This window comes from Cricetulus griseus, chromosome 4, assembly GCF_003668045.3.
Source record: "Cricetulus griseus strain 17A/GY chromosome 4, alternate assembly CriGri-PICRH-1.0, whole genome shotgun sequence".
NCBI classification, from domain to species: Eukaryota; Metazoa; Chordata; class Mammalia; order Rodentia; family Cricetidae; genus Cricetulus; species Cricetulus griseus.
In genome coordinates this window covers 205351063-205495241 of record NC_048597.1, presented here as the reverse complement: position 1 = coordinate 205495241, position 144179 = coordinate 205351063, and the positions used below count along the sequence as shown (strand labels likewise).

The following is a 144179-nucleotide window of genomic DNA, read 5'->3' as shown; positions in this document are numbered from 1 at the left end:
TGTCTGCATAACTTGCAGGCAACTCCACTGAAGGTTTTCCTGCCACAATTGTTTCTTGCTCGTCTAGCCTCAGGGAGGGGCTCATAAGTCTTACAAATCTTGCTACCTTCTAGAATTTTGTGAGGGAATGTCTCAATTTGGAAGAAACAGCTACACAACAGCAGACAATAAGACTGAAGACACTTACCAACCAATCCAGTCTGAGTCAGTACCCAGGGCTGATTTATAACAGCTAACCGTCAGCTTCAGCAAGCCACTGTCATGCTCAGGGCCGCCTATTGAACCAACCGTCAAATTGTCAAAATCTGGATCAAAGCCAGGTCCAAGAGAGGGGAGAGGGGCAGCTCACGTTTGCCCCTATTTAACAACTGTCTCCATTACTTTTCTATTGCTGTGCCAGGAACACCATGACCAAGGCAACTTATAGGAGAAAGAGTTACTGGGGATTTCCTGTTTCAGAGGGTGAGTCCAGGACTATCACGGTGAGGAACACAACAGCAGGCCGGAAGGCATGGTGCTGGAGCAGCAGCTGAGAACCTACATCCTGATCCAGAAGTAAGAGGCAGTGAAAGAGAGCTAACTGGGAATGGCTTGGGCTTTTGGAGCCTCAAAGGCTTCCCTCAGTGACAACTCCTCCAAAAAGGCCACATTTCCTTTTTGGACTGCTGCTTCCCAAACAGTTCCACCATCTGGGGACCAAGTATTCTACATGAGCTGTTGAGGCCCTTCACATTCGAATCATCATGCCAACCAACTCTGAAGTACTTTAACGATGTATTCTGAATAGTCAGGCCTGCTAACAAGTCGCCATCCCCTCCTCCAGCCCTCCCTCTATCAGCCCATCTGAATGAACTAGCTGCCTAATGCCCAGCATCCTCCTGGCCTGCAACATGGCTGGGTACCCCATCCCTGAAGTCCCACGCCTTCCTCTGTGCTTTGCCCGTCTTGTTTTACTAAATAGAACACTCAGTTGTGTCATTTGATATTCATTTCAGAGGATGATATTAAACTTTTGTCACCGCCAATTAAGTAACAACTTCTATCACCAGATGTTTGCTAACAAAGTCACACAAAGATTCTGATGTTTGAAATTTTTTTTTTTTTGTAAAATTGACATCAGTGATATTCTGCAGTTGGTGTTGGAAGTCTGCAGACAAGAAGAGGGGCCAAGATAGTCCCTCCACAGCCTAGAGTTCCATCCTTTCTTGGGGGCCAGGCTAATGCAGGATTTGCAATAAGCTCTGCCCTTATCATTCTGAATATTCAATATCAGGAGAGAATAATTATGCACTTGTTATATAGTTAAAAATTAAGTGCAAGAAACATTCCAAAAATGCCCCCCAGTATCCCAGTGACTTGTGTTACAAAATACGGAAGCACACAGCACTTGCATTGGGCTCTGCTGCTTCCTTTAACAAGAATTTCCTAAGTGTGTTCTGTGCACTGGTTCCCTTCGCACAGGGAGCTGTGATGTAACTGCTTCCTCGGAGATGTAAACACTCCATCTTTCAGGGAGGTTCCTCAAGTGGGAAGGTAACAACTCAAAATAACTTCAGGAAGTCCCCGAAACTGAGCAGATTCAGTAGGCTCCTCCCTGTCACAGTAAGGAATAAAAGCAGAGAGTTCCCCTGGGACTAAAGCTGAATTGCAAAGAAGGCACTGAGAGCAGACCAGCTGCCTCGAAGAAGCAAAAACCTGCAGGGCTGCCTTAAAGAGATTTACACCCACAGTCACTTGGAGAGGACACTCTCCAACCTGCTGAGCAACCTGCGGGCTGTGCAGGGTGCTCCAGGTTCCCAGCTTCTGTGAACTGTCACCAATGCTTGGGTGGGCCTTGGTGATGAAGCTGTCTTCTGAGTCATTTCTGCTCCTATAAGTAACCACTCATCCATACTCCTGTAAGTCACCCCAATAAAGACTCATTGATTCACTGAGTGGACTTTGGTGATACCTGTACTGTAGATCTGTCTGTCATGGGTTCTCTATCTGGGGTGAGTAGACATGTGTGTCGCATCTTCCCAAGAAAGGTTTTGTCACATGACAGGATCTCTCTGTTGAGAAGGAGATATAGAAAAGAGGGCTGAGCCCTGTAACCAGAGTGATCAGCAATGTGGTCTAGGGAAGTGCTAATGACCTTGGAAACCTGTAGAAGGGACCTCCCTACAGGAAGGAGGGCCAAAACAACTCACGGATACTTACATGGCAGGCAGATGGATCAGTAAACAAATAGGTGAGTGGGTGGATGGGTGGATAGCTGGATTCATAGGTGAGTTAATGAATGGATGGGTGGCACTGGAAAATGGGAACACTATCCTTTCCCTAATTGCCCAGCACCTAAAAGTAGTGACAATACTTGAGTCACCCATCTTACGGTGCTTAGCACAGGACTGATCCATGATCACAGGCAGCAAGTGAATTTGTTTAGTTCACGAATTAGGCAGTTCAGAGAGCTCAACCCAATCCTCGCCCCCTTTATGAATCTTAATGTTTCCCTGTGGAAAATAGACATGAAAATGCCTGTCCCCAGAACTGAAGGTGGTGTCGGTGGTGCAGAAGGGACACCTTCACTGTAACAGACCTCAGGGAGCTAGCAACCCTTCCTTCACCATGAGCACTCCACTCTCCAAGCCTTGTATGAGGTCAACCCTTGTGCAGGTTGCCTTGACTAAGCCCATTTGACAGTGGAGGCTGTCCAGGAGCAGAAAGCCTAAGCAGATTTGAAGTCAGGCAGACTGCACCAACTCCCTAACTCTGTCTGTAAATGCAAGCGAGGTACTTAACGGTCTGAAGCTCTAAAGGTGAAATAAGACAATGCAGATAGAGCACCTGGCCAGCAGGAAGTAATGGATAGTGGTGCCCTTTGTTGCCCAAGCTAGAAACAGAATTCTGTGTTTTCTACCAACCATGCTGATATTCTTAATTAAGTCACAGGGAATATCTGAAGTTGTGGTTGAGGTTCAGAGTTTCAATATATGCAACGAAGAGTTCAGTAACCCTTTCTGGAATCTGTAGTGTTTAGAATCAGAGAGTGGCTACAGTCTTCGTCAGCCTCGGTGAGTAAGGCTCCTTTCTCATCTTTGATGGCACTGAGCCATTTCTTTCCCTCGCCTGCCCCCTGGTGGTCAATATGGGGATGCAGACTCGGCGTCTCACTAGCATCCCTGCAAGGAAGCCAGGCTTGAAGTCACTTCACAATGCTATCTAGTGACTTCCGCTAGCATTCTGCAGAGCAGAAAAGGGGCATGTGCTTAGGAAATGAAACTATCATGGCTGGACATACCTCACCCCCCCCAGTCCAGCGTTCACTAGCTGTGTGACCCTGGGCACATTGCTTAACTTCCTCAAATGAGAGCTTCCTCACGGGTAAATGGGCAAATATCCATCTCAAAGACGTTTTACAGTGAATAAGATAACTGATTTAAAGCGCCCAGAACAGAGTAGATGCTCTCCTCTCCTTCTCACAAGGTAAAAATTACACTGAACATGATCAAGTTATCACAAACTGGATTTCTAAGTTTCAGAGAAAATGAAAGGTCTGGATGGATTAGGGCCCAGGGTGTGGAGAATGGTCAAAGAAATTGTTAAGCCATTCCCAATGCAGTGAAGACAATGTTCCAGAGCGGAGCTTCACTTTCAGGAGTGACCTCTGCTCCTGTGGTTAAGACACAGAACACTGGAGATGGATATGCAAGTAAGTGGGTGGGTAAAGGGAAGGGGGTGTGAATGGGTGAGTGGATGGTTGAATGAACAGCAGGAGGGTAGGTAGGTGGATGGTTGAACGAACAGGTGAGTGAGTAGTTGGTAGATGGATGGGTGAGCCAGTGGATGAATGAACAGGTGAGTGAGTGGTTGGTAGATGGATGGGTGAGCCGGTGGATGAATGAACAGGTGAGTGGGTAGGTGGTTGGACAGATGAGCAGGTAGCTGGGTAGATGGGCAGTGGCAGTACCAGAAAGGACTATGTGCTGGATGTTCTAATCAGAACTCCATGGAAAAGGGGATGAATAAGTGGGCTGGGATTCGAAGAATAAAGGACTTTGTTGGAGACCACTAAAGCAGTGGTTCCCAACCTCCCTAATGCTGCAACACTAATATAGTTCCTTGAGTTGTGGTGACCCCCCCCACACACACACACACAACATAAAGTATCTTCATTGCAACTTCATAACTGTAATTTTGCTACTGTTATGAATCGTGATGTAAATATCTGATATGCAGGATATGTGATAGGCGACCCCTGTGAAAGGGTCATTCGACCCTTGTAGGGGGTCACGGCCCACAGGTTGAGAACCCCTTAGCCAAAGAAAAGGTGGCATCAGGGTCTCCACCTAAAAGGGAAGGATCCCATGGACACATTTGAGCAGGGACAGCTGTGAAGCAGATGCTGTATGCAGCTGCTAATACGGCTTCTCTGTTCCGTCTGACGGGCCAGAAACCAACTCAGCTTGGTCAGATGTAAAAAGAGTTCAGGCATGGCCCAGGAAATCAGTACTGAGCACAGCATCTCCTGTCATGTGTGCTTCTCAGCAGGCTCCACTGGGCTGCCACTAGGGAGTGGTCTTTCATATTCAGCCCATCTGTGAGAGACTGGATGAAAAATTAAACACACTTGATCTCCTGGATTAGAGTAATTTCCTGGTCAGGGTTAAATGCATCTTAAATTCTTTCTTATTTTAATTTCTTTTCCTGATGCTGAATAAGTGTTACTGGCAGTAAACTGCAAAAAAAAAAAAAAAAAAAAAAAACACATAAATAAAAGTACACTAACGTTAATTGTGAACCTTTGGACTGAGGATACAGCTCACAGATAGACACTTCCCACCATGTACAGGCTCTGGATTCAGTCCCCAGCACTGGGATAAACAAGCTGTCAATTCCATGAACATCTTTATGTGGTTGCTGTCTGGATCGTGGCACAGGCTGTCTCCAGCCTCAGGACGTTTCTCGAATATCCCTTTGCAGCCCACATTCACTGTCAAGTCACTTGTACTGTGACCTTTGATCCCTGTTATTTGAGCCTGTTCTTCATAGGGTGGGATGATATGTATATTGTATATCTGTAGCGGTTTGATCATAAATCTGTAAGATTGGTCCATGCTGCTACATCTCATACTACTTCCTCTCCGCTCCTTTTAAAAATCTCTTCTCTATGGATGGGCATTGGGTTGCTGTCAGTTTGGGACCACAGTGGAAAAGGTTTTAATGAAATCATATATATATATATATATATATATATATATATATATATATATATTGGGGGAGTGGGTGTGTTTCTCTTGATTATATACCTAGAAATGGAATTTCTGGAATCACACAGTTTGTCTTTCATAAATACTGATAGTTTTCAAAAATTGCTCCAATTTTACTCAATTTGTAAATATTACTAAATGACACGAGGACCTTACTGATAGGAGTGATATCTCCCCCAAGAAGTGAACTTTCCTATGTTATTGAATGTGTGAAGGGCATGCCAGAACGCACACGGAGAAACTGCAGTGAGGGGGTGATCTGGCCAACCCAGCGTGAATATGGATAAAGTGGATGCCATCAAAGCTCCCGGAAATGGACAGGACCCAGGGGCTGAAAAGATGGCTCAGAGGTTAAAGCACTTGGCGCTCTTGCAGAGGACCTGAGTTCAGTTCCCAACACCGATTGGGGATCTTACAATGGCTTGTAAAACTCCAGGGGATCCAGCACCCTCTCTGACCTCATTGAGCAACTTCAGTCCTGTGATACACATACAAATAACTAACATATTTTTTTTTTTTTTTAAGAAAATGGACAGTGCCTTTCGGAGTCACCTGTGCCTGAAGAGGGGTAGGGGCTCAGCTCTCTCAGAGTGATGCATTTTAGTGGTTGGCTCATTCCACACAGTCACATCAGTAGGGGACCCACCCTACTTCTTGTCCTTCTCAAATAGCCCCTTCCCTAGTGACAATATGAAGGAATGTGAAGCCTTGCTCATTCAGCTACTTAGGAAGCCTGGCCTAGAACCAGATAGCCCTAAATGACTTCCCACCCATAGCAGACATGCCTCCATAGGGGCAAGACCTCAGATCAGGGCCATTCTCCCTCACACTACAGCATCCCTCTGAAGTCCAAGTGTTCTCCACTGCCCACATTTCTTCTTCTGCATGTTTCTTGGTCTGGGCTCATCCATTTGAGCACAGAGTCCTGGGGACCTTGCCCAAAAACAAGAGTTTGACTTCATATAAATTGAGGGTTTTTTTTTTTCATAATCTTCGTCCCCTGAGCTGCTATGACACATCACTGTATGCTGTCTGGCTTATAAACAACGACTAAGTCTGTTTCTCACAGGTCTGGAACTGGGACGTCTGGAATCAGTAGATTTGATGTGTGGGAATGCCTGTCTCCTGGTCATCTTTCTCTTGAGTCTTCACTTTTCTCTTTAGCTCCAGTCACCACTCTAATCCATTCATGTGGGCTCTAGTCTCATTGGCTGGTCAGTTCCCAAGGGCAGGTTTCCACATATGTACTTGGGAAGGATACAAATGTTCAGTCCACAGCAACCCCCCCAAGCCTGTTTGGGACACTGGAGTCCAGCAGGAAAACCTAAGCAAAGGTGAATCTCTGAGGAGACCTGGTTGGAGCAGGATTCCAGTATGGTAGCAAAATAGATATACTCACTGGGGGTATAAAGTCATCCTTGGGCGACATCACAAATTGGGGCAGAAGTGGAGGAACAAAATCTAGAAAGAACCACGCGTGCGTGCGTGCGTACGTGCATGCATGTGTGTGTGCGTGTTCATGAGCATGCAGGTGCATGTATGTGCACTTTCATGTAGAGACCAGCAGATAACCTTGGCTGTTAGTCCTCAGGTGCCATCCATATTTTTTCCTTTTCTTTTTAAATCTTGGACCATGATCTGTCACTGGCCTGCCGCTCGCCAAGTACAGTAGACTAGCTGGCCAGTGAGTCCCAGGGATTTGCTTGCCTCTGCCTCCCCAGCACTCAGATTTCAAGCACATGTCTCGAGACAGGGTTTCTCTCTGTAGCTCTGACTGTGCTGGGACTCACTTTGTAGACCAGGCCAGCCTTGAACTCAGAGATCCAGCTGCCTCTGCCTCTGCCTCCATAGTTCTGGGATTAAAGGCATGCACTACCAACGCCCGGATTGGTACTCACTTTTATGCATTGGCTTCTAAGGATCAAACTTGGGTCCTCACGTTAAGCATTTTACCAACTGAACTGCCTCCCCAGACCCAGCCATATAGTTGTGAAAACAACACATTCATAAATCCCCCAATGCCTAGTAACTATTGAGCACATTTGAAGTTCACTCCAGAAGCCTTGGCTATGCACACTTGTGTCTCGGAATGTGAAATGTGTGGTAGACAGACTTGGGCTCCACTGTGGGGAGACTTTAGATCAGACACAGAGATTTTGGCTTCTCAGTTCCAATGCTATCCATCTCAAAGACACAAAGGCAGGCCCTGTAACAGGGGGGTGCTTTGAGGAAGTCTTTGGGATTCTAGGCTCTCTACCTGGGTATTCTGTCTCCTCGTGCAGCTATCTTAACCAGGCTCATGAGAAGTGGGGCGGGGGATGGTTTTTTGAGGGACTGTTGTTAGGATAAATCTTTGCGCCATAAGCCGCTGAGCCCCACCACCACATGTGGGCTCTACGCCAGCCGCCCGCCTGAGTTAGGGACCCAATTAATGCACAGAGAGACTGTTTAGGTACAATGCTGCTTGGCCAATGACTAGGATTGCTCATCTGTTAGCTCGGTCTTTATCATAAATCTATATATTTTATAAGACTTATCTTATAGAGGATGCCTTTCGCTGGCACCCTCACTTGCCAGTGGCTCACATGGCGCCGCTGGAGGAAGAGCGGAGGGGAAAATGGACACTTCCTGTTTCTCCTTGCTCAAATATGAGTCTCCTTGCTATGTCACTTACGGCCTGGATCACCACTTCTCTACTACATTTCCCAGAATTCTCTTTGACTCCTAGTCCTGTCTAACTGGCTGTTTCATTGGCCAAACAGTATTTTATTCAATAATCAATAAGATGAACATACACAGTACATTCCCCATCAGACTGTGATGGTGATTCTTAGCTGTCAGCTTGACTACATCTAGAATTAATTAAAACCCAAGCATCTGGGTAAACCTGTGAGGGATTTTTTCTTAATTAAATCACTTGAAATAGAATGGCCCGCTTTTAATCTGGAAAATCCACCTTTAATCTGGGCTGTACCTTCTGCTGGCAGCCTATATAAAGGACACAGAAGAAGGAAGCTTGCTCTCTTTGCCTGTGTGCTCTTGCTGTCAAGTCCATTCCTTAGGGCATTAGAGCCTACTTCAGGATTTTGAGGTATACTAAAGACCAGCTGAAACAACAGCCTCGTGGACTGAACAGCTACTAGACTCTTGGCCCTTCCATTGGTCCAAGACAGTCATCATTGCTGGACCATAGCCTGTAACCCAATCTAATAACTCTCTCTCTCTCTCTCTCTCTCTCTCTCTCTCTCTCTCTCTCTCTCTCTCTCTGTGTGTGTGTGTGTGTGTGTGTGTGTGTGTTCCTTCTATAGGTTCTGTTTCTCTAGAAAACCCTGACTAATACAGGAACCAAACTTTGCCTGAAGACAAAGGTTAGACTATATGAGGACAGAGGCTACACCAAATTGTCTACAGTTTTCTACTGCAGTATCTGGCCATGTTTGACGCCCAGTAAACATGGATTGTTTGAGGAATGGACAAATGAATAAATAGATGAATGAGTAGCTTGAGGGGATGGATGGGAAATAGGGTGAATTTTCTTTCATTGTGATTTTTTTGTGTTGACAATTTTATACACATATAATAAATTTTTGTCATCTTCAAGTCAAATCCCATTACCCTCTTGCCCTCCCTCCTCTTCCTCCCAACAACTCTTCTTGTACTCTCTCACCTCTCTGTGGGTGATGTATTGAGATTAGTTAGGCCTGCTTACACAATCCTCTTGGGAAAGTTATTTACTGGATCATGGGCAACTTGTCAGTGGTTACACTACCAAAGAAAATGATAAGCCTTCCCCCAACAATCATTAGCTGCCAGTAGTCCCTTTATAACTGGGCCCTAGACCTTAGCACAACTGACTCCATGATGGAAGCCCCATTCAGGCTTAAAACCCAGCATGTAGACAGCACCACCTGCCAAAACTAAAACAAAGACCAAGTCCATCAAAGTCCATATAGTTCTAAAAAACTCTCAAAATGTAGTCATGTTGCTTTTTGGCTTCTGTAGTTCTGCTTCTGACTACTTGTTCTTGTTAACTGAAATCTGTCAACCCAGGGCATGGTTTTGTTGCTTAAAATCTCATCCTGAGAAAGGCTCCAGGCTTACAGTGGGATCCCAAACACCCAAACAGTGTAGTCATTGGCCTGCTAATAAAGATTTTCTATTGGCTTAAACCCGTGTTTGAGCAATCTTTTCCAGTGAATACCCCACAACACCTCAGGGAGAGGGAAGGTCTCTTTGAAACCACAAAAGATGCCTGTAGAGGAGGGGGGAAAAGATCCACACACACCTGCTTTCCTTGGTCTCTCTTTGCACACCGGGCCTGCAGAGTTGGTGAGTGGCATGTATCTTTACTGTTCCACACTGGAAGCAGTGTTCTTACTGGACACTTTGCATTTATGAGGTCTTATTGCTAGCCAAGTTAATAATGCATCTAAAGAAAAAAAGAGGCATTGTGCATTTGAGTAGAGCTTATTAATATGATTCAATTTTAAAAGGGCTATTACTTCAGAGTCCTGATGTCTGGGGATGCTGTTAAAGAACCATCTTTCCCCCCCCTACTCCAAGAGTCACCATGACAACAGAGAGGTACCACAGGCCCTGAATCAATCACAGATTTGTCTACATAGGGGTTCAAATGCATCCAGCTTATAGGGAATTCTTCTTTGCCTTCCTTGGCAGAAGTCCTGGATTCATGTCCAGACTGAGCTGGAGTCTCAATACATCAATATTCATGATGGCACTGTCGCCATTCATTAACAGAAACTCGATTCAAAGACATGCACTGATCCTCAGCGTGTACAAGGCACTCTGGGCACTTGGGCATCACTGTCTGGGAAGCTGACAAGCCCACTACAATGACAAGTTATAGCCACTCAGAGCAGCAAGAGGCACATGGAGTCAGCCTGCACAGGGGACATGAGCCCAGCACAAAGGTCCCCTGGTGAAGAATCATGATGCTTAGTGCTTCATGATTCTGATTTCTGGTGGCTGTACTGGCAAGACAGCCATCCAAGAGAGCAGAAAATCATAGTTGGTCTCAATTTTACATACATTCAATCAACAAATTGCTAGGTTACCTTGGGCATGCCAGTTAGCTTCTTTAGCCTTTACTATTTTTTTTTTTTCAAGACAGGGTTTCTGTGTTTAGCTCTGGCTGTCCTGAAACTCACTCTTTAGACCAGGCTGTCCTTGAACTCAGAGATCCACCTGCCTCTTCCTCTTGAGAGCTGGGATTAAAAGTGTGTGCCACCACCACCATCCAGCTTAGCCTTTACTATTCTCCCTATGTGAAATGAGGTGAAGGATTCTCCTTGTGTTACAAGACTTTTCATGGGCAGGCACAGCATACATGTCTACTCATCCCAGATAGAGAGCCCACAACAGACGCCAAGTACAGATAACAACAAAGTCCAACTTGGTGAACAGTGAGTTTAATTGGGGTTACTTACAGGACAGAAATGACTCAAAAACAACTCCATCACCAAAGGCCACCCCAACATGGGTGACAGCTCATAAAAACTGGGAACCTGGAGCACCCTGCACAACCTCAGACAACTCAACAGGGTTGGAGTGTGTCCTTTCTAGGTGATTTGTTTGGTCTAAACCTCTTCTAGGAAGCTCACCTGTTCTCTGCTTCCTCCAGGCAGCTGGGTTCCTCTCAGTCTTGGGAGAGAGAGAGAGAGAGAGAGAGAGAGAGAGAGAGAGAGAGAGAGAGAGAGAGAGAGAGAGAGAGAATGTGTGTGTGTGTGTGTGTGCTCTCAGAGAGTGACTCAGCAGTCTTTATTGTTTACTCTTAAAGGGGGTGGGGTCTAGTGAATGTGGTCAGTTTCAGGGACTTCCTGGAGCTGTTTAAAGTTTTTTGACTTCTGCCTTAAGGGGCGTCCCTGCAGGATGAGGTGTTTCATTCTGGAGGAAACTGCTACATAACACCCCTGCTGAACCCTGAAGAAGAATGAACACCAAACCAGAAAACAAAGCAATGAGTTGGGGGAGGACAGGGCTCCTTTCTCAATGCCAAGGAGGGTGGACATGGAGGTGGGCCCCCTGGACCAGGCAGTAGGTGGAAACTGAAGGACTTCCCAGCCTGGAGGAGCACAGGGATCAGAAAGCAAAGGAGTCTAGGAGAGAAGCCTGGTGAATAGGAAGAGTTTCCCATAGAGCTTCAGGCCTGCTGTGCTGCCCCACCATAGTGCATAAACTCACCACAGCTTCGCTATGAGCCATCCATCAGCCTGTCAGCCATGTGGGCCCCCCACTGTCCCGAGCCAGAAGGCCACACCTTAGAGCAAAGAAGGATTGCTTGATATAGGATGGGAAATTGAGAGATACTGACATTTCTACTCCTGATTCCTACTTACTCAAATAATCCAGCATCTCTTTCTGCCATACTGAGAGCAAAGGTACCTCTATTAGTATCTACTGTCATTGTTCATGATATTGAGCCTTCACTTTGTTGGGGAGCAATGGTTTCCAAACCTGCACCATCACTGGAACTGAAAGGAAAAGTATCTGCTCAGAACACCCCTTTGAGACCAAGTTCTCAGAACAAAGGAGATTTATTTGACCCAGAGAGACAAAGGGCAGGGAATAAGAGACAAAGATAGAAGATAGAGGAGGTGGGAGGGAGAGAAGAGAACAAGGAAAGGGGGATGGGAGTATTTGTCCCAGAGGACAAAGGACTGCCTCTGGATAGAGAGGAGGCAGACGTAGGCAAATGGCAGTTTATAAATGTAGAAGGGGGAACCCTGTTTTAGGATGATGTGTTTAATTTCAATTGGCCGTGTTAATTAGGTAAGCCAAAGGGGGCTTTTGATTGCTGAACTTCTGATAGCTGTACCTTAGCAGTCAACCTCAGAAGAGGAAGTAGCCAAGTAACAGACTAGACCTTGGTGGTTAGCTTTAGGAATCTAATCCAGTGGTTTTTAGCAAGGCAGAAGGAATAGGGGAGAAGAGCAAGACCTGACAGAGTCATGTTTGCCATTTTTGAACTGGCTGGAGTCCCTTCAGGAACCAACCTTGCTGTAGAATATTTAACTAGGCAAAGATGTGATGTGTTACATTTATTTATGCTGCATTTGTCTAACGATGTAAAGATGTGTTGCTTTGCCTGCCTAAGACACCTGATTGGACTGGCCAATAGCTAGGCAGTAGAGGGATAGACAGGGCTGGCTGGCAGAGAGAATAAGTAGAAGGAAGAATCTAGGCTTGAGAGAGAACGAAGAAGAAAGAGAAGGAGATGCCCAGAGCCAGCCAGCCAGGCAGCCACCAGCCAGCCAGACACAGAATAAGACATACAGAATGAAAGAAAGGTAAAAAGCCCTGAGGTAAAACATAGATGAATAGAAACAGGTTAAATTAAGTTGTTAGAGTTAGTGGGAAAAGCAGAAGCTAAGGCCGAGCATTCATAATTCATAGTAAGTCTCTGTGTCATGACTTAGGAGCTGGTTGGTGACCCAAAAGAAAGACTACTACATATCCTTACACCACCCGATCAGGGCTAACCACTCACCAGATTAAAAGAACCAAGGTCTGCACCCCCAAAACAAAGTCACCCAGTTTCAGGCTCTGTGTCTGAGAAAGAGGGTTACTTAAATTGTGCTAAAAAAAACCCTCTTTCCCTGCCCGTGTCCTAGCCTAGTTCCTGAAAGCAAATTTCTGCATGGATGTTAAACATATTTCAGCCAGTGGTCTGGGGTGGGAACTAGCCCGGTTAGTGCACGAGCAGAATTTGTAACCCACTGTCCCGCACTGATGGACTCAGTCAAAGCAAGAGAGAAGAGAAGGGGGGGCTGGGGGCTGGAAAAGGCTCAGCACTGAGGGACCTCATACTGTCATTCTTTTAGCCAATCAATACAAGATACGTTCAATAGTCTTTTAGGTGGAAATTAAGATCTGCCTGCATAGGTGTATAAGAACACCAAGAATAGAAAATATAGGTCTTGGTTCGCTTATAACCAATTTATTCCGCAGTTTTGTAGGTTGGGAAGTGCAAGATCAAGTGGCTAGCAGATTCGCCATGGCAGCTGGACTAATTTACATTCCCTCAGGGTATAACAGGTTTCCTTGTCCCCAGGTCCTTACTAGTATGTATTGTTTGTTTTCTGGATAGTAGCCATCCTAACCAGAGTGAGGTCAGGAATCTCAATATAGTTTTTATTTGTGTTTAAATTTTTATTTATTAAATTTCATACTTAAAGCTCACACGGGTTCTCACCATGTCTTTTCACAATGGCAGGAACAAGGAAATTCTCTGAGATTTTTTTTTATTTGTTTGGTTTTCTATTTATTATTATATACTTGAGTATCACATGCTCTGCCCAGCTCCCCACTACCCCATCTTGCTGCCTCACCCCTGCTTTGCTGGACCCTTCCTCCTCCCAGAAGTCAGTCCCTTTCTACATTCATGTTTTGTTTTGTTTTCTAAGTCCAGACTCTGAATATGAGAGAACACACGGGATATTTGTCTTTCCGAGTTCTGGTTATTTCATTTAATCTGATGATCTCCAGTTCCGTTGGTTTTCCTGGAAATGACATAATTTCTAAATGACTTATTTCTAAGTAAAACTGGATGTGTCTATCACATTTCCTTTGTCCTTCATCTGTAGATAGACCTGTAGACTAACTCCATAACCCAGCTATTGTGACTATTCCCTGTGCAGCTTAGGTTTTTGTTGTTGTTGTGGGTTTGTTTTGACCATTTGACACAAGCTAGAGTCATCTGGGAAGAGGAAACCTCAATAGAGAAAATGCCTTCCTCAGATTGGCCTGTGGGCATAAACAATTTCTTGATTGGTGATTGATATGGAAAGACTCACCCCACTGTGGGCAATGACACTCATGGTTGGGTAATCTTGAGCTGTATAAAAAAAAAAAAAAAAAGCATAGCAAACCATGGAGAGTGAGCTAATAAGCCATTTTCTTCAATGGTTTCTGCCTCCGTTCCTTCCTTGAGTTCCTGTCCTGACTTCCCTTTATGATGGGCTGCAACTGAAATAACCCCTTTCTGCTCAAATTGTTTTTAGTCATGATTTTTTTTTTAATCACAGCAACAGAAAGCGCATTGCCATAATAAAGGAGATGTGTAAGCGTCTCTGTGATACGGTAGTTTAGAATTCATTGGGTATACACAGCATAGCTGGATCCTATGGTAGTTCTGTCTTTAGGGTTTTGGGAAACCTCCGTATGGATGGCTGAAGTGACTAGACTGATTTGCATTCTCATCTTCTGGTCCTCGCTAGCATCTGTTTATTTTCCTGAGTAGCCAGTCTGTGGTAGTTTGAATGTAATTGGCCACTCATAGGGAGTGACACTATTAGGAGGTATGGCTTTGTTGGAGTGAGTGTGAGCTTTTTAGGGGAAGTGTGTGTCACTGTGGGGATGGGCTTTGAGGTTTCCTATGCTCAGGAAACCGCCCAGTGTCTCGCCCAGTGTCTCTTGACTTCCTGGTGCCTGCAAGATGTAGGACTTTCAGCTGCTTTTTCAGCACCATGTGTGTCTGCATGCTGCCATGCTCCCTGCCATGAAGATAATGGACTGAACCTCTGAAACTGTAAGTGAGACACCCCAATTAAATGTTTTCCTTTGTAAGAGTTGCTGTGGTCAGGCCAGGTGGTGGTGGCACACGCCTTTAATCCCAACACTGGGGAGGCAGAGGCAGTAGGATCCCTGTGAGTTCAAGGCCAGCCTGGTCTACAGAGTGAGTTCCAGGACTGCCTGTGTGGTTACACGGAGAAACGATGTCTTGAAGAAACAGCCTGGTCTACAAAGTGAGTTCCAGGACAGGCTTCAAAACTACTCAGAGAAACCCTGTCTCCAAAACCAAAACCAAAACAAACAAAACAAAAAGAGTTGCTGTGGTCATGGAGTCTCTTCCCGGCAGCAGATGCCCTGACTAAGACACATTCCAATGTGGGTAAGATCAGGAATCTCAATGTAGTTTTTGTTTGTTTGTTCAATTTTTTATCCTTTGAAAATTTTATGCATGTATACAATACCTGATTACAGCCGCTATTCATCACATCTGCTATCCAAATTCATATCCTCCCTTTATCATTTTATATATTCACTCAAACTCACTGAGTTCCATTAATGATGTCCTTCCTCAAAAGAAAGTCCAATAAATAAATAATTAAAAAAATCACATCCTTTGGGTATTTGTCACAGTGATAAAAAGGCTAGCACAGGAGCAAAGGAAGTAAGGGCATTTACAGCCTGCAGACTGCCCCCTCCCCCGCCACCTCCCAAAGATACTGCCTACCGAGAATAGCTAAACCTGTATCCTGATCTGGCTGTATACCGTAAACCCTGCCTCCTTGTCTATCTGTATGTCATAGCTCCGCACCTTGTTCAGCTGTGGGAAATAGCCTCATCTCTTTGTTCAACTGATAAACACACTGAACTTCTCGAGTGCTGTGCTTTCTCCACCCAAGAACCCACACCACTAATCCCAGTCTCTCTCTCTCTCTCTCTCTCTCTCTCTCTCTCTCTCTCTCTCTCTCTCTCTGTGTGTGTGTGTGTGTGTGTGTGTGTGTGTGTGTGTGTGTGTGTTTATCTTTTTCATTCCCTCAGTGACCCAGTCATGTCCATTCCTGGAGCCATGATAGGACATGATAAAACATACATGTTGAAGACTGGTCCCTAGCTTGTGACATTATTGACATCTCCTAGGTGATTTGATATTGAGTCACACTGACAATACAGATTAATAGTCAGCATAGGCATATACTTATCTTTCTAAGTATATGACTTTTTCTGGCTCTCATCCCATTTTATGATCCCATTACCAGTGGGAGGGAATTCCCTTTACTTATATCCTCACTGGCTCTGGCATGAATGGCATTTTTAATTTTAGCCGTTCTGGTAGGTAGATAGCAATATCTCATTATTATTCTAATTTGCATTTCATCAATGTTTAATGAGGGGAGTGTCTTTTCATGTGCTTCTCTGCCATCTGTTTATCTTCCTTGATGAAGTATCTGTTCAATTGTGCTTTCTATTTCATTGGGCTATTTGCTACGCTAATGAGTTCTGAGTAGTCTTTGTATGTTCTCCATCATACATGTCTGTCAGATATAAAATATTTTTTTCAAGCCTGAGGCTTCCATCTTAACTTTATACTGATATACTGTTGATTTCTAGTTTTATTCCATTATTATCTGGTATTGTCTCAATTTTCATCTACTTGTTGAAATATGCTATCATAACCTATGATTTATATTTAGGGAAATCAAAGGAGCTATATAGTTTTAAATGTCCAAATCAGAGCCCATTCAAATTTCCTGTTGGGCTCACAGAGCCTCCACTTACTAGTTCCTTCTTGTTCACCCAACTTTGACCTCCAAGGCTGGTCTCCATAGTGATGGGCCTAAGAACTGCTCTGAGTCCCTTTGGTAGCCTGTGGAGTGGCTAGAAACCCCATGAGTGCCCTCCCATATGGATCTAGATAGGGAGAGAAAAGAATCTTAGCTCTCATTTACTTTATAGGTTAAAACAATAGTGGGTCTTGCCTCTCCTGGCTGTGGCAGCTGCTGCAGTGAGCTGAGGTCTGAAGTCACATCTGGGCAGCATTTTTCTTATCAAGGAGAAAATCATTAGTGAGAAATAGTTGTTTAGACAGCACTTCATATGGATTTAAGTCTAATATTTGAGGGATGTGAGCCCTTGAAATGTGGAGGAAAGATGCCCACCATTTTAGCCATGGGTTATATTTTCCTGCTAGTCTTTAGGACCATAAAGGTGGCCAACATGAATCACTTTGTTTTTACTGTAAGATCAGTTGAGGATCTGGTCCTCAGGACTCACTTGGGCTTCAGGGGAACCTCTGGTCTCTCCAGTCTTCCTCTAACCTGTTCCATCTACATGAGGATTAGTCAAAGGCCCTGCATGACTGTGGCCTCACTGGCAGGCATGGAGGGAAATTTTCCTCTGTGTTGACCCTCCATTTTATAGACTTGGCTAGAGCTGGGGTCTTTGTGGACTTCTTGAACACTTACAGGACATTCTATTGATGTTCCACAGTCCCCTGGGACCCAGGTGACCTTGGAAGACAAGTGGAAAATATTCTCCCCTTTCAATCCTTCTGACTACATCAGTATAGGCCTCCAAGTATGGCTACTGAACACCAGAAGGTCAACTACACCAGCCTGGTACTTTGAACTACTGTGTAATACTTAGACAAAGTGCGGTAAAATCCAAGCACTCTAAAATAAACGTTGGTTAGACATATACTTAAGCAGAATTTTTCTGGCAACCTTAGATGTTTTAATATTATCCATAAAATTTTATCTTTTATGTAGCTTCATGTCACTCTCTCAGACCTTTGTGGCTTGCTTCAAACTTTTCAGCTTTTTTCCGTGCTTGGAAAAAAATATTTCAGGCATCCTACTCTTTATCAATAAGCAACAAGGCCAGCTGTGATTTTTTTTTCAAGACAGGGTTTCTCTGTAACTTTGGAGCCTGTCCTGGAACTCGCTCCATAGACCAGGCTAGCCTTGAACTCACAGAGATCCGCCTGCCTCTGCCTCCCAAGTATTGGGATTAAAGGTGTGCACCACCACCGCCCAGCCTATGTGATGATGTTTTATAAGCAGGCACAACTAACCTTATGAAGGTGTTAACTGATTGGCTTTTGCACTGGTTCTCAATCTGTGGGTTGCAACCCCTGTGGCAACCCTATATCTCCAAAAACTATTTACATTATCATTCATAACAGTAGCAAAATTACAGTTATAAAGTAGCAATGAAACTAATTTTATGATGGGGGGTCACCACAACAAAAGGAACTGTACTAAAGTACTGCAGCGTCAGGAAGGTTGAGAACCACTGGCTTAGAGGCTTAGAAGGTGCAATACCACCTTAAAACATAGGACAGGCAAAAATCTCTGTTTATGCCTTGCACAGACCAGAGAACAATGTACTTTGGTTTTGAATGAGTGCAAGTAGCAGACAGAGAAAAAGCAGAAACACAGTAAAAACCCATCAACCTGATGTTTGCAACCTCCAGCAGAGCTTAGCTCATGGGGCCCTGTTAAAACTGTGACAGTGGTGGAGTTCTTAGAAAGGGATGGTGTCAACCTTTCTGTCTTAGCCTGTCCATGTGACTATAAGTGGAAAGGCAGAGCAAAAGTGAGGCACCCAGGGCTTAGTGTGGACAGCAAACATGGAGCAAAGGAGTCTTTAGGAAGAAAAGAATATCCAATCTCAATCAAGAAAACAGGCGTGGAGATCAGACAGGAAGAGCAGGCATCAATACTCACCACAGTCCGTCCTCATCTCCAGCCTCCCATCCAATAGGCTGGATTCTCTGCGCCTCCAGCTGTGGTGGCTGCCCGATGGCAGCAGCTTGTCTAGCACCCGGCAATCTACACTTTGGGTGCCAGGTGGGGTCTGTGCTTTTCCAAGTTCTTCTGGACTGATGGAAATTCACCAGGGATTTCCAAGTCCAGTCATTTCGGGTAGCTGGCTAGTGTTGGAGGCACATGGCTGGGGAAACTCTTAAGTCCCCTCTAAAATCCAGTAAATGTATCAACGCCAGATAATATGTCAAAATCAGACCAAACCAAAACAGTCCACCATGGAGGTCTAGTATCGCCTCCCTAGTCTGACATAAAAATGCATGGACCCTGCCACGAGCAAGAGAGTCCATGCTGGCCTCGCCTCTGGGTCTCCCATTTCCATGATCCCATTAGGCATCCATGAAGGTGAAAAACAAATCAGAAAAAACAATGGGAGGACTGGGACATGGCACAAGAAATTCTAGGGATGGAGGCGATTGCCTGAGGACTCAGTGTTAGTAGGAAGTTTTATGGGTGGTAAAGTCATTGCATCTTGATGGTACTGCTTTCCAGATGGAGGTCAAATGACAAGGCTATTGCCGTCTTGATGACATCACTCACCAAGATGGCAGCCAAGCCACATGGCTGTCTCTACCTTGGTGAGGTCACTAGTCAAGATGGTGACCAAGCAACATGGTTCCTTTTTAATTGTTATAAACTCAGATCCATGATAAGAGAGCCCACCCCTTATCAGGAAACAAGTCCCTAAGAGATCCACCCACACCAAAGAGTAAATATGGATACTTACTGCCTTTTCTTTAAAACAAACACCTGTGTTAGGTTAGCATGGGTATAGGAGACAGCCTATGAGGCTTGGGCATTTGGCCTGAACAAGAGCAAAGCAAATAAACAGAGGATGGAATTCCAGGGTTTCAGCCTCCAAAAACGGAGCCCATATGTTTTACCACAAATTGTAAATAGTGAATGCCAATGATGTCATCTGGATCCGGTTTTGATCTCTCCTCTGCTCATAAATACAGGCAGTTGCTAGGAAAAGGAACCGATGAAAAGAATGAAAGTGCGCCCATAACCCGTAGGTGGCGCTGTTGCTCTGGGAACATTTTAAGACCATGGTATCATTTTGTCCCGTCCAGACATGGTATGGGCTGAAACCAGACAAATCTGTGGCTTTCTGTGTTGGCTGGAATTTTAGATCCTTATAAACCAACTTGCTAAAAGTAGTTAATCTTGATTTAAAACATTGATAGCCTTGTGTGTTGCTTTTGCGAAATTAGAAAGGTAACTAACTGCCTGGGCACGAAATGGTCGTGGCAGCCTAGGTCCCAATCATGTTTGTTCGCTCTTCCTCTAAGCCCAATTGCAAGTGTTCCAGGTTCTATAAGGGAACAGTGTGGAGAGGGTAAGAAGAGAGAATCCGTGTCCCGAGAGTGGTATGAAGATAGACAGGGTGTTGAGTTTGAGTTTTGGGGGTCTCTTCAACATTGCTCAATCTATCCTTAAAAGCAGGAGAGGTGTGTACAGTCAACAGGGTCAGGGAGCCTCTCATCCAGCCAGAGGAATTGGTTTCCCTCTATCTGAAAGAACCTGCTTCTCTTTGTCACTGAATTGTTTCCCATCCTAGTTTGTTGAGCGTTAACCAATCGGAGAATCTCAGTCCCCATAATGAAGGGTTCTCTGATTCCACCTTCCAATGCTCAGTCCATCTCTGATGGATTCCTTTGTGGGGTGGAGTTCTGTGTTAGGTACATCTTGGCCATGGGCTTATCAGAAGTCACCAAAGACACTGACCAAGCTATGTCAGAATTCTACATTTGCTTTGTGTAAGTGACATGTCTCATTCCCTCTCTTCCAACCTCCAGGGTGACTAGACAACCAAGGATGACTTTGCTATTCTTGGCCTTGTGCACAAGAGTTACCCGATCTCCTTGGTATTTTTTGTTGTTGCTGCTGTGGAGAAATCCTACTGATCTAAAAGAGTATAGTTCACCTGGGAGCCATCACAACATGGCATAGGACACTAAGGGACAGGATCCAAACACTCTCCCAGGGGGATCTGAAATCCAGGATGAGCCCTCATATTGTTGGAAAAGAATAATTTTGGTGTGGCACAAAGGAACACACAGGGTGAAAGTACTTCAAGGAAGGCAATTTCATTTTGCAAAAAGGGTGCATCAGAACCCAAACTGAGCTAGCGAACATGCTTGGCCAAGATGGCTTCTATCTTTTAATCCTAGCACCATGGTGAGTGTTTATCAACCCATTTGTGGGAGCTCAACTCTACCGTGCCATGTGATTGGCCAGTAGAGTTCAGGAGTGTCTAGGGGTTGGACAGAGTCTCATCACAAAATAGGGGAGGCATAGGGAATATGGACCCTTGTTGGATTAAATACTTTTGATATGGGAGGAAAAAGGTTTCTCACTTTGTGTGACACTGCTCCTGGAGGGGATGTGATTTTTAAAAACCCTAAGGAAAGAAATCCTTTATGCTCATGGGTTCAGAGGTGTCAGCCCATGATTGGCGGTCATTGTTTCTGGGTCATGAAGAAACAGGAGCTGAAGATCAGAGCAGAAGGACGCAGCGGACCAAGTTGCTCCCCTCATGGTGGTCAGGAAGCAAAGAGTGAAAGAAGAGTCTTCGGAAAAGCTACATCTCAGTGATATATTTCATTCAGCTAGGGTCCACCTTCCAATAGCCCATCCAATTATGAACTCATCAGTGGGTTAATCACTGATGAGATTAGACCCCATGATCTAATCACCCACCAACTGCACCACCAACTGGGAACCAAACCTCAGCACTGAGCTTTTTGGGGGCAACACTTCATATTCAAACCATGACACACATGTTTCTAGTATACAGACCAAGGAAGGTGACAGACGGGGAACACCAGTACAGCTCTGGACATGAGGGTCTGTGGTGCTTTGGGAATCTAGTGGAATTACTTAATAAACAATTACTCACCTGGTCTATTGCTCAACAGAGAAGCCTAGGCTGGAGTCAAAGGGTGTTAGGACCCAGCTCAGCCAGTGCTCATGCATGCAATGACCTGGACACACAGTGACTTGGAATGCAGGCTTTGAAAAACTTCAACTTGAATTTGCTTGGCTCCTCTGGAGAGCTGCTGTATTGTTTTTGCTTTTCTTTCTTTCTAGAAGCCCAGGTGCTTCTGTGAAAGGGCTCTGAAATATCTAGAGGACCTGGATTCTAGCCCTCACTGTCTCACCTTGGGGGCAATTTGGGGCCAAGTTAGTTTTTCTTGGCCTTAGCTCTTCTTCAGCCATAGACTTCTGCATGTATTGGCAAAAACTTTCAATATTTTAACTCAGTTTTAGCTTCGACCTTGATACTCTGGGCCCTAAGAGGAAGTCTGAAGTCCTACCCAGGGCCCTTCTTTCTCATGGAGCCTCAACTCCAGATGCGGTATAGCTCATGTCACCACCAACCACGGAAGTCTCTGCTGGGTCCCTCATCTCATTTCCTTTCTGATTTACATCTTATTGTAAAATGAGAAGAATGGACTCTTGGTCCATCTGTCCATTCACCCAGCATTCAGAAAGTGCTTACTGTGTTCTAGGCACTGTTTTAGATAAAAGGCTTGCCACAGTCCCTGTCCTGTGATTTCTAAATGTGATTTGTGTGAGTTCCTCTGACGCTTGTTCTTTTGTCCTTAGAAATATCTTTCCATTGGGCTGAGGGTTTAGAGGACAAATGTGAATATTTAGATTTATGATTTATTGAATTACTCTAATTTTTTTGTTATCTTTTTCCCTCTTTTTTTCTTTTGGCTCGAGGTCAGGTTCAGAGCCCTCTTTTTATTTTTATTTAATGTGGTTATTTTGTGTTCTGTTCTTCCAGATTTGACTTTATAATTAAATTTCACCCAGATAGATGGGAAAATGAGTTCACCCTCCCTAGTTGCTCTCGGGAATGGGAAGGGGCTTTTATAACAAGCCTGGTGGGGGGGGGGAAGGATCACAGCTGGTAGTTAGGAAAAAGAGTCATGCATGCATAAATGAGAACAGACCACCCTGGAGCTGGGAGAGGAATGCCTGTCTAAAACATGAGCATGTGTTAGGAAGGGCAGCTCTGCAGGCACCTAAGATGGGACCTTTAACCTTTTGCTAGATATTTATCTCTCAAAGGTGCTGGGGTCCCAGATGTAGGGGAGACAGGACAATTTCTGTTTTAATATAAATGTCAGTCAACCTGGTGTTCTCTGCTATATGAATCCTGAGAACAATCTATCCTGAATCATTTCTAACTTAACCCTTATTTTTGAGTATTTAGTATTTCTCCAAATTCCTGTAGTAAATGAACATTCTTATTCTAACCGGAGAAACAAAACCCACAGTGAGGAGTATTTTGAAGTAATATTGCTCATCTGAACATTTTGGTGGATAGCACAGAAATATTTTGTAGGGTGAATAAATTTGACTGTAAGGCAGAATTGTGGCCAATCCGGGCCTTTGCAATGTAGAAACTGGTTCAAATTAGGAAGACTCCCTGACAAGGTCACTTGTGAGCCTAGGCTCTGCCCTAGACTAGGCACCCCATGGCAGTATCTCTGTGAGGAAGGTGTGGGGCAGTCTCTGTAAGTCCACAGACAAAGGAGGCTGTGCAAATATTTGCAGGCTTTTTGCTCCAGAGTTAAGATTGACAAGAAGGTGATCATCTGCTGATGGCTGCTTGAATCCAAGCAGGGGTGGTTAGGGGCAAAGTGGCAAGCAGTGCTGCTAGCAGAATATTCATGACTTGGAGCTGTGCTGCTCTCAGAAGATAGGCAGGCTCAGCTTTCTATGGATGGCGAGTGCGGCAAGAACAAAGGAGTAGGCTGAAAGCAGGGGAAGACAGAAATTGTGGTAGTCAGGGCTCTCTTGGTTGCCAGGGTCACAGGAACAGAATTTCTACTTCACTTGGAGGAAGGTAGGGAATATTTGGAATATGTACTTGGATAACCAGTGTTATGCCGGCATCTAGCATGAGAGAGATCTGCTCCTCCATTCTGCTTGAGGGTATCTGGGAGCTACACTTTTTGGCACAGCTTCCCCAGCTGTTGGCCAAGCGGCTCTAGCTGCCTCATACAGATACCTTATTTCATCACCACAGAGTGAGGAGATTTAATGTGATTAGTGGGCTTGACATGCTTCCCTGTATATATTCTCCTGCAGGAACCTTCCCTTTCCCTGTCTCTATAAACCCTTCCAACCCAGAAGTCCTTAGGAAAGGAGGTACGATGCTTCCTCCAGAATGGGGAGGATATAGAAGTCTTCAGGGACTGGGCGATGAAAAGGATGGCAATCATGAGTGTGACGACAAGGCAATTACGGTATTAAGTCTTAACCTGGGATGAAGAATGGCACAAAGATGGAAATCCCAAGTACTTTGTGGAGGAAGATATAAGTAAGCAGAGGAGGCCTGTGTCTGCTCCAATCTGTGCACTTCCTGAAGAATGCCACAGTCAAGTGGGACAGTGACAGATTATAGAGAAATTGTCTCCTGGTCACCTTTCATCCCCTTGAGATGATACTGGATCTAGGAGTGCCCACCTATAACATGTGAAGGGTGACAAAGTAGCCAAGAGAGGGAACCAAGCCCTATGGGTTAGAATGGTTGTAAAACAGGACTGACAAAGGGCCCAATCCCAAAGAAAGAAGCCAGACCCCAGGCTTGCCTGAGTAGTTGGCGGAGTAAGGCTGGGTTTGTGCTGGAAACAGTTGTGAGCCTGAATCTGCTGGAACCTCCTGTGGTCCTAAAAAGGTAGTAGTCTTGAGAGAAAGAAAAGCTGACAAGTTGGGCAAGTTCCAAGCCCAAAGCTGACATGCCCCAAGCTTTTTGTTTCTGATTTTTGTTGTTGTTGTTGTTGGTGGTGGTGGTGGTGGTTTAAGCTAGTGTGGACAGGTTGTCTGCCATTTGCAGCAGAAAGTGCCCTGTGTGACTTGTGAAGGAGTAGAATTTGGAGTTAGAACAGAACTGTCAGAGTCCATCACGGAAGGAAAAGAATGTTGGGTAGGATGCTTGAACTATGAAGGTCCTTGAGGGCCTGCTCAGGTGCGAGCAGGGTGGGGGTGGGGATGACTGGGGGGCGTGTGGGGGGTGGTAGTGGTGAGATGTCTTGTCCAGATATTTGGGGAGCATGTCAATAGTATTCAAAGCATAAGCAGGCAGAGGGTGGTGTTTTGTCTGCGTAGCTAGTGACTAGTGTCCTCGGGCAAGTGCCAGCTGGCCATCAAGGCTTCCGATGAAGAAAGCATTCCAGATGGCTGGACCACAGGGGTAAATGGAATTGAGACCTGGGAATTAAAATCCAGTGAGACCTGCTGATTTGAGGTGAAAAATAAGAGGTGGATAGAAGTATAGGCAACATATAAAGTGTTTGGATTTAGTTATTATCGAATGAGTTAGGGAAAGTCAAGCCATGCGTTCCTTGGAACTGCACCTCACAGGAAATAGTGTCTCACTGAACCTGTTTTGCCCAGGGTCAGTTGAGAGAGGCACACAGGGATGTCACAATAGACCTGGAACTGACAACAAAAGCTTGACAAATTGCCGATCTAACAGCATTACAGAACTAGTGCTGCTTGGATCTTCAGCGGCAGGCCCTGGGACCACGTAGGAACTGCCCTTCCGGGGATCGCACGGGTCGCGACCTCTCCAGGATGCCTGGAGGCCTTTAGGGACAAAACTACAACGAGGTCTAGAGTAGACACAGGCCGGATGTGGCCCGCGCCGGAAGAGAAGCGCGGGACAGGCGCGGGGGTGGAGGTAGTAAGGTGGCTAGGATCTTGACAGTTTGGCCCACGCGGCACCTGGGGACCCACATCGGCGACTAGATCTGCGGTGCGGGTTTAGGCTCGCAGTCACAAAGCACCCACTCCGGGGCCGGGACGGGTCTAGGGCCGTGTCCGGGGCCCCTGGCTCCCTCCCTAAGTCCGGCGTAGGGAGACGCACAGGCCCTGTGCACTCCGAGTGCGCGTGACTTCCACGTCCCGAGCTGCGCGGCTCGAGCCTGTCCTGAGGGCCGTTTGGACACTCCGAGGCCGTGTCCGCTTCCAAGGCCCTGGGCGCGGGTCGCCGCAGCCTGCGGGTCCCGCACGGCAGCCTGCGGGGCGGAGCTCCAGGGCGCACAGAGCGCATCGGGCCGGGCAGGGGCGTGGCGGGCCCGCAGGGGGCGCTGCGGATCCCGGCGCCCCGGCGGCCTGCGCGCGCCACCGTCGCCTGCACTCCCGCCAGGAGGAGCTGGCTGCAGCGAAGAACCCTACGCGCAGCAACGGAGGCCGGGACCTTAGGCGGTGAGTGCGGCGCGCGCCGGGCCCGAGCGCTTCTGAGGCTCCCGGCTGGGCGGGCTTGTGTCTGGGGTCTCTGGTGGCGACCCCGGAGGGGTGTCGGCGATGCTGGGATCGGGAGGCAGAGGCGGGCTTCCAAAGAGCGGGTGTGAACCCCACCACCAAGCTCTTTCCCTTATCTACGCGCTCCCCAGTTTCCACCTTTCCCCATACTCTCCTCCCCGAGCCGGGGGTCCCCGCCCTCGGACCTGCCTCCCCTTTCGCAGCTCTGCGCCCTAGATGCCTGCCAGCACACCCCCTTTCTCCAGCAAGTCCTCCCACGCCTACCTCCTCCCGGGTGCCTGCAGCCTGCCTCTCCCTTCCGATCCCAGCATCGCCGACACCCCCGCGGGCTCCTATTCTGCCCCCCGTGCTCCTACCGCGCGATTGCAGCGGGAATCTGAGCTCTGGGATCCCCCTACTCCCTGCTGTCCCAAACCTGCAGTGTCCAGGTAAAAAGCGACCGCAACTTGACGGCCTGCCCCGGGGGTGGGGCTAGTTCTTTACCAGCTACCTGCCGCCCGCGGCTCCGGAACCCTGGGCCCAGCCGAAGGCCACTCTGCGCGTGTAGGTTAAGCTTGCCCAGTGCTCTGCTCAGGACTGTGTGGTTACTTCGTTGCTTGCTGAATTTGGATAGGTTGCTATTTCTAAAAAGAAGCCGGCCTTGTCGCACACAAATATGGAGCAGGTTTTCTTAGGGACTAAGGCTGGCTTTCAATTGCACCTGTAGATGAGGAAGGATTAGCGATGCAGGGGAATGGAGCCATACCCAAACTCCCACCTACCTCGGCTCTGGGAAGCACAGGGGACTGTGACTGTCCTCTCCTGGGTGGCCAGTGTCTTTATGGAAAGGCAAGGATGCGTTTTAAACATTCAACAGGTAAAACCAGTTAAGAATTTGGAATCAGATCTGGTATGGACAAGGAAGTGTGGCGTGAATGACCAAGAATGTCCACCTCGAAAGAGTTCCACCACTTAGGGACATTTATTGCTCTTTGCAGCAGGCCCCAGGGTGGATTCCAACTATGGAGTAGACAGTGCTGAGCCCAGCCTACCCTCTGGAACTGTCGGTCGGGCTTGGCAGAAGCCCCCTCCTCAGAGGTGTTGGTGTGCTGTCGAAGGGACATTCGTGGGAAGAGGATTTAAAGCAGATGGCTTGGAAAGCCTCCTGGTCCCTGGAGAGAGGTGGTGATGGCATGATGACAGCCTGAAAGCTAGTGTGTGCATTCACCCCTTCCCTACTGGGGTCTTTCATTAAATCTTGGATTAAATTAATTGCCTATTCAGAAAAAAAGAACATGTAAAGTGTATTTCTCTTTTAGGATTGGCTTTTGGCCAGTCCATCCTCACAGATACCTTGGGAGACTGCAAATGAGTACCAGTGGCAGGGAGGACCACCTGGTGCACAGCATTCTGAACCATGAACCCTCCCTTCTCTCTCTGTCTCTGTCTATCTCTTGATGGCTCTATTATTAGTTCAACATTCCTTTACCATTGAACAGATAACTAGCCAAAGACATAGTAGAGCTCAGTAGGGCCTTTTGAATGTTCACAATTTCTCCTTGTCCTCACAGGGATAGGTGTTGTCAGGAGTCCCTCTGGCCAGAACACCTGCAGGATTAGGGTGGACATATCTTTGTGACCTTAGGATCTGGCCAGGTGCCCCTTGCCTGGTACTCAGTGTTTTGTTTTGTTTTGTTTTTAAAAACCTGAGTGCATGCCTTTCTCTAAGCCCAGCACTCAGGAGGCAGAGGCAGGTGGATCTCTATGAGTTCAAGGCCAGCCTGGTCTACAGAGCAAGTTCCAGGACAGCCGGGGCAACACAGAGAAACCCTGTCTAGAAAAGCAAACAAACAAAAGAAAACAAACAAACAAAAAACCCCTCCTTTTTACCTCAGTCTTGAGTCCACAACCCTTTCTCTCCACTGTACTGCAGTGTTTTCAAAAGTCTCTCCTCTTGACAGATTTGAGTGTGTGTGTGTGTGTGTGTGTGTGTGTGTGTGTGTGTGTGTGTGTGTATTTAAGTCTTTCTTGCTAGAGACAGATTCACTGTGTGTTGGGCCTGGGGGTGTGAAGGGGCAGAGAAGGATAGGAAATCAAGTTCTCAGTTGGTCTGACAGCTGGTCCTATCTCTCAATGGAGACTCCAGACTTTTAAGGAAAGAAATAGTTGTCTTCATCCCAGAGGTGGGAGTTGGAAGGTGATGGTCACTCTGGAAAGACCCCAAGGCTGCCTACTGAGAGGTAAATCCACCAAGGCTTATCCTGCAGGCCCTGGGCCATGGCCCTAGCTTCTTCATATTATTTTTATTTGTTTGTTTATTTATTTACTTAGTCTGGCTGGCCTGGAACTTTATGTAAACTAGACTGGCCTGTAACTCATACAGATCCACTTGTTTCTGTGTCCCAAGTGCTGGGATAAAAGACCTGCATCACCATGCCTGGTGGCCCTGGCTTCTTGGACATTCCCCACCCCTGCCTGCTAATGGAGGAAGCTGCTAGGGAGATAGGATCCCTTGCAGAGCACCCCCCCACACACACACACACTTCAGGCTGTACTGTTCTCACTCTAGTGGGTGCTGTCCACTCCAGAACTGGTTTCTGTGACAGCCTAGGTGTGCCCCTTCGTGCACATTTCTGATGATGTGTTTTATGGTTCTGCTGGGGGGAGAGACTCCAGTGTTGGGAGATATGCTTTGGTCTGTCAGGGAAGGCTTTGCCCTGAGAAAGCAAAGTTCAGCTCTTCTGTCCACTGAAAGGCCAATTTGAGGAAGAGCATACCTCTAGCTGGGGACAGCTAGAATTCTGAGTGCCACTTGGTTGTGGGAACTTGTACTGCCTTGGTTGTCATTAGCTTATCTTTCTCACCCAGACTGCCTCTGTCTTCAGGTTTGGCTCTTACCCAGAATTCCTGCAGCTGGTAAAAATCTGTTTTCTAGAAGAGGTTTAATTAATGCCTGCAGTTTGTGAGAGAGAAAAGGAGAGGGAGAGAGAAACAGAGATGCTGCTACATGGAGGGAGCAGGAGAGACGATTGGAGAATATCGGATGCCTGACATCCCAGTAAAGGGATTTCAGCTCCAGGTCCCATCCCAGACAGGACTCTGGTTGGTAGGTAAGAAATGTACCCAAATTCTGATGTAGGGGTTACCACTGTGAGCAAAGTCACTGATATAGAAAAAAAGGAACTATTGATGTGAAGAAAAGTGTGCTGGGCTCACTATTCTGGTTCTTAGAAGGCCTGGGAAGCCACCTAAGAAATGGATATGGGCAGATGGGAAGACAGTTGGCTGTTGTAAGCTTTTGTGTCAGGAGTGTGCCCCTGGGGATATGGTTCAGTGATCCTGGTTGGTCTGGGGTCTGGCCTGGGAGAGCCAGCTCACTCCAGAGATGCAATGGAAATTGTCTAGAAGAGCAGCTGTGCACCTGTGTTCAATGAGCAAACCCTTCTAGCAGGAGGGAGGCAGCCTCCCAGGCATCTGTCTTGGACCTGACAGAAGCCTTGGACCTGACTGGCACACAGGGCCCAGTGGTGCCAGTCTACTGCAGAGCTATTGCAGGTCAGCCTCTAGGAGGCACTTGTGAGCCCAGGATGCACCACGGGGTCTGCTCGGAGTCTGAAAGACAAGAGAGCCCCCTCACCAAGCCAGACTCTACCCTGTGCCCCTTCATCCTTAGAGTCTGCAGGCTCCTCTAACCTGTCTCAGATGGGGAAGCCACTGACTCTGGCAAAAGACCAATCTCTTATGAAGGGAAGGACATGCCCAGGAGTATGGAAGAATTTAACATTAAAACCACTCTCTCCCTCTCCCTCCCTCCCCCCCCTCTCTCTCTCTCTCTCTCACACACACACACACACACACACACACAAGCTTGAATGAGCCTAGTGGAATAGTTCTATAGCAAAAAGACAGCCTCCGCTATTCTCTTTTGGCTAGGACATCTGTCCACACAAGCATTTCATCCATGGCCCCTATACAGTGTGGCGAGCTCTGAGTTGGAGGAGAGTTTGGGGAGCTCAGATATCTAATAATAGATGGGAACTGGGGTTGTCCCTAAAGTAGAACAGACAATCTTCAGTTCCTGGGGCGAATTCCCCCTTCTGGATTTTTAGGATTTGGAATATTCTCCCTTCCTTTCTTTGGCACCCTTCATATAGTCGGGAGCCATAGGAACTTCCAAATTCATTTAATACTTGCAGTCACTTTCCCAACACACATTCACATTTCTGTTTGCAAGTCATCTTTTTGTCATTTCCTTATCACCCTCTGTGTCAATGTGTATGACCAACTTCCTTAGGGAGAGCTGTGGCCAATAGCATGGAAACCAGACCTTTAAAAAACAGACTGAGGCCGGGCGTTGGTGGCCCATGCCTTTAATCCCAGCACTTGGGAGGCAAAGGCAGGCGGATCTCTGTGAGTTTGAGGCCATCCTGGTCTCCAGAGCCAGTGCCAGGATAGGCTCCAAAGCTACACAGAGAAACCCTGTCTCGAAAAACAAAGACAGAGACAAAAAAACAAAAACAAAAACAGAAACAAAACAAAAAACCAGACTGAGTCAGACCTCCCCTCTCCTCTCCCCTTCTTTTTCACTTTTGCTTGCGTGGAAAGCCATCATTTATACCAAATTTACACATAGTTTGAATGCTGTTTATCCTTCCCCCTTTGATTTTTAGAGACCTGTCTTTCCAACTAGCAAACAGCAGCTTGCCTCCCTGAGCTGGCCTCATTCTTGGATCCAACACTGACCTTTAGAGATAGAATAGTATTATTCTGAGCATTTTAACAATAAAATAAAATAAATATATTGCTAATTTTATTATTTGAAAATACAGAAGAGTCTGAAGATAGAATAAACATATTGTTAAATCTTTGCTTCTAAAATCAGAGTTGAGTTGCACTAAAGTCTTTGAAGTTGTCACAGAATTGTTTAAAAGCTTAGAAGTAAGCTTGTGTGCTTTAAATGTTGCTGCTAAAATGTAGGGAGATATAAATTTGAACTGCCTTAAAAATACGGACAAGAAAATTAGACATTGGGCAAGTATAGAAATTTTTAATGTCACACAAACAGGCTCCTGTTTGTATGTCCATGGTCTCATTAGAACCTCTGGAAAGTCTTGTCTGTATTGAAATGGGGTGTGGTGGTTAGTTTTGATTGTCAGGTTGACAGGTCTAGAAGCTAAGAGACAGGTGTCTGGGCATGCCAGTGTAGGGTTGTTTAGATGATCTTAATTGAGCTGGGAAGACCCACTTTAATTGTGTGCCGTGCAGTTGTATGGGCTGGGGTCCTGGACTGAAGGAAAGGGGGAAAGCAAGCAGCCAACACTAGTGTTCACAGCTACCTGCTTCTGATGCCACAATGGACTGCATCCCCTGGACCAGTAAGCCCAAATGAACCCTTCCTCCCTTAAACTGCTTCTTGTCAAGGAGTTGGTCATAGCAAAGGAAGTGATACATACAGGAGGAATGGGGCTTCAGAGTGTCCCAAAGCCTCCTTCCCTTAGAACTGATTGTGGTGGCAATCCACCCCCCTCCCCAACACACACAATTAAAGTCTTCCCTTGGAATTCGGCTCTCTTTGGCAGAGAATACTTTATTGATTTGAATAATCTTGCTACAGTTCCTGGATAATCAGCTGTGATTACACAGCCATTTGGAGATTGCAGGTGGCCTCTTATGTCAGGTATAAGTGGGTTTTGGCTTTCCTTAGACCCGTCTGCAAGTCATACAAAACAGCCTATGTACTGACTTCCTGGAAAGACTTTCCACGTTTGTGGCTGTCAGATTCTCTGCGGATGACTTCCTTCTCCTTGAGGACCTGGGTTTGGTTGTGGAATTCAGCACAGTGTGGTGGATAGCAGTGGAGGCTCCGATCCCAGAGTGGCCTTGAATCCTGGGTGTGTCCTCACTAACCTTGTATCCTTGGGTAACTTACTTAACTTCTGTGCCTCAGTTTCCCGGTTCATAAAATTGAGGTGATGACAATGCCTACTTGGTCATATTATGGAACTTTAGTAACGTGTATGCCAAGGGTTTAGGACAGTGTCCAACACATGGTACTTAACAAGTACTAACTGCTGTTGCTGGCCACTCATTGCTTTAGGTGCCAGCTGACTAGGTTTAGATGATGGGTATAGAAATAGCCTTTAAAATGTTTAGGTGGGTGCTGGGGATTGAACTCGGGGTTTCATGCATGCTAGGAGCTATACCCCTTGCCCAAGAGGATAGATATTTGATAATGGACAAAATATGTATGTCTTAATGGAACAAAGGGTTTTAAGGCTGTGTTCACAGCGAAGAACTGGTATGGCAGTGAAGAACTGTCTCAGGCTCTCACCTGGCTCATGGCCACCTGTCACGGTTATGAGCAGCTGAATGATTAGGATGGAAAAGGGATAGGTTGGTGATCCTCAGCTGGTGTACCCTGGTGTCATGTGATGAACTTGCCAGCTGTTTAAATAAACTAGAAACATTTTGATTGCCCTGTGTCTCACCCAGGCTTGTTGTTAACATTTTAACTCATTCTTGGATGCATATAGAGACTATAAGCCCCGTATTTGCTCAGCTGCTAGTATTCCCAGCATTATTCTTTCTCCAGTTGCAGAATGCTGGAGTGCTATCCCCACTCCTGTTTCAGATTGGCTCTTCAGCTGCCCCAGAAGCCTCCAAACCACTGGAGACCCACTTCTCACTCAGAGTGAGTAGACACTGTGGAGTCAGACCACTGGGTCTCCTGTCTGCCATAGCCAAGCCTTCTTAACCTGAGAGACTGTTGAGAGGTTTGGGTTTACTAACTGGTCCATCCATCCTGCTCGGGCTGCAGCTGGCCTGTCTACCCTGTCTACCCTGTGCCTTGGCAGAACTGACGCAGGACCTACGGTCATGAGCAGGGCAATGGGAGCCCTCCATGATGGCTCTTTAGGAATCTCTGCTTCTAAGACTGCTCTGAGTATGGGCAGCACACCTTCTATTCTGGGAAACTGGTATCCATGTCTCTTACTGAGCAGCCTGTTCATTAAAAAAAAAAAAAAAAGATACTTATTTTTATTTTGTGTGCATTGGTTTTTGCCTGCATGTATGTCTGTGTAAGTGTGTCAGATCTTGCAATTACAGACAGTTGTGAGCTGCCATGTGGGTTCTGGGAATTGAACCCTGGTCCTCTGTAAGAACAAATGGTGCTCTTAACTGCTGAGCCATCTCTCCAGCCCCCTCTGTTCATTTTTTAAGTGGTTTAAATTTGGCATGAATGAGGTTTTGTCTTAAAAAAAGAAAGAAAGATCTTGCCTCATACTTGGACAGCAGAAATGGCAAATGATTTCATTCATATCCAAAGAATTGAGTTAAAAGGGGGCACCTTCTCTGGCTTGGAGCTCTGACTTCTCTGGTTTTCTTCTTGATCTCCCAGCCTGGTCCTCTCTTGCCGCCATTCTGTCTGTCTCTATCCTAGTTCTTAATGGAAACTCAGACCTGAAGAAAATCAAAGCCTGGACATTAATGATTGAAGGTCATGGCCTAGCTGGTTCATTTTTTTTTTTTTTTGGCTTTGTCTTTAAGCTGAAAAATTACTGACTTCTAGAGAAAGTATATTTTAGAATCTGACTAATATAGCAGGCAGAAGGAGCCCGGCTTCCCCTGCTGTCTCCAGCATTTCTAAGTTCACAGCATTTGGGTTTTGATTTTCTCCTCTTGTGCATTCTTGATCTAATGACCGATGATTATCCTGGAGCAGTTGCGTTAATTGATGGTATTTAACGACTCTGCTTACAGTGGGTAATTGCAGTCGGCTCAGCTAAGGGTGGTATGCTCTTTTTACTTGCTCTCAACTTGGGAAGTCTTAACATTGGATGCACAATGCCAGTAAGGAGTTGAGAACTTCTCCCTTGGTCCCAGTCTGCTACCTGGTGCTCTCAGCCCCTGAGGACACTGTATGTACTCTCAGCATCCGTCCTCATGTACACACATTGACTGCTCAGGGGCCCATTTCCCCAAGGTGTCTAGGGAGTGGAGGGCAGAGGCTGCACCCAGCACATCTCAGAGGCTTTCACTCTTAACAGACTGGCATGAAGCAGGGCTCGATACAAACCGAGCGAATAGGTGGCGAGTGGTGCGAAGCACACTTTGATGAGTGTCCTTGGCTTCGAGTAGTACGGAATCCTGCCTCAGTGGTCTTAGCAAGTGGCGCTATGTGACCAAGTGTTTGAAGGTAGGAGGCTGCTGTTTGCAGCAGCTGTTGTAGTTAGTGGCATCTTGCCTTGCCAGTGAATTTATAGTAGTGGCCACACCCCTTGGGTGTGGTTTCAGGTGCAGACATGACCCATTAAGGTAGAGGAGGGGCTGGCTCGGGCTCTCTAGGGTTCCAGAGGTGCAAGTTCACTGGCAAAGCAAGATGCCACTGCAAGCTGTTGTGACACTTCTGCTCTCATGTCCCCCCCTTAGCCGTCAGTTTATTGCAGGCTACAGGTACAGCTGCAGTGTACCTGCAAGGTACAGGCTGCACCTGCAGCATCTTTCCTCCTCCTCCCTTTCTTCTTGCACATCTGCTGAGCACTGCTGCTCACTCAGATCCAAGCCCCTCAGCCTGGGTGGTGGCTGGCAAGGACGCTGATACAGGCCTGTGGTACTGTGGAAGGGAAAGGCCCTGGGTGCTGAGGTTGCACATTACTGGGCCCATCGGCCATCTGCTTCAGAAGGGGTGTGTGTGTGTCACATCTGGTAACTTTTATCAGGAAAACAGATATTTTCCCGAGGACCCCAGCAGACTTCCCTGATACTTGATCCAGCAGACTTCATCACATGGTTGCTTCCAGTTAAAGGGGCCATGTGGATATTTAGCGGGGTACACCGAAGAAGGTCCATGCTAACACAAATAAGATAATTTTTGTAGTTCCAGTGTGATAGGAATATACTTTTTTTTCTTTTTTTGAGACAGGGTTTTCTCTGTGTAGCCTTGGCTATCCTGCAACTCACTCTGTAGAGCAGAGCAGACTGGCCTTGAACTCACAGAGATCAGCCTGTCTGCTTCCTGAGTGCCAGGACTGAAGGTATGCACCACCACTGACTGACTTAGGAAAATACTTTTTGCACGCATGAGTCCAACACTGACTGCTCCTGACGGTGAGGTGACTCTCCTCTAAGAGGTGACTAAGATACACATGTTCTGTAGGCAGCCATACTCGTTTAGACCAATCAGTAGGAGAGATAGGAACGTGGAGGGCAGTGTTGCAGTGTTTTATGGGCCAGAACTTACACACCTTTTTTTTTTCCAAGGAAGGCTGGTAAGTTTGTCTGTTGCATATCTAGGAGGAGGTTTATGATTAGCCGTAGTCTTTGCTATACCGTCCCCTTCAAAGTTGGGACTCTGATAGCAAGGAAGAAGGAAGGAGTATTGAGGGGCTGTTTGGGGGACTTTCCATGGAAGGAAAGGTGCTACAGAGGCCCCAGCTGGAAGTGGTGTCCGTCTTAGGAGATGTCTGTTTTAAATCACTGCTGCTTTGCCTCCCTTAGGAATTGCCAGATGACTCGGTAGGTGAATGGAAGGCCCTCGTTACCGCTGTTCCTTGGTGCATTCCATGTTCTCAGCTGAGTGTTCAGGTTAGAGTTGGAGCAGGGCTTGGCTACTATTCTAAACACTGCTCTGAATGGTTTGTTGTTGGAGGCAGAGGAGGATATGGGCTTCATTCCTTGTCCCTGTCACTTCTCATGCCCTATCCCTCTGTCTTCGGTTCTTGGCTGGTCCTTTGCCCAGGCATTACTCGGGTTGTAAAAATAGCGTCTGGCACCAGAGCGCCAATGAAAAGTTGGTGAGGATAGTGGTCTGTCGTCAACTATCAAGTCACTTAACCTGTGAGAGTTTTGATGCAGACCTTTCATAGAGCTCTGAGGACGAGGTTCTAAAGCTGGTTTACACGTTTTGGCTTGTACACGTTTCCTACCTGTTCTCTGTGCCGCTCACTCGGATGTGATCTGCTTGTGGTTAATACCTACCCCCAACTTTAGGCTCACATCCATGCACACACTACCTCCAAAACCTGCCAAATGGGCTGCTTCACCTTTCTGGTGTGGTCTGAGAAGTTGAGTCTCCTCTGTGGGGCCATTAGCTGCCACCCAGCATTCCATTCTTTCAGGGGCTTCCATCACCCACATGTGAGACCCTGGTCAGCCAGGCAGGTGTGTGATCAGCTCAGCCTGAGCCGGTTCGGCCCCTGCCAGCATAGCTTTGCACTGCTTCTCCTTAGGGAACTGAGGGCTGATCTGAAAGCTGTCAGCTGCCCTCATTGTGATGAATGGCCCCCAGGGCAGTTTCCTTCATCCTCCCTCCCATCCTTGTTTGTGGCGGTGGACTGGATGGGGGTGGGGCAGAAAAAGCAACTTCACACAGCTGAATGAACAGGGAGGTTGACTGAATCCAAAGATAGACTCTCTGACCAGTGGTCCATGTGCTTCAAAGAATGCTGCAACAAGGAAGAGATAGTCACTGTCCTCAGGGCTCTGCGGTGCGCATTGTAGCAGCGTGACTTCTGCACTACCCCCAGAGGCACTAACGCTCTTTCTGGAGAGCTGGACCTCCACCAAGGCCTGGAGGGGTTTGAGCTGACTTGGCCCACTAATCTCCATTTCTCCACCTTTAACCGGCATGGCACCACTGCTCAGTAAGTAGACACTGTGTGACCAAGTTAGATCCCCACTGCCAGGAGAGCCCACTGCAGCACGGAAAGATGCAGTTGGGAAGGGGTGGAGTAAAAGCCTGGAGCTGTGGCTTGGTGACCGAAGCCCACTGTCCCTGTGTCTCAGACTACTTGGAAGATAGAGGGCTCAGAAGACTGGGCATGCCTTCTAGCTGCTAGTGTCTTCAAGTGTGGCCCTCAGCACTTTCAGTGTGACTTCCCTGTAGTTTCACTTCCATCCCCCCGTCAGGTATGCATTCAGAAGTGTTCAGTGGCTCTCCGACTCCTGTGGGAGTCTTGTGTGGGCCTCTTTGTCCTCATCTGTCCCCTGATGAGCCACTGCTTAAAGCTTGTCATCAACAGCAAAGGGGCGAGCCTCAGACCCCTCTGGGCCACTGTGCCTGTCAGTGCCTCATGGGCGCCCCTGTCCTGTGCCACTGTTGAGTTTCACACCATGCCTGTCTCTTTCAGCAATCCTAACCCACGATGTTCTCCATTCCCAGATCCTTGGCTCCTGTAGCCCATAGTACTGCGTCCTTACTGTCTCCAGACCACTGGTCTGAGATCTTGCTTAACTGCATTGTTTAAAACACAGACGAATAATTAAATTAAATTTACTGCAATTCTCCCTTAAGTTTTAAAAGTAATACATGTTTATTGTTATCTTCTTATTATTATTTGTTTGGAAGATAGGCATGGTAACATATGTCTGTAATATCAGCATTGGGGAGGCTGAGGCAGGTGGATTACAAATTTGAAAACCAATGAGAGAGAGGAAGAGAGACCCTGGAACAGGTAAGAGGAGAGTGTTTTCTAAGATGGCAGCCATCTTCTTCAGGAGTCTGTGAAGCCAGGCTTCCATTTGCACCGGCTTGTCAAAGAAAATTGAGACTACCTGAATTCACAGGCATGACCACTCATGACATCTCTTTTCTCTTTCGAGGGGTTTTTATTTTTCAAATTGTTATGTTTAAAGTAGTGTTGGAAAAGAACGATGGCAGTGTGGCACAAAGGGACAAAAAGCAAAAGTAACTCAACAAAAAGGGTGTGAGAGGACCCAAACCCTGCTAGTAGCATGGCCAAGGGCCTCTCTGCCTTTATCCCTAACCCAGGTGGTGACTGCGTCCCAACTCATGGATGGGAGTTCACTGTCACAATCTGACATAATTGGCTAATAAGGGGAAGGGGAAAGTTAAGAAAATATGGATCCTGGTTAAGCTAACCACCTTTAATAGAAAAGAAAAATAACAACTTTCACAGTTTCCTACTCTTTATTATGTATGTATGTATGTATACAATACACGCATTATATATATATAATAAGTTTTTTCTTCAAACTTAGTAAGTGCCTACTTTGTGACTGGTAACAGTAAATTATTGTTATTGATAAGTGACATCCCTGCCTTCCTAGAGGGTGCTCCTTTGACTGGGCAACTGACTGGTCCAACTGGAATGTTGGGCTTTCACTGTGGCCACAGCATCTGTTCTGGTCACCAGGAGTCTGCTCTCAACGGGCCTTGCTGCTGTTTTCCTAGCCTCCCCTCTGGAGAGGTGACCCTGGCATTTCGGAGGAGGCAGGTCAGGGCTCACATAATACTTCTGGCATCTCTGACTTATGACAAGGAGGCTGCCAAGAGGCCCTAGGAATACTTCTGGCTTTTAGGCACCAGAGCAAATAGTTACATTTCCTTAGAGTCTTTACCCTGAACTGTCTAACCACACCCTACCCGCTCATCCCCACCCCCTGCTAATAAAAGGTAACCCTAAGTGCCATTATGGAAATGAGGTGATGATGGATCTGCCTTCTTCCAGCTGAATGGTGGTGCCAGACTTGGCAATCACAGTGCCCCTCCGGTGGCCTATCTAAAGGCCCCCAAAGTGCCTTGGTGGTTTCATTTGCATAACAGCCAGGTGTAGGCAAGAACGGAAGTCCTTGCCTGGCGCCTTAGGAAGAAGTGAAGCCAAGGGTTATTAGCATTACAGATTAGGCCGGGGAACCAAGGGAAGCCACAACACAGGATATTTTTCTCAAGTCCAACTGAAATGGGGCTTACATTATTGAACGGCTCCTCTTCATTCACCCACCTTTGGCCTCCAGGGCTGGTCTCCAGAGTGATGAACCCAGGATCTGCTTTCAGGCCCTTGATAGCTTATTGGAGTGGCTAGAGTCAGCATGAGTTCCCTCCCAGATGGAGTCTAGGTAGGGAGAGGCAAAATAATAATATAATAATAATAATAATAATAATAATAATAATAATAATAATAATAGCTCTCATTTACTCTAAAAAGGTTAAAACAACAGTGGGCCTGTCTCTCCTGGCTGTGGGCAGCTACTGCAGTGAGCTGGGGTCTGAAGTCACATCTGGGCAGCATTTTTCTTATCAAGAAGGAAGTCATAGAGAAATAGTTGTCAAAACAATACCCTTGTGGATTTAAGCCTAACATTGGAGGAATGGGATCCCTTGCAGTGTGCAGGGAACATGCCAACCATTTCAGACTTTCCGTATACTTCCCTGCTGGATGCTTATGACCACCCAGGTGGCCAAAAGTAGTCACCTTTTCTTTTCTTTTTTTAAACTGTTAAGGTCAGTTTAGGATCTGGTCCCCAGGACTAGTCACTTGGGCTTCAGGGGAACCTCTGACTCCTCCAGCCTTTCTCTCACATAGTTGTCCCATCTACGTGAAGATAAGCTAAAGTCCTTCCTTGACCCCAGCTCCACTTGAAGGCAGCAGAGGGAAGGTTTCCTCTGTGTTGACCCTCTTCTTTGTAGAGTGGACAGGGTTAGAGTTCACCAGGTAGATTCTTCATGACCTTCTTCAACAAGAGAACAGGTATACCCACAGTATACAGGACATGTTAGAGATGCCCCGCAGTCCCCTGGGACCTAGTTGTCCTCGGAGGACACGGGGAAAATATTCTCCGGTTTCAATCCCTCCAACCACAGCAGTATAGGCCTCCAAATACTTAGTCAGTGTTCTATTGCTGTGAAGAGACACCATGACTTCGGTAACTCTTATAAAGGGAAATATTTAATTGGGGCTCCCTTACAGTTTCAGAGGTTCAGATCATTATCATCATGGCAGGGAGCACGGTGACACACAAGCAGGCATGGTGCTGGAGAAGGAGCTGAGAGCGCTGCATCCAGATCTGCAGGCAGCAGGAAGAGAGAGACCGACACTAGGCCCGGCTTGAGCTTTAGAAACCTCAGAGCCCACCCCCAGTGACACACTTCCTCCAACAAGGCCAAACCCAGTCCTTCTCAAGCAGAGCCACTCCCTGATAGCTGAGCTTGTGGGCATCATGCATATTCACAGCACCACGTTTGCCTACTGAACGCCCACAAGGTCAGCTACACACCAGATAACGTCTCGTAGTTTACATACCTTTATGCTGTCGCTTGTAGCTTGCTTCAGACTTTCCAGCTTTTTTCCATTCTGGAAAAAAAAAAAAATTCAGGCATCGTATTCTTCATTACTTATCCAGAAGGCCAGCTGCGATGATGTTTTATAAGCAGGTACAGCTGGCCTCGTGAAGACCTCACTGGCCAAGACAGCAGTGCGGCAACAGGGTTGCTTTGTGTTTGTGGTGAGCTCAGATCCATGTTAAAATAAGCACCACCCCCCTCCGTGGCACGGATCCCTGTGGGAGTACATGCATATCGAAGATTAAATATGGATCGTGTTTTAAAAAATACCTGATTTAGAATAGCATGGATAAAGGAAGAGGCAGTACATGTGTAGGCTCCCCCAAAAAACAAATGGGAAGAACTTGCCTGGTCTTAACCTATATCCGTTGCTTTTCTGTTGCCGTGATTATAAACATCGTGACCAAAAGCAGTTTATAGAAAGGAGGTTTTATTTGGGCTTTTGGTTCCAGAGGGGTAAGATTCCATCCCGGCAGGGTGCAGGGCAGCAGGAAGCTGAGAGAGACCACATGCAACACCCTGAGCATGAGGTGGAGAGTGGACTCAAAGAAGGGAGCTCTCTGTCCGAGCCCTGTGCCCAGGGATCACCTTCTCCAGCAAGGCCGCACCTCCTAAACCTCCCTCAACAGCACCAACAACTGGGACCAGGTGCTCCAGTACCCCGAGCATTTCTAAGTCAAACCACCACACAACTCAAGCAAAGGGCGTCCATATGTCTCACCACAGACTGTAACTGTGAATGCCAGGCAGTGCCATCTGGGTTCCATTTGACTTCCCCGTAGTTCCTAGATACAAGCTGTTGCTCAGAAGGGAACCCCGGAAGGGGAGAACTGAATGGAAGATGTGCCCGGTACCCATAGGTGGCGCTGTTGTTCTGGGAAGCACGTGGAGATAGTTGTGAGTTGCCATGCAGATGCTGGGGTTCAAATCTGGGTCCTCTGGAAGAGTAACCAGTGCTTTTATGAACTGAACTATCTCTCTAGCATATTTAAAACTCTCTCTCTCTCTCTCTCTCTCTCTCTTTCTCTAGTGGGAAATTACCAATACGGAGTCAGGTAGAAATATAAGGGTATTTAATAGGGAAAAGCCTTACTTACAGAGCGACCTAGCCAGCTGGCACAGTAGCAGTGTGTACAGCAAGAAGCAAAGAGAAACCGAAAGGGCAAACGCAGTCACACTACATCACTCTGACCACGCTTGGCGTGGTCAGGCACATCTGTAGCCAGCCCCTAAGAAGGCGTGGCTACAGCTTCCCCTACATCGCTCTCTCTCTCTCTCTGACTTTTCTTTTTTTCCTTTTTTGGTTTTTCAAGACAGGGTTTCTCTGTGGCTCTTGAGGCTGTCCTGTAGACCAGGCTGGTCTCCAACTCACAGAGATCCGCCTGACTCTGCCTCCCGAGTGCTGGGATTAAAGGTGTGTGCCACTACTACCCTGAAAATTCATCTTTTAAAGTATCACTGGGTTCTGAATTCTATACAGTACACAAATAAAAAGTTCCACTCCTGCCTTTGCCTTACAAACAACAACAACAACGGCAACAAAAACATTCCGCCCAGTCTTTGTAATACAGTCTTTATTTTTATGATGTTCTTGAGATCAAACTGGACACATCACGCTGTAGCTTGCCTTATAGTCTTACTTTTTGGCTAACAATAATTTTTTCCTGCTATTGGTGGTTTTGTTAATTATTCACATCTATTGGAGAAGTTGTGAATTATATTGTTAGATACTCTATTCACAGCATATATATCATAATATATATGAGTAAGCTCTGAGAAGTCCTTCCTCCTCTACAGCAGAAAGGACAGCTCACCTAGAGGCTGTCTCCTGCCGGGTTTTTTCCTGTAAATTTCTGGAGATTTGCATATACGTGTCAAGGTGTGCCTAAGGGAAGTTGCTGTGCCCTGCATGGCTTGGTCCTGGAAACCTGATTGGGGCAATAAGGGGATGGAGAAAGGACAGACACACATACAGAAACTCTGGGATAGGATGGGCTGTGCTCACTCTAAAGGAGGGCACCTCCTGTGCAGCACATGTATTATATTCATCGCAGGAGGAGGGGTTAGCTAGGAGGTCTTGTAGGGGAGCAGTCTCAGGTTGCGGTCATCCCCGAGGAAGGAAGCTGCTTGCTACTTTTGTACATTACCGTCAGCATCTGCACATGGACCATAGGTAGGCTTTCCCAAGTGCCCAAGCCTCGCTCGGGGAAGTCTTTACCAGTGTCCATGGTGAAAAGGTTTCGCAGTGAAAGACTACCTTGGTGATCAGCTGGGGCCGGAGAATGCCACAATAATCACACCATGCAAGAGATTTATCGGGGAGGGGGAGACACAGAAAGCCAACTCTGAGTGGGGGGTGGAAAACAGAGAGTGAAAGAGACCAGGCCATGATGGCGCCAGGCAGAAAGAAGAAAATAACTTGTCGTATTGGCCTTTAGTAATGACAGGATGCGGGTGGGGGGTGAGGGGGTGGGGTTGACTGTTGTTGGTCCTGAATCATTGAAGGCAGGAGGAACCTGGTTCTGGAATGTGGGTGGTTCTTAGTTGACTAACACATGGTCTGAGGCACCCCAGTCTGAGGCACTGGAGTCCTTGACATGACTGTTCTAGTGTCAATACCACGAATTCACTTCCCACATCGTGTGGTACTGTATATGTTTTGCTTCTCTTTAACTCGCTTACTCTTTCCATTATTTAAAAAAATCTGTTATTTAAAAAAATTATTCTTTGAGAATACAGTGTATTTTGATCATATCCACCCCCACCACAATATCCAACCCAGTTCCCACTATTCCTTCTCCCTCCCAACTTTACTATGTCTTACCTAAAAAAATAATCCAGAGTTTAGTTACTGGTGTCCATTTGCACATGGGCACCAGGCCATCCACGGGAACATGGATAACCCACCAGGGGCACAGGGCCATAAACGGGAACATGGATGACCCACCAGGGGTTGCATCTGTGAAGAAAACTGCCCCCCCTTCCCACCAGCCATCAGCTGCCACTAGCTCCTCCTCGGGAGCCCCTCTGCCTCTCTTTTTTTTCACTTGGCAGTATTTCTTGGGTGCTCATCTTCCACACTTAAGCCCATTCCTTTCTTTTTTACAGCTGAGTCCTGGTCCAGTTTGTTCTGTAACTGTTTGTCATCCTTTACCTATTCTCCTACAGACAAATGTTGCAGTTGTTTCCAGGTCTCCTGGTAACTTCTAAAGCCTCTGTTTGCCTGGTGGAGTGTTTTCCTGTAGGAGTCTAGTAGCCTGGAATTGTCAGAGATCTGAAGCAAGTGAGCGGCCAGGCAGTGTCTGCATAGACTTGTGACCACCTCTGGAAACCTACATAGTATCTATTATGTCACAGTCTGTTAAACAAGAGAGCCCCCATGGTCTGCTCAGGGGACTTAGAAACCTTTCTGCTGAGAGAGATGACAGGTTGTGGATAAGGTTTGAAACCACCATACTTGGTCTGGCTGGCCATTTCAGCCTTGGCTTCAAATTCCCTACTTGTTACAGTTTCCATACTAAATGTCTCCACTGGCTCATGTGGTGGACACTTGCTTGTCTCAGGTAGTGACTATTTGGTGTCAGGCTTCTGAAAACTTGAGAAGGCAGAGCCTAGACAGAGAAACCAGGTCACTGGGGCGAGTCGTCATGGACAATACCTTGTCTTGGGCCCTCTCCAGTACTTTCTCTGCCTACTCTCGCTCTCTCCCTCCTTTCTGTCTACCATATGGGAGGACCTTCCTCTACCATACAGTGCCAACTCAGAGCTGCTCTGCCTGAGTGCATGGGGTTTAACCACAGAGCAAACTCTCTGAAACCATGAGCCAAAGGAGTTTGTCTCTTACAATAGCAAACACAAAGTAACGGATTATGCTACCTGTCACAGTTTTCCAGAACCTTCCAAGAAGGTGATTTCAGAACCTTGTGTGGTAAGGTCCAGAGTGTGTTTTGAGGGTTTCACCTCTCTCCTTCCCAGGCAGCTCCAGAAAGACACGGCTTCCCTATCTCATATTCTTCCTTGGAGGTGGGGAGGTTGTCCCTGTGCGTTTGGCATACTAGAAACCTCCTGTGCCCTAACTGGGTTTACTGGACAGAGTCTCCAAGAAGCAAGATTCTTTTGTGAACTAAAAGATGTGGAGAATGGGAGGGACTCGGTATAGGGCTGGCTTAGAGGGTGGGTAGAGCCTTGTAGCTCATGGACAGTGGTTGGCTAGCAGTCCTAGAGCATCATAGGAAATAGCTACAAGTCCAAGGGGGAATAGTACTTGGAATAAGATTCTGTGTTGAGTTTTAAATCAATGTATTCAAACAGTTTGTCATAGAAAAGGAGGCTTTCGGTATATTCTGAGGTCAGAGAGAAGCAGCATAGATTTTTATCCTCATTGAATCACTTACACCAAGGTCAGTGATAGGGCATCCTGTGGTCAGTTTTCACTGTGATAGTGATCTTGTGATCAGATCCAGTTTTCTGTGATGAGATGTATTCAGAAGAGGAAATAACTAAACACACTCTCTAACAAACACTCCTCCTGCTAGTCTACCACGCTCAACGGTGCCCAGTCTCAAGACAGCAGAGCTTGGCCGCATGGTTTGTAAACCAGGCCTCTACCTGCTGCAGAAGCCTTCTTTGCCCATATTGTTAGTATTGAGGCATCTGTACTGGCCTGTCCTTGGGGTTCTAACAGGATACGCCCTCAGCTGCAGCCGCTAAGAGCACCCACCACCTGTGCATATTTCCCTTTTAAAAGGGTCCTGCCCACCTCCCATTCTTTCTCTCTCTCTTTTTCTCTCCCTCCTCCCTCTTTCTGTCTGTCCCCCCCTCCCCTTCCTTCTCTCTCCTTTCTCTTCCCCTCTTTCCTCTCTTTCCTCTCCTCCTGCTCCTGTCTCCAGAGTCTGGAGACACTTTCCCCTTTTTATGATCCCTTTCCCTAATAAAAACCCCTCTGCTTGAACCCTGTTGTGTGACATCTTTCTCTCTCGTGCCACTTTTCTTAGATTACAACACATATAATGAGCATATCTAGAAACTCAACTTCCAGTGGTTAGTACAGACTACTACCTTTCTTATTTCAGCTCAAGTTTATGGAAGATGAGTAAAAAGGGTATTGGCCTAATCATGTTGCTTTGCACTCTCCAAACTACTTATGTCAACAGCCTCTTCCCCCAGGTTTGATACCATAGATCTTAAGCCTTGGTTGTCTCCACAATGTTGAGCTAGACTGATTGTGGTAGTCTGAATTAAAAATGCCCCCATAGGCTCATCTATTTGAATACCCAGTCCCCAGTTGAAGGTGCTATTTAGAAAGGTTACAAACTTTTAGGAGATGGAACCTTGATAGAGGACATATAACATTTGGGGAGGGCTTTGAGGGTTTCTAGCCCCACTTCTTGTTCCATCTGTCCATCTGTCTGCCTGTCTCTCTGCTTCCTGTGTGTGAGACCAAAGAGTGATCAGCCAGCTTTCCGCTCTCTTCTCTGCCACAATGGACCCCGTCCCTTTGGAACTGGAAGCTAAAGTAAATTCTTTCTTCTCTAAGTTGTTCTTAGTCCTGCTATTGTGTCAGAGCAACAGAAAACTGATGAGAGTACTGGGGTGTGCAGCAGTGCTAGTCCCTACTTTCTTGGCTAGGGGCTGAGACCAAGGAACAGTTTGTGTTGTGTTCCTTCCCAAACTTGCTATTTGTGAGTCTGGGTCACAATGTTTCAGCACAATTTAAAATGGGAAGGACACAGAAATGTGGGTGTTTTTTGTTTGGTTTGGTTTGGTTTGGTTTTTTTTGTTTTTGAGAAACGTTTTTAAGAAGGGATTCTGAATCAAGGAATCCTTGAGTCACGATACGCAGAGGGTGAAGGGGCTCTCGAAGCCCCAGCATGGCAAACATGGCTCTGGCGGGCCTTGCCCTCCCCCATTACCTCTGCCTTGCTAAAAACCATTAGATTACATTCCTAATGCTGGTCCTCAAGCTCCAGTCCCTTATTTGGCCACTTGCTCCCCCTGGGCTGACCAACAAGGTCCAGCTATCTTAAGTGTTGAAGTCCAGGAATCAAAAGCCCCCTTTTAGCCCCCTTAACACACCCAATTAAAATAAACCAACTCATCCTAACACAGGATTTGCCCTTTTACCTTTAGAAACTGCCATTTGCCTATGAGCCACACCTGTCTCCTCTATCCAGAAGCAGTTTCTGTCCTCTGAGACAAATATCCCTTCCTCTTCTCCCTTGTCCTCTGTCTCCTGTCTTTATATTTTAATCTGTGTCCTTTGTCCCTGTGGGGCAAATAAGTCTCCTTTGTGCTGAGAACTTGGTCTTGGGGTATCTTGAGCCAACTTGAGGTCCCTACAGAGGGCATCTAGGAATGTCTCTCCACCCTTGGCCAGATTCATTCTGTAGGGCCATCATCACTGCAGTGTTCCACGGGGTGAGGCTGCAGCTTTCTGAAGCATAGTCTAGGGCCATGGACTAACTACCCACAGGCGCTAACAGTGATCCATGGAGTACCTGGTGTCTCGTCCTTGCCTTGATCAGGGTACAGATGGTCTGGCAGTGAAGCGAGAGTTTGCTAGAACTCTTGAGTGCGCTTTCAGCCTGGAAAAGGCCTCATGAGATAAAACACCTTACTGTGGTCAGCTTGCATGCTCTGGTCCATGCATCCAATCAGAGCAATACCCTGAAAAATGCAAGGATCAAGAAACACCAGTTTGCTTGGCAGCCCACTTTCCTGTGGACCTGATTCACTGTGTACATATGTGATTCTTCAGATCTGGGGAGCTTTTGTTTGTTTTGTTGGTTGGTTTGTTGCTCAGAAAATGTGACTTTCATTATTTAGATGTCCTTTGTGAACCACTTGCAATTCCAGTTTTACAGCCTACCCATTCTACCCTCTTCAGCTTCCCTTGACATTTTAAGAGACTTTTAATTAACTGGGTTTGCTTGCAAAATACAATTTTTAAAAAGCAACTCTATTTTTGGAACAGCTTTGGTGAGTTAGCTATACATGTTGTCCTTTCTCTCGAGGTATATACGGTTGCCATTCTAAAACAAGCATGCTGGTTTCAGAGGTAGCTACTCCCAAAACTTCAGGAAGAGCTGGGTGATACAGTTGGATGAAGCAGACTTCTCCCAGAATGTCAGATAAAGATAGCTGAAGCATACATAAAAAGTGAAACCCTGGTTCACTGAATTCTTTGTTTCAGTCTTAAGAAATGACTAGCCACCTGGATAATTTAGCTGGAGGCAGGTGGCTGGGTTTCCAAGAGAGAGTCACTGGACCTCGTGGTTGGCAAATTTATAGAGAAAAATAACTTGTGGGCTTGAAGTGATGGCTCAGCAGGGAAGAGCATGTACAACTTGTTCTTCCAGAGACCCAGTTATGGTCCCTAGCACCCATATCAGACAGCTCACAACCATCTGTAACTCCAGCTCCAGCAGATCTGATGCTTGTGGCCTCCACAGGCACCCACGAGTGTGTGTCATACACTCCCACAGATGCACACACATACACACACGCACGCACGCACGCACGCACGCACGCACACACACACAGTAAAATCTTTAAAAAAAAAGGGGAAAAAAGCTTAAAATAGTTCATGCTTTTAAAAATATCAGCTCTGTAAGTTACCAGCTTCAGAACCTTCTTGGAAAGAAATCATGGATAAATAATTCATGCTGCATATTTCAGAAACATGGATTTTGGAATAAAAGGTCTTGTTGGGAGGACGTGGCGGCTGCAGGAGACGCTGTGCTGCTGGATCATACCTGAGCAAGCCTGCACTGAAGTTTTGAAAACCTGTAATTATGACGGGGATGTGCTTTGATGGCGAGATCTGAAAAGTACAGGTGCTGTCATCAGCTGACTGAGCTTAGGAGTCACTGCCTGGGATAATTGTGTGTGTTGTCAAACCTTTTCCAGGTGTGGGAGGTAACAGAAGCCCCTGGCTCCCTCCTTCTGTTCAAGGCAGTACCCTTTGTCCTTCCTGCTTGGGCTTCTGCCAAAAAAGTGAATCCTGATTGGTCTCACCCAGTTCTCACAATCCATTCTTATGTCATGGGTTTGGGTTTGGACATGTGACTCGCTTCTAGGGAGGGGAGGGGAAGTCTGTTGGAGGGGCTTAAACTGCTCTGGTAAAGTAGGGATGCATAGGATTGTCTCAACATCTCTGCCCACTACCAAGTATGGCTGTGATGCTTGGGAATATGGCATCAGTTTCTGATACTAAGAGAAGTCAGCCTTGGGAGAGGACAAACAAGGAAGGTTGCTAAGAGCATAAAGTGTACAAAGATTGGCCCCCAGTGGCAGGTGCTTTTGAGCTATTCTGGTGCTGACTGGTTGCTTGGCAGTGTCTTGTTGGGTTAGCTAGGGTTTTCTGGTTGCCTGCAGCCAACCCATCTTCATGGCTACATGGATAATTTAGGGTTAAAAGAAAACAACAACCAAGGTTATATCATGATTGTGTCTCCTGTTGTGTCCAGAAGTGACAGTAAGCCTGGTCAGTGATGAATGTTTTGCCTCACACCTGGTGAGTGTCTAGTTGTCAAAGTCCCCAGAGGGGAGTCCCTTGCAAGGGCTCAGTGTTTTGTAGTGCCAATGGTGGGATATTTGATTGCCTTCTTTAACAGAAGTATAGTAGCATGGCTTTAAGAGGTTGTGAAATTGAGGGAGTTGGGAAGAGACTGGGAGACTTTTAAAACAATTTGAGCTAGCTGATAAGAAATCAAGGAAATGGGTAGCTTTGCCCCTTGGGATCACCTAGGGTTTCTTTATCTTCGAGGATGCTGTGTCTTATCCATATGTAAAAGTGTAAAAAATGCCTCATCATCATCCTGGGGTTTGGAGCCCGGGAAGGTGTAGGGGAACATTGCTCAGGCTGGGCTGGGACCAGCAACCTCCTTTTGACTTGGAGTTATCAGACTCTGCTCACTCAAAGGTCGCTGGCCAGAAGTGGCCAGCTAGCTTACAGCTAGTTGCAAAGGGGTTGGGAAAATGTTCTCTCTGGCCGTGTGTCCCATTAAACTCAAAGAAGTCTGATCGTAAGGTTTACAGTTAGAGGCCCCTGTCACATAGTATGTCTGCTACGGTACACAGGAAGGACACAAGACACAAGGGCAGAGTGTTGGGTACCACTCTGAATGTGAAACAGGGTGGGAGGGAGTCTCATAGGTCAAGTTCTTTGAACACTCTGGGGCCTTGCGCCAATTTCACTCTGCCCTGACCTTGAGCCAGGTGGCATTTAACACCTCTTCAGACTCTGACTTCCTTGCTGTTCCCAGTGGGCAGTCTCTTGCTAGGGATGGGGAGAGGGTGCACAGAGGTAAGGAATAACTCATAACTCATGTGAGCTGCAGGGTCCCAAACCATCTGAGAGCCATGGGCTGGCACTTAGCAGCAACTCTGCTTTGCTATCTGTTATGCCCTTCACAACCCAGGGCTCTGTTTCCTCATGGGGAAAACCATGGCTCACGAAGGCTTCAAACAGTGCTCTAGACACAGGCACCTGACCCTGAGTCCTGACTGTATGGAAGAGACTAAATGAGGCAGAATTTAGGGGTATTTCCAGATCATTTCACTGTGTGGTGGCATGGTTTTTTTTCGTGAGTTTACAATCGCAAATGCACCAACTCCAGTCCAGTCTTCAGGGCTGTTTCTGAATTGCCTCTTACCAGGGAGCCGACCCACTGTCTCCTAGTCTGGGCATGATCAACCTCTGTGCTCTCTCCTTCCCTGGAGGTTCTGGTTTCCTGTGACCTAATATTTGGCTACTCATTACTTGACTAGTTAGACTGTAGGCTTACTTTTAAGGTTATTATTAAATAAACTCACTTTATTGTACTGAACTCACAAGTAAAACCATCACACATCCAGATTACACACTCAAGCAAGCCTTTACCCAGTGCCACACCAGGCACACCGCCCTGAACCTCTATACAGTTAGAATGGCCCTCCTGAGGTCCTGGACTTCACTTAGTGTTTTATGCTTGATTATCAATTACATTTTCACACACTTACTCAGCACAGAGAAAAACTATGGCAGAATGGAAGCTAGGAAAACACTTAGCTTTATAAACTCTTTCTGGCTCATGTGCCCTTTTGTCTGCATTCCATCTCCTTTTCTAAAAAGCTGGTTTTTGTTTTTCCACTTTGAACTCAGACATCATCAAGCAGAATCACACTATGATCCTTGAGGGTCCATCACCAGCTTCAGCAGCAGTTTGTCAGCCTCCTTACCACCCTCAAACCCCAGAATGTTTGTTGTTGTTTTCCTTTGTTTGTTTTTGAGATTTATTTATTTTTATTCCATGTGTGGGTGTTTTGATGTACGCATGACATGCAAGGCAGTACCTGCAGAAGCCAGAAGAGGGCATTAGATCTCCTGGTTGTTAGCTGCCATATGAGTGCTGGAAATTGAAATCAGGTCCTGTGGGACAGCAGTACTGAGCCATCGCTCCAGCCCTACCCCCTAAGAGTTTTATGACAATTCCTGGACTTATACCCTTTCTTCTGTAAGTCTGTGGTGCATTTCAGCCCTGAGTTTCAAAATGCCTCCTTTTACCCCCCAGAAGTACTCTCTCTGTCCTATACATGAGGTCGTTTTCACTGAGAACGGCACCTGTAGATGTCAGGAAATACAACATCTTGGAATGAATTGTGTGTGCCTGTGTGTGTAGGTTCCTCTGTGTGTGTGTGTGTGTGTGTGTGTGTGTGTGTCCGAGTGAATGAGTTGGCTTCCACTTTAGAAGCAAGCTTATAAATTAGCAGGAGAGCTCTGGACGCAGACAAACTGCTGTGAACTCTGAGCACCCCATTTCAGCACCGCATTCCAGTCTGTTCTCCCTGGCCTTCCTGGTGACTCTAGAATTCACCCATCTTCATCAGTCTCCAAGGTTGGTTTATTCTTAGTCAGGCAGCTTTGATTTTGCAATTAAACTCCTCTCTGAGGCACACTTAGAAGGAGGGCTCTCAGACACAGCCTTAACCTGTGCTTGGTTCATGTTTACTTTACAATTACATGATTTTTTTTTAAATCTTTACTTAGGCCAAATGATTATGTTTTTATTTAGGCCAAAATGATTAGGACTGAAAACAAATCAGAGTATAGACTCTATCCTAAGTATTTTCTTTATTTAATTCCACCTTTCTATTCCTGGTAATAGTACTTTAGCTACACATATGGAAGATAATTGAATGCATATTTTCTTTCAAGTAGTCATGGTCACATTTAAAATTCTAAATTCTGTATGCTTTGCAGGGGAAACCAGAGCTTGTTGCCTGATGTGGCACTCTTGGTTTTTACAAGGTAAAAAATAGTTCAGGGCTCGGTTCTGGAAGCCTCTGGTGATGGAATAGTAGCTTGGAAAAATGCCTTTGACGTGCTTCTTTCCCTTTTAATTCAGGAGCGGTAGTTACTGTAGTGTAAGGGGATCTGCTTATTATCTTGTACTGTTCCAACTCTGCATTTTTCCTTTGCTGCTCAGATTTATGGTTAAGTCAAAGGGATTTAGCAGGACTTTCCTGTTTGTGTAATCAGAAATTCAATGTAATAATTCTGGGTTTGAGGTATTTTTAACCAGGGACTAGAGCCATGCCCAGCAGACACTGCATAACAGGTACTGCTATCTTATGTTCAGCCGGAACATAGAATGGTTGTGTCCACAGGGATATTTTAGGGGGTTGGCTTTGGTTATGATGCATCTTGGACCAAGAACATCTTTTCCATGGAAGGTGATGGGACCTGGGAGATGTTGGGGAATAGGAAATGAGGGCGCTGCAATCCCTTAAAAGTGCTTCACCCAGCCAGCACAGCAGTGAGCCATCCCGTGGATCTGATTTTCTGTGTTGTGAGTAGTAGACTGTGGGACATCCTTCTAGGCTTAGAGCCCTGGCTAGGCCTATTGTGACCTGTGTGAGTGTGGTGGGGTGTCTGAGAAGCTGCAGTGGCCCTCAGCAGTAGGCACAGAGCTCCTCGTGGAGGCGCATGCATAAAAATGGCAGAAGGAACAGGAACAGAGTGACTTACCAAGTGCTTCTCGTAGCCTCTCGGCTGGCATAGCAAAAGGGGAAGAGAGCTCTGGATAATCAAGGCTGCATCCTGGACTACAGAGCTGAACTGAGGCCATATTTGGTAATCTTTGAATTTGTGCTGTGGGAACGCACAAGCTAAGGCATATGTTCTGGGATGGAAACCCTTGGGCAAGGCTGGACATAGCAACTGCGCTGAAGCCTCACCATGGGAGAGGAGCCATGAATGTGGCCACAGATTTGGCTGCCTGCCCCAAGGCTAGGGATGTGGGCCAGTGGATAGGGAAGTGTCCAGTGGCCAGGATTTTGAGAAGAAAGCACAGTGTGAAGCAGAAACGACAGTTCTGGAGAAAGAGTGAATCTTCGAGTTTAGGTAGGCATGGTGTTTGTGTGACACCACCGGAGGCGGAGAGTCAGGTGTAATGCGTCTCTGCTGCCTGCCAGCTGCTCTGCCTTCTGCAGAGTGTTTACTACTGACCGTGTCTCCTCGCCCATGTTCTTATCCTCAGGCTTTCTGAAGTCATGATCTCATGACTCAGAGAAACAAAGTCGGTCTCGCGTCTGGAGAGAGTGTGTGTGGAAAATAAGAAGCAGAGCTGGGGACGGTGCACAGATCCATGGTCCTCTGCAGCCTCATCCTTTCCACTCAATTAGGGTTCCCTTCCACTGAAGGATGGTCCCCCCGCAGGGAATACCTACAGTGGCAGAATTGTGCCACCGCCATTTCCCACTGGCAAGCACACACTGACCCTTTTGCGTCTTAGTTCAGTTGCAAGCCATTGATTTCAAATCCCTGCAGATTTGGGGTTCTGTCAACATTCTTTAGCCATTTTAAAAACTAAGAACAAAGCATGGTCTCAATTCCCATGTCTTCTACTGAAGTGGACCCCAGAAGATGTGTCTACGTCACAATTTAGTCACCCTCAAGCTGGGCTGTATGCAGAGCTTGACAGTGTAACCCAGCATAGATGGAACCAACAAGACTTTAACCTCCCTGGAGATAGGGCACAGAAACCTGGAGGGAATGGAAGAGAAACGGGGAGCATTCCCATTGGGAAGTCAGGATAGGCCGGAATGACAGCAGTCCAGAGATTAGAAGCTGCAAGGCAGTTACATGAGCTCAGCCATCTGGTTAGCCCAACATACCCTCTGTTTTTCCATCTGAGTCTAAATACAGTCCCTTTCTCCAAAAGTCATCAGCAAGCTGAGGTGTGTGGATCAGACGGAGAGTGGCATTGTGGGGGTGCAGATCCTGGTTTGTGTTTTCTGGTAAAGATGTGAAGCCTTTTTTTTTCTTTTCTCTCAGCTAACTTTTGCTTTGTATCAAGTTCTCAAAACTTACTGGCTTAAAACATCGATCATGATGTTTGTGTGTGAGTTTGTGGATTGGCCCTGAGTTTCCTCTGGTCTGGACTGATTTGGCTGATGGAAATCTCCAGACTTGGCCGAGCTGGGAGGTCTAGGGTACCCTCATTCATGTATAATGACTGTCAGGATGGTTGTTTGGACAAAGCTTCAGTAGGGGTTGGTTTTTGCTGGACCCACGTGGTTCCTCATCCTCCAGCAGACAAGCCTCTAAGTCCTCTCATAGCTCAGCCCGTGACTTTCGAGCCCCTCCATGCAGCCCATCTGCTATTTCCCCATTAGCCAAAACAAATCTCTCGTCTAAATCAGGAGTCAGTTTGGGAACTTATTATATCAGTCCATGGATACAGAAAAAGTGTGAATTGGAAGCCGTTACTGTTAAGAAACGCATCATGCTGCGAACCTAGAATTAGCTCAGCAAGTAACAGTTGTCACTACCTGACGCCCACCTGAAGACTGCTCTGAGCCATACTGTGGTGAACTCCTTAGGAAGAGTCCGTGTCAAGGAAAACTGTAGGATCCATGCAGCAGCAGCAGCAGCTCTAGTAGCCTCTTCTGGGAAATCCATCAAGGGACTGGAGGCAGAAAGTTAGTGAAGGGCCAGATGGAGCCCATCCGCCAAAGCATGCCATTGCCTCCTCCATGCAAGCACAGAGCAACCAAAAGGCAGGTCTAGGCTGGGAGGTACTGGGGCAAGGGGTGCCATCTGGACCCAAGAATCAAGGATAATTTCCCTGGACCAGCATAGGCCTGGAGTGAGAGACCAAAGACCAGATTTAAGGTGGAGCTGCAGAGGGAGTGATGAGGATAAGAACATGAAAATGTCGAGTATTCACCTATCCAACAGGAACCAAAAAATGGGTCAAGAAGCTCCATCCCAAACTGAGTTTCCCAAGAGGAAGGAATCTCTTGCAAAGTGAGCTGTCGAGATGGCTACAACAATCATATTCTCTAGACTGTCTCTTGCATGCCAGGGATTGTATTTAGCTTGTACTTGAGTTTGGTCCACACAATACCCTGAGGCAATTAGTCCCAATTTCCAGACGAGAAACTGCCTCAGGGAGGTTAAGTAATTGGCATCACTCACCAAGCTTGTTACATGTCTGACCCCAAGGGCACCGAGCCCTTTCTCTGCACCAGGCTGCTCAGCCAAGCCTGTAGGACCCTTCTAACAGTAGAGCTTGGGAAGACCCCCAGTGCTGCCTCCCAGGCAGAAGCTCTAGAAGATGGCCATGTAGAGGAGGAGAATGTTCAGAAATGGCATCAGCCACAAAAGTAGATGGCAGAAGAAACCACGAAGAAAAACCCCAGTCCACTTGATAGCACAAAGATATCAAGATTTTCTCTAAACCTTTCTTCCCATTCCACAATCTTTATTTGCCCCCCACCCCCCCACCTCGCTTCCCTGAGCTGAAAGGATCACCAAGGCTTGAGTGGAGTTGTCCTGTTATCCAGGAGAATGAAGCAAACGGATTTTAAGTTGGAGGCCAGCCTGGGCTACATGGATATATTGTTTTTTTCAAACAAAACAAAACCCCTCAGAATCAGTGTATTAGGAAATTGATAGAGTGTAGTCGGAGTTTCTGTCCAGCCTGGCCTAGCAGCCATTTAGTCCCAAATAAACATGCAGAGGCTTATGTTAATTATAAACTGGCCAATGGCTCAGGCTTCTATTGGCTAGCCCTCTCTTAATTATTAAACTATTAACCCATTTCTTTTTTTTGGGGGGGGGAAGGGGGTTTCCAGACAGGGTTTCTCTGTGTAGCTTTGGAGCCTATCCTGACACTCACTCTGGAGACCAGGCTGGCCTCAAAATCCCAGAGATCCGCCTGCCTCTGCCTCCCGAGTGCTGAGATTAAAGGCGTGCACCACCAACGTCCGGCTCAACCCATTTCTATTAAACCATGTATTGCCATGAGGCTGTGGCTTACCCATAATGCTCCAGTATGTTACTCCTTTGTCAGCTACATAGTGTCTCTCTCTAGCGACTCAATCTTCATATTCCTCTTCCCAGTATTCTCCTAGTCTGGTAGCCCCACCTATACTTCCTGCCTGGCTATATCCTGCCTGTCCATTGGCCAAAACAGCTTTATTCATCAACCAATAAGAGAAACATACATGCACAGCATACAGAAGGACATCCCATCATTAGAATAAACCCAATCAGGAAAGACTAGGCACTAAGGAGCTCTGAGACCTATGGCCATGGAAGGAAGACAGCTATAGAAGTTCTGACCTCCTAAGAGTGAACATGGCCTGTGTTATCAACAAGCTTTAGCTAGAATCAGTGTGTAGATGTTGAAAGAGACACTTGGACCTGCAAGGGAGAACTCTAGAGCCACAGAGACCTCGACTCACACCCTGGCACCGCTGAGTAACTTCTCACTCACAAGTTTCAGTTTCCTGTCTGTGCATCAGAACTGCATGCACCAACCTAGCAGTGTGTGGGCAGTGTGTGGACGAGGTGACACTTGGGGCACCTGTGGCTCCTGCTTACACTTAGGAACCTCTGGAAATGGATGGTTGTGAGCAGTTAGGAGTCCCAGGTATCTGGAAGAATGGAATGAAGGTTGGCTGCTAGCAAGGGGCCACCAAGGTGATACCCACAGAGAAGGGGTGCTGGTGGCCCCTCTGCTGTGAGGTGACAGTGTGTTTTCATTTGTCTTTTAGAAAAAGCTCTCCCCTTGGTTAACAGAATTCTGGCAGGTCCCTTCCTAAAGGAGGGGTGCAGGGCTGTGGGCAGGAGATGGGAACAAGGGGTGCAGGCTCTGGCTCCTGCCTCACTCCCAGCAGATACACTTGTTCATAAAGTAGCTCATTGAAACAGTCCACGTGCCATGCACCGGCCTCACCCTGGTGGCCCCTGGTAATTGAGTTATGTCATGTGCACCTTAGCAGGAGAACTTCTCTCTGATTTTGTCTATCCAGGCTCTGTGGAGATTGGATTTGAAGTGGGTAAAGTCTCGGGTTTGTAATAGCTGGTATAATCATACTTTATAATCCTTGTTTGTTTTGTGTTTTTCAAGACAGGGTTTCTCCATGTAGCCCTGTCTGTCTTGGTACTCGCTCTGTAGACCAGGCTAGCCTCGAACTCACAGAGATTTGCCCACCTCTGCCTCCTCAGTGCTGGGATTAAAGGCGTGTGCTGCCACCACTACCACTTGGCTACGGTTTCCAAGTTCTACTTAAAACCCCAGTGAGAACCAGAAAATAAACCCAGTATGCTGGAGGCCCGAGTTCAATTCCCAGGACCCATGTAAAAATAGAAGGAAAGAACTGACCTCACAAAGTTGTTCTTTGTCCCACACAGGTGCACATGCACACCCCCCCAAATAATAAACAAAACTCACATGTAAGGCTGACAGAATAAAATTACAGGAAAATTAAGGATCTTACTCAGTATTTAAAAAGCAAAAGTTCTGTTGCACCATCCTAATGTTTAAAGAAATTAGAATGGGCAAGTGGGATCGATCTGCAGGAAGATCCAAGGCCATATCTGAGAGTCTCAACAGTCTGGAATGGGCCATTCCTCTGATTGACTGATGGGGCTGTTTGTATAGGAGCAATCAGCATCCCTAAAGCAGGACTGTGGGAAACATTGCAATAGCTGATGTCCAAATTATGATGCAAGGTCAAGGTCATCTTGGCAGATGGTTCATCAAAAAGTTGAAGTTTTAAAGGTTTGAGCTCATCGTGGGGTGAGCTGGTCCAGGTGCAGGGTTTGTTGTCTGTGGCATCTCGCGTGCTTGATAAACATTATCTGCACTTCTCTCTGGCATCCACACCTCCAGTCTCCTGGCCTGTTGACGGCAGGTAAGGGGACTCTAGTGAACTCTAGTGAACACTTGGCAGAGTGTTCTCACTTGGGCTTCTCTGGGGGCAAAGACTTCCAGAGCAAGTGGTTGTTCTGGGATCCATGCCTCCCCACCAGGGGCACGGGTTAACCAGATTACTTCCAGGTGATGGACTTCTCTTTCTCCTTGAACATTTGTTCCTTGCCTTTGTTTTCTCCTCAGGACGGGTTCCGGGTTGGAGGTGAAACCATGAAGAGAAAGTAGAACAGATAATAATGCTTTACCGCAATCGCTTCTTGGTGCTGCTGGCCCTGGCTGGGCTGCTGGCCTTCCTGAGCCTCAGCCTGCAGTTCTGTGAGTACAGAGGGGACTTGAGGGCTTCCAGAGGGAAACTAAGGGCCGGGGTTTGTGGGCAGCGAGGAAACCCCAGGGCCTTTTCATTATCGTGGTGAATGGTTGCAAGCAGGAGTCCTAAACTGGTATCTTTCCTTTCTTTGAGTCCTGGTCTCAAACGACCGATCCTCCTTCCTCAGCCTGCTAGGCCTGCGTCACCACACTAGCACCCAGCCTCGTGATACATTCTTTGAACTTGTACATACATTCCCAAACAGCTTGCTTATTCTCATTGACACCCATCCCCAAGGTACAGAGGGTCCATCTTGATTTTGCATGCTTAGCAGAGGCATTTGAGCCTTGGTTCCTTGAGGACCAAATGGCCATTTCATGTTCAGTCACTGGTAGGGCTGGAGTAGCTCAGGAGAGCGTGGGGAAATTAGGTTGCTGGTCCCTGGGTGGCAGAGGCTGCTCATGGGAGGTCCTAGGTAGCAAAGTAAGGACTCTCTGGTGAAGCTTATCTGTGGGTCTCCCCATCCATCATCCTCCACTGGATCCTTATGCTCACACTGTACCCCAAACCTGTGCTCCCCACACTTGCCACGAGAGGGGCTATCCTGGAACTCCAATCGTGCCTCAGTTTCTCAATGATTGCAGCCCTTCAAGTGGTGGCCCACAGTCCCCCGTGTCCCCCCTCTGCTTGGCCTTCTCCATTGAACCAGCCCTTCTCGGTGCTCACCCCTGCCACCCTGCATGGGCCAGCTCTTCCCGCCTCTTCCTTCCATCCTTCCAGCCCTTGCCTCCTCTCCTCTAGATTCCCTCATTGCTCCCAAGGGTGTGGTGCCTCTCTGATGTACATCAGGATTTCCTGAGCCAGTTCCCTTCACTAGTCGTGAAGCCTCACTGGGCCCTTGCCCTGTGTATCTCAGGACCACACCATGCCCAGGGAGGAGTGGGTGTCTCTTGAACGTCTGTTGAATGAATGAGCTATGACTACTCTGGAAGCATTTCCCTTTCCTTTGGAGTCTGTGTCCTGGAAACTGAGCAGGCGCCGGTATGATGCTGAGAACTGTGTGTTTGCTGTCACCTGGCTTCTCTATTTTACCACCTCATCCTGATGGGTGGGAGACAAGTGTTTGTCACCCCCAGGAGCTCTGTGGGGAGGTGGCATTTCTGTTTTCTGTTTGAGTGACAATAAAGGAACAGGTGTCTCAGTGAGTGGGTTGTGGTGAGTGCAGAGGAATGTGGGCGACTTGGCGTCAGGAGTGGGTGGATGGGTGAAAGAAAGCTCTGAGCAGGCTCGCCTGATTTACCTCAGTGCACGTGACAGGCTATTCTAACAGCGAAGAGGCTTAAAAATACTCACTTCATCCTTCCAATATTGGAAGTGGTCAAGAGAAGGTGACCATAGACATGCAAAAATACTCCAGATGGCTAATGGCCTGCAAAAATAGAAATCCTTTCAAAAAGGGAGGTTTGGCTTTCAGTAGTTTCATTGTTTGTAGTTTTTCATTGGAAATTTTCCACCGTTGGGTGAAGGAGGAGGGACCTGCAGTCAGCCTGGAGTTTTATCCCAAGCTCTGGCGGGTTGTGAGAGGTAAATGTGGCTCTCTTGTGTTCCCCAGGCATCTCTCCCATGAGTGGCCTGTGTGGCACTGAATGGCCCTATGTGTCTTACTTGTACAGTGCTTCTGAATGTTCTTCTGTGTTAGGAGGGCCGCTTTTCAGCCACACTTTTTTAAAGGAAAATTTTGCAGAATAAATTGGCCTGGCTGGACTCTAGCTCTTTATTCTGGAGTACCTTGCAGTTCAGAAAGCTTAAGAAATGGACGTCCGTGCTGCCTTTCTCCTCCTAGGTAAAGTGCAACTTTGGAACCCACCTGTTTCTGTAGAAATGATGCTTAGTTGCTTTATTTATTTGATTGCTTTATTGATTGCTTATTATTATAGTCTAAGAAACTTTATTGATCCACAAAGCAAAGTTTGACTCATGCTTTCGTTCTAAAACATACATGCTTTTCCCTTATTGTTCCTTTTGACAAATTTTTTGAATACCATGTTGGCAGTATTATAATTTGAGACAATATAGTTGAGGTTGTCAACTATATTTATTTGTGTACTTTATGTAAAAAGTATGATTTCATTTTCTGAAACTACTGTGTATCTTAGGGCATCTTGTTGGTAGACCCATTTTCTTGTTAGTGTTTTGGATTCGGAAACATTTTGACGAAGGTTAGGATGGAGAAATGGGATTGCTTAAACCAGCGTGTCTTCCTGTGGGCAGAGTATGTGAGGGGTGGTAAATGCTTGGTCTGTTCAGCATTGTGGAGGTGGAGGGAGTGGGGAACGACCCGGACAGCATAAGGTACTGTTCATAGCCTCTCAACACATTCGTCGATAGTACTAATGGCTTCCCTGTGCTGAAGGTCTTTAATGAAATTAGTTTTTATATATCTTCAGTTCCTTAATGTTGAAATGTGTACAGTGGGAAAAATAACTTCTCAAATTCAAGGATCCTTTGTTAGGGCATGGAAAGATTGTTAGGGTCCAAAGACATCTGGATCATTCATTTCTGCTTTTTCTGCCCATTTAGAATCACCCTTTTCCCTCTTTGCAGCATTTCTTTAGTGTGTATTTTGGGCTCACTTCTTCATGTTCTCATCAGCAGGCTCTGAAATTGTGGCCTTGATTTGAACGTTAGCTTCCTCATTAAGCAGCTGGCTATTCTGCACCTTTCTTCATTAGAGAGTTGACCATCATAATTTTGCAAGGTTGGCATGAGGATAGACACTTGTGCCTTGGCTGGTACAAACCTTTTAGTTACCCGCTGCTCCTTTGCAAAGTTGGTACAAGAATGTAGACTTTTGGGAAAGCCCCTGGCTCAGGGCAGCTGCTGTTTCTTCTGTAAAATGGAGCTGATTATTATGGTTTTGCAAGATTGGTTGAGAGCTGAGAGCTTTTGGGAAAACCCTTGGCCCACAGAAGCACACTGACCGTAAGTCTGTAAGCAAACCAGAGCCCCACTAGAATGCACTCATGATATTCTGGCATCCAGAAGGCGGTCAGAGCTTATGTTACTTCAGCTATTTGATGAAAGAAAACTTGCCATTTGCCATCCATTTATTTGCTTTTAATCAGAGTACATTGGCTGACAGTTAATCTATATGGTGCTTATGCCACTCATCAGGGAGGCATCCTCTTGGGTGGATCCTCAGTTGACCACAGCAGAGTTCATCTGCAGTAGTAAAAACTAGTGTTGTCGTCAGTGTCTAAAGTGTCCTTTCTGCAAGAGGCTTCGGCCTGTTCTGTGTGGCCCGGATGGACACAGAGACACATTTGCATTAGGCATGAAGTAGAGCATCTGAGGATTGGGTGTCACTTCAGGGTGGCGTGAGTGGTGTGCTCTCCCCACAGGAGATGGCACACTCTGGAAGGTTACCCTCTAAGGAGGACAGTGTCAGGCAAGTCACTGGGCCCAATCACATTTTGTATCTTTAAACTCTGAAGTTTTATTAATTTTTTTAAAGAAACAGTGATGATTATTGCATGCTGCGTGCCCTCAAAGATGATCCGTAGTCCATAAGGCTAAGATTTCTTTATTGAGATAAACACCAGCCCAAACGCAAGCCAGAGCCCAGAGCGTGCCAGGGGCAGCAAGGCAGCCAGGCCAGAGAGAGGGGCCAGAAAGAAGGGCTATTCACGTGTGCATGGTCCCTTAAGAATCATTCCGTGTCACCTCAGACCTCCCCGACCACGCCCTCATGGGTGTGTCCTGGCACACCTGTTGAGGCTATTAGAAGGTGGGGCTACAGTGTCTCCCTATGAAACAGTTTCTTCTTTTTAAAAACATTTTATTTATTTATTATGTATACAACATTCTGCTTCCTTGTATATCTGCACACCAGAAGAGGGCACCAGATCTCATAACGGATGGTTGTGAGCCACCATGTGGTTGGTGGGAATTGAACTCAGGACCTCTGGAAGAGTAGTCAGTGCTCTTAACCTCTGAGCCATCTCTCAGTTTTATTAATTTTATCTTTCCTTATAGATCCAATGCTGGGAGTATGTGTGTCTTTGTTCTTTAGCTATTGTTCTTGAGTTGTCACTGGGCTGGGAGTTCAGTCCCTCTGGAGCCACCGGCCCCCTGTCTGACCAGTGGAGGTACGTCAGGAACAGAGACTGGGACGTGGTGTAGTGCTGGGCAGGCAAGGGGTGGGGCACAGTGGCGTGGATAGAGCATGGACTCTGAAGCCTGACTGCAAGCCTAATCCCACCCTGCCACTGACCAGCTTCCCAGCTTAGACAAGCTGTTTGCCTTCTCCGTGCCTCCGTTTCCTCTCGGTAAAGTGGAGGTCGTGATGGATAGAGTTGGTAAAGTGTTCTGTAACACGAGGCACAGTGCCTGTCACATAGTAACCCACCTAAGGTGTGTTAAGAGAATTAAGATCGTCTATGTATGGCAGGGTGGCATGGCAGGAGAGAAGACAAGAACCGGGTGGCATGGCAGGAGAGAAGACAAGAACCCGGTCCAGTCTGGGGAGTCAGGGGACATCTGAGGTCATGCTTGAGGGAGAGTAGGACAGGGGACGTCTGAGGTCATGCTGCTTGAGGGAGAGTAAGCGTTGTGGGGGAGGACACTAGAGAAGGGTGTCCCTGGCAGATGGAGGCTGTGCAGAGGCAGACCAAGAGGAAGCCTCGGCAGCAGAGACACCACCGTGCAATTAGCATATTGGAGCATGCAGAGAGCCCCCACCTGTTTTCTCTAGAATGAGAACATCTGAGCGCTAGGGCCAGCATTGCCTTGGGAGCTTGTTGAGAATGTACATCCCTAACCAAGCAAACAAAAATGTCTGTGGCCCTCGCTGCTACAGAATCTGACTTCTGGTGGGAGAGGAGCCCAGGTGTGGCTCACAGATAGTGTGAACTGGTGGGAGGGTGACACTGGGTGATGGAACTCAAAGACTGGGGGTGGCTCAGACGCAGGCGTTAGCCCTGAAAGGAAGAAGCAAAGCCTGACAGTCACTGTGTGCATGGAGGCTTTATAACTACTTGGGAGGTATAATGGGGCAGAGTGATGACTCTAGCTTGAACCCCAGGAGTCACTGGATGCTTTGTTCATCCACATATTCATTCAGAGGTCTCCTGCCGTGCTCTACTCGGGAGGAAGATAGAAGCCAAGGGAAATGAAATGTCCAGAGTGCTCAGAACTCTGGAAAAGAAGTGTGCAGAGCTGAGCAAGGGAGCATTGGGGGCGGGGGCGGGGCGGGGGTGGGGTGGGGGGAGGTGTTGCCAGCGTGGTGCACAGGATGGCCGGAGGCACACGAAGGCTGCATGGATGCAGTGCCCTGCCCAAAGTGGATCTTGGTCGAAGGCCTAGGAAAGACTAAGTCTGCAGCCACTGTTTGTGGCTTTGCGTTCACCATCATGCCGTCTGGGCTAGGAAGAGCTGATCATGTAGAGGCTATAAACTTGTTTGCTTTGGCCCAACCAATGTTTTCAGATTTTAAAAGTTATTTACCAGTTTCACATAAATAAACTTTCAGCTCTTGTTTTAAAAGTCATTCTCCCTGGCACCTGAGACTCTGGCTCCATTCTGCTCAGTCTCTGCTATAGCTGTATTTTTCCCCAGGAAAAGAAAGGAAGGTAGGCCGAAGATAAGATCCTGGGGAGACAGAGAGAGAGGATGGAGACAAGACAGCTCCCACTGGGTGGGGCTGCTTAGACAGGAGCTGTTCAGAAGCCAGGGAGGGAGACAACCTTCTGGAAGGTCTCAGATGGGCAGACTAGGAGTCCCAAGCTTAATTAGCCCTGTGAGGAAGACGGAGAGTGTGTATGGCATGGTTCTGTTGGTTTTGTCACAGAGCCAGTATTCTTCCTGTAGTCTCCAGACCCCATACTCTGTCCCTGCCCTGCAGTGCTTTGGAGCCTGTGCCAACTGGGAAAGAGAATACAACATTTGGTAGATCCCTGTGAATTCAAGCTGCCTCTTCCCAGAGGAGCCGAGAAAGGAACAGTGACATTGTCTTAGTTGTTTAGATTCTTGCTTCCTCGGCCTTATGTGCTCTTTATAGACAGCTATTGGTGTGTACAGCACCAATTCCATGGCAGTCTCTGGAGGCCTGTTTTATATGACATACATAATCTTACTGACCACAATATAGATAGGTATAGGATAAAGGTAGCTGAGAGTAAGCCCCTACACTACAGAACAGTCTGGAGCCTGTACTCAGGCATGGGACTGGACCATCCTCTGCATGAAGGAACACTGTGTGTGAACTGGGGAATTTGGAAGACCTGTGTGTGTTTCCAAGGCCAAGGGTTAGAGATGGACATCTGTAGAGAGCCAGGAGTCCAGGTTGGCAGGTGGCCCAGTAGATAAAGGTACCTGCTACCAAGACAACCTGAGTTTGATTCCCAGAACCCACATGGTGGAAGGAGATCCACAGGTTATCCCCGGGCTCTCAGAGCTGGGAGTGAAGGGGACCCTAAGACACAAGAAGTGAGGGAGCCAGGCGCTTTTCATAGATCTTTTCCATGCCCACTGTGGCCATCTCTGTAATTACTAGTTTCCATTGGGATTTGGGGTCTTTGGTCTTCACATCACAATGGGCCTGTTGGGTAGCAGCCAACCTGCACACACACACTCACACACACACACACACACACACACACACACACACACACACACACACACACACCCGAGAAATGTAGTTTCTGGACCTCTCCCTGAGGCTTCAAGTGGGACGCAAGCTAGGTCTACTGAGGGAGCCCTCATACTCTAGCAGTTGATAAAGTTCCTGTGGCAAATGCCGGGGCAAGAAGTCAAGACAGCTAGCTAGCTTGTAAATGGCCTTCAGCCTGGTAGGATTTACTGAGCCCCCAGCCCTTCCTGTGAGCCATACTCTACCACTGGCTCATGCAGGCAGCCAGCTCAGCTGACTGACCTGCCTCGTCAGGTGGCTCATGATGAGGCAACATTAAAACGGGGAAATATGAAAGGCAGCATATGGTGGCTCAGTAAGCGCACAAAGGAACTTCTTGAGCTTCAACTGTTTGATCAGTCTTGCGTGTGTCAAATCAAGCTCCTGAGTCTTCACGTGTGGTTTTGGCCTTCCCCACCTCTCCTATAAAACAAGTGACCAAAGGTAGATAACAGAACCGCTGTAGCTCTTTCTTGTGGTTCTGGTTTTCATGGGCAATTACAGCAGACTTTTTTTTTTTTTTTTTTTTTGATCCAGTACATCGTGGAGACAAGGTGGGTATTTAAGATCGTTTTGTGGGCTGAGGAGTGCTGAGGGAACTGTAGGAATTGGTTGTTGGAGCAAATCATCGCTCCTTGGCAGACAGATGAAAGAGAAAGAACTCCAGAGTCCCTCAGGTGACAGAGACAAACTGGAGCGACCTGGAAGCAGGATAAGGGAGCCACCCCTCAGAAAAGGTGCTGACCCAGGTGAACCGAATGCTTGCATGAGTTTGAAAAGCTGCTATTGTTGAGGTGGCTGAGGGGGAGGGAGACTGGCTCATTGTGTTTCTGGGGTGTGGACCACTGGACTGCGTCTCCTCCTGATCCCACACTGAAGGGAACATCTGTTAAGAAATTATAAGGCCGGGGTAGGGGATGTATGGAGAGAACACGTGGTGGGTAAGAACACTCACTACTTGCAGAGGACCCAAGTTCACCCATATCAGGCGCCTCCCAACCATCTGGAACTCCCAATTCCAGGAGACCCGAATTCCATCTGGCCTCTGGGCACCTGCATGCATATGGTGCACATTAACTCATGGAGGCTCATATATTTATGCAAAAATAAAAAGAATAAATCATTTTTAAAGAACATATAGGGAACAGGAATAAACATTTGGAGGACAGTTGTGGAAATGACCTGTCTTATCATTTACCATATTCTATGCACAAGTAACTGAAAGTCGTTCACCACCATCCTAATGTTGGTATTGTAAACTTTGTTTTACAAGTGGAGGATAGAAATGTAGAGATATCTGCCCAGAGCCAGGACTGATCTGGCTCCTTGCTTTCTGAACCCTTGCACTCCCCAGCCCAGGCTGCTTCTCAGCAGTAAGAACCATGGACAGACTTAAGTGGAGCCCATCTGACTGTAGTCCCTGAGGAGGTGACCAGCCCAGATTGAGGTCCCAGCAAGGGCAATGAAGGCCTGGAGCTAGGAAGGTAAAATGCAGATGGCAAGCCAGACCTTGGGCTCAACTGATTCTTTGCTGGTAGTGTCACTAGAGTGACTTGTGGAGCAGCTGAGCCCAGAGATAAAGTTGACATGACACTGTATCCTATCATGTTTATAGTCACTGTGATGGATACCTGTGTTTCCCAACATGGAGCTTTAGTCTGTATAGTGGAAGAAGAGCAGACAGATCACGCATGCTATGAGGATGGAGAGAGACTGGGCCTTGAAAGCCACCCTCCCACTGCCACACTGTGTTCCTTTAGGGCAGCCTGACTTTTCTGGAAAGGGCCTTCTTAGGCCTGCTTAGAATCACGTCCCTTCCTTGTGTTAGTTAGCATGGCAAGAACAGGGCATGAGGAACAGCATGGAGACTGAACTGGACCATAGTGTTGGTATGGAGTGTGTGAGAGTGTGTGTGTGTGTGTGTGTGTGTGTGTGTGTGTGTGTGTGTGTGTGTGTTGTGGGGGACTTCTTATCTTAGCAAGGGTTTCTGTTACTGTGATAAAACAGTGTGACCAAAAGCAGCATGGGTCTGGAAAGGGTTTATTTTAGCTTACAGTTGTAGTCTAGCATGAAGGGAAGTCAGGGTAGGAGCTCAGGCAGAAGTCATGGAGGAATGCTGCCTTCTGGCTTGCTCCCCTCGACTTGCTCAGCTTGCTCTCTTATGCACCCCAGGCCCATCAGCCCAAGGGTGGCACTGTCCACTATGGGCAGGGCCAGGGCCGTCTCGTATCACTAATCAAGAAAATGTCACACAGGCTTGCCTACAGGCCAATCTGATGGCGGCATTTTCCTCAGTTGAGGTGATCTCCTCTCAGATGCCTCTCACTTGTGTTGAGTTCCAAAAAACCAGCCAGAACCTTGCCGTCATCTGTGGGGCTCCTCCACAGAGGGGGGGGCGGGGGGGGCAGGATTGTGGCTGTTGATGCAATAGCTTCTAGCTGTGCAGTGCCCCGTTGAAGTAGGTGTGAGGCACCTGTGAGGAGCTTGCCCTGGAGGCTAAGGATGCAGCAGGTAGAAGAGGGCCAAGGTGTTAGTTACTTCTGTGTCACTGTGCTCAGAATACCTGACAGAAACAACTTAGGGGGAAAGTTTCATTTTGGCTCTCAGTTTTGGAGAGATTTTGATCCACCATAAAAGGAGAAGCATGGCAGTTGGAGACTGTGACTGAGATGGCAAGGGTGTGGGAGTGTGTTCACATGGTGGCAGATCAGGAAGCAGAGGGCTAGATAGGAACCAAGGCTGACTCTAGTGCTCTGGTTCTGCTGGCCAGGCCCTACCTCTTACTGGTCCCACAGCTTCCCAGTACACAGCTAGGCAACAAGCACTCAAATGTGAGCCTGTGGGGACATTTCAGATTCGTATGGTAACAGCCAGGGGTCCCTGGACTTTTGTCTTCCTGTCTGGGTCAAGGCCTTGATGATATGGGGAGATGAGCTGACACCATAGACACTGGCTTAGCACTCTGGAAGAAGAACCTGGCTTGTGTCTGTGCAAGTCAGAGAGATTCCCAATAGTGAGTGGGCCCCAGACACTTGGATGTAGTATACCCGCTGACCCCTTCATTCCTGAGGGCCAGCCAGGAGCTGGTGGCTAATGGATGTCTGGGACACTGTAGTGGCCCTGACTTGGGGCCATTTCTCCTATCCTGTGGGTCCAGGAATAGAATCAACAAAAGTCAAAATGTAATCATCAGATATGGATTTCACTTCATGGACATTCATAGCCCTGGCACCTGGGCCAGGTTAGCAGGTATCTGAAGATTGTAGTGCCCATTCATGGCACATCTCAGCATTTCCTTCTCTGTACTCCCAAACCAATGAATAGGGGACACAGGTGTCATGACTGAGAAGTCCCATCCCCTTTTAAGTGCTTTTCACTCCTTTTTCTTATTTACTAATGGCTGGTGGACAGAGGCATAGGCATCAGCCTGAGGAGTTAGAGCCTGGCCTGTGGCCTTCAGGAAGCTCTTTGACTCCCTCCCCACTACCACCAATGGTGCACTTCCTGGCTGATGGTACTCTGCCTCAGATGAGGCCTAGTCACAACACTGTCTACTGGTGAAACCTGGAGGCCAGGGAGAAGACAGGGAATGGGGAAGGGCTTGCAAGGGAACACTTTGTCAACCTGCTTCTAAGAAGTTTGATGTTTGCTTCTGAGAGTAGGGACTGTCTTAGTCAATGTTTTATTGCTGTGAAGAGACCCCATGACGATGGCAACTCTTCTAAAAGAAAATATTTAATTGGGGCTGGCTTACAGTTCAGAGGTTTAGTCCAGTGTCATCATGGTGCAAAGCATGGTGGCACACAGGCAGACACGGTGCTGGAGAGGTGCTGAGAGTTCTCCATCTGGAATCTACATTGGCAGGCAGCAAGAAGAGAAACACACTGGGCCTGGCTTGAGCATTTGAAACCCTAAAGCCCACCCCCAGTGACACACTTCCTCCAACAAGGCCACACCCACTCCAACAAGGCCACACCCACTCCAACAAGGCCACACCCACTCCAACAAGGCCACACCTCCTAATCCCTGTCAAGTAACATCACTTCCTGATGTCCAAGCATTCAAATCTATGAGTCTCTGGGGCCAGTCTTATTCAAACCACCACCAGAACCTAAGCAGAAGCCTGAAAGGGACTGTTCTCTGTCATTTTTTGAGACCCTGTCAGCATCTTTATTCAAGCAGATTAGCAGTGTGGACAGGATGAATAGATGATGGAGGAGATGAGGTGGCTAATAAATCTTCCTTTCTGCTTAGTGATCACACTACAGAGAAAGTGCGTGCCCGTGGCAGCACTTACTCCGTCACGCATGTTACTCACAGTGACACTGTAGCCCCAGGGCACACACTGAGACTCAAGGATTTTTCCACCTACACAGCGGAATCCATGATTTTTCCATCTGTCTGCCCACTCTCACTCCAAAGGCCACCCCCTCCTGTACCTTTCTCCTTTTCATCTAAGCTCTATCATCTGCATAGGGACAACAGTGGATGGTTTGGTTTGGTTTTTTGAGACAGGGTTTCTCTGTGTAGCCCTGGCTGTCCTGGAACTCACTCTATAGACCAGGCTGATCTCGAACTCATGGAGACCCACCTGTCTCTGCCTTCTCAGTGCTGGGATTAAAGGCATGTGCCACCACCACTTGCCTTGGGACAGCAATCTTTCTAATTGTCCTGGAGAGGAGGTGATGAGGCAGCTAAATTATAGGAGGCCCAGGCAAGAGTTGATGGGATAAGTGCTGTCTCAGATCCCAGGCTCCAGACAGTTTGCACGTTCCCAGCCTCTGAGCCTGTCCCTCTATTCACTGTGCCCAGTCCAGAAGAGCCAGCGTCCAAGAGCTCATGTAGCAGTGGCACAATGCAGCCTCCAGCCTTGAGGACCTGCTCCTTCAGGCCTCCTCCCCAGCCAGCCTCCCCCCCTCAAAAAGAGCTCCCTGTGTGTCACCCCTTATGGGTCAGTTGGACCAGGTCTCTCAGAGACCTGAGGCAAGTCTTGAGCCAGGTTGCCTACCACAGCAACTGGTAACACATCAGCCTCCTGGAACCAGGAAAGCCTGTTTCCAGTCATCCCCTCTCTAGGCTGCTTGGGTAACTTTCGGGATTCTCCAGAAGACTCCATGAAACACAAATCAAAGCAGAGTGCAGTGTGTGACAGAGCGGACCTTCGGCTCAGCAAGCATTTTTGGAAGGACTGTCCTCTGCCAACCACCAGGGTATATAAACATGAAAGAGGTGTCTGGGGTGGTGGGGTAGCAAACTGAGGCACTCCTGCTTACATGTACTCTGGAATAAGCCTAATAGCAGAAACTAGACAAACTTATTATGGGGGAGGGATGTGGAAACTACTTATAAACTCAGAGTGGCTTCCTGAAGGAGGCAGCTCCTGGCAGAGTCAAGCAACAGGAATTGGGTGGCAGAATTACAAGCAAATAAAACCATGAGCAAGGCCTGCTAGCAGGTTGGCTCTGAGCAGCACAGATGCCCACAGGGTGAAAATGGAGTTGAGGGATACACACACACACACACACACACACACACACACACACACACACACACACACACCCCGTGCCTGAGAGCTTCGAGTGCCTGGTGTCTGGGAGACTCCTCAGAGTGTCCCTTGTGGAAATATTGTCTGGATGACTCACAGTCACGAACAGCACAGGGCCACCTCAGCAAACTGAATAATGGACAAGACGAAGGAGCCCCAGTGCCAGAGGAAGCAGCAAAGATCTTTCTAGATCGTGACTTAATCTTCATTTGTGGTTTTCAAACCACTGCTTCCTTGAGTCATGCATGGGTCACTTGGTTAGGATTCCCAGGTGACCTCCACAGGTCTCACAGCCTGTGCTTTGGGATAATCCAGGGTTCCACTCACTCTGTCCTCATGGCCCTCATATGTCTACCTAACCGTACCATGCCTTGGCCCAGGCTGAGAGCAAGTGAGCTACAAGCTAGTTGAGGAACCAGATTCCCACAGATTCTATATAAAGCAAAGAACTGAAGGTACTACCCAGCTAAAAGGGCCAGCCATCAAGAAGCCACCATGGACATCTGCTTTGCTGCCCATCTCCCCACAGAAACTTAGCTTCAGGCATCTGAGCTGTGTGGGAAGAAAGAGGCTACAGCTCCAGCCAAATCCTGAACTGGGGAATGGCCAACCCCAAAAGTTTTTTACTGTTGTTTCAGTAAAGCCTGTAGATATGTCCATGTATATCAAGATCTCCTAATTAATGTTTGCTTTTATGGATATAGAATGCATGTGATCTGTAATGACTATAAATACATCCATGTTAAATTGATACAGATATTTGTAGGAAAACAAATGAAATACTTGTTCATGTGCGTTCCTTCCATCCCCCAGATGACAGCACCGTGGCATTGTGGTACATCTTCTGATATGCCGCTGGGCTGTCACATAGGGAGCAAATGTCCCTGAATACTCCCTGTGATGGTTAATCTTGTCAACTTGATAGGATTTAAGATCACCATGGGATCAAATCTCAGGGCATGTCTGTGTGGGGCTTCTATCTAGAGTAGGTTAATGGAGGTGTAAAGACCCACCCTAAATGCAGGTGGCACCTAATTCCATGGTCTGGGATCCTGGCTGAATACAAAGGAGGGAGGGTGATACGTACAAGCGTTTGTTGTCTCCCAACTGTGGATGCAATGTGACCAGCTGGCCCTCTGCTCTTGCCACCATGCCTTCCCTGCTATGATGGAATGTATCTCCTTTGACCATGAGCCAAAATAAATTATTCCTTCCATAATTTACTCCTTTCAGATGATATGCCATAGCCAGGAGATATGTAACTAATACAGAAAATTGGTACTGAGAAGTGGGGTCATTGCAGGGATAAATCTGACTCCGTGGCCTTTGGAACTGCTTTGTAGAAGAATTTGGGTTACAAAAGTCCTTGAGTACTAAGGGTTCTTACGGTACCATTCTGGTGAGAGCTAAGACAGATTGCTAAGAGTGGTGGCCTGGCTCATGAGGTTTCAGAGGGGAACAAAGATTCTGTGAGAAACTGGGTTAGGGGCTGTCTTTTGGGGTGGCTGTCTTAGTCATGGTTTCTATTGCTGTGAAGAGACACCATGACCACAGCAACTCTTATAAAGGAAGACATTTACTTGGGGCTGGCTTACAGTTCAGAGGTTTAGTCCATTATCATCATGGCAGAAAACACAATGGCATGCTGGAGAAAGACTGAGAGTTCTACATCTGGACCCATAGACAGCAGGAAGTGACAGTGAACCGCTGGCAGGCTGGAGCTTCTGAGACCGCAAAGCCCTCCCCCAGTGACAGGCTTCCTCCAGCAGGGCCACACTTCCCAACAGTGCCACTCTCGATGAGCCCCTGGGGCCATTTGTATTCAAACCACCACAGGAGCCATTGGTGTTGTATTCTGTCAGAGAATCTGGCTGCATTCTGCCCATGTCCTGAGAACTCTGATAGAGTTGACTTTTAAAAGTAACTGAAAGGAAATTTCAAGATGGGATAGTTTCATAGTTTACTGCACATTGCTTTTATCAAGGTCTATGGTGAGGGAAGCAACAAGTGGAGGGGAGAAAAGATGAAAAAATTGCCATTTGGCAGGGGAGGGAGGGAGTTTAAAGTTGTAGACAAGACAGGTGGTGAGTAGCAGCTATAATTGTTAAGGGGATTATCACCAATGAAGAGTCACCTCTTGCTGTGCACGGGAACAGCTGGGAAGGTGTCCTGAGGACAAGCCCTTATCCTTTATAGGCTATATCTTGTGCAAATGCAAATCCATTTGAAAGAAGAGAACGTACAGTGAGAAGATGCAGAGGGGGTTCCCTGCTTCTCAAAGCAACTGCCTAGGAAAATGTTGCCTCGGGGTCAATACACAGAAGCTGATGCAGCTGTGGTCCAGTGGGGCCAGGCTCCATCCTGAGCGGGCAGGGGATCTTGGCTGTGCTGTTGTATATTGTAATATGTAACTTGCTTTTTGTTTTATAGGAGCTCACAGCTAAGAGATGGCCTTGAGTCCCCAGGTGGTACTTGGACTTTGAACTTTCAAAGAGTGTTGGAACTATTAAAGATTACGGGGACTTTGGAAGTTGGACTGAATGCAGTTTGCATTTTGAGAGGCAGCGGGTCTATGGCAATAAGAAGTGAGAGGGTTAGACTTAAAGGGGATGTATTTGGCTGTCAGGATGACAAGGGGTAGAGTTGTAAGGATTAATCTTGGCTATCTGTTTGATGGAATGTAGAGTCACCATGGAAACATTTTAGGGGATGTTTGTGAGGGATTATCCAGAGTAGGTTAGTTGAGGTGGGAAGAGACACCCTAAGTGTGGGTGGTAACTTTTTGTGGAGCTGGGATCCTGAACCAAAGAAAAAGGAGAAAGTTAGGTGAGCACTAATATAGTGCTGTCTGCTTCCTGACATGTGATTCGGAATGTGACCTCTCTCTCCTGACCTCTCTCCCCATCGTGTCTTCCATGATGGACCGATCCCTCCAAACTGTGAGCCAAAATAATCCCTTCTTGAAGCTACTCTGTCAGGCATGTTTCCATAGCAAGCAGACTAGTGACTAATACACATGTTCATTTATAGTCCCTCCCTCCCTCCCTCCCTCCCTCCCTCTCTCCCTCCCTCCCTCCTCCCTCCCTCCCTCCCTGCTTTCTTCCATCCCTCCCTCCCTTCCTCTGTCCCTTCTTCCTTCCTTTACACAAAATGGGTTGTATTTATTGCCTGGTGACTTGGCTCATCAACTTCGCTTGATTTATCTTTGATTCTTTTTGTGTTCTTTAAGTTCAGATAGAATAATCTGCACTCTGAATATAACATTCTCTTCATTCAATGATGGATTTTTAGATTGTTCTCTGGTTTTGTTGCCAGCGCCACTGCAGTGAATCTCTTTGGCCACCTTTGAGTGTGGGAACTGATGTTTTTAGAACAGATTTCAAGGAATAGCATGAGGTAAAAAACATTCCTTCTGGAAGATTTCATTTTCCACCCACACCTCCAGTGTGTATAAGTGTCACGCCTTGTCAATATTGGTGTTACTGTTAAAGTATGATTTTCTAACCTGGGGAAATACATCTCACCAGTGGTTTTCTTTTGTATTTCCATAGCTATTAACTTGAGCATCCATTCATGTTTTGTTGGCTGTTGACATTTGCACTCACGTATCTGTCACCGAATCTTCAGTTGTGGTGCTCTTCTATGCTTGAGATATCAGTCACTTGTCTGTTACGTATGTTGCAAATGTTTTTCTCTTAGTGTATTCACTCTCTTTCATTTTTGTTTATCACATATGTTTGGCAAGGGGAAATTTTATGTATTTAGGTATTTATGTAGAAGAATTTAGAGAATTTAAGCCAATGTAGACTAGTGTTTAGCCTCTGTTTCAGCTATTGTTTGGGTATATGTGTATGTATAAATATAAGTAAATATGTGGTAAATCTCTTAGAAATTAACTAGATTTGCAAGCTCACTTATTTACAAGTATGTCCTCCACTAACAGATGTTGGAAATACGACTGCTACTGTGCAGGGGTCTCTAGAAACTGTGAAACTGGAAAAAAAAATTGCCCTATCATCATGGAAGGACTGGGAACTACTGAGATAGACTGTGGAAAAACAGACAGATGGCTGGGTAGAGAACAGGGAGAGCCTCTCCTGGCCCAGAAAAAGGATTATGGTTGCCCTGTCACTACCGTCCCTGGTTCTGGCCATATGTCCACCTGCCAACGGGCGGGAGCGCTATCAGCTCAGCCAGTCTCCCATGGGTCCTAGCACTCACCAATAGAAAGATGGATGCCAGATAGCCAAACCATTGCACATTGCATGACCCTCACCTGGTGGGGGGAGCCAGCCCAGGCAGACAAATGAGACCCAGTCCATTCGCTGCACATGTGTACCTCAGTCTCAGGCTCTCTTGTGTGAAGTAATCTCCTGAGGGCTGGTGAGCAGATTGCAGAGATGGGGCTCTAGGGACCACAGAGTGTGGTCGGATGATATTAATTGAGGTGTGACACACACACCATTTAGCACTTAACAGGCACCAGTGGACAATGATCTTTCCCCTTGACACAGTTACAGGAGCTAAAAGCTTATTGGGAAGAGGGGCTGTGTCCTCCTCGTGCACCTTTAGTTCCGGGAACTTGAGAATGGGGAATAATAAGTTCTTCTCGCCTGCACCAAGGGAGGCCTGTTACTCAGGAAGTCCCAGGTACACTTGTGGATCGGGAGGCTGGCTTCTCGTTCCACTAAGGTCCACCGTAACTGAAGGAGCGAATGCTTACAGTGACATTCAGCCCTCCTGGGGCCACAGCGGCTGATCTGGCGTCCTCCGTGTCCATTCTGCTTTCCTTGCAGTCCACCTGATCCCAGTGTCCACAACAAAAAATGGAGGAAGCAGCAAGAGTCGGAAGAGGATCATGCCCGACCCAGTGACAGAGCCCCCGACGGTAGACCCGGTTTATGAAGCTCTTCTGTACTGCAACATTCCGAGTGTAGCCGAGCACAGCATGGAAGGTAGACCCAGTGTATGGCCCGTTGTGGTAGCCTGGGACTCAGTACCCAAGTAGACATCCTGGGGACTAAGTTCTCCAAGCAGCATCATGCCGTTGTAAGAAGCTGGAAGCTTGGGCTCAACTCCTGCAGTAGCCACTCCCTGTGCCCCAGGATGGGCTCCTGGGTTTTATCCACTCTACTGAGTAGTGGGGGTGACTGGTCTCTGGTGAGCTGTGGAATAGGCAGACGGGGTTGAAGCTGGCCTGTAGTACCCTTGGCTGCTCAGCGTCTCAGTGTAAATCTGCAATAGAATTAACATGTCCACTCTAGTCTTGCTATAAAGGAGTGTGAAACAGTGTCGCCACCGTTTCACTTTCCTCAAGTGTATCAAAAGGTGGTGTGTCCTGCTGTGTTTCCTGAAGGGTTTAAAGCAGAAGCCTATTCCTAGGATTCTGTGAGCCTCCCCCAGTCTCTGTTTATGAGACATTGGTCGTCATGTGCATATCTCACCAGTTACTTTGGGAGTCCTGGGACATTTCAAGCCCTCTCATGACCCTCTGTTCCACCTTTAGGGGTTCTTTAGCTAGCATCACCCTCCCACCCAGCACAGTGCCCTTTCCTCCAGTTCAGATCCCTCAGTAGCAGCCCTGCTATTTCTGGGTTGCCCTGGCTACCAGCTTCTCGGTCCCCCAGCCTTGGCTTGTGCCCCCCCCTCGCTATAACACTGTTGTGTGGTGACTGGAAGTTGTGTCTCTCTCACAGGTCACGCCCCACATCATTATAAGCTGGTCTCGGTTCATGTGTTCATTCGCCACGGGGACAGGTACCCACTGTATGCCATTCCCAAAACAAAGCGACCAGAAATCGACTGCACTCTAGTGGCTGGCAGGTAAATTGCACTTTTTGTAAGAGTCGTTTTCATGCATGCTGCCGTGTTCTGTACAACAGAGCACTGTGTGAAGGAGGGGTGAACTATGCTTTGGTGAGTGTGAACTGTTCAGAGTATTTCCCGGTCTTCCTTTAGGAAGATACAAACAAACATCTGTTCAAGCCAGATAGGGCACTGATGACAGAACACAAAAAAACCGACTCCACCCACATGGCGCTTGCTGGGCCAGTGATTTTATTGGGGCAGCTGCCTCACTGAAAAGTCGACCCCTGCGGTAGGTGATGACTGGGAAAGCCTCCTGTATGTACAGCAGGCAGGCAGCTCCATCACACTTTCCACCCCCCTTAGTGGTTGTTTACTGCTGTAAAAACCCCGGGAGGGACGAGACCTTGTGAGTCATGTAACTTTCTGAGCTGCCAAGTCTTAAGTGCTGTATGTCTTTTAACGTTCACTTGGCTTCCTGACTCTTGTGAGCCTCTCTCCTCCCTGCAGGAGGGTGTGTCTGAATTGGGAGAAGAGAGCAGAGACAGGCCCAGAGCAGAGAGGGCATCTCAGGCAACTCAGAAAATACACTGAGCCCAGTTCAGCCTGAGGCCCACTCTCTCCTTGTGTTCTTCAGTTTCAGAAAGATGAGATACAGTGAGCACTTGCTTAGGAGTCATCTACCCTAGAACTGTTCCATGGAGGCAGCAGGCAAGTCCCTTAGTCTGTTGGAGCTCACCATGCAGGGTTGGGGTGAGGAGTGGGGCGATTCACAGGAGGGAGTGTGTGCAGCTGCAAAGGCAATGAGTGTAAGATAGTATTTCAGCCATTTAATTTTTCACAGCATTAGAGACTGCGCTGTCTTAGTTGAAAGCCCTCAGGATGAAAAATAATTGAGCAGAGAATGGAAATTGCGTGTATGGAAATTAGAAGCACAGTTAGCAATAAATGATGGCTTGGCGGTAGCCAGTGTGTCTGGGGGCACGTAACATCTATCCTTACTGAATGAGACCAGGAGATGTAGGGATGTGCCCAGTGGGAAAGACGTTATTTTGATGGAATGGTCCTGGGGTGCCAGCCTGCCTGGGCAGGACCAACCCGGTGGAACCATGGATTTCCTGTCTACAGCCAGGGCTGTTCTTTGAAGACAACAAATCTGAGGGTTTCAGATAACTCTTGATGTCCAAAGTCTCCTCATGGGCTGGAGTTTGGGGAATAATCAGTGAAGCATTTTAGGTAGGAAGACCATGGGGTTTTGTGTATTCTTCTCTCATGCTAGAGACTAGAATGCTGCTAGCCTGGGAATCGTGTCTTCTTTACTGCATTGGGTAGTCAAGGTGTGTACCCCCTAGGGTCTCCTGTTAGGGGACCATGAGAGCCCTCACTCTCCAGCCTCGTGTTCAGACTTTCCACTAAGATTCTCTGCACCCCAGCACCCCACTTCTTGTAGCATCTTCATGGCTTGTGCCGGCTCTGCCTCCCTGCTGACTTATCTGTCCCTGTTCACCCCATTTCCACAGTGTCTTCAAGACCCAGTTAGAGGTTTCTTTGTTGTGGTTTGAAAGAAAATGGCCCTTAAAGGGAGTGGCACTATCAGGAGGTGTGGCCTTGTTGGAGGAAGTATGTCACTGTGGAGGTGAGCTTTGAGGTCTCATATATGCTCAAGCCATGCCCAGTATCTCAGTTCACTTTTGTGTTGCCTGCCAATTGAGATGTAGGTTTCTTAACTCCAGCACCATGCCTGCCTGCACACAGCCATGCCCCACCATGATGATAATGGACTGAACCTCTGAAACTGTAAGCTGCCACCTCAGTTAAATGTTTTCCTTTAAAAGAGTTGCCATGGTTATGGTGTCTCTTCACAGCAATAGAACTCTAACTAAGACATCCCTCTCCCAGGAAGCAGCCCCCCATCCCATGTGTGAAACACTGGGGTAGCTCTGTGGCTGTCTGGGGAACTGACAGTGTCCAGCTCTCACTGTAGAGGGCTGGGGGTATATAGGAAGGGTGTCAGAACAAGCAAGGAAGTCGAGTTTAAAAACCATCCCAGCTGGCTTAGGGCTGGGGCAATGATGAAGGGTGCTGGTTACACTACTTTAACCCTGTGGTTTGACAGCAGGAAAGGCCTCTCAGAAGATTTGCTTTTTCCACTGGGTACAGAAGGGTGTTGTGTTTACAGCTGGTACTAGCTGGATGTCAGCCCTTCTAACAGCCTGGGGACAGGTAGGCCACTGGGCCTCTGTGCTAGGTGGGTTCAGCATAGCCTCAAGGCTTTGTGGACTGTCTCATGCTTCAGCTCAGACCAATTTAGTCTTGCTAGAAAGTCACTATGGGGTCACTATAGTGTTCCCAAAAAAGGGGTATATTGTCAGGGCTGCTTGGGCACCCTGCAACTTGTTGTCCTAAGGGGATCTGGCTCTGCCCTCCCTGGGCCTGACTGCTCACAAATCACTGAGCCCTGCCCAGAGCCCAAAAGATGACAGCTTTTGGACTTGGTGGCTGCAGAATAAATTCATAACCTCTGTGAGGATCACAGGGCACATTGCCAGTTGTATGTTCCTGTCACCATCTTCCTGTTGATGGATTTGAGCCGCGGCCATTGTATCCCTGAAGCCTTTGCTACCTGTTTGACACTGGGCAGATTGCTTCCCCTCTGAGAGTCCAGGTGACCTGTCCCCAGGCTGTTAGAAGGGCTGACATCCAGCTAGTACCAGCTGTAAACACAACACCCTTCTGTACCCAGTGGAAAAAGCAAATCTTCTGAGAGGCCTTTCCTGCTGTCAAACCACAGGGTTAAAGTAGTGTAACCAGCACCCTTCATCATTGCCCCAGCTCTAAGCCAGCTCCACTCACTAAACTCCATCCTGGAACAAGGGACAGTCCTGCCTTCCTATATCAACCTTAAGTGTCTAAATAAAGGAGGGGACATGTATATGGCCTAGTCCACACAGAAGTTTCATCCACGGTGGCATGGCATTGCCTACAGCAGCCTAGAGGTCACCTGGACTTAGGCTCTTTCCCTCTGGTGGGGTCGTTATCAGAGGAGTTTTAGTCCCTGGGAGCTGCTGCCCTCGCAGCCTCACTCCTGGCTTCTTAGTGTTCATTTTGTGTTTGCAGCAGCTGTCCTAAGTCCTTTGTGGGGGAGGACACAGTGCAGATGTTTAACTACAGCAGCTCTCTTCCTCCACCTGACTTTTCCTCCATTTTCCTCCGCCTCTGGTACTTGTCACATCAAATGGAAAACTCCATTCACATAGCTGCCATGTGTGGTGGAACCTGCTCTAGCTTATCACTGGTCATGTAATCTCTCACCGTGCCTGACTTAGAAATGAAGCCCTATCGTGGGTATTGTTTGCACAGGAAAGAACACCACAGATGCAAGAGTTCCGGCTATCTGTGGCTTCCAGCACCCTCCTCAGATAAGAGGAGTCTCTACTCTATTTAACATCGTTTAATTAATTCCATCTTTAAACACAGTGAGAGTTGGCTTATCACTGCAAACGTGTACTTAGAGAAGGCGTGAGCAGTGTGTGGACCTGCTCTGGGCCAGCAGCACCTCCCAGCTGCTCTTTTAGCTCATAAATTAGTAATTTTGTGGTTTCCTGCTTGGTAATAAGGCCTGGAAGGTACCCATTACTCTAGTCCATCATACGGGGATGTCTGGTCCAGTGGCGGGAGTTAGATGTGCCCACATAAGTCTGTTGCCTCAGAGTTCCTATGCATAGTGCTGTACACCATAGTCTTTGTAGTGGAAGCTGCTCCTCCATGAGTGCTGTGTGCTGAGAGATCTGTTTGCACTCTCCTGGTATTAGAGTTATTCAGCATTAAAGGTATTAACCATGTGAGTGCCATGTTTTTAAGTGCCCTTTTGGCATTCATAAAGATGAACATGCATTTCTACATCCGAGAAGAAAAATGGTTCTTTCAAGCATTTACATGCCAAATTTTAGATTTATGCTCCTTTCCTGGACCAGGTTGCATGGCAGCACACCAGCAGACATATAAGTGTAGTGGAGGAGCCAGTCCTGTGAAGACCTGAGGAGAGAATGTTCTAGATGGAGGGACCAGAAAGTGCAAAGGGCCTGCCGCTTGCAGAGCTGGGCATGCATGAGTAACACTAGAGCAGTGTGATTGGCCTGGAGAAGGAACCGCTGAGTGAGCATGTGAGGCGTCACAGCAGGTGGGCTATCCTGCCCTCAGTGAGCCACTTGTATCTGGAAGGCCAGGTCTCATGCTCACTGGGTCAGTCCCCAGCAAGTGGAAGCCAGCATAGGTGGCCATTTTAGCAGAGAAAGAAGAGAAGAAAATGGAAGGAAAACTACAAAGGAAGAGGCTTTGGTAGCACACTTGGGGCCTGAGCCAGCTACCCAACTCAGCTTAGGGTAGTATCTTAGTTAGGGTTTTATTGCTGTGAAGAGACACCGTGACCACAGCAACTCTTAATAAGGAAAACATTTAATTGGGGCAGGCTTACAGTTCAGAGGTTCAGTCCGTTGTCATCATGGCAGGAAGCTTGGCAGCATACAGGCAGATATGGTGCTAGAGAAGCCAAGAGTTCTATACCTGGATCAGCAGGCAGTGGGAAGAGAGAGTGAGCCACTAGGCCTGACTTGAGCTTCTGAAACCTCAAAGACCTCCTCCAGTGACACACTTCCTCCAGCAAACCACACCTGCTCCAACAAGGGCACACCTCCTAATAGTGCCACTGCCTTTGAGCCTATGGGGACCATTTTCATTCAAAACACCACAAGTCTCCTCACCCTTCTTCCAGCTTACTTGGAGGTAAGCTTACTTGCTTGGGCACACTACTGCACAACCATCTCCTCTCTCTAGGAGGTACTTACACAGGCAGCCTTATGACCATTTCTTATTTCCTAGGTCATCGCCTCTGTAAGTTCTATTTAGAATACTTAAAAATGACAGGGTGCCCTCCCCAACTCCAACCTCCTTCTTTTGCCATAGCACCTGTTATTCTCTTTCTTCCTCCCTCCCTCCCTCCCTCTCTCTCTCTCTCTCTTTCTCTCTCTCTCTCTCTCTCTCTCTCTCTCTCTCTCTCTCTCTCTGTGTGTGTGTGTGAGTGTGTGTCTGTCTCTCATACATGCACACACAAGCGTTTCTTGTGTAGTGTGTTTCCCCAGGCTGAAATGGAAGCTCCCTCCCCTGAGTCATGGATTTCTCTTATTCTTGGCCATTGTTGTTACCAACCAAATACCTAGGACAAATATTTGTTATTAACTGAGAAATCGACAGAGAATGGCCTCAGAGATGGAGGGGTGACCTTGAAGAGGGTCAGGTGGGATGGGTGAGCCACATGACAGGTTGGGTGGCATGAGAAAGAGGAAGCACATTGCTGATGTGCTGTCCCTTCCAGGAGCCAAGAGCCCTGGCAAGAAGTTATGGCTCAGGCTCCGGCGTGGCCTCTGAGCTATCTCCAGATGCTGGGGGAGTTTCTGCTGGGTGGGGCTGTCTGGTTTAGGTTTAGGGGCATTGGCATGCTGGTTTATTTGAGCCTCTTTAGCATGTGGACAGTAGATGAGACTGGAGTGGTCTCAGGCTGAACCTGTGGGCGTGAGGAAAGTAGACAATTGGTCATACCAGGTTACATACAAAGGCCCAGGAAATCACCCTGAAGAAAGTACATCAGGGTTGTCTTTTTATAAGCTTGTTTTGTTGACATTGGAAATCATCCATCCTTTAGTCGGCTTAAGTTTTTCAGATGTGGCATGAATTCCTTCTGGTTTCCATCCAGGTGAGCCTTTAAAATTATACAGTAGCAGCTTTGCTGTCTTGGCTCAGGTAACCATCCCAGCAGAACCCAGGTCACAGCTAAAACAGTCTGTTTTCTCTTGTGTGTGATTGGCCACGGGATTCTGCCTTGGGCATTGTAGGATAAGTATATTTGAAAGGTGCATATAAAGATGTATACAAGAACTCCAAAGTAAATACTTGAAGGAATATTTTTTTTATTGTCTCGATTGTCAACACAAAAGCAGATTCCCAAGGAGGCCACCGTCATGTGAGTTATATTGAGGCGGACTCAAAGGTGCCGCGCCCTAAACGAGGAAGTTTACCTCTTCCTTGTGCGAAGGTAGATTCATGCCACTCAGCCCCATCTAGCCATTGAGAAGGAGGTTCCTTCCAGGTCATTGCTTCCTCCTCGTCTAGAGATGTCTCCACAGCTGGCCCGGGATGCTGCTGTGCCTAAACAGCTGTCTGAGAAAGGAACCAAGCAGGAAGGTGCTGAAACCTTCGAGTGGTGTGCATACCTCAGTGGTGGGCGCTAAACAAATTGCCAAGAAGAAATAATAGAATTTGATATACAACTATAGCCTCACCTCATACCAGCCTTTGTTTTTAACATTCCCACCAAAATCTACATATTTAAATAACTTCTGAGATGACAAAATATTCAAGTTAAGATGTGGATATGGTGTTTTCACAATACAGCTAAGAATGGGACATGTCACCATTGAATTCATCCCCACATGTTTTTGGAGCATCTGCCAGATATGCTCTGGGATACAGGGATGGAGCTAGGGATGAGGCATGAAGACCTGAGCAGTGGGATTCAGGTCTGGTCCCAAAGACTCAGCTACCTAACCCTCCTACCATGAAAAAGATACAGCCATTAGTTATCTGCCCTGTGAATGCTTTTCTTCCACAAATCTTCATATTTCTATCTCATGAAAAAAGTTGTGATGAAGGGACTGGAGTGTGATTTTGTGGCAGAGCATGTGTGACATGCTTAGCAAGTTCAAGGCTCAGGATTCAATCTCCAATGCTGTAACATAGAAAAGAAAGTCATAATGAATAACATTAGATAGGACAGCATCATTAAAGAGTCAGATGCCCCGGGAACCTGGGACATCTCAGCAAACACATTCAGTAGTGAAAATCCATTTCTAAAATTGGCAGCCAAGTGTTTTCAGAGCCTCAGACGTCACCAACCTCAAATAATGGCCCAGAACAGGAGATTGGAGTCGAGTTGATGGATAGCCTTTGTTGATGTGAATTCATGTTGACAGCCGTGTTGTGGGTCTGGACATTTTATTTCCTAGTTTATAAACATTTATGTGCTCAGCCTCAGGCGGAATAAAATATGCTCTGTTTTTATGAGCCACAATTCCCTGCAGCTATCCCGGGGCTCTATTAGACTCCCTCCGCTGCATGTCTAGATTAGCAAACTCTAATTTTAAAACATTGTTTTTAAAAGATGAAATTTTTTTCAGCTTTCTGTTTTTGAAAGATGTAAATCCATTTTGGCGTCAGTTTTTAAAATATCTCCAAAGTTAATTGGGCTTTTAGACAGCAGGGTTTGCCTTTAGAACAGTTTATCTGCTGCTTTCATGCCAATTTGCATGCAGTTTTCTTGCCAGTGGCCATATCTGTCCACGTCTGTTCAGCTGGAAAATGTAGACACACTCGTGGGCCATTTCACTATTCAGAGAAAAAGTGCGTGTCATTTTGTTATGAAGAGCAAATGTGTGCTACTCATACCATTATCTAGGGAAATTGTATATTAGTGATGGGATAAATAAAGTGTGCTTGTCCTTACCATACATACTCTGTGTAACAGAATAATAATCAGATCCCATAAGCTTTTCTAGGCATTCATCACCATGTAGCATTAAACAAGATATTTTATGTGCAAAATGCACAGTGATCTGTACAGGGCTGTTGAGATAGGCATTGGTTATCTTAGTTAATGGTTTTCTAAAGAGGCATTTTTCCAGAGGTCAGAAACAGTAAAGATTAGACAGATCTCCCATGAGGATATATAAAAAGGGGGTAGAGATAGGTAGAATCTATCTATGTTTTATATGCTAGGGGAAAGGACACTGGCCGGCTATGCGCAGCCAGAACGCCGTGTCAGTAGGAAGGGGGTCTCTGTGAGGGCTCCTAAAGCAAAGGAACCAGCTGTGCACACCTCTTTCCACAAGGTGGCTACGTGAAAAGGCAGTGACAGGTGAGAGTTGATGCCTTTGATGTTGGTCCCGATGGCTGTGGAGAAAGCAAGGAGAGAAGGGCAGGGTAAACTGAGGAAGGCCAGGAAGGGTCCTGCAGCCATCCAGACAAGACTGTCTAAGGTCAGAACCCGGGGAGTGGCAGTGTGAGGATGGAGAAGAGATGAAGAAACAATGGTGGGAGAGTCCACAAGACGACAAGTGTTAGGGTAGGAAAGGAAGAAATCAGGGCCGCTTCCTACCTACCCTGTGACCCAGAAGCAACAGGATGCGGGGCACGCTGGTGAAGGGTAATGCCTCATCCCAGGCATTGTAGTCAGCAGCAGGTAGGGACTCAAGCTGACCTCCATCGTGCCGATAGGTACCCATGGTCAGGTCAGAATGAAACTGTAACCTTTGTGAAAAAATAGTTTTCCTTTTTTAAAAAATTTATTTGTGGTATTTTGCCTGCTTATATGTCCGTGCACCCCAGAGCACAGAAGGGGGTATTGGGTCCCCTGGGACTAGAGCCACAGATGATTGTGAGCTGCCATGTGGGTGCTGTGAATCGAACCCAGGTCCTCTGGAAGAGCAGCCAGTACCCTTAACTACTGAGCCCTCTGTCTGGCCCTGACACTGGAACTTAATTGCTGAGCCCCAGAACCTGTTCTTGTAGGCAGTGGAGGCCATGAAGCTCACTGGGTTGTGAGTGCTGAAGTTTGAGCGCTTCGGAGTGTTCTAACCACTGCTTCTCTGTGTTGTCCTTTTAGGAAGCCTTATCACCCTAAGCTGGAAGCTTTCGTTAGTCACATGTCAAAAGGATCCGGAGCCTCTTTTGAAAGCCCCTTAAATTCCCTGCCTCTTTACCCTAACCATCTTCTGTGCGAGATGGGAGAGCTCACACAGACAGGTAAGTATAGCCAACTGGTCTCTGGCCCTCACACCTGTCCCTCTGTCCATGTACATTAAGAGATGACAGATAAAGTGTCATGGGACACTGAGCTGTGTGGGGACCTGGAAATACCCAGATAGAAATCGTGAGTGGATGGGAAGCTTTTTCCAGACTGGCAGTCCTGAGCCCTGAATACCCAGAGCCCAGGGACTGGTATGGCAAACACAGCGGTTGTCCCAAAGCCTTAAAAACTAAGAACTTGCTGCTCTGGGCTTACTCACTAGCAGTCCCAAGCACTTGGCAGACACTATCGTCCTCAGCTTCCAGCAGCAGTGAGCTGCAACAGCAGCAGAACGAGCAAAGCAGCTGTAAATGATGCCTTCTAGAGTTAGAACTCACAAACCACTTGGGGGTGCTAGGACCCCCTCCCTTAAGGGACAGTGTTACAACAGTCACACCCAGCGTGTCTGGAACCCTAGGCCCCTTAAGCTTTGGCAGCTCCCTGGAACTTTCCAGCAACCTTGGCCCCCAGTTTCTAGCCCATGGCTCTCACAGTCTGTTTCTTCAGCTCTCTATCCTCTCTTATCTGCTCTCTATTCCTCGGCTGTTGTCCCCACAGCAGTTGCCACAGCCAGGATGGCTAAGCTGCCACCTTGTCCACTGCTGCTGCAACAACAAAGCATCCGAGTTGACCAGAGAAGGCTGTCCAGAGGCCCTTTCTTGGAGGCAGTGCAGGAGAAGCCCAGCTGACTAGAAAATCAAGCCAGCAGAGGGCTATGGCAAACATGTTTGCACTAATTACACACACACACACACACACACACACACACACACTATGGCAAACATGTTTGCACTAATTACACACACACACACACACACACACACACACACACACACACACACGCGCGCGCGCGCACACACAAATTAAGGATTTCTTGTACCAGTCACAGACCTTCTCCTGGGCCACCAGGAAAAGCCCTGTCCTGAGAAAATGGCTGCAGGGTTGGTTAGAGTTCACCAAGGCTTGTCTTGCTAAGGATGCTGCTTCCTAAGGCTGGCGCAGACTGTCCTCAGCTGTGTTTGTAGTGGTCCTCTGAAGCTGCTGGAGTGTCCTCAGGGTGACTGTAAAGTGTCCAAAGCATCCAGGCTGCCTTGAGGGTCATCTGGTCAGTCACCAGGAAGGGGGTGCTTGGCTGGCAGTTCCCTGCTCCAGGCTGCCAGGCACAGAGGACGAGCCTATCAGACAGCCTGCTCCTGACCTTTGGTCATCTCAGAGAGCATTAAAAGGCTGTTTCAAATAAACTTAATAAAGACTTAACAGAACTCAAATAAGGGTTTTAATGGCATTTAATGGCATTTAACATTGCACGGTAGTGCTTAAACTCCTGCCTCGGTGCCCTAGGGAAAGGTTGGTCCTCTGATCTAACTCATATGGACTGGCATCTCAAGGAACTCAGATGCCCCATGGTATCTGATGAAACATCTGCTTTCTTAAAATTAAAGACAACTTTACAGGTTAGACGGCTGTCATGGTTCAGCAGGTCTACTGCTGAACCCGGTGACCTGAGTTCAATCCCTGGGTCCCGAATGGTAGAAGGAGAAAAACAGCTCCTGCAAACCATCTTCTGACCTCCGTGTGCACACTGTGGTGCATGTGGGCACACATATGCACACAAAATAAAAAAGAAAAGTAACCTTTCTTCTTACAGAAGCATCAGTGTTCATGAGTGTAAATTACAAAAGATAATAAATCAGAAGAAAGTACCACAGTCCCAACTAAGAAATAGACTAAGGGCTAGGGAGATGGCTCAGCGGTTAAGAGCACTGGCTGCTCTTGCAGAGGACCCGGGTTCTGTTTGGTTTCCAGCACCCACATGTAGGCTCACAACCATCTATGACTCCAGTTCCTGGAGATCTGGCACCTTCTTCTGACTTCCTTGGACATCAGGCACACAACTGGTGCCCATACATACATGCAGACAAATACATACATACATATAAAATAAGGATACATTTTTGAAAAAAATTACTTAAAAAGAAACAGACCCTTAATGCTAACTTTTCTTCCTGCGCGCATGCGGTGGTTTCTTAGTGACCCCACAATTCCCTATTCCATCTTATTACATAGGGGTATGTCGGAGGTAGACGAGATAGCTCATCGGGTGAAAGTGCCTGCCTCATTTGGGGATGGAACTCTCCAAGCCATTTGGACACCTGAACATCAGTGTATAACCTGTCACACTGCGTGTGGATGTGTGACCATATCCTCAGAGGATCCCTACCCATTGCTGAAATGGCGCCCCTCACCTTCTGCAGGCTGACGGGCAAGCCTGCTCTTTTCTTTTGAGTTGCCCTCTCTTTCACACAAAGAAAGCTTTCCCATTTCTTTAAAAAGTTTGTTCATTGTTGTCCTCCAGTGGTCCAAAGCCAAGACAGTATTAAAGGGAACCACAAGCCTTGCTCCCCCCCCTCCCGCCTCACTTCTATGCCCTCCTCTGGGAAGCAGTCACCACTGACTTCTCTCTCGTACATCCGTCCAAAGCTTCTTTAGGTAAAATGCAAGCAACTGTAGACACACGCTCTTTGTTCTTTCTTTTTCATTTAAAAGGAGTATAATAAACATACCGTCTTCCTTTTGCTCCTAAAAATACTATCTGGATCTCTGAAATTACTAAGTATGAGCTAGTTGGCCTAGCCTGGAAAGCCCCTGCTGGGCCAGACAGAATGCCCCAGAGATTAACGGAGGGCCTTCAGTAGGGCATTATAACGGAAACAGGGTCAAGAAGACAGTGTCCCAACCGTCAGCAGATGGTAAGACAGATCTCTGTCGCCATCCCTGCCCACAGACTGCTATGTTCTGGGGCAGTGTGTATGCACCTACCCTTGGGTAGATGCAAATTACAGCCAGTGGGTAGGGAGCTTGAGACAAAGCCTTGTTCTCCACACCACATGCCTGTGCACAAACCCGTTCTAATTTCTACTTCCCTGTGGGGAAACAGGCCATATTCCCTTAATTCCCACTGCTCTCAAACACACCAGGGACAGGTGCTGGTCCTTCGTGGTCCTTTGCTAAACTCTTAGTAAGAAGGATTCTGTGTCCCCTCTATGTCCCTGGTGTTGCAGGAGTTGTGCAGCATCTGCAGAATGGCCAGCTGCTGAGGGACATCTATCTGAGGAAACACAAACTCCTGCCAAACAACTGGTCCTCAGAGCAGCTTTACCTAGAGACCACTGGGAAGAGCCGCACCCTTCAGAGTGGGCTGGCCTTGCTCTACGGCTTCCTCCCGGATTTTGACTGGAAGAAGATTTATTTCAAGCACCAGCCAAGTGCCCTGTTCTGTTCTGGAAGCTGCTACTGCCCACTGAGAAACCACTATCTGGAGAAGGAGCAGCGCCGGCAATACCTCCTCCGCCTGAAGAACAATGACCTAGAGAGGACCTATGGGGAGATGGCCAAGATTGTGGACATCCCCACCAAGCAGCTCCGGGCAGCCAACCCCATTGACTCCATGCTCTGCCACTTTTGCCACAATGTCAGCTTCCCCTGCAGCAGAAGTGGCTGCCTTGGCATGGAGCACTTCAAGGTGATCAAGACACACCAGATAGAAGATGAGCGTGAGAGGCATGAGAAGCCCCTGTACTTTGGGTATTCGCTACTCGGGGCCCACCCCATCCTGAATCAGACAGTCAACCGGATGCAGCGTGCTGCCGCAGGCTGGACAGAAGAGCTGTTCACCCTCTACTCTGCTCACGACGTCACTCTGTCACCAGTTCTCAGTGCCTTGGGTCTTTTGGAAGCCAGGTTCCCAAGGTTCGCTGCCAGGCTGGTCTTTGAGCTCTGGCAAGACCGTCAAAAGCCCAGTGAACATTCCGTCCGGATTCTTTATAACGGGGTTGACGTCACCTTCCATACCTCTTTCTGCCATGATTTCCACAAGCGTTCCCCCAAGCCCATGTGTCCTCTTGAGAACTTGGTCCGCTTTGTCAAAAGGGATATGTTTGTAGCCCTGGATGGCAGTAGTACTAATTATTATGATGCGTGTCATGGGGAAGGGGCCTAAACTGTGTTCAGCACAGCACTGTTTTCTTGCTGGTTCTGTCTGTTGCTAAATCATGGTATGGAGTTCTAATGGATGCAGATTAGGGCAGGTGATCATGCCCAAGGTTTCGGACACACAGGAAGCACATAACAGTATGTCACTTGGTACAAAATAGCTGGTTCACAGAGGGAGGGAAAAGGTACATTATCATAGCTATATGCAGTTTAGAATGCTAGCATCAGATTCAGTACTCAAAGTTGCCAGTCCGAGTTTATATGTATTTTTGACCTGCCATGGAACCAGCAAAGCTCTGCCAAAATCTTCTTAATCTCCGACCCTTAACCTTACTGAGTGGAAATGTTCCCCAAGCGATGAGTTCAAAGTGGAGTTGGCTGCCTTTTTGTGAAGAGTCCAGAAGGTCAGAATCTTAGGCTCTGCAGACCTAAAGGTCACACCTAAAGGTCTGTGTCACATCTTCTCAGCTGTGCTCTGGTGACATGGCGATACATAAATGGACATGTGTGACTGTGTTCCACAGGCCAAACAAAAGTGGTGGTAGCCAGCTGTGGCTCACAGGCTGCGTTTGCTGACCCCTGATCTTTAAAAACAGCCTGCTATAGTTGCATTTCCGGCACTTTGAGAGCCAGCTGAATGTCAGGTTGTTCAGCAGGTCCTTGGGTAGCGTCCGTAGAAACACAGAACTGGGTCTATATCTGATGTGGTAACAAACTCAAGGGGAAATAAACATTGGGTCAGAAGGCTCCTAGGAAATGATCACAATACTTGATGCTCATGATGATTGTGGCACAAAATAGCTTTAAGTGTGTTTTAGGTATTTGTCTGCTATAGTCTATTGGCTTCATAGGCTGGAATTTTTGTATTCCATTTAGTATTTTTATAGTCTAGGAAAATATTTTCTGAGACCAGTTTTAGATGTGTTCTTATCCCTGTAGAAATACTTGATTTGCTGCACCTGCTTGGTGGTTGGAAGGAGGCCAAAAGCTGAATTGGGGCACTATTTTCCCCCTCCAAAAATAAATAACTAATGACTCATTCCCTTTGACAAGCTGTAGAACTGGGTTCATTTTTAAACCATTTTCATCAGTTTCAAATGCCAAATTCCAATTGATTTTTAAAGAGGTTTCTAAAAATTAAACTTTGTTACTGGATAGTTAAATAATGTTTCTAAAGTATTTTCTATATCAGGCGCAATTACAACTAAGCCCTTGGTTTCTAGGTTAATGGTGCTAGTTTGTTCTGAAGACCTGGTCCATGCACAGGGGATTCTCCAGCATCCAGCATTCCAGCCCTTTCTCTTCCTTCTTGTCTGGTGTTGCATTTGAACACATTTTGTTTGTAGAAATAAAATTTTTGAAGAATTCTTAACCTGTACAACTCATGGTGTGTATCTGAGTCACTCAAGTTCTTTACAAGGGAGAAACTGTATTTAAATTCTACTTGAACTGCTTTATTTAGTGCTAAAAATGGTGAGCTCAGTTTTTTCCCCCCTCTTTCTCTTATTTAAAGCGAATTCGGGTTTCTTTTGCCCACTCACAAGCTGTCGGATTTAGAACTGCTAAACATGCTTGAAGATTTAAAAATAAGAGAGGGAATTTAAAAAAACACCAATTAATGGCATTTGTTAGTAAGAGTAAGTGTTTTGGGTAAGAGCCTACATCAAAGTGTATAAGTGAAGGGTCCTAAGACATTGGCAATGCTAAGGACAGAATTCTGAAACCCTCCATTCCACAGCAGGTTAATTTTAATACAAAATATGAAGCCAAATATTTACAAGTACATCCCCAGACCTCAGATTCTTGGAAGCGATCTAATAGTGTCACTCACGACAGGCCTGGGACCATACATGTATATGTTTAGCTTCATATTTTTATTTTAAAATGAATACATTCTGGAAAGTAATCCTGAGCAACAACTACCAAAGTGAAGTTACCCTATAGGGAAGAAGTCTCAGCTTTGGCCTCAGACTCAGTTTCTCCCACCGTGCACTCCCCGAAGACTTCAGACAGCGGGAGGGAGTGTGTAGGCTTTTCCACCACACAATGGGAGCAAATGATTCTGCAGCTGGATGCATTCCAATTCTGTCCTGAAACATGTCCCTGTGGTGTTAGACCCCTCAGTTGAGTACCCAGAACTGTCAAATGTAACTGCACTTTAGCTGCCAGGATTTCCCTGTGCCTCTGACCAACTAGCCATAAATTTCGCTCTACCCACCCATCCCTTGGGCTTAATTTGCTGGAGCTATCACAGAGCTTCAGGGAAACACCAGTTTATTACCAGAGATAGTGGAGAAGAAGAGATACATGTGTGTGTGGCGGGGTGGGGGTGTGTGTGAGCGGCACAGATCTTCCAATACTGTCCTACTGAGCCATAGTCTTAATTCCCTATATACAGCCGCCCAGCTCTCCAAACCCTGTCCATTTCATTGCACAGACATAATTGATTGTCTTTGGCCATTGGTGATCAATATGTCTTTTGGCCCTTCCCATCTCTGAGGGTTGCGGGATGGGGCTGAAAGTTCCACCCCTGATCATGCCTTGGTCTCTCCACTGGACGGCCTTTATCTTGGAGCTGCCTGAGGCCACCTGCATTAGACATGCAAAAAAAAAATCATTTAAGAAATCCTCTAGGGAAATGGACAAGCCTCAGATACGGTACATCTCACATCCCCCAGAGGCACCACTGTGAGCTGTTGGACGAACATCGCTCTGAACTTTTCCACAGGAATGCACAAATATGGATAATTTAAAAATAGAAACAAGATCTATTGTTTCCAGAACTTGCTTTTATGGATATAGTTTGAGGGGGTGGGGAGATGATTCAGAGACTCTTCCAGAGGACCTAGATTCAATTCCAAGCACCTACATGGTAGTTCACAACTCTGGTTCCGGGATCTGATGCCTTCTGACCTCCGTGGACACCAGGCATGCATATGGTGCACATGCATTCTGGCAAAACACACGAAAATGGATTAATTTTTAAAAGTTTAAAGAATATATATATTTTTAAATTGCTACCTTTAGCGACAACTTGGATATTTTTTCATTAACATCTTCAGCAATATGTCTTGGAGATATTTCCATCCTGAGATGTGTAGCTAGAGACAGACAGCTCTTTATAGAATACAGATTAGACTAGTATATTTTTATAGAGACAATAGAAAAATTAAACTTTATAGAAGGAGTCTCTTTAAAAATACATTTCATATTATCTTTTTATGTGTGATATGTGTGGGTGTGTGTACACGTGTACATTTGAGGGAGTACAGATTCAAGAGTGTCATGGCATGCATTTTTAGCCCTTTTAAAAAACATGTCTCTAGCTGGGCAGTGATGGTGCACGCCTTTAATCCCAGCACTCGGGAGGCAGAGGCAGGCGGATCTCTGTGAGTTCGAGACCAGCCTGGTCTACAAGAGCTAGTTCTAGGACAGCCACAAAAGCCACAGGGAAACCCTGTCTCAAAAAACAAAAAACCAAAACAAAAACAAAACAAAATACCCCCAAAACAAAACAAAACAAAAACCATGTCTCTATTTGAGGATTTCATATAACATATTTTGGTTATATGCAGCCCCATCCTGCAACTCATCCCAGATCCATTCTCGCCTTCCTACCCACCCAACTTAAACTTCATGTATCATGTTGTGTGTGTTGCCCCCCCCTCTTTCTCTCTCCCTCCCTCCTCGCCACCTTCTCTCATATAGCCTCAGTATACCGGCCAGGTTAGTGTCAAACTTGTCCTCCCGTCTCAGTGTCAGTGCTGGAATGGCAAGTAGGCATTACCATACACAAGTGGGCATTACCATACTCAAGTGGGCATTACCATACACAAGTGGACATTACCATACTCAAGTGGGCATTACCATACACAAGTGGGCATTACCATACACAAGTGGGCATTACCATACACAAGTAGGCTGAGATGCCAAGGAAAGGGGCTTTCCCTGCGGTCTCTGTGGCAGTCCTACCCCATGTCGTACTTGTTGAAGGATGTCAGTAAATTAATAAAACAATGGGGTCGCAACATTTACAAATTTAAGTCTAAATGGTTAGGGACTATTCCAACCCTCCTGGCTCACTGTTTTCCTTAAAACTAAACGTCTTTGTAGTGAGCGACAGTACGCTCAACCACTAGGGGGCAGCATCGAATAAATTTTTGGTTTAGCATATACTGTAGGTTAGCCTGTTTTAAGTTGACCAAAACTATCCTTATAGCTGGCATGGAGGAGTTTCCACAGGCAAGCTTTTCAGTGCACACAACTGAGAAAGCCTAAGGCGAACTAAAACAAGGCGGTGGCTCTAGAGTTACACACAAAAATAAATGTATTGGACCATTCCCATTGTATAGAAAAGCTTGACTGGGTGACTTACCTGCTGTGTCACAGAGGGTTGCCAACCAGGTCCACTTCATTAGAGGACCATGATCTTAAACAGGGTACCTGATGCCACTTCTGAACAATCTGGATCTGTGTTAGGTTCCACACAACCCAAACCTGATCACCGTGGCCTAAGCAAGTAAAGCCTTCCATCTTCTCAGATGTGTCTAGGGTGCTGCCAGGAACCCAGATGCCCACTGATGTCACGTGGTCACAACAGAGCTCCTTGACCCTCTGTTTGAGCAGAGGACTCTAAGAAGGGAGGGACTTTATTGGGCACCTTGCTGTTCCAAACAAAGCCATTTTCTAGGTCCAGTAGTTACTTTTCTATTGCTGTGATAAAACACCGTGATCCAGGCATCTTATACAAGGAGGGGTTTATATTGGGCTTAGGGCTCCGAAGAGAAAAGAGTCCATGATGGTGGAGCAGAGGTAGCAGGCAGCAGGTGGCTACTACAACAGCTGAAAACTCACATCTTGAACTATAAACATGAGGTAGAGAGTGCAATAAACATGACATGTGGCTTTTGAAACCTCAAAGCCCAAGCCCAGACACACCTCCTCCAACAAGACCATGCCTCTTAATCCTTTCCAAATAGTTCCATCAACTGGAGACCGAGTATTTTAACACATGAGTCTATGGGGACAATCTCATTCAAACCACCACGCTAAGGAAGCGAATGCTGGGTACAGAGCTGGCCGTGAATGCCCTTTCCAGCATGCATGTAAGCAGGTAAAACAACGTGAAAGGAGACAAACACAAAATGAAGGCAGAAGGAAGATTCCTTCCTTTGGTCGAAGAAAAACAAACCTCTTAAGTACTGTTAACGTATTTCTGTCTATATTTCAGGTATAAATTCCTGTGGTTTTTTATCAGAATATACTCATTTTACTAAGAAATAATTTTTTCTTGTTTCTCTGTGTAGCCCTGGATGTCCTGGAACTCACTCTGTAGACCAGATTGGCTTTGAGCTCATGGAGATCTGCCTGCCTCTGCCTCCTGAGTACTGGGATTAAAGGAGTGTACCGCCATGCCTGGCCAAAATAAAAGGAATCATTAAGATATATATATACATACACACACACACACACACACACACACACACACACACACACACACATATATATATATATAGAGAGAGAGAGCACGATATCTGTTTACTATAATTAAAGGTTATCTATCCTAAGGTAGGATTTTTTTCTAGGTACTCATTTCATTAGTGGACCCACTCCAGATATTAGAAGAAAGAAGAAAAGAGAGACAATGTGTTTTAGTTCCGTCTCTGCTGCTGTGATAAAACTCTCAGACTAAAAGCAACTTAGGGAAGGCTTATTCAGTTTATACTTCCAAGTCACATCCAAGGACATCAGAGCAGGAATACAAGGAAGGAACCCTAAGGCAAGAGTCATAGAGAAACTGTTTGCCAGCTCTTCTCCGGCTCATATTTACTTAGCATCCTTGCACAGCCCAAGACTACCTGCCCAGGGAATGGTTCCACCCATAGGGGGCTAGGCCTCTTCTATCAATTAACCGTCAACATAATCCCTGATAAACAAACCTAATAGAGACAATTATTCAATTGAGACCCCCTTTTCAGGTGATTCTAAACTGTGTCAAATTGATAATTAACACTAACTAGGCCACAGTGGGATCTCAGACACTGCAAGTTAACTTTTAAATGTGTGTGGCTTTGGGGGTGTTTTAGAGTTTCTATTGTTATGACCAAAACCAATTTGGGGAGGAAAGGCTTTATTTTGCTTATACTTCCGGTTAACAGTTAACTGAGGGAAGTCAGGCCAAGAACTCAAGCAGGGCAGGAACCTGAAGGCAGTAGCTGATGCAGGGGCCATGGAGGGGTGCTGCTTACTGGCTCGCTCTCAGTGCCTAGTTCAGCCTGCTTTCTTATAGTACCCAGGACCACCAGCTCAGGTGTGACACCACCCACAGCAAACTGGGCCCTCCCACATCAATCTTCAATAAATAATAATTTTAAAATGCACTATGGACTTTCCCACAGGCCAATCTGATGAGGGCATTTTCTCAGTTGAGGTTCTCTCTTGCAAACTTACTCTAGCCTGTATCAGGTTGACTTAAAAGCAGCCAGTGCATGAGGTTTACAACAATAGGGACAAAATAGAGGCAGTCTAAAGAGTTCAGGGGAGGTGATTACAAACATAAGAACAAAGCCAATTAATAGCCTTAGCCCCTGGATAAAACATTTCCCCCAGACAGTCAGCTGGTGTCTCTGAGGCACCCAGGCTAAAGAGAACGCTGAAGGGGCAATGCTTGCCATCGCTGTGGGAAACCTAGACACTGGGAATGAACTTCTCTTGGAGTTCTAGAAAAATTGTTGCTCCCTCTGCCATGAGAAATCTCTAGCAGTTCTGACAGGAATGAAGATATTCTGAAAAAATCACTTGTGCCCTCTCGTTGGCTCTCAGACTACTAAAGCCACAGGCGCCAGAACACTGGAATTTCCCTGGAAATTTCTTGCTGAGAGAAGGAAAAGAGTGAAGTCTGTTGCCAGCCAGAAGGGGAACTGGTCTCCTGAAAGAGACTTCATATAGTTCTCACACCCTGTAGGGCCACCACATGGCAAAGACTGGAGCCCAGGTGAGGCTTATTGGCAGGACCATACTATGACAGGACTGCTTAACTATGGATACAGCTTGCTCTCAATTGAAGCCTAAACTCATGTTGGGACACCAAAGATGGACCTAGGGACTACTGGACATTTTTTTTTCTTCCTAGGTGGCTATATTGAAAGACTCCCTTTTCTGCCTTTTCACTATTACTTTTTTGTTTAATTGACTTGTTGAGGAGGGTGGACAACCCTAGCTTTTTAGGGCTGCCAGAGCCCAGGCTTTGACCATAACAACTCCAGTAAGAAATCACCATGACTCCCACAATTATAGCTGCCCTTAAAGAATGAAGCTGTGAGATTTTTCCTAGTGACAGTTTCTGCCAAAGCAACTGCAGATAACCATTAATGCACCTTGGGAAACTCTTGATGTGGTATGTAGAAATGTTTAATTTTTCTCAACATTAGGGCCCTGTTCTCTGCCTTAATCAATAACTCGGGCTCCTTACTAGATGACTTAGTGGGAATGTCCTAAAGGCAAAGCAAATCTGCTAGCCCCAGCTTGTCAATCAGCCTACACATGGTCTAATAATGAAACGTAACCTAGAGTCCTCAGCTGAGTTTCTCTAGACAGATGCTGGAGCATTTGGCTCTCTAGGACATTTACAAGCAATAGCAGATGGAAGAACATTGGGATACGAGCCCCGTCAATGATGTATCTTGTGATATTTCCTGATACCTTCTCAGGATAGACAGAGGAGAGGCTCCAAAGACCTGAAGGAGTTTTCTTATAGAATAAAGCCTGTTCCTCCTGCGTCTCCACAGTCTCACTAACATCTTAAAGGCAAGAATACTTATCTTTGCAAACTGTTAAAAGATTGAACAGTTCTCTTCAAACCAGGCAAAAGAATGCCTTAGCTCCCAGCATGCAAACATAAGCCCTATTTATAAATCTATCCATGGTTGTAATCTCACTTTATGTTTTCTTTTACATCATTACTTTGTTTTTTTGGCATGTTGGTATAAAACACATTCCATGGGCTGGGTGGTGGTGGTGCATGCCTTTAATCCCAGTACTCGGGAGGTAGAAGTAGGTGGATCTCTGTGAGTTCAAGGCCAGCCTGGTCTATAGAGCGAGTTCAGGACATCCAGGGCTACACAGATAACCCTCTCTCTATATCTATATCTATATCTATATCTATATCTATATCTATATCTATATGTATTTGCTTTGTGTATAAGGACATGTGCCTAGTGTATATATGGACACCACAGGCACACGTCAGCTGAGGCCAGAAGGACACATTGGATTCCCCTCTACTGTAGCAGGAGTTACAGGTATTTGTAAGCTACATGATATGGGTCCTTGGCAAGAGCCTTAAGAACTGTTAACCTCCAAGCCATCTCTGCACTCTCAATGTTTATTTGTTAACTATTCACAGCAGAGTCAATGGGCATGTAGTAAAATAATAAAGATTGTCTGGAGGTACAGTTCAGTGGTGACAGGCTTACCCAGTCAGCCCTGGCAGATATCTATCTTCACTTACATCATATCTATCTATCTATCTATCTATCTATCTATCTATCTATCTATATGTAGATATAGATATAGATATAGATATAGATATAGATATAGATATAGATATAGATCCCATGATGATTACAATCCCACCACTGGGTTCCTTCTTGGAATTGTTTTGTTTTTACCACAGTGTCAGTATATAACTATCTATATGTTTCTGCAGCCCAAAGGATCTCATTCCAAAACTCAAAAGTTAAAAGATGGGACAATTGTACTACAAGACTTGAGCCCTAGACAAGAGGGAGGGAACCTGCCTAATGGTCAAGGGCAAATTCTGTTCTTGTGTCCTGTGGGAGACAGCAGTTCCAGAGTGAACTCACTTCGATGCAGGGGTTCCAGTCAATTCCTGCCACACAGGACCCAGGTCTTTCTCTACAACCAACAGAGAATAGAGTGTTACAATACACTTGGGCAGAGACTGTGCCTCCCAACAGTGGAGCCATTTATGGAAGATGGATGGTCATCCTTCAGTTCCCCACAACCACAGAGCTCCTGAAGGAGTGGAAGCAGGAGAGTAAGGCGGTCTAGAAGGCCTCTCTGCAAAGGATCCAGAATTACCACAGGAGGAAAAATCAGCTGGCCAAAAGGAAAGCCTGGAAACTCCCCGCCTGAGGCTGACTAAATCCAGCCACTGGCCCTGGTGCAGAAACACCCAAGTGTTTGAAGGTGACCTATGAATCATTACAGTACCAAAAGGCAAATCCCGGAGACTTCAGATTCTGATGAGACCATTGGATGACTAACATTATATTTCAAGCTTAAATTACAGTGCTTAAGAGATCTATAAAACAAAAAAATGCCTCTAATCTGTAAGCCTCATTTGCCCAAGGACCGATGACATCCTAGAATGCTGGGGCTGTTGCTCCTACAAGCCACATGTTTTCACTTCTGTAAACGAGGTTGGTTGACCCAACTGCACAGGGTGTGCCTGGTCACATGTAGGCAGGAGGTACTTAGGCAGGAAGTACATCAGGATGTATGCTTGCCCATGATTGGATGAAGGTGGGCTTTGCCTTTATAAGCCTTTATAAACACGGGTTAATGTTAATTTGCAGACATTCTCTGGGACATTGGATCTGGCCAGTGTCCATCTTTCTGGCCAGTATTTAATAAATCTTTCTTCAATTTGACTCAAAAATTGCCATAATGGTCCTATCCTCTCCTGGAGGGCTTAACAACGTGCCATGTATGAAGCTGCAGGAAGAACTACACGTTCCGGAGTATTACAGTAATGAATGGAAACCACCCCTAGATGGAGACATGCCCTTGTCTTCTCCCATAAGAGTTCATCTGAGGTCCTGCCCGAGATGTCTTTATTACATTCCTCCACTCAAGGCTTAGGGATCTATATGGAAAAAGAGGCTGAAAGACTTTAAGAGCCAGAGGTGGTGGACAGCTCTAAGGAAACAGCATTTTCTAAGGAAACAGAGACTGCAACAGCATGCACAGGAACTGCACAAGCTCAAGCCAGACAAGTCCCAGTGTGGAGAAAGGGAAGTGGCACAAAGTCCCACCCGGAACCAAGAAGCCGTTTGCGACTGATAGCTGCTGCAAGAGGAAAAAAAAAATCAGTTTTCTCCAATCGAGTGACACTGGGTATATCAACCACTCCAAGACAGGCCTCATGTTCAAGAGTAATTGACAATACAAAATGGAGTCTCTCTCTCTCTCTCTCTCTCTCTCTCTCTCTCTCTCTCTCTCTCTCTCTCTGTGTGTGTGTGTGTGTGTGTGTACTCTGTGTTTTAAGACAGAAAGAATATGAAATAAGGAAGGGAAGGATTTAAGGAAGGAGAAAGAATAAGATCAAAATGTATTGTATGAAAAAAAGTTTAATTAAAAAAATAAATAAAAGTAAAAGAGTTATCCCAGTGGGGTAGGTTAAGGACCTGGCTGCAGTTGGTCTTTTTTGTCAGGACAGTTGGATCCCCAATAATGACGTGGAGATTTATTAGTCATGAAAGCTCCGCTGATAGCTTAAGCTTGTTTCTAACTAGCTCTTATAATTTAATTTCCATTTCTATTCATTTACTTTCAGCCTTGTGTCTTTATTACTTCATCTCCATAGTGCCCATCCTGCTTGGTCTGCATAACCTGGCATATCCGACTTCTTCATCGTCTGTCCTCTACCTGGAAATCCTGCCTAGCTATTGGCCGTTCAGCTTTTTATTAGCCCACATTTTCACAGTATGCAAGAAGATGATTCCACAACACCTGGTTAAGAAACCACCCCTAGGAAGATGGCTTCACCTGAATACAGTACTTTTCCTTCCCAGGATTCCCACCACCTTGTGCAGTTCCTACCATCCACCCTAAAGCTTGGCTGGGTCTGCCTGCCTGTCCGAGTCCTGACTCAAAGGGCAAAACTTTCCCTTTTTCTTCTCTGTTAGATGCTGTTTGGAGCCTGTTACACTCTGGGACTTGGCCTTGCTCCTCTCTCCATCATGTGATGGCCTGCCTATAACTGACCTGCATGCTGGCTTATCGCAAAGGCTTGGCTTCTTTTCACTTCTGTCTTCATTTTCTTTCTCTAGACAGCTGCAAGAGTTAAGCCTGCCCTGGGGTTTTTCTTTTCAAACTCTGATAAACTGCCTTTAAACATCTGTTTGAGTCCATTCTTAATGTCTTTTAATAATGAGACTGAGGTCCCTGAGAGGGGACCCGAATTTCCCTGCTATCATATTGTGGCTCCACCAGGACATTCCAGCCACACTTTCCCCATTGCCTTTTAGTTCTTTAATCTACAGAGAAGATGAACCTGTTTCTTTGCCCCTAGATGGCATCAACAGCATGTGCAGGAAAGCCTGTATTGTGCGAATGCCCCCAAAGCCCCTGCTTTATGACTTAAGAATCACAATTCTTCATGTAGCAGAGTTCAGTGAACTACTGAACCCTCCTTTGGTCAGACCTGCTTCCTCCCTTGGAAGTGTTTTTTTGTTTGTTTGTTTTGTTTTGTTTTGTTTTAATTCTTTTGAGACAGGATTTCTCTGTGTAACAGCCCTGGTTGTCCTGGAGTTTGCTTTGTAGACCAGGCTAGCCTTGAACTCACAGAGATCCACCTGCCTCTGCCTCCCAAGTGCTGGGGTTAAAGGTGTGCACCACCACCACCCAGCTTTGGAAGTGTATCTTAATAAACCTCTTCTGCTGCAACTGTGTGTCTCTGTTTGTTCAGTTCTTTGTTCAAGAACATGAAAGCCATTTGGGGGTGCCCACTGAACCCTAACATGAACATTAGTAGAATACTTCTAGAAATCTAGTATTAGGTTTGGATGAGGTGGGCATGAATTTCTGAAGATCAGTGTACTGGCTAATTTTATGGAAACTTGACCCAAGGTATAGTCATCTGAAAAGAGGGATGCTCAAGAAAATGCCTCCATAAAACCCAGCTGTAGGGCATTTTCTTAATTAGTGATTGATGGGGGAGGCCCCAGCCCATTATGGGTTGGTGGTCCTGGGTCCTATAATAAGGCAGCTGGCTGAGCAAGCCATGTTGAGCAAGACAATAAGCAACACACCTCCATGGCCTCTGCATCAGCTCCTGCCTCCAGGTTCTTGTGCTGCTTGAATCCCTGTCCTGACTTGTTTCAGTGATGAACTGTGTGTACTGACTGGTTTTATGTGTCAACTTGAAACAAGCTAGAGTCATCAGAGAGGAAGGAGCCTCAGCTGAGAAAATGCCTCCCTGAGATCCAACTGTAAGGCATTTTTCTCAATTGGTGACCAATGGAGGAGGGCCCAGCTCATTGTGGGTGGTGCCACCCCTGGGCTGGTGGTCCTGAGTTTTATAAGAAAGCAGGTTGAGCAAACCATGAGAGGCCAGCCAGTAAGTAGCACCCCTTCATGGCCTCTGTATCAGCTCCTGCCTCCAGGTTCCTGCCATGCTTGAGTTCCTGTCATGATTTCCTTCAGTGATGAACAGCAATGTGGAAGCATAAGTCAAATAAACCTTTTCCTTCCCAAGTTGCTTTGATCATGGTGTTTTAACACAGCAATAGTAACCCTAACTAAGACAACTAAGGAGTTTATAGAAAAGTCATTAATGCCATGTGCAGACAGACAAAGGGCAATAGTATGGTGGGAGCTCTGAGGAGAGGTCAGGCCCTAGCTCTAGAGTCAGACAACATGGTGGGGTCTCTGAAGGGAATCAGAGTCCACTTGGAAAAAAAGGGAGTCTTTTCTCTCACCTTTTGAGGATGAGGGGAAGTTTACAGCAGGAACTTGCAGGCAGGCTCTCTGATTCCCAGCCAGGAGGAAAAGAAGAGGGTGGGGAGTGGGATGAATGTGGTCCCAGTCCTTTAACATTAATGAGAAAACTTGGCTGCAATGTCCCAGCAGGAGGGCTGCCAGTATTTGTAAGGTGGAGGGAGCTGCTGCTCGGGAAGGGGGCAGGGATTACTGCAAACCAGCGCTGGATTCTGACACTATGTTCTTACCTACATGAAGCTAGTGTTGTATAACCATTCGTGAGGTTCCTTTTTTTTTTTTTTTTTTTTTTAAAGTTTTATTTGCCTGGCAGTGGTGGCTTGAGCCTTTAATCCCAGCATTTGGGAGGCAGAGGCAGACGGATCTCTGTGAGTTCCAGACCAGCCTGATCTACAAGAGCTAGTTCCAGGACAGGTTCCAAAGCTACACAGAGAAACCCTGTCTCAAAAAAAAAAATTTATTCTATGTGTATGTGTGCAAGCCTGAGTATATGTTTGTCTATCTACATGCCTGTGGAGGCCAGAAAAATGCATCAAATAACCTGCAATAGGAGTTGCAGGTGTTGCAAGCCACCATATGGATGCTAGAAACCAAACATAGGCCCTCTGCAAGGACAGCAAGTGTTCTTAACTGATGAGCCTTCTCTCCAACCCCAAGATTCTCTTTCCTGTAACCTCTTTGTTGGCAGCTGCTAGGGGCACTAGGCTCAACTAGACAATAGTAGAAGGTGGGCCCACATATAATTCCCTCCTTCCCATCTCAGGCCCAGTGCTTGCTACAAAGTCTTCTGAAAAGTCATCGGAATTGGTGAGATCCCTTTCAGGATACACACTCTTTCTCTAGCTGGCACCAGGCTTCAGGTGTTTCCTTCTCCCAGTATAGCAGCCCCTTGACAGTAACCCAGCAGCCACGGGAAGAGTGGATGTGTCTTTCTTTTTTCTTTTTTCTTTTTTTTAATGGTTTTTCAAGACAGGGTTTCTCTGTGGCTTTGGAGGCTGTCCTGGAACTAGCTCTTGTAGACCAGGCTGGTCTCGAACTCACAGAGATCCGCCTGCTCCTGCCTCCCGAGTGCTGGGATTAAAGGCGTGCGCCACCAACGCCTGGCACATGTGTCTTTCTTTAGATTATCTTTACTTCTGCTTCATTTGGACTAGTTTCGAAATGTCCCCCAGTCTCAGGCACTTGAACATGAGGCCCCCATTTGGTGGAGTTGTTAGGGAGGTTTAGGAGGTGCAGCCTTACTGGAGGAAATGCGTCACTGGGGGTGGGCTTTGAGAGTTTAAATTCCCCTATGGCTTTAGTTCACTACCCTCAGCTTCCTGCTTGTGGTTCCAGATCTGAGCCCCCAAATATCTGCTCCTGCTATCACACCTGCTTCTTGTTGCCATGACTCCTTATGCCTTGGTTATGGTGTTTTATAACAGCAAGAGAAAAGGGACTGATAGTGTTACTTTGGGAAGGATTGACATAAACAATTCCACTTTGATGATAATTCCCACCTTTATCTTGGAATCATTTTCTCTGAAGACAATCTGATAAATCATCTTGGGATTTGGCTTTGATTGTCCCTTGTCACCAGGAAACTGCTTTTTTTATTTTTTATTTTTTTCATATTGGTCAGATCCCATTTGTGTCGGGTAGGGGAGCCATTGTCAAAAGTTCCTTTTTGCTAGCCAAATTTAAGCAACTGGGAGGTCTAGAGAGAAAGACGATCAGGTTAAGTTTACCTGGGCACTATTCCCACTTCTTTGTGCATTGGACAGGGCTCTTTGTTTCCAGGTCCATTTTTGTGCCTTTTGTACAAAAGATAAGCCTTTCCTTATCTTTCTCATTAAAGGTCAACTTTAAGTTCAGCCTCCTGTGGTCTCTGTTAAATGAACTAATTTCGTAATTGAAAGTGGTGAGGTTTCTACTACTTCTTCTCCTTCTCTTCCTTTTCCCCTTCCCCCTCCTCCCTCCTCCTTCCTCTTCTTTGGTAGTAGAATATCAACAGATAATAGCTATAAAAAATTTTCAAGGAAAATACAAAACACAACCAACAAGAGCAGATTTTAGAGTTAGGACTTTGCAGAAACTTTGGCAATTGACAAGACAAAATGTTTTAGTTATTTCCACTGTCCACAGCATAACGGTAGGACTTCCCCTGTGATTGGTGTTTACTCCCTTTTTATAAAGAGTGGCTCTGCTTAGAATACAAAGCACTTGAGTCATGCTACTGCCCAGAAGTTAGGCTTGTAACGGGATCACACATGTATCAAAAAAGGTTAGTGTTACAATTTTACTCTAGCCTGGTAAAGTATCTTGCATCATCACTGCAGAACACTGTTCTCACTTCAAAGGGAGTAAGAGATAGTTTATCCTGGACCCAACAATGAGTGGCCACAGCCAGGGTAGGGAAGTTCACAACTCCAGCCCCAGATATCTGATGTCCTCTTCTGGCTCTCCAATGCTCCTGCACACACACAATGCACATAAACTCACGCAGGCATACATATAATGAATATATAATGCAGGGAATCATTTAAACAACATTTAAACTATAGCTAACTTAATTACATATTAATCCCATAAGATTCGTTTTTAAAAGCCTCTTGTAACTATGTAAAACTTTCACAACTCACTTGTATTTTAAGAAGTAATTCGTAAACTAGACGTGGTGGCACAGAAAAACCCTGTCTCGAAAAACAAAAAAACAAGGTAATTCATAGGTTGTTATAAAGTGTTATGTCCAAAGTAAAAAAAAAAAAATGTTTATATGCCATTAGAATGCTTTAAATTATCTGGTTTTTCTTTTTAAAACTTTGGCCTAGGATAAGGGAAGATAATACAATTAGATGTTTTGAGTTTAAGAATTCTGACATTATGCTTCAATAATGACTATCATAGGTATTTTTAAATTATTTATAAAAATTCATATCTATAGTTCGATCACAGATGTCACTAATAAAAGTACGAATTATATAGCCATTAAAAAATATCAGCCCACTAAAAGTTTTAAGGTTTTTTTCCTCCAAATTGATTTTGGTTTTGACTACTTTTGTCATATAAAGAATTACATGTGTTTGCATTTTTTTTAAAATCTGATAACCAGAAAAAAAATTCCGACATTTCTCCACCATGTTGCATATCAGACTTCTTAAAATTCATAAAGACATTTTTAAAAATACATAGGTGTGAACCTGAGTTAGGCACAATACAGCAAAGCAGCCCACAGTAGCGTATTATTTGTCTGTTTAAAGACATATGTAGTATTATGTTGCATATATCATAAGTGCATTTTCTGCTATGAATCCATCAGGTAGGACGCCACCAGGAACTGGAACCCACGTCCTTTTCCAGTGTTCTGGAGCAATAGAAGCCTCAACCGGAAAAACAGAAACAGAAATATGCCTGCGGACAGGTTACCTATAGAAACTACATCTCCCAGAAGCCTCTTGTCAAAGGCTGAATATCCCAGAAAGCTTTACGCCCTCTTCCCCAACCACGCCTACAAGAGGATTGCTTTTTGTTAAAAGCCCAATGCAGAGCCTTGCAACAGGGAGGTTGCTCTGGGGCCTTTGCGGGATGTTGACCTCTAGGGGTCGGATGTGAGTCACAGAAAGCCCGGCTTTGTTAGGATGGCCTGACGAGGCTCTACCACCGGCTCAGGCCGGTTCCATATTCCCTGCTGGTCTTGAGGTCTCTGGAAGACAGACCTGTACATGCATAGTCCCTGGTTCTCCTTACGCCCAGCCAGGCTCCCTCTTAAAAGATGTGACAATCTCGAACCTCTGGGCATAATCCGTAGGCTGTCACCTGTGAATTCCGCAGTTCTCTTGCAGCTTCCGCTGTGGCTGCAGGCTGTAGGAACAAGTGTAAACAGTACCGACAGGGGGATTATCCGTGGCCACTGACCTTGTTTTCCAGTGGAAGATAATTTTCCAGTGGCCCTGCCCCGATCAGCAAATACCGGTGAATACCTGGATTCTGAAGGTTGTTGGTCTTCTTGAGAAGACCCTCCACTAGGTGTCATTTCTCAGACTCCAACCTATCTGGACCCTGGAATAGTTTTCTTCCCCGACCCCACCCTTTTTTTTTCTTTTTATTTATTCTTCTTTCATATACTACTCGGAGACCAAATTCTCCTCTCCCTCCACTCTTCTCAGCCCCATCCCCAGATCCTCTGTTCCTCCATTTCCCTTCTGATAAGAGGAGGCCTCCTAGTGATATCAATCGAGCTCAGCATAACAAGACCTGACAAGATATAACCCCTCATATCAAGGCTGGATGAGGCAGCCTCTGGGAAGGGGACATAGAGCAGATTTTGCATGTAGACTTGGAGCAGATCTGGGTGGAAACAGGAGGGATCAGGTGGGGGATTGGGAGACAGAGGGAGAGAGTCCTGAGAGAGATGACTAGAATGGGGGGGGGGTTATTTAGGGCATGGGTGGTGTGGAAACAGTGCAGTGGAAACTTCTGGAACCTATGAGGGTGACTAATGAGGACTCCTACTAAAGGAGGATATGGAGCCTGAACCTGCCATCAACCCACCACAAAACCTTCTACCCACTTTGTCCTGCCTATAGGATATGCTGGGGCAATGAGGGCTCAGAGCTTGTGGGAGTGGCCAACCAGTGGCTGAATCTAACTTAAGGCCCAAGTTGTGAGAGGGAGCCTGTGTGACAACCCCTGTCCATGACCATGTAACCTATAGTGATTAGGTTTTTTTCTAAACTCTTTAAGTCACCTGTACCTGTCCCTAACTCAACTGTCATTGGTGTGTTCTATGAGACAGTGTGTTGTATGACACAGTCTTGTAGTCAGTCATGAAGAATAGACTGCTCAGACATACTGACATTATCCCATGTTGCTCCATTCCTTAAACCTTATGGAGGTCTCTCAGATCCTTTTAGGGGATCTACATAGTCAAAGCTCGTTTTATTAACTGGATGTAATCCCAGCACAAGGGCTTTGAGGGCCGGAGAATGGAGCCTCCAAGGTCAACTCCAACTGCATACTAAGTTCAACCTCAGCCTAGGGCACATGAAACCCTGTCTCAAATCCCCACTGGCAAAAAAAGAGGGGGAAAGACCCTGTTTTCACAATAATAATGTTATTTGCATTTTAAAAAACCCCCAAACCCTAGTTTTGGGTGTGTGGTATCCTCTGAGCTAAGTTTGGTTGGGCCCCCATACAAAAACTGGGCCTGTTGACTGTTTACATCCCTTCCTGGGAGTGTGGGGAGGCTCTCCTGATTATCCAGTTGTAAAATGCAACTCTGCATTAATCACATGTGGCCTCTAGAATTGGCTAGAATACATTGGCCTGGGAGGACCAAGGTGGAGGCTCCATCTACACAGTTTCAGGGAAGCCCTCATCTCTGATGGTTAAGGCCAGGTTTGGCCTCTAGGGGAGGAGAACCTATACCCCTGTAAGTAACCCCTCACCCATGCTCTGTCAGAAAGCCTATGAATTCATTGGTTCCCCAGAGTGAACTTTGGCAGAATCCCATCTAGGTTTGTCTTTGGGACTTTAGGAGGAGGGGCAGACCTTGTTTACATCTTTCCAAGGGAAGGAATTTTAGTGATATATATTAGTATTTAATGTAAATGGTGACTAAGCTTGACTGTTGGCATCGTGGCACGAATGGATCAAGGAGTGGCACTGAACTTTGTTTGAGTTGTACTTTTGAATTTGCAGAGATACAGAAAGCTGACTTTGCTTTAAAATGTCCTTAATGAAGCTGGGAGGTGGCACTAGATTTCTTTAATCCTAGCACTCGGGAGGCAGAGGCAGGAGGATCTCTGTGAGTTTGAGGCTAGCCTCGTCTAAAAGACCTAGGTCCAGGACAGGCTCCAAAACTACACAGAGAAACCCTGTCTCGAAAAACTAAAAAAAAAAAAAAAAAAAAAATTTTAAATGTTCTTAATGAGTTGTATTTCTTTTACTCAGTTTTGAACCTTAAGGACATGTCCCTTTAATAATCTATGTACATCTAAGTGGGAAGTATTCATAAGCAAAGATTGTAAATGGTGTTTTTAAAAAATATTGCATAACAAATTGGGCACCAATTAGAAGATCTGAACCCCAATATCTTTTCCTGTGAAACTAATTGTCCCAAACAGTGACTGAAGACAGCAAATATTTATATATGACAGTTTGTGTGTGTCAAGGCTTTAGAAAACCTAGGAAGTTCTAACATTTGCTTCCAAGGCAGTGAACTTGCATGGCTGTTTACACAAGGCCTTGGGTATTGACCACAGGGGCTTCCACTCAGGTTTTGAGGAAAAGCTAGTTTTACCCAGATCATGTGATCCAAGAGAGAGGAAACAAGATAGAACCCTTGACATCATAATGATCTACCCTCTAATTTCTAACAAATTGTCTTCCTTAGAAACAATTCCCCTCTGTTCCACATATATGGCTTAGTACATCTCCCTCTTAGAGTCAAGCAAGACATCAGCACCTGTGATCTGTCCCCTCATCTGCCAGATATTCTCATCTAAACCCTTCCTCAAAGAGTTGAGTAGCCAGTTGAGCAGTTCTGCCATCAGCCACACTCTGAATCTAAAGTCATTTTAGGAAATCATGTAAGAATCTAAATCCTAGTTTCCAGAGTTAATGACCCATTGAGCTAAATCCCTAACCCTTTAAATCCCAGCTTAAACTATGAGTCATGGTCCCATCTATCTTGTAACTAAATCATGGGTCATTTAGCAACAGCTTAAGGTTTCTGAATGCATGACAACCAAAGGTGCATGCAAAATCCAATGTGTAAGGAACCCCACTTGTTTCCGGGAGGCTTGCCCATGTGGCTTTGGGTGACCACTGCAGCCTTGGTTCTGAACACACAATATGTGCACTTTGCTATAAGCATGCTTCTGCTATTTTGTACTGTGCATTTATGCAAAAAGACATTCTCAGCATTGGCAGTAATGAAAACAAAATAATGCCAACCAGTCCTGGAAAAGAGTATGCTCCGGCCCTGCAGCATCAGATATGCAGACAAGATTTGATGCTTTGAGCGAAAACAACTGAGCACATGTGTCTCATAGTGTACAGACTTGCTTTGGTCTTTAATAAACAGTAAAATTATATAAAATGCAAATAATTGTTTTAAAACTGTTTATGATGTCAGCAAGTGTTTGATCATAAAACTGTTTCATAAACCTATATGCTTGGGGTTGGGTAAAAATCAGTCATGGGAAAGTTTAAGAAGACCCATGCGATTAAAAAAGGAATAAAGGGGATCTGGGTGGGGGGATGTAGTTAAAAGCTCTTGCAGAGACCCAGGTTTGATTCCCAGAACCCCTGTGACAGATGAAAACTGCCTGCAATTCCAGTCCCAGGGGATCCAACACAGACATACATGCAGGCAAAGCACTCGCACACATCAACTAATGAAATAAAATAAAAATAATACAAAGTGAACAGTGATATATAAAACTAGCTAGACATGGTGATGCACACCGTTAATTCTAGAACTTAGGGTGCAGAGCAGGTGTATCTCGGTGTGTTTCAGGCCAGCCTGGTTTACACAGTGAGTTCCAGGCTAACTGTGTCTGCATAGTTAGTGAGACCCTGTCTTAGGAAAGGAAGAAAGGACGAAAGAAAGAAAGTTAGTTGTCACTTTGAAGTATTTGAGACAGATATGCAACTTAGTGAGACCTTATCTCAAAAGATTAAATAAAACTGGGGCTGGGGATATGGATCAGTAGTAGAGAGCTTGCCTAGCATCTATGAAACTCTACAGTCAGCCCTCATACAATAGGGAAATAAATAAAAAAGACCAGCCCTGCTATCCTACTGTATTAGGATCCACCTTAATAGTGTCATTTTAGTTTGGCCATCTCTTTGAAGGCTCTATTCCAAATACAGGCACATTCACGAAGAGTGAGAGGGCTCCACCATACAAATTTCAAGATGGCACAGTTCATCCTATAACAGCCTTCCCTACAGATCTTTGCTCCCTGGGTGTTCTCTGACTCCATGGAAACTGCATGAACCACAGAAAAGGCCAGTAACTCCTGGGTCCTTTACTGTCTTTAAAAGAATGCCAACACAAAGCCACGCACAGTGGCACATGCCTGTAATCCTAGCTGTAGGGAATTCACTGGTTAACAATGAGAGTGGCATTTGCCAACAAGTTTGAAACATTAATGGCAGACTAGCCTGAGACTTTTTTTTCCACTAAGAAGAGCCAAGTGCCCTTTCACCCTCTCACTCCCAACTTGGAAAGATTCTTGTTCTTTGGATTCATTTTCATCAGTAGTGTTTTCCCTTAGTTTCCTGAAAAACACTGGATTTTTACCCTACTCTGAGGTGCCAAGGAATTCCTTAACAGAAACCCCCAACCTGGTGTTTTGATTTGTTGTTCATAAGCTTGTAATTGTGGGATCCAAAAGGAAATGGCTTGTGTCTTTATCAGTTTCTTGTCAATACCGTCTAGATCACAGTATGTGATCAAAAACAAAAATCTGGGAGCCAAGGAAATCATACCACATGTCTAGTCTGTGGGATATCGCTCTCAAATAGGCCAGAAGATCAACCATTCATCTCTCATTCTGCACAGCACTGGGGATATTATGGTTTGGATTTTAAATGCACCCCAGAGGCTCAGGTGTTAAAGGCTGGGTCCCAGGGTTATTGGAGCTTTTAGGAGGTGAGGGTCCAACTGGAAGAAGCTGGTTATCAGGGGCATGCCCTTGAGTGTGTGTTAGGAATCGGGCCTTCTACTTCCTGACTACCATGACGTGAGTAACTCTGCTCTACCTTGTGTTCTCTACTTTGATGGTCTGCTTCCCGGCAGGCCCAGGAACAATGGAGACAAGTGACCACAGACTGGAACCTCGGAGATCAAGAGCCAATGCCACCCTTTCCTCCTCTAAGTTGATTGCCTTGGGTATTTTGTCATAGCAACAGAAAACTAACGAATACATAACATTAAATCTTCCCCTTAACTCTTCTGAGTAGTTATGTATTCTATTCCTGTTTATCTAAATTAAATGATCTTTTCTCTGTTTTTATTTACAAAGAGCCCCTTCCTTTGACCAGCAAACTATCTCTAAACCGTAATCCAGCCTGAGTCTTTGTGTTTGTTTGATTAGTTTATTGAGGCAGGGTTTTTCCATGTAGCTCTGCTGTCCCAGAACTCACCAGGCTGGCCTTGAACTCAGCTGTCTACCTGTCTCTGATTCCCATGTGCTGGGATTAAAGGCATGTGCCACTTCTTGACTCACTCTGAGTCTTTTAGAAGCAGCAGGTTTCCTGTTTACACCTCCAGACTATACTGTACCCTAACATGAGCTCTAGGTGTTTAGCCCATCTCAAATTTGGATTTGCTCACCTCTGCCCATTGATTACTTTCTGGTCAATATAAATGGGCTACCACAGCCTAGCAGGTGAACCCAATTCCCCAGTGTGAGTTAGGGATTTCAGTAGAGTCTTATGAATTTATTGGTGTTAATTAGGCAGAGAACATTGAGTAAAGATTGAGTTGGGAAATCTGTGGCTATAAACTGGATTTGTAGAGGTCAAAACAGTGAGGAGATCAGAAATCCAAGATGCTCATTCATAGGTAGGTGAAGATAGTAAAGGGTAAGGTGCTGCTTTGAACCTAAAATGTGGAAGATTACAGACTAAGAGAACGATGAAGGGGAGTAGGTGACAGCTCCTTTTACTCAGTTTTGATAGTTCATAGAAGCTAGTCAAAACCATCAGATTCAAGTCTCAGCACCGCCTTCTTACCATAGTCCCAACCTCCATTCCACTTGACTTTTCGACAAGCTTTCAACATGCTGATGAGTTTTAAGCTCCATAAAGGCATGTGGTCCCAATTGCTTCAGTATCCCCGATACCGTCAGCAAGTATTTGGTAAATGGATCCGCAAATGTATGCATTTAGATGTATATATGGGTAGATGGACGTACAAACAAAACCTTCAGCATCTATCATGCTATGTGTACTCCAGGGATTTATCTTTGTGACAGGTCTCTTTGTCTAGCCACTTGCCCCTTGGTAGTCCTGAAAGCACTTTGTCATTGGCTTCTTGTGCCGAGCTTCTTATTAACTAAACCGTTGCACCACTCGCTCTTGGAACCTTGAATTAATTTGTGTTAATTCATAACTGTTTCCCTTCTGTACATGTGTCATGTAATGGTTTGCCTTTATCTGATTTTCCCCAATTTCCTGTGCATTTGTGGTTCCTGCTGGGGCTCTGTAGCTGGGGACTCAGGCAACTGCATCAGATGAGAGTAGGCGCTTGAGTTCTCTAGAAGGCTTCTCTGGCTTCCCTGGGTCTTGTCCAATTGATGTCCAGCCAAACACTCCTGTCTGAGGCAATTGGTACTAAGGTGGAAGAATAACTTCCCCAGATCCAGTTCTTGGAGAAAAGAAGAATGTTGACATAGCCAGAGTCCCAGAAGAAGATGCGCTACAACAGCTAAAGGTTGGTGACGTTTCTCGAGCTTAGTAAAAGCTGTCTGGGTTGGCTTTCTTTTCCAGAAATTCCAATGGTGTCTTTTCTCTAAATGTGTGTTAGAATAGGTGAGAAGGAACGATTTTGAATCAATAGCCTAAGCTTTATAGAGTGCAAGAGTTTGTCTTGTCACCCATTCATCGGCATCTAGAGTGGTGCTTGTCTGACACTGGTGCTCAGTAAATGTTTGGGAGAGAAAGAAAGGATTGAAGGATGGCTGGGAAAAGAAAGAATACCAATGCTGTTTAAGAACACGTTGATGGCCATCAAAACCAGTCAGGTGTGTTATCACTAATACCCAGAATAATTAATTCTAATAACACTTTGCAAAATGATAAAAAAAGGTAAAAATAATATCAGAATAACAACAAAAATATACCCTTTAGTGCATACATATAAACAGTGGTGATCATATTTCAAGATATAGTCAAAACTTCCCAACTTTAACAGCCATTTATTCTGTGTCTATGCCATTTCTCAAGAGGAAATCAGATAAGCAAGATTTTGCTTCAGGTCAGCAGACAGGTGTTTTGGGGATAAATGGGAGCTGATGGTGGAGGCGATGGAATTGACTACAACTGTTCCATTTGGCATTTAGGAAAGGTCAGCAAATCAGAAATGATGTGCTGAGGAAACTCACTGAGCTTCCTGCTGTGGAGAGAATTTAACCACATAGAGATTCTGCAAGTGTGTCAAGGAAAAATAACTCAGTGCAGGAGAGGAAAAAAAAAGTTAAAGGAAGTTTGCTGTATTTTTTCTCTTTTAGTATCAGTCTTTCATGTATTTGCAATCAAACAGGTACACAATTCAGGTCCAGCAGGTCATCTTTGAATAGCATGGGCACTGGATGCAGAAGAAAACTTATTGCACCGGCTGGTGGTGGTGCACACCTTTAATCCCAGCACTGGGGAAGCAGAGGCAGGAGGATCTCTGTGAGTTTAAGTCCAGCTTGGTCTACAAAGTGAGTTCCAGGACAGAGAAAGCCTGTCTCAATAAAAAGAAAACATCGAATTTACAGTTAAAACCCCAAGGCTAAGATTCCTTCCTCAGCAGCCCAGAACAGCAATTTATATTAAAGAACCCCATGTTAGGAAAATTAACTCAAATTTCAAACTACCTCATGGGCAGGGGCAATCAAAATAATGTATGACAAAGGTTAAAACATCTCTGTGGAAAATACAGGAAAAAAAAAAAACCCAACTCCCCTTTGATATCAGTTTCCCACAGATTATACTGATGAAGCATGTTGCTGGGGTAAATTGAAGAGTTTTCCAAAGGAATGTGGACTCATGATCACCACAGCTGCACTTAAAGAACAAAAACCAAGCGAATGACTGTTGGTGACATGGGTAGTCAATGGCTCCAGACCAGCAGAAGGGACATGGGTTATTCCAGAAGTTGAAGGATGACTAAGGTTCTAGTGCTCAGTCTGTTTTAAGTATGAATTTCACTCTTTGGCCAGTGTTTGTTTTTTTCCCTCCTTTCTTTTTTTTTTTAAATCCCTTTGTACTGCTATTTAGCAGGCTTTCTCTTTAAGTCAACAATCTTCGGACTAAACTACGTTTAAGAGGAAATGGTGGGTGGCACTACCATAAATCATCTCTAGTAACTGTATTTTGCAAAGCACTTTGATAACAAACAAGTGAAGACTGTCTCAAAATAAATTCTATAAAGTTGAGACACACTGGGAGAGAAATCCGACTCCTCAGAGCTCGTGGGAGAAGTTGTTTGTTCTATGCTCGAATGACAGTTTGCTCTTTGGGGTTTTACACAATGTTTACCTGGAGCTGGACTTCAGAGTCCAGCCAATAAGGAGAAGAGAGTGAGGGAGAAAACCAGTTTATTTGTGAAGAGGCTGGGGATTGTGGGGATAGGAGAGACACAGCCATTAAAGGAAACTGAAGTTAAGGGGGATAGGTCCTTATCTTATCAGGGTGCAATGATTTTTTTAATTAAATTATAAAACTTTATTACAAAACAATACAAGTACTGTGTTTCATGATCCCCACGACAATTATTCTGGTTGGAGTTCCAGTTTTTAAAATGGATAATCTTCTTTCCCACTGTCTTAGTGTGGAACTCTGTCTGGCTCCTTTCTGTAGCCATGTGATGTTTGGACGTACTGAGCTACAAGGACAAGGTGTTACAAGGACACGTCAGGTTGGCGGGAATGAATGCTCTTTGGGGAACACTTTGTGTTAGATAATGAACAGATCTCTCCACCATTACTTCTCAAAAACTTCCTCTGATACCTTCCTCTTGGGGGAGGTGAAGGCCACTTCCTCCCAACTGTGTGGTAAGCCACACACGTGGCACCAGCACGAGATAGACAGGCATGGGTTTCTACCAAGTAGATAACATCTACCTGGGCTTGCTTCAAGAGGACCTCCAGATCAGTAGTGAAGTCTACTGACCTGCATGTTAAGATCTTGCCATACAGTGCGTTAGAGGTGAGCACACTTAGCTACACTGGAACATTTAAAAAAGGAATTCTATGTGTATGAGTGTTTTGCCCGCATGTGTATCTGTGCACCACGTGCATGCCAGATGCCTATCGTGGCCAGAAGAGGGGGTTGGAGCCCCTGGAACTGAAGTCGAAGATCACTTTGAGTCACCATGAGGGTCCTGGGAAATCAGATGGGTTGTGATCCACAGGTTGAGAACCACTGGTCTAGGTCATCAAAAACAAGGAGAGTAGAGAAACTATATAAGACCAGACGAGCCCCAAGGAGAGTGACAGTTAAGTGTTTGTCACCACCACAATACTTTTGTAGAACAGAAAAAGGAAGTTGACTTAAAATTAAGAAAAAAGAATGAAGCTCAGGCTTAAGCCTAGAAAGAATATATTGGTATTAGTTTATAAAGTAAGCTTCCCACCTAATAAAAAGGATTAATGGAATTTATATTGTAGGGAAAGCTGTATATTGGCTATATGAGAATTCTCCATACTATCGCCTCATTCATTCATTGGTTCATTTTTTCATAAATACATACATTCATACGCCCCTTCTCCCAGCCCAAACAGTGACATCTTCTCTCCCAGGTGACCTGCTCATCTCCTTCACTGAGTACTCTGTTCATACCCATCATCAAAGGTGGTGTCTTCTGCTCTGTTTACGAGCAGAAGCTGACTGATCTATAAATATACCCAACCATGAAAGACATCTCCCTGAGATACCCCACGTGGAAATCAAGTCTGGAAGGTGCTTAGCACAGCCCTGCTACCACCCTTGCTGAACCCATCATCTTTGGCAGGAGTTTGGGGGAATCCAACGTAGGGCTTCATGTATGCTCAAAATAGGCACTCTACTCCAGCCCACCCAATAGATTTTTAAAAAAAATCTCTATTCTACAAAAAAAGTCTCTATTCTAATGAGTGATGCTATCACCCCTGCCTAATTAATCCAGGACTCACCTTGGATCCTTTGTTCATCTCATAAAATCATCTTATAAAATCACTACCAAAAAGTGTAGATTCCATGTTAGGGTGTCTTCTGGATCTGGGTCTTCCCTCCAATCTCTGTACCCTAGTTACTGAGTATCACATCCCTTCCACATTGTTGGCCTTAGCCCCATAGCCGAACTCCTGTCTCCAGCCACATGAGCACCCATGAACCCTGCACATACAGGGACATCTCCAAAACAAGGGCCAACCATGGCACCCCTGTGGTGATACCCTTCAGACTCTCAGTCACCCCTGGGATGAATCTAGGCTGTTTAGCCCAGCACATTCAATCTGCCCTGTTCCTAGTTCACCTCAGCCCTCCCTTTTCCTGTTTCTCCCATGGTCTGCTCCTACTCAGTCTTCTATATTCAACCCCAACGTCTTCAGAAGCCTTGCAGCCCAACATGGCGTCCTTCAAACCTCCTCTTTAGTGTCCCTATGGGAGCCCCTCCCCAACCTTGCCATCATGCCTAACTCTGGCATTGTATTCAATATTGACCAGTCTAGATACTAAAATTGCAACCGTGAACATGGGTGGGGACCCCAGCTTGTTGGGAATATTGCTCTTCACACACTGTCTGATTTTCAGATCTTCCCTCTTGGAAGGCAAGAACAGTTTTTATTAGGATTTCAACACACTGCTCAGCACATGATATTCAAAAGTATAGCTAGACTCACAAAGGTCTTGACTCTTGTCCTCATCTTCAAGCCACTCAATGACAGGGATTAAAAAATACCTTCAATGTGTTGGGAAAAAGTAACCAATTAATTATCCCCCCCTTAAATCTACCAGTGTAATGTTCTCTCTCTCTCTCTCTCTCTCTCTCTCTCTCTCTCTCTCTCTCTCTCTCTCTCTGTGTGTGTGTGTGTGTGTGTGTGTGTGTGTGTGTGTGTGTGTGTGTGTGTGTTGGGGATTAGAATCAGGATCTAACTCAAGTTTGCTTCCCAGAACCTACATCTGCCTATAACTCCAGCTCTAGGGGTATCTGATGCCTCTGGCCTCCACGGTTATCCGTACTCATAGGCATACCCACACATACATGCAAACACATACTAAACACTGCGGGTCTGAAGTCTGGAAAGCACTGAGCTACATTCCCAGCCCTCTAAGCAGCATCCATTTAGTGACACTGACACACTGTGGTGTTCACACAGCTTCAGGGATTGAACTAACTGGGACAATGAGGGAAGGAAGAACAAACAGAAACACAGCACACCTACAGGAATGCTGGGATTGAGTATGTTGTGCTTGCTCTTGACGCAGGGCACCAACGGCAGCCCAGACTCTCGGCATGTTTATCTTATAGATCGGAGTCAAAGAGGCAGGTTTATTATATGCAACTGAATTGAGGAGGCAGGTTTATGGCATACAGTGGAACAGGAAGGAGGCGGCTTAACTACTCTCGGCAGGAGGTCTCTGGCAGAATCTCAGACTGTAGTCATCGGAGAGGAGGAAGCTACATTGATGGTTTCTGCTCACACTGTCAATATTCATACTCAAACTGGAAGAACATTTTACCAGCCTTTGAACGAGACCCAGTGAAGGCTTTGCTAATTCCCATGGGTCTGAGGCATTAGGGTCCTTGACATGGCTATGCTCATGTCAACTCCACACATTCCCTCAGGACTTCCTCTGTTCCCTACGACACATGGCTGCCTATCCTTCACCGAGGCTCTCTACTTGCCTCTGCAGGGAAGACTATGTCCATATCCAGCATGTCACACGTGCTGGTTGTTTCTATTTAAAGAATCAAGCTATATGCAAAGCACAAACGATTAAAGATCTCTAGAGCAGAATACAAAAGCTCTAGGCGTTGCTGCCATGTAAAGGGACACTAAGGGGAGTGGAGGCTAGAGTGGGTGTGGAGGGCAGAAATAGATCTGCAGTCCTAGTTTGCTGCCTTCTACTGTCATAAAACACCACAATCAAATGCAACTTGGGGAAGAATGGGTTTATTCCGTTTTACAGCTTATAGTCCTTTGTCAGGAGAAGCCAAGGCAGGGAGAAGCCATGGAGGAACACTGCTTCCTGGCTTGCTCTTACTCTCATGGCTCTCTCAGTTTGCTTTCTTATACAACCCAGGCCCCCTACACAGAGGTGACTAGGCCCTCCCACATCAATCATTAATCATGAACACGCCCCACAGGTGTGTCTACAGGCCAACCCGATGGAGGCATTTTCACAATCAGGTACCTTCTTCCCAGATGACTCTAGCTTGTATCAAGTACACACACACACACACCACACACACACACACACACACACACACACACACACACACAAGACTAAGCAACACATATATGAAGCATCGAATTGCCCTCTCTATTTGAGGAAAATGGACATCATCCTGCCAAGAAAAAATAGTCTAGACTCAGAAAGACAAATACTCTGTGTTTTCTCTCACATGTAGAATATAGACTTTGTTAAGACATGGAAATAGAAGAGAAGCTATCTAAGAAAAGGAAGGAGACTAGTGGGAGGACAGACATGACAGAACAAGGTAAGGGGAACCATGTTAAAGTACATCATACACATGGATGAAGATGTCACCGTGAAACCCATTATTTTGTACAATCACCATATGTTAATTGAAAACAGAATGGTACAGTATTTGCATAGACCTGGCTAACATCCTCTCATATACTTTAAATCGCCCACTGGTACCTTTACGTCATAGCATGTAAATAGCTCCTAAATGCATTGCTAAGGAAATACAGCAAGGAAAAGTTCTGCTCTTGTTCAGTACAGTGGCCATGTTTTTTTAATATCGTTGATACTTTGTTGACTGAATCCAAGAATGCAGACCACCTATGGATAAGGAAGCCAGATTGTACCTAAGCCCCTGTTGTTTTTCTTTTCATTGTGGATTTTTTTTTTTAATTAGAAAGACTAGCTGACCTGGACAAACATCCGAGAGACTGTGGTATGTTTATTATGGAAAAGCAGCTGTGCTGCTTGAAAGAGTTCCTTCCTCCGGAGTCCGGGGCTGAGTGTACCAGTGGCCCCTGGGAGGGGATCTGACCTTCCCATCAGGGCTGAGTCACTGGCTGCCAGGGCAGCTGACAAGCACTCCTGACTACCAGGCCTCGGAATGCCTTGGTCTCAGCCTGTAGCTTCCCGTTCAGACTCCTGAGAATTTGGAGATAGGGTCTGGAAAGTGAGTACAGCCTTCTCACTAGGATGCCCGCTCCTGGATGTTTCTGCCCTCTCCATGCCCTTTTTCTGACCTACCCTATAGTTCTTTGAAATCACCCAACCTTTGGAACCCAAGGACCTGAGAAGAGGAGGCCATGTTCTGCCTTGTTCAGGTTCCTAGTGGCCTTATCCATCCCCATCCCACCCTGCCACCAGCCAACATGCTTTCCTGTGTCCCCAGATTCTTGTAAGGATCAAGAGAAGAAGGAACTGGGGTACCTTCAGCTATAGACACTCTCTCTTGAGGGCAGCACCTTTGAATTTTTGCTCATAATTATCCCCACCTCAACTTGATTAAGTCTATGACATCAAACCTAAGGTGTGTATATCCGAGCAATAGTGACAGAGATAGTCATGTGTTGCCAGGTGAGTTCTGGGTGATGGACGAAGGTCATCATTAGTTCTCACAAGGAGAATCCATTTCACTCCAGGCAGTCACTGAACAAAGTCAGGGAGAGCAGGCTAGCCCAGATGTGTTACTGTTATGGTGTCTGAAAAGACAATGACATCTATTATCTTCCGAGGCTGTTGTCTGCTCTCTTTCATATACTGCCCTGCCCCCACAGGTCCCAGGTCATCATCAGAGCACACACCTATTACAGGTGACGTGTGTGTGTGTGTGTGTGTGTGTGTGTGTGTGTGTGTGTGTGTGTGTGTGTGTGTGTGTGTGTGTGTGTGTTTGTGTGTGTGTGTGTGTGTGTGTTTTGATGGTTTGGGAACAGCTATAGTGTAAAACCAGTGCTCTTTGGCCACAAGAGCGTCAGAGGATGCTGGCACGGTGACAATGGATATGACTTTTTCTCTTATGGGTGTGGGTATCCAGAGAAAGTTCCAAGAAATCCTGGCCTGGTCAGGAAGCCTGGTGATCACATGACCTTGCCCAGAGAGGATTCTTGTGGGAAGGCCTGAGTCAGAGCCCCTGGAGTCTTCGGTGGATGAGTTCAGATGAGTCACCATGCTTCTTGACACCCAACAAATAAATGGAAGACAGTGCAGCTTACTGTCAGCAGACTGGTAACCTGTGAGCCTTTGGGAAGAAGGTGAGCATCAGAGAAGTCACCATGTCTCCTGGCTGTCCCTAGGCTTCCCTGTAGGTTCATGGCAGAAGCTTGGCCTCTCCTTATTGCTGCTTCTTGGTTTTTGTTTGTTTTCTTTTCTTCTTCCTCCTCCTCCTAGTGGAGTATCCTCCCCCTTGGTTAAATTGTTGATTGTCTCTTGAAAAGCACTGAATTCCCTGTCATTCAAATTCTTACTCTCTCCTGTGTTGGCTCTGTCTCTTATATCACTCTCCTCAGATTTCATTTTCTCCTTTTGTGTAAGCTTGCAAATTCCTCCTCTTGCCCTGGCTTCCCTGACACCTGCCCCAGCCACTCTAGGCCCCAGTCCCTTTTCTATCTCTCAGCTCTGTGCCCTCCTTGTTGGGCATGGACACTGCTTGATGTTGGTATGTGTCTTAGCCAGTGCCATGCCCTGTGCAGCTTGGGTCCTTGAGAGAATGATAAAGAACAGACATATGCACAGTAAAGTCCAGATCAGGTGGATTCTCAAACAGCAGTGACCCGGAACCTCATCAGAGAGGAGGAAGCTGTGGTTGCTAGTCTTTGCACACATTGATCACTTGTCCATAAACACTCATACCTGGACTCCTAGGGAGAGCTTTGCCACCCCCTCTTGAGCCTGGCCTGTATAAGGAATTGGATTTGCCAAGTGTCCCATGAGTTCAAGGCCTTAGAGTCCTAGACATGGCTATGCCCATGTCTAAATACACATTTATTCAGGACTTCACTCACCTATGGCCTCCTCTTTTCTCTCCACCTATCCTTTCTGTTGGGCTTGTACTTTCCACTTTGCTACATTTGCAGAGCTTGGGAAGGTCTATAATATATATCAAGTGCTCTGTGATGTTTGCCTCAGCAAGGATGAAGGGTCTGCTGCCATGAGCACTGGCCTGAATGTCCATCCCCAAGGCCCAGGCATCTGGAGGAGCCCCAGGTAGCCCTGGGATTGTGGAAAGAAACATCAGAGAAGGTGGCTCGCTTATATCTGTTCTCTATTGAAGTTTCAAAAACATTAATAGTAATAAAAGACACTTGCTGAAAAATTTAGCGACTGCTGCTATTATTATTCCATGGCAAAGGTAACAGAAGAGGAAATGCATAGCTTAAGTTGTCAACTGCACTTGAAGCACAGAGGCATCACCAGAATAGAAACAACTAGGACCAGAGTGGATGGATTTCTACACAACAACAACAAAAAATGATCAGCCTATGGTCAGAAAGTCCCAAAACACCATCTAATTTCTGAACATTTGCAAAAGGTCACACATGATTGAAGGACAGAGGGAGTTCTACACAGGAAGAAACTTGTCTCTACTTCCTGTGCCTCCACAGGCCTCTGAGGACTCCAATGACAGGATACAGGCAGGTGCCCAGTAAAGTCTTATTTGGATACAAAAGACAAAACTGTGTGTGATCTGGCTCCTAAATGGAGTTGGGGTTAGGGTTGAGGAATAGGAAAATAAGGCTTAGGATCTGGAGTCAGGTGTGGCCAGGCCCAGAAACTCTGAGGAGGACTTCACTCATAGACACAGTTGTTCAGAACTGCTTTCCTATCAGTCTTTGCCTGTCTCTGCTTGGCATCACCACTGTAAGCTCGGAGTTACGTACACATGTACTTCTATCTCTCGATAAGTCCATCACTAGCCATTTTCCTCAGCCCCAGAACAGACCATCATTTTTTTTTTTTTTTTTCGAGACAAGGTTTTTCTGTGTAGCTTTGGAGCCTATCCTGGCACTCACTCTGGAGACCAGGCTGGCCTCAAACTCACAGAGATCCGCCTGTCTCTGCCTCCCAAGTGCTGGGATTAAAGGCATGCGCCACCAACACCTGGCTTAGACCATCATTTTTTTCTTGAAAACCAAGCAACATTTTCTGGCTTGCTTTCAAAGCCACGGCTTCTTAAAATGTTGGCTAACATGTAGCTGAATATGTAAGAGGGTTAAGGAAGTACTGTTCCAGGCTATGCTTTCTGCTTCTTGGGGGCCATAGTGCTGAAAAGGCCCCCAATAACTGAGAGATGTGCAGGCTTGCTGGCAGGTATGTAGTATGAATAATAAAGACCCAGAGACAGATATTGGGGTTCAAGCTGAAGATCAGGAAAGCAAAGCAGTCAACCACTATAGAGTTCTTACCTCTACCAAGGCTGGGGCGATCCTGTCCTCAGCATGGCTGGAGACTGATTGCTGAAGACTGAATACTGAATGCTGCATGAGAGCCTGAGCTCCCGTCTTATATACCCGTCTAGTGCTAGGATTAAAGGCATACACCACCATCCCACAGCCTCTATGGCTAGCTAGTGTGGCTGCTGGGATTAAAGGTGTGTGCCACCAATGCTTGGCTCTATGGCTGTGGCTAGCTTTGCATTCTGATCTTCAGGCAAGCTTTATTAGCTTTATTTATCATAAACAATATATCACCACACAGGTACCCCTCAATGAGAATATGGATGTATGTCCCTTCCTTCTTCCTCTCATCCTCCCTCTCTTCCTCCTTCCTTCCTGCCAAGGATATATGTTAAATTGACCTTAGAGTCACATGAGAGAACAGTATGCTCGTCTGTCCCCATCTTCTAGGTACTCATACCTTTCCTACATGGGAATGAGCTACCTTTTCAGGCAGGGTCAGTATCTTGGGGTTTGCAGGACCCCACTCGTCATGGGTAGCAGTTCTTTGCAACCACTTTATCCTTCTTGAATGATGTTTAGTTTACTGAACTGCTGGCCATTTTAGTAGTTCAAAGAAAACAGAAAAAAAAACCCTTACTTATAGAGTCAAAGACTAATATGCAGGTCTAACCTGCTTGACTTTTAGGCAGCTCCACACTAGAGCTGCTGCAGGGCATCTAAGTGGGACACTCTTTGCTGTGAGACTCCCCCCCCCCCAATGGGACATTTGACATTTCCTGTTGTGAGGGGACTAAATGCTAGTTGCCTCCAATACCCAAGGAGTTTCCATAACAACTCAAACTGCTCCTGGCATTTCTAAATACCCCCCATGGGTTCTGATGTGCCAGTTGAGAATACTGACTTGTGGGGGGTAAATTATTTCATTTTATCTCAAATATAGTGTGACTTATTATCATCTTACTCAGGTAATATTAAAAAATAATTAAGGAGCTAGAGAAATGGATCAGTAGTTAAGAGCACTCACCGCTGTTCCAGAGGACCCGGGTTCAGTTCCCAACACCCACAGCAGGGACCTTACCTGAGATTCCAAATCCAAAGACTGACACCTTTATAGACTTTGCAGGCACTGGGCATGCATGGGATGCACATACATACTTGTAGGCATTCACACATATGCATAAAATAAAAACAAATGCTTTGGTTTCGAGACAGGGTTTCTCTGTGGCTTTGGAGGCTGTCCTGGAACTAGCTCTTGTAGACCAGGCTGGTCTTGAACTCACAGAGATCTGCCTGCCCCTGCCTCCCTAGCGCTGAGATTAAAGGCATGAACCTTAATTTTCCATCTCTAAGCACATAGAAATGCCTTGTTCTTTGTATCTGCTAAACAGTACTTTACCACATCAGTGTATCTCCTAGCAGAGAGCCATAAAGGACATTGTTACCCCAAATAAGGCGCTGCCTCTAGTCTGGTCATAGGACCAGATTAGACAAAGGCTGAGGTCATCTTGAGTCATCCCTTCTGTCATGTGATTGTTCCTGAGTAGGTGTGAACAAACATCTGTTTCTATCAGACAGGAGACTGAGAACAGACTAGAGAGACATGCCATCCACACCCCCCAGCCTGCTGAATCAGTGAGTTTATTTGGGTTTCTTTCAGAAGCATGGGTGCCGCCTGAGCGTCCTCTCCTTTCCCTGTTTTCCCGGCAGATCAGAGACTAATGTGCAGAGCAGTGTCTGCACATGTTTTTCTTAGAATTCTTCCCTTGCATGGGTGAGTTCTGTCTGGGAAAACAGTTGAGCCTCAATTGCACATCTTCTCACCCACAGCAAAGACCAAGCAACGTCACTACAGTCTGCTTCCATTCCCATTCTACAGGTGCTCGCTCCTTCCTTCCTTCCTTCCTTCCTTCCTTCCTTCCTTCCTTCCTTCCTTCTTTCCCTCCTTCCTTTCTTCCTTCCTTTCCTCCCTCCCTCCTTCCTTCTTTATTTATTTTTGTTGTTGTTGTTTTGTTTTTTCAGACAGGGTTTCCCTGTGTAGCTTTGGAGCCTGTCCTGGAACTAGCTCTTTGTAGACTAGACTAGTCTCAAATTTACAGAGATCCTCCTGCCTCTGCCTCCCAAGTGGTGGGATTAAAGGCATGTGCTGCCACCACCACCCAGCTTACAGGTGCTACTTTCAAAGTTTGCAATCTATTTTCTTATGTACCAGCCATTTGGGAGGACATTCCTATACTCAAGTGGTAGTTTTCATTCATCAAGGATGACTACTACCCTACACCATGTAGAGGAATGTGGCCACCTGGGTTTCCCATGAAATATGCATATACACGGATGGCTCAGCCTTCGTGTGTGTCTTATTACCCATACCTCAGGGGCATTCAGCTGCTATTAAGCAAGTAGATACACCATCCTACACCACACGGGGAAAGGTAGCCTTGTTGGGATTGTCCCCAGGAACTCCCCATATATAGACGGATCAGTCTCAGTTGTACAACTTACCACATACAGCAGGGGCCATACTAACACTCCTTGTAAACTCATTGGCCCAGTCTCCTTGTTCAGGTGCCAATTATAATTGTGTGACTTTTCCTGGCCAGCTGTGAACAGATGTTTAACCTATATAAGACATGGTTAACAAACAATTCCTCCCAAGTCTAGCTTTTGGGCCAATGAGTATTGTAGCTACTTTAAAGGAGCATGGGTGACTCTCAGCCTTCATTACTGCAGTCACTAAGTTTCTTTCTAAGAAAGCAGGGCTGGCAACTGTCAGTCTGCTTCCTGCTTCTGTAACAAAATAACTGAGACAGAGTAGCCCACCCAGTTTTCTGTTACTCTAATAAATACCAGAGATAATTAATAAAGAGGAAAGGCTTCTTTGGGCTTAGTTTTGGAGGTCTTGTTCTAATAACTAGCCTTGTTGCTTTGGGTCTGTGTCACGGTAGCCATTGTGACAAATAGCGCTTAGGGGAGCAAAATTGCTAATCTCTTGGTCAGAATGCAAGAGACCATAGAGTCTCACCCCCTTCAGGGAGTTCCCTCAATGTCCTAAACACAACCCACTCAACATCATCTTTTGAAGGTTTAACCATACTTTGATGGCGTCCCTCTGGGGACCAAGCCTTTAATGCAGGGACCTCAGGGAAAAATCTAAGATCCAAACTTAATGCTGAATAACTTATAAACAAAACGCAAGTTTAGTTATGCTCATGGCAGGAGAGTGTGAAGTCTGAGAGCCTGGTGCCAGGATTTATCAGGAGCCTTGCTGTATCAAAATGGTGACCAGGGGACAAAGAGCTCATCTTTACAATAAAACCACTGCTGTGACAGTGACACTAATTTATCCTTGACTCAATCATCTCCTAAAGGTCCCAATTCCAGTCCTGTCACAACGGTGACTAATTTCAATGTGGTTTTAAAATGAACATTCAAACCCCCATTTTTCTTCAAATAAAATATGAAGGCAATTGTTTTCTTTTGTGTATAATTCTAGATCTGTGACCTGAGTACATAATATCAAGCAGTCATCCCTTGTTTTAAATTCATTCATAGTATCCCTAGTTCATTTTATAGGTGAAAAAACAAGAGTGGAGAGATGATATGGTTTGTGTGACGCACATCAGTTAGGAAGTGGTACAAATGCAGGGCTTGCTTTCCAATGATGAAATATGATCATATCGATGATGAACATATGATGAAATATGTTACTTCAACAGTATGAGCTGAATTTCTATGACGTGCAAGCACAGTACTGAGCATTAAGAATACAGCAGTAGCCGGGCATTGGTGGTGCACGCCTTTAATCCCAGCACTTGGGAGGCAGAGACAGGCGGATCTCTGTGAGTTTGAGGCCATCCTGGTCTCCAGAGTGAGTGCCAGGATAGGCTCCAAAGCTACACAGAGAAACCCTGTCTTGAAAAACCAAAACAAACAAACAAACAAAAAAAAGAATACAGTAGTAAACAAATGCAAGACTCCTTCCAGTATAGATTTGACTTGTTAATGAGGGATGGAAGCAAAGGACAAAATAAATGAATACATCTTTTTATTTGGGGCACATTAAGTTCTATAAGTGAACACAAAGTAAATTTAAGGGTTAATGGGTTGTATGAGGGACTTTGGATATCTCTGATATCATGACATTGAAGTAGAGACCTGAATGAAGGAAGAGAGAGAAGGAAGAGAGAGACAGATGAGCTGTTGTTGCAGGCTGTATTGGTCAGGGTGCTTTAGATGAACAGAATTGATAATATATATATATATATATATATATATATATGATTTATTAATAGACTTACAGGCTATCAGGCTGTAGTTCAGCAATCCAAAAATGACTGTCTACCAATGAAAGGTCCAAGAATCCAGTAGTTGTTCAGTCCATGAGGCTGGATGTCTTAGATGGTCTTCAGTATAAGCTGGAATCCTGAAGTAGTGGGGGCTAAAGTCTGCTGAAGGAATGGACTCTCTAGCAAGAGCAAAAGCAAGCAGGCAAAGACCGCAAGCTTCCTTTTTCCATGTCTTATATATAGGCTGCCACCAGAAGTTGTGGCCCAGATTAACCACCTCAAAAGACCTGTATTAAAGGTGTATCTTCCAACCTCAGGAGATCTGGGTTAAAAGTGGGTCTTCCCATTTTAAATAACTTAGTTAAGAAAAAAGATCCCTCACATGTGTACCCAGCAGCTTGGGTTTTAGTTAACTCTAGGTGTAGTTAACAAGCAAGAATAGTCATCACACAGGCATCAGGTGGCCAGAGATCCACTGAAGAACCTGATGGATTGCACAAGGATTCCAGAAGACCAGATGGAGCCTCATGGAAGAGAACATGAGGAAGAAGTGAGAGACAGTCACTTAAGGTTTCAAGGTTAGGGTTAGGTTGGATTTATGTTGGGTGTGATAGGGAGTTTTTGGAGAATTTGAACCACAGAGTGGTATGATCCACTTTGGGATTTTATAACATCACCCTGGCTCTGGTGTGGTGAAAAGACTGTAGGCAGGTGTTTTAGTTTCTTTCCTTGTTGCTATGGAAAAACCACCCTGATAAAAACAGCTTAAGATAGAAACGGTTAATTGGCTCTTATTTCCTGATTGCAGTCCCTCATGACTGAGAAATCACAGATGCAGCAGATTGAGGGAGCTGATCACATTGCACCTGTAATCTAGAAGCAGAGACCAATGTCTGCATGTGCTCAGTTCCCTCTTCCCCTATCATTCAGTTTAAGACTCACCCTGTGTTAAGATGGGTCTTCCCACAACAATTGATGTAATCAAGATACGTCCTAACACAGGCATGCCAGACACTCACTCACCTCCCAGGTGATCAAGTGGACATGATCCAGTAGAATCAAGGACATCAGAAAGATGCTACCAGAGGAATTCAGGGAAGAGAATAGAGCCGCACGGGAAAAGAGTTAAACTCTGGAGAGGGTAAAAAGGTGTAGTTACAGGTATACATGCATGGTCAGTGCTGCCTTTTTTCATGGGTGCTTGGGGCTTGCACAGGAAGTGCTCCCACCTGCTAAGTCATCTCCCCAGCCCCAGGACAAGGCTTTTTGAGTAGTTAGATAACTTTGAAGGAAGAAGAGGAGTTATGATTGATACCTAGAATTTTGCTTAGCATCTTATTGGAGGTGGGGCCACCTATTAAAATTAGAAAGCCTAGTATGATGGGGGAAGTGCTCTTGTGTATGTGTTTGTCTTATTGGATAATAAATAAAGTGCTGTTTGGCCAATGAGGCAGCAAGTTAGGTAGGACTAGGAGTCAAGGAGGATTCTGGGAAATGTAGTAGAGATGCAGGCAGGAAGTGACATAGCAGGCAGACTCATATATAAGCAAGGACAAGAAGGAAGTTGCCCCTTTCTCTCTTCCTCCTGCTCTCTGCTCTGCAGTCGCCATGTGACCTGGAAAGAGGACACCAGCAGAAGGCGTCCTCCATAAGATAAGTCTTATGATTATGGATGATAATTAAGACTAAGCTAGCAAGTAAGAAATCCTAGAGATTGGCCAGCAGCATTGTACCTAATATAAATCTCTGTGTGTTACTTGGGACCTTAATGTGGTGGTGGGTGGAACTTGGGCGGCCTGGCAGAAAACACCCACATGGCAGCAGAGCTCGGGTGGCTGTGGCAGAAAGGCTTATTGTTACACTAGTATGGTACAGAGAATGGAGGAGTAAATTTAGGAACCAAAGGTCCTATTTTTGGCACAATTGTGACACCTATTAGACCTACAGACAGATGTGCTGAATCAGTTAATGGAACAATTGGACAAAGAATCCAGGGCTATAAATTTGGATTGTAACATCTTGGTTTTGGTTGGTTGGTTTTTGGTTTTGTTTGTTTGTTTTTTTCAAAACAGGGTTTCCCTTTGTAGCCTTGACTATATTAGAACTAGCTCTGTAGAACAGGCTGACTTCGAACTCACAGAGATAGATCTACCTGCCTCTGCCTCTTGAGTGTTGGGATTAAAGGTGTGTGTCACCACTGCCCAGGCTGAGTATAACATCTTAATGGTTGTGGTGATTTGAATAGGAATGACCCCCAAAGGCTCATATATTTGAATGCTTGGTCATCAAAAAGTGTCACTATTAGGAGGTGTGACCTTGTTGGGGTAGGCATGGCTTGTTGGAGAAAGTGTGTCACTGGAAGAGGGCTTTGAAGTTTCAGAAGCTCAAGCCAGGCCTAGTGGCTCACTCTTTCTTCCTGTGCTTGCTGATCCAGGTGTAGAACTCTTGGCTTCTCCAGTACCATGGCTACCTGCAGGCTGCCATGTTTTCTGCCATGATGACAATGGACTAAACCTCTGAACTGTAAGCCTGCCCTGATTAAATGTTTTTTTTTATAAGCATTGCCATGGACTCTTACAGAAACCCTAACTAAGACAATTATTTTTTTAGCTATGGGTCTCAATGGGTTTAATAGGAATTTAGTTTATTAATTACTATGTATAAGCCACAGTGCTCTGAGGAACACAGCAACACATAATGCAGACAGTGATTACTCTAAGAGTCTTTCTTCGAGCCCTGCATGCTGCCAGGAATGGCTATACATTTTGCTGTTATTAATTATCTTGAATGTTACAGGAGAAGCTGAGAAATTGATCAAGCATGGATTCCAAAACCTTCCTCCAATTCATAACTGAAAAACTGAGGCCAGGAAAGGTCTAATAGTTTTATTTAAAATTTTATTGTTCAAAAATTATTTGAGGGAGAGGACTGAACAACTATGGATTCTTGGACCTTTCATTGGTAGACAGTCATTTTTGGATTGCTGAACTACAGCCTGATAGTCTGTAAGTCTATTAATAAATCATATATATATACATACATATATATATATATATGGGATAGAACCCCCCCACCTCTTTCTCACTTGACCACCACAAAGTGAGCAGTTTTGTTTATACCATACACTTCCCACCATAATATCCAGCCTCACCACAGACTAGAAGTACCAGGACTAAACATGGCAAACCCTGGAACACTCAGAGCTTCCTTTAGGTGAGTTATTTAGTCAGGCATTTGTTATGGTCTGGGAAGTTTGCTAACACATGGCCAGTGTACATGTCCAGTTCCAGTTTTCATATAACAAACAAATTGAAACTTTTATTTGTTCTAAGGAAGTTAGAGTTGAGTACAAAGTAAAAGAGATGACTAAAGACTTTGCCATAAAGACCTATGAGGATTCAGAGGAATCCTGTGTATTGAATGCTGGAAAATATAGTTAAAAATAAAATTAAGAAACGGGCTTCCACCACCATCCCTGACTTCAAGCTCTACTATAGAGCTATAGTAATGGAAGCATCTTGGTATTGACATAAAAACAGACAGGTAGATCAATGAAATAGAATTGAAGATCCTGATATCAATCCACACACCTATGAACACCTGGTTTTTGACAAAGAAGCAAAAATTATAAAATGGGAAAAAAGCATCTTCAACAAATGGTGCTGGTATAACTGGGTGCTGACATGTTAAGAAGAATGAAGATAGATCTCTGTCTATCATCATGAACAAAACTCAAGTCCAAGTAGATCAAAGACCTCAACATAAATCCAGCCACACTGAACCTCATAGAAGAGAAAGTGGGAAGAAGTCTTGAACACATTGGCATGGGAGACCACTTCCTGAATACAATACCATCAACACAGACCCTGAGAGCAGCAATTAATAAATGGGACTTCCTGAAACTGAGAAGCTTCTGTAAAGCAAAGGACACAGTCAACAAGACAAAACAGCAGCCCACAGAATGGGAAAAGATCTTCTCCAACCCCACATCTAACAGAGGACTGATCTCCAAAATATACAAAGAACTCAAGAAACTAGACACCAAAAGACCAAATTATCCAATAAAAAATGGGATAAAAAAGATAACTCTCAGCAGAGAAATCTCAAATGACAGAAAGACACTTAAGGAAATTGTTCAACATCCTTAGTCATCAGAGAAATGCAAATCAAAGCAACTCTGAGATACCATCTTACAACTGTCAGAATGGCCAAGAACAAAAACTGATGACAGCTTATGCTGGAGGGGATGTGGAGTAAGGGGAACATTCCTCCATTGCTAGTGGGAGTGCAAACTTGTACAGCTGCTTTGGAAATCAGTCTGGTGATTTCTCAGAAAATCGTGACTCAATCTATCGCAAGACCTAGCAATACCACTTTCGGGCATATATCCAAAGGATACACACTCACACCACAAGGACATTTGCTCAACTGTGTTCATAGCAGCATTGTTCATAATAGCTAGAACCTGGAAACAACCTAGATGCCCCTCAACCAAAGAACAGATAAGGAAAACATGGTACATTTACACAATGGATTATTACTCAGCACTAAAAACAATGACATCTTGAAATTTTCAGGCAAATAGACAGAACTAGAAAAAGCCATCCCGAGTGAAGTAACACAGACACAGAAAGACAAATATAATATGTACTCATTCATAAGTGATATTAGACATAAAGCAAAGGACAATCAGACTACAGGCTATAACCCCAGAGAACCTAGAGGACCTAAGAGAGACATACATGGATCCGCCTAGGAAGGGGAAATAGACAAGATCTCCTGAGTAAATTGGGAGCATAGCGGGACAAAGGGGAGGACAGAAGGGGAGAAGGGGAGGGAAGAGGAGTGGGAGAGAATGTATAGCTCAATAAAAAAAATGGCAAAAAGAAAACCAAGCTCCAGGCTACAGCAGTGGCCCAGTCAGTGAAGTGCTTGTCTTGTGAGCATGAAGACCCATGTTTGATCCCAGATCACGTTTTAAAAAATAGGGTGTGTGGTGGTATGCTAATTCCAGTGATGGGAAGACTGAGACAGGCACATTCCTGGGGTTCACTGCGCAGCTACCTTGGGGAACTCTAGGGCAGTAAGAAACCTTGTCTCAAAAAACCAAAACCAAACAAAAAACCAAGGCGAATGACAGTGGAAGAACAATACACACACTGAAGCACACACATGTACCTGTACCAAGATGAACACAGAGGGAGAGAGAGAGAGAGAAGCATCCCAGAACAGCCCACAGAATAGGAGAAATTATTTGCAAATCATTTCTAAAAAGGGATTGGTATATAGAATATATGAAAAATCCCTTTTACAGCCCAATAATAAAAAGATTAATAACCCAAATAGGCATTTCTTTTAAAAATATACAAGTGGTTTAAGTTGGTGAGATGGCTGAGTAAAGGCTACTGATGACCTTGGTTCCAATCCCAGGACTTAACTCAGATGGTAGAAGGAGAGAACTGGAACCTGTGAGTTGTCCTCTGATTTACACACACACACACACACACACACACACACACACAAAGTAAAGTTTTTAATGTGGCTAACCAACATGTGAAAAGATGCCCACATTATTAACCACCAGGGAAATGCCAATCAAAATCACAATGACATATCATATCCCCCTAGGATGGCTGCAATAAAAAGGACAAACAGTGACAGGCATTGATGAGGATGGAGGGATATGAAGTCCATACACTGCTGGTGGTGTTTTAAAATGGCCAAGCAAGTTGGGAAAAGGATGTAGCAGTTCTTCATATGACTCAGAAATTCCTCTCCTAATTATACACACAAGAGAAAATAAAAAATCTGTCCACATAAGAGCTTGTGTATAAGCGCAAATGATTGCAGACACATGCTGTTTGCTGCAGCACTATTTAGAGCCTCCTCCACCAAGGCTAGTCTTCCCTCTTCTGGGTTCTACTGTTCTGACCAGTACTGAGATTTTTTTTTTTTAGCTGGGAAAACCATGTCTCTGCCAGGAACTCCTGTTGTCTTCCTTGCCACACTGTGCTCAGGGCTTCCTGGGACTTCCCGAAACTGCTGTGTGCTGAAATCACAGGGCCCTCCAAAGTGCTTGACTATCTAGAGCATTCCAGAGATTGTTTTAGCTGGTCTGAGCAGCCTGATATTAGCAATAGCTGATGGCTCCTTTGACTGAAGGTAAAGAGCTGCAGAAGCAAGGGCAGCACCGTTCCCCACTGCCACCCCTACCCCCACCTTTATATTATGCATAGTGTCTTACTAAATATTTAAGGGGTGTCCATAATGTGTGCAATACAGTGCACAGGTCATGGCCTATCTGCTTTCAGATGCATTCATGCTTCTCCTAATGGCTCTGTGTTACAGGTGCCAACCGCTGCAAACAGGTTTCCCGGGCTTGCAGGTCAGTGAGGCTCTAGCTGGGATCGCCCATGAGAACCACTGGAGAATAGGAGGGAGGGAAAGACCAAGTATCTTTTTCTAAGCCTGTGGGCCTTGAATATGCCACTGATTATAACTATGGGATTGCTCCAGCTGGGAAAATCTGCCCTGTCTCCAACTACTGTCAATGACTCTGGTAGCCCCCTCTGATTGTTCCTGTCGCACAGACTGGGAGTGACTCCCTGCTGCCACTAATCTGAGCTGCTCTGATTCTCTGTTGTCTGTGTAGCCAATTTTCCACTTTGAATCCCGTCTTGACTACATGCATCCTGATCTCTGCTGCTCCGAGCAAGTGGTGATAATACATGTGTGACTGAGCAGACCCTCAGTCTGTGGAAGTGCAACTATTTTTTACTACAGCATTCTGCAAAGAGACACAAGCAGCGTCAGGAAAGGATGAAGCTGCCTGGCATGCTGATTTGGCATGAGATTGGTTTCTATAGTCTGAGTCACAGGACATGCCTGCCCTTTTGCCTCAGTACTCCAGAGTTACACTACCTACACTCTTCTAACATACCAACTTCCCAGTCTCCATCCTATCTCTCGGGATGCACATCCCGGGCCTGTTTACTCTGTTTACTGCCTCCTTTCTTGACCAAGGGCTCCATCGTGTAGCAGACTGTGGGCAACTTCTAATTCTTGAGTTCTGAGAACACTGTCAGCTGCCAGCTGGGGAGAGGGACCCAGTGCCTCTGCTTGCCTGTGACTCTTTGATGGGCTCTAATACACCTAATACTAAAACTTGTCCAGAATGATTTATTTCTTATACTGTAACATGGTTTTCCTTAACATGGACAACTATTAGTAACTGAGATTGGGAACATTCAGGGTGCTATGGCCATTGACATGGATAGCTATTATCATATCCCTTAGTTAGGGATGTGGTTATCATTTTACCATTATTTCTGGTTAGCTGGTTGAAGGGTAGTTCTTTGCCTGTTGAAGTTATAGTCAATTGCCAGTAAAATTTTAAAATGCCTAAATGCTCATGAATCCCACTATCTTTTATTCAACATGTTCATATTGTAAGTGTAATGGTGGTGGTGAATTAGAAGCCAATGAATGACTTATTTAGAATGGAATGACTATCTATGTCAAAGGAAGAACCCGAATCCATCTGGAGCTAGTGTGTGTACTGACTTCCTGCAATGGCACAGAGGAATGACATGATAGTAGTTACAGTAAAGGGCATGCTCAGAAGGACTTCGGAGCTTGGCAGTGATTATATCTTATTCCTAAATGGTTTCCATCAGTACTTGGAACATCATTCCTGAACCTTTGCCTAAAATCCTTTCTACTACTAATGGCAAATTCGGAAAGACTACATCTGGTGGGGGTTGGGGTTGCATTTGAAGACAGTCTCTAAAGGGCTCTCAACTGGAGTAGCACTACCTTGCCTCATTTTATGAAGTGTTCAGGACCTATGACTTCAAGAAAAGCTTGTAAAAGAGCTACATCTTCAAACATGGGACCCTGGAACTATGCCTATCCAGATAGTAAATAAGTACTTGATGAAAGATTAAACAAGCTTGATTTCTCCGAACCAAGATGATACTAAACTAATAGTAAAGGCACTTGAAAAATGATACAAATTCAGCAAGGATAAGGGGACTCAGGGCAAAGAAGTGATTTCAATGAATATCTGGAGGTACGTGGTGGACAGAGGAATGGTGGTAGGAGGAAGACAATGGATGCCAAACCTGCATTGTATGAGTGGGGGGGTGGAGGCTCAAACCCAGAGGGAGATGTCTCACAATGAAAACCATGGCGATCTGTAAACCTCAGGTGAGTGAACACCGGAGTTGGATCTATGGCGATTAATAACACTCCATGGATGAGCAAATGACCTCTTGACAGCCACTTGGCAGCCAGACAGGATTCACTCTTCTTCTGTGTAGCCAGCCAGATGGAGAGGAGGAACCTCAAACACCCTGCTCTCCCCTCAAAGATAAGACTCCATATGCTGGTATTTGGAGTTCACTGTTAAATATCTGGGTCTTTACCTAGTTATCAGAGTAAAAGTAAAATCAACAGATGGCTACATCGCATTGTAACAAGTGAATTATGCAGTAGTTCACCTATTAAAGTCTAGAGTGACCAGTGGCTGGACTCTAGGAGTCCAAGCAAATCGGGGCTGTCCATTAGCCCCAGAATCAGTGGGAAAGTGATAATGGAAAAGCAAGCAGATGTGAGGCACTGAGTCCTCTGGGACCTGACAGGAGAAATTGTGCAGCACATGCATAATTGAGCAGCCTCCATCAGTCTGTGGTCCACCTTGGTCTTCATTATACAGGCAGCCTTATTACTGCAGAGGGGAAGCCAGTTCCCAAGAGATGGTTGTTCCTTGGTTCCTAACCTAGGGACATTGCTTCCACATAAGGGCAATCTCAACATGGGATGATCTGCAAAGCTTCACATTCCTGGAATCTAAGGTGACTTCTGGTTCAGAACAGACTGGAGATTTCCAGGCACCTAGGACCTGGAACAGGATTCTGTAAAGGTGGATAGTAAAGTATCTTAGTTATTCTTATCTTTGTGTCTTTAGCCTGAAGAGGGTTAGCTATATTAAGGCTGAACAACCTGTGTTACTTGTTTTCAGACGGTCCTTGAATGACTGACATGCTTATGAACAGGACCAGATCAAGAGTCTGACATTTGACCCATGGTAAAGGAAACAGACACAAAATGAAAGAGAAAGACTGGGCTTTATGCCCCCTTTAGCTTCCTCGTAGGCTCAAGTGAGGAGGCAATGAACCTTTAGCAAAATCAGGGCCTGTTGCTGTTAGTCTGCTTCTTACAGCAAGTGGGAGATGGAGATAAGTCACCACATAGGAAAGCTGTCAAGCAACAGGCCCCATCCAAGTACAAAAGAAAATGGAGATGAATTAGAATCGCACTGCTGCAGTCAGCACCTGCAATGAGAACAACAGAGGGCGCTGGAGCAATGGTTCTCAACCTGGGGTTGAACAATCCTTTTACAGGGGTCACCTGAGACCATCAGAAAACATAGATGTTTACATTACGATTCATAGCAGTAGCAAAATTACACTTATAAAGTAGTAGCAAAAATAAGTTTATGGTTGGGGTCACCACACCATGAACTATATTAAAGGGTCGCAGCATTAGGAAGGTTGAGAACCAATGAACTGGAGGGGCAGTTCAGTGCTTAAGACCATTGGTTGCTCTCCTGGGGGTCACAGGTTCAATTCTCAGCACCCACATGGTGGCTCACAGCCATCTATACCTCCAGGTCTAGGGGACCTGAAGTCCTCTTTAGGCCTGTGCAGGCACTGTACACATGTGGGACACTGAAAAACATAGAGCAAAACATCCAAACACATAAAATAAAACCAAAAGCAACAGAAATGACTATGTGTTTGAATAAGGGCTACAACATACAAATGGGTAAAAATCAATATATAACCGCAAACACGGATGAACCAAAGGGAAAATACAAACAGGAAACAGAAGAAAAGAAAATTCCAATTAACATTCCCAGAGAAACTTAAGAAGCCATTGTATCATAAAAGAACAGGATGGAATAAAAAAAGGAGAAAACTAAAGACTCCTTAGGGGTGAACAGCACACCCATGGGGCAGAAGAGATAGCTTAGTGGATAACAAGGCTTCCTGAACAAATATGAGCCTTGTAAAGCAGAGCATGGTCTCCCATACCTGTAACCCCAGCACTGGTCCAGGGGTGGGAAGGGAGATACAGATAGATGGGTTGCTGGGGCTTGCTGTCACCAGCCAGGATAAAAACCAGGCAAGCTCCCAGTTCTATGAGAGACACTGTCTCAAGGGGATAAGGTGATGTCATTGGGGTTTTTTTGTTTTCACTCTTTGGGGGCCCACTACCCAGCTCCCAAATCAATACACAGAGACTTATTCTTACGTATGAACGCCCAACCTTAGCTTGGCTTATTTCTAGCCAATAACTTAAATTAACTTGTTTCTCTTCTATGTTTTGCCTCTGGGCTTTTTATCTTTCTTTATTCTGTATATCTTTCTTCCCTTCTTACTCTGTAGCTGGCTGTGTGGCTGTGTGACTTGTCCCTGGAGTCCTCTCTCCTCCTCCTCTTCTCGCTCCCTCCCCCCTCTTCTCTTCTCTTTCTTCCCTTTTAGCCTAGATTTCTCCTCCTATGTATTCTCCCTGCCTGACTATTGGTTGTTCAGCTCTTTATTAGACCAATCAAATGTTTTAGGCAGGCAAAGTAACACAGCTTTACAGAGTTAAACAAATGCAACATAGAAGAATGAAATATATCTTTGCCTCATTAAGCAAATATTCCATAGCATAAACAAATATAACACATCTTAAACTAATATTTCACAACAAGTTGAGAAGTGATAGAGCATGTCTGCTGTCCTCCTCTGGTCTCTACATGTGAACACAGCGACACAACACACACACACACACACACACACACACAGGTTATTGTGTCTATGAAAAATGTGTAGTATGGTATTAGTAATCATTCTTATTTACCTTTCTTGCATAGCTCTTTGGACTTTTTCCCCCTGGAGTCTACATTTGCCATTCTGAGAACCTTTGTCATGACTCTGGCCCTTGAGTTTATGGAATGAGGCATTGTATCAAGTCCTCTGTGCATCTGAGATCTCCCCTGCTCAATTTGGGTAAACTGCTCTCAGGACCCAGGATCTTCCCTAGCTCTGACTGCCTCCATGAAGCTGCCATTTGTTCTTTCTAATTTTACTTCTATTATTTGCTGATATAGGTCCTCAAAAAAAACTTCTTCAGGAAAAAAGGAAGTACAGGCAAATTTTCTTTGACCATCAATTATTTAATTGATGTCTTGTTAAGAGTGATGGTTTGAATGAGAATGACTCCACAGGCTCATATATTTGAATACTTGGTCCCCAGTTGGTGGGACTGTTTGAGAAGGATTAGGAGGTGTGGCTTTGTGGGAGAAGTGTGTCACTGGGGTTGAGCTTGAGGTTTAAAGCTTGCTTTCTCTCTCTGCCCCATGCTTGTGATTAGGTAAAAGCTCTAAGCTATTGCACTAGCACCATGCCTGCCTGCCTGCCTGCCTGCTGCCACACTCCCCAGCACAATGGTCATAGATTCACCTTCTGAACTGTAAGTCCCAAATTAAATGATTTCTCTTATAAATTTGCTTCATCATAGTCCTTTGTTACAGGAATAGAAAAGTAACTAAAGTATACTTTTAGGTTGAAACCAAGTATTTGTTTGAAACATCAAGAAGATTGCTCTGATGCCTTCTAGTCTCCAGTGTTGCTAAGGATGTATCGGACATAGTCCAAACACTTGCTCTATTGCTAAGAACCAATCTGCCGGGGGCTGGAGAGATGGCTCAGTTCAGAGGAAGAACTGCTTGTCCTTCCAAAGGTCCTGAGTTCAATTCCCAGCAACCACATGGTGGCTCACAACCATCTGTAATGAGATCTGGTGCCCTCTTCTGGCCTGCAGGCAACATGCAGACAGAACACTATACACATAATAAATCATAATAAATAAATGAACCTTAAAAAATAAGAATCAATCTGCCCTCCACTCCTGCTCCTGTAAAGTGGCTATAGCTACTACACATGTGATCTACACATTATTTACAGGTCTGGAGAGATCACCCAGAAGAAATGTCTGAAAAGGCCAGGAGTGGTTGCTTCTGTAGAAAGGCAGGAAACCATTGGTTTTATTTACTTTTCTTAACAATGTATATGGTCATTTGGCAAACTTTAAAAATAATAAAGCATAGGTTATAAAACTATAAAAAAAAACAGTAAAAAGTTCTCGCACAGCCAGTTCAGGTTGTGTTTCCTCTCGGGAATGGAGGCAAGGATATCAGGGGCTTCTAGCGAGGTGGCTTGACTAATATCAACCTTAGGGGCATTCAACCAGTTTCATGCTTTCTAGTCATCATTTAAATGATAGATACATGTGTTATGAATTCTCCTGATAGTTACAATTTTTTTTCCAAGACAGGGTTTCTCTGTGGCTTTAGTGGCTGTCCTGGAACTAGCTTTTGAATTCACAGAGATCAGCCTGCCTCTGCCTCCCAAGTGCTGGGATTAAAGGCGTGTGCCACCACCGCCCGGCTGATAGTTATAGTTTTTAAAGAGTCATATAATGTATACTCATTCCAAATGCAAACTCAACTATGTCATCCAAGTCTAGCAGAGCAAAATATACAAACCAATAATTCTCTTTATAAGTATAAAATGCTATCACTCATTTTCCCTTTGTCTCTGTCTAGTTAATTGTATAAATTCCAAATACTAAATATGAAACACAGTCATCCGTTACCCACTTGTTGGTGACATCTGGTTAGGCTTCTACCTTGAGATTTTTGTTTTGGTTTATTTGTTTGTATGTTTTTAATCTTCATGGAACAGAAAGAGAAGTTACTGTGGGAACCCAAGTTTGCTCAGAATTTTATCACGGGCAAAAATACAGTCTTGTTTTATGAGATTATGTTTCCAGATATATATTTTGGATTACTCAAATCTGTCCTACACTGACTGAGTAACAAGGGCCACTAGGAATGCATTTATTCAAGAAGAATTTATAACAAGGCAGTAGAGACAGCTCAGTGGGTAATACTGCAAGCTGTTCAAACATGGGCTCCAGCACCCATGTAAAAGTTGTGTGGGTGGTACATGCCTGGGACCCCAGTGGTGGGGGTTTGGGGAGATACACAAATCCTAGGGGTTTCATGGTTAGCCAGCTTAGCAGAAAGTATGATCTCCATCTGAGATTTTTTTTTCCATTTGAGATCTTGTCTTAAAAAGCAATAAACTGGAGAGCTGCCAGGGTCCAGCCTCAGCTTGGGTTCAGGTCCTGAGGTGGGATGGGGCATCAGTGCAAGGAAAACTTCTGACTACCAAATGGATTGCCCTCAAGTGGCCCTGAATAGCTCAGGCCATCTTTATTTATACTTAAACGGAGTTTTTTTCTTACTGGGTTACATGAACAGCTTTATTATTGGCTTCTATTTTTGGCTTTAAGAGATACATGACAATTTAAGGAATACATCATGACCATTATGAAAGCCCCCCTTGTTCCCCTTTATGCTTCCCCTAACACACCTACCCACCCCCTACATAACCTAATTCTATATATAGAGTTCAGCATTTTTGCAGGGTTAACTAAACATCGTAGCAGACATATCCTGCTCTTACAGCACTTATGTCAGCTGGCAGCTGCTTGTGGTTACAAAGTTAAAAGTAATAGACCTGGGCACAATGCTTTAAGGACAATAATGTTCAAACCCAGACAATTATTTCATATCTGTAAGATTTATTTTTAGACAGTTCCCTTTTTTACAAGAGGGTCTCAATCTCTCTGTAAAAGTCAGCTCTTGATAAAGCACTCTTTCGTCCTCTCACTATACCATACTTCTTCCAACAATGTAAGCTCCTGTGTATGGTAAAGATGGATTTATCCATCCCATATTTTACATTGCATTATTCCCTTCAGAATATACTATATCTTATCATTGATTCTATATGATTGGTGCCCAGGGAACTTACTCTCAACAGTTGGCACTCCGTGTTTTCCTGAGGCCTTTCCCCTGTTCCGTGTATGCATGCCTTACTCTCCTTTCCAGAACTGTGAGACATGGTCAGTGTCCAAGTGTTGTTTTCTCATATGTACCTAACCGTCTCTATTGAGTCAGAAGGTTTCCGGGATTAGGAGTTGTAGCTGGTAATTCTAGAGAAGAGATTTGAGAAACATTAGCCCCTTGTTGAATCTTAGGGGAAAATATTTGAAAAGGAACAGAATTTCCAGGGAAAAATTACAGCTGTTGCATGTGTGACTGACCAAAGAATCACCAGTGTAATGAGAGAGAAAAGAGCCTGCAAGCTGCACGGATTTTGCAAATTCCTACTCTGTCCAGTGGACTACTGATCCTTGCCAAGTGAGAGTCCGTTTCCACAGGTGCCTTGCCCTGAGGAAACCCATTGGACAGGTAGGTAGTCGTATGCTGATCTGAGACTAGGCTGCAGGGCTCCCAACATCGAGCCATAGAAGAAGAGGCTCAGAGTTGGCCTCTAGCCTGCATACATACATACACAGAACCACTCATACACATGTACCACAATACATACCACACACACACACACACACACACACACACACAAACACACTTATGCCTGGCACAGTTCTAGGTTGGAAACACAGAAGTCCTTGTGCTTACATTCTAATTATAGGGATAATAACTAAATATATTCAATAGCAAGTGATAAAGAAATAGAAAGTGATAGGGAAATGAGGGAGCCAGGGAAGGTGTGACGGCTATTCTTGGTTGTCATTTGGAATTAACTAAAACCCAAGCAGCTGGGTACCCTGTGATGGATTTTTTTTCTTAATTAAATAATTTGGAGTGAGAAGACCCACTTTTAATCTGTATCTTTTGAGGTGGGAAGATACACCTTTAATCTGGGCCACGCCTTCTGGTGGCAGCCTGTATAAAAGACACGGAAGAAGGAAGCTTTTGCTCTTTGCCTGCTTACTTTCTTTCTCACCGGCATTAGAGACTACTTCTTTGGAATTCTGGCATATACTGAAGACCAGCTGAGACATCTAGCCTTGTGAACTGAAAAACTACTGGATTTTTTAACTTGCTGTTGGTTGAACAACCACTGTTGGTCTAGATGGGCCACAGACTAGAAACCATATTCACTTTATCAGTTCTGTTCCTCTAGAGAACCCTGACCAATGCAAAGGGGTTGCCATACCATGTAGAGACCTGAATGGACTAAGGGAAGTTATCTGGGGACATATTCCACCACCCCAATATTTGGAGATAATAAACAAAATGCACTATCTTTACCACAATGTCTGCAAGACCATTGTGAATGAAGTCTGTGTTCTCCGGATGGAAGAATGGTCTCAGCGAATGGGTCACTCGTTGCTTCACTCATTTTTTTTTTTCAAACCTGACTGTTCTAGTTTTTGAATACCGTGACCAAAAGCAACTTTAGGAATAAAGGGTTTATTTCAGCTTACAGGTTATAGTCCACCACTGAGGGAAGCCAGGCCAGGAGCTCAAGGCTGGAGGCTGGAACTGAGGGAGAGACTGGAGGAATGCTCCTCCTTGGCTTACTTTCTGGCTTGTTCAGCTGCCTTTCTTATACAGTTCAGGCTCACCTGTCCACTATTGGCACTGCCCACACTGGTTAGATCATCCTACATCAGTTAGCAATCAAGAGCAAATGCTTCACAGACATGTCCACAAGCTGGTCTGATGGAAGCAATTCCCAAGCTAACAACTGGAGCTAACTATGATACCACACCACACTCAGGCCAGTGAACTCAGATAGCAAACACGCACAGACAGAACTTGGCTGTAAAACAGGGAAAATAAGAGCCCCAAATCTGAACTGTCTTCAGTCTTACCAATGGCTTTCACTAAGAAAAAAATAAAAATAAAAAGCTGATCTCTTGCCTCAGACCATCTGCGCTGCTCTAACAGAATATCCTGGATATGGTGACTTATAAAATCTAGAAATGTAGTTCTTGCAGTTCTGAAGGCTGTAGAGGCTAAGATCAAGGTGCTAAGTGGTTAGGGCTGCTCTATTCCCAAGATGGTGGCTTGGATACTAAATTCCTCTAGAGAGGAGAGACCTCTGTTTCTTCATGTGGCAGAAGGCAGGGGAGTGAAAAACACAACTCCCTTCCTTATGTTCTTTTATAATGGCACTAATCCATTCATGAAGTCTGAGCCCTTGTGACCCAAGCACCTCCCCAAAGGCCCTGCTTCCTAACACTGCTGCATGGGTGATTAACAGGTGCCAGGATCCGGCCTGTATCAGTCCCACATTACAGAGGCCATCTACTCCGGACTGATGTCTTTGGGGATGCAATCGGAACCAGCCAACAGCCCCAGGTTGGATCCTGAGAGGGAGAGTGTGGATCAGGAAACTCCTAGCTACCCAGTGGCGTTAAGATGAGACAGAGACATCTTGCCATCTCAGGAAGGATCTCAGTTCATACTGGAATCCACGGTTTATTCAAGCATCCTCTTAAATAGCTTTCCAATAGTGGGGGTGATAACAGAAGACATCCATTTTCATGTATAAAACTGATATCAAATATTTTCTTTAATCCTAGAGGCAGTCTTAGAAGCACATACACAAGCCCCCGGACCACCAGTCCCTGTGATAGCTGTATGTCCACTCAGGGGCCTAGGTCTACTGTTACACAAACTAGGAACTATTCTCCACCAAGGCCAGGCATCCAGAGGTAATCAGCCAGCATCTGAAAGACAATGGGAGATCCAAACTCCTGGAATTGAGCTGATTCCACCCGAAATATCATATTCAATATTTGGGCCCCGACACATAGGCCAACTATGAACTTTGAGTGTCACACTCAGTCCATAGCACCTTGAAAAGTAACATTGTATGGGCCATGGTGAGGGTACCCCATAACACAACACACAGCAAAGCTTCCTTCAGGTAGGCGAGAATCCCTTTCCCCAAATCCATTTGCTTAACAAGGATGCTTAGACCAGATCTCTCTTCCTGCCCCCAGGTCTAACTCTATAATTCCCCATTGCTCTGTCATCCATGGTCTACCTCACCCTCATCTCTATCCCATTGTCTTTTCCTGGAGCATCCCCTCATACAGGGATTTTTGAAATTAGACTAGCTACATTGTGCATTAATGATATGGATACAAACCAATAGAGGCCATGGAGTAGAATAGGGGTGGTTTGAACGAGAATATCCCCCATAGGATCATCTATTTAAATAATTGGTCTAGGGTTACCAGCACTTTGTAAGAAGGCTTAGGATGTATATGGAGGAAGAATGTTAGTAGGGACATGCTTTGAGAATTAAAAGACTCTAGACGTTTCAAGTGAGTTATCTCTGATTCCTGCTTTCTGTTTAAGATGTGAACTCTCGGCTGCCCCAGCATCCATGCCTTCCTCCCATGTTTCCCCACCATGATGGTGATGGTTTATCCCTCTAGAACCATAAGCTCAAATAAACCCTTCCTTTTATAAGGTGCCTTCATTGTTATATTTATCACAGCAACAAAAAGGTGACTAGTACAAAAAAAAAAAAAAAACACAGTGACACTGAAATATAACCAATATGCTTATATAAGGTCCCTGTTTCCAGCACATAATTCAATATAACTCAATGGCTTTTAGAATATTCACAGACATAAATGATCATCACAATAATTTAAGAACATTTTCACCACCTCAAATAGAAGCCTCAAACCTTTTCGCTGTCACCTTCCCAAATCCACATCTCATCCTAGCCCTAAGCAGTCACCATCCTATTTTCTTCTCTATAGATTTCCCTGTTCTGAAAAATCTCATGTATGGTGTGATATATCACAAAAGGCTCAAGCTATAATTCTCCAAACCAACTCTGCAGAGAGAATGGTGCAAGGGGTGGGATGAGCTGGAAGACTGAACAGAACCATGAGAAGGACAGTCAGTAGCTATGAGGTCATGCGCGCTCGGTGATGAATCTCTTGACTACAAATAAGAACACTGGGCCCCAGTGGCTTAAATAACAGAGACATGCTGTCTCATTAACAAGAATCTGGAGGTAGGTTAGTCTAATGTTGACCATGTCTCACCCATGTTAACAGGGATCCAAGTCTTTATCTTCCTCTCCATCGACTTAGTGTACTGACTTTCGTGCCTAGAATTCCTCCCCCCAACCCCCGCGCGCCCTTTGTTACAAGATGCTGTTGCTCTCCAAGGCATCATCCCTTAATATAACTGATTACAGAAACATGCATCTGAAGAGACGGATTTTTTTTCCCCCTCCACAATAGACTTCCTATTGTGTGCCCCTGTTCTGGACCACAATGCATTTCTCTGCCTTGGCTCAAGGACAGAATGAGAAAGTACATCTCTGCCATTGTCAGTTGCTATGAACTCTGCCAGCAAGAAAGAAAGGAGACTGAGCACAACCCCAGAGAAAGGCACCCTTTCCTGAAGACGGACATTGCTAATGGAGTCAAATGGCACAGTGGAGACAAGAGAATGAAGGCCAAGGAAAACATGATACTATGTACGTTATAGGTAACCTTCACATGCTGTA

General features: G+C 45.7%; 1 protein-coding gene across 1 annotated transcript; it reads left to right on the top strand.

The window, feature by feature from the left end:
• Positions 1 to 25682: 25682 nt before the first annotated feature.
• On the top strand, positions 25683 to 89766 carry Pxylp1 (2-phosphoxylose phosphatase 1). Its single transcript, XM_027410903.2, has 6 exons — positions 25683 to 25831; positions 57344 to 57475; positions 74497 to 74655; positions 75397 to 75523; positions 84219 to 84358; positions 87464 to 89766. Exons 2-6 carry the CDS (start codon positions 57397 to 57399, stop codon positions 88399 to 88401), a joined length of 1443 nt encoding a protein of 480 aa, XP_027266704.1. The 5' UTR covers positions 25683 to 25831; positions 57344 to 57396; the 3' UTR covers positions 88402 to 89766.
• Positions 89767 to 144179: the final 54413 nt, after the last annotated feature.

Excerpts from the sequence above, each read along its gene's own strand:
- Pxylp1 (XM_027410903.2), top strand. The coding sequence starts at position 57,397 with ATGCTTTACCGCAATCGCTTCTTGGTGCTGCTGGCCCTGGCTGGGCTG. Across the intron at positions 74,656-75,396 it reads AGCCGAGCACAGCATGGAAG|GTCACGCCCCACATCATTAT; the intron begins GTAGACCCAGTG and ends TCTCTCTCACAG. Across the intron at positions 75,524-84,218 it reads TGCACTCTAGTGGCTGGCAG|GAAGCCTTATCACCCTAAGC; the intron begins GTAAATTGCACT and ends TTGTCCTTTTAG.